Raw genomic sequence first — 144,179 nt, 5'->3', positions numbered from 1 at the left:
TTCCCAATATGCACACACACAAACACACCTTTATAATACATATACATATGTACACAGCCAGCCACACAGATCAAGACAGACAGAAACACATGGAATTCACACAAACAGCACCGATGGCTTCATCCTCTTCCCTTCTCTGGCTGACCACAATTAAAGCCCATTACTGGAACATGCATATCTGTATGTAACTGTATGAATCCCTCCAGCAACTCTCCTTTGACATTCAATCTATCCTGTAGCTGGCCTCTGGATCCTCTCTTCTCTATTTGTCTCATTTACAGTTACAAAACATGCAATTTGGTCTCTCCAGCAGCTGATTTAGAGCTACAATTTTACCAGTAGCTAATCTGCAGGCACCATGGGCTCTCCAGTAGCTGGTTTGAACCTCCTGGTCTCTCCAGTGACCAATTTTCAAGTTCTCTGGTCTTTCTAATATCTGTCCCAGACTTATGGCAGCTCTGATAGCTTGCTTTTGAGATTTTATTCTACTTGCCCCTTAGTCAAGCTTGATATTTACTGACGTGCGTACCTGCACAGCATGCACATACTCCCGTCTCTCCAGTTGTTTGCACCCAGATACACGGGCCCTATGACCCGAGGTTGAACTCCATGTGTTGGCACTGAGACCTCCATGTGCCCACACACAAAGAATAGGGAGCCCCTCACCCAGGAAATGGAGTTAAATGAGAAGATACGACAGATTTGGTGACCAGGCGTGATAAAAGGCCAGACAAGTGCATTGACCATCAACCTATTTACATGCAAATGGCCGCATTATCTCATTACTCCTCTACTTTTCTACACTTGTTCTTCATAGAATCATAGAATGGTAAGATTGGAAGGGACTTCTGGAGATCATCTAGTCCAACCTTCAGCATAGCCCATACAGGGATTGAACCCGTGCCCTTGGTGTTAGTAGCACCACACTCTAACTAACTGAACTAAACCTGCCCCCAAACCTCAAATCACCTTAATCCTTTCTTTCCTCGTTTTGGTCCCTTCCCTAACTATCTCGTAATAAGTCTTGTACAGTCCCCAAACACTGTTTCCTTGCATCCCCTAATGGGTCCTGTATCCCTCAGCGGTACCCTCCTCAGTCTGCAAGGTGATGGGGAGCTGCTGCCATAACTCATTGGTAGTATCTTCAGCCAATGGCCTGATGGTCTCATGGAACAGGCCGGAGGAGCAGGGTTTGTGTCTCTGGCTGGGTTATCGAGGTTCCTCTGCCTGCTATTACACCTTTGTCTTCCTTTGTGTTCCTGGAGATGAGCCTCTAATTACATATTCTAATGCACAGTTCTTCCAAAATATTTCATGTCAGCTGGAGGAACAGCCCAAGAACAAACCACTGGAGCAGTTCTGCTGCTTGCTAGGCTCTGCAGTTGCTCTGCAGCCTCAACAGACATATTTGAGCAAGACTCTTAATCGATATAATCCATGGTACATCACACACTGAGTGAGTCTGAGTGGAGAAGGGTAATGGCATTGTACTTCCTGACCTTGCAAAACGGATTAATGAAATTCACTTTGCTAACAACTGTGAGATAATTCCAAACACTTGGTTGAGAAAAGGCATAAAGACAGGAGTAGAGGGTTGTGTTCTTCCATGATATGTTGAAACAGAAAGAAAGGAGAGAGGTAGGACTGCCCTATGAGAATAATATTGTCTGGGGACTGGAGTTAATTAAAAAGTTCTTGGAAATCTTGGTCATGTGAAAAGGAACCATTGCACCTGTGCTCTGGAAAAAGCCTCAGGGGGCATGAGGACAGGCTAAGACCACAATACTGACCCACACCACCATGTGCTATCACACACCATTTATGTGATATATAGCTACACAACTTTCTGTACCAGCCAAGCTGCCTGGGGGATACTAGTCTGTTTATCTTCCTCAGTTTGGGCATCAAAACCTGCTGCTGATGCTTTGTTCATCTTTCTTTTTCCAGCCCAGGGGAAAGCACAACTGCACTTGCTGAATTCATCGTTGGTGTTCAAACAATATTTACATGACAGCAAATCTATGCAACTTTTCTGCATCTATTTACTCTGTTGTTCAACTAGCAAAAAAAAAAAAAAAAAAAAAAAGGAATCTGTCATCTCAAAGGGTAAAATAGCTGCCTCTTTCCCATGGTTCAGCATGGATTCTTTGCCCTGCCTGCAGCCAGCAACCACAGTGAATTCCTTGGGTTTTTTCCTTTTTCTTCATAAATGAAAAAAAAAAAAATTCTAAGTGCTTTTTTTTCCCAAACAATAGTTCATTTTTTACTTGCTCTTTCTCACAGACAACCTGGCCTGCACTGAATATTTCATACTTTCTCTAATCCATAAGCATGTATAAGTCAGGCAAGTCAAAAGGGTGGATGAGAAACATGAAGCCTCAGCACAGGTAATAATATATGTGAGGGAGGGAAGGAGCAAACACAGATGGTCTTTGCCTTTGCAATGAAGGCAAAACACTCCTGTGAAGCCTTACATTAGTCCAAAGATGTGTCTTTAAGAGGTTAGAAATGAGAGCAGTTGCACTTCTAAAATAGCAATGGAAGACCATCCAATAGTTCTAGACTGGAAACAGGACTAGTAGATCTCAGGTTAACTGAAGACACTTCTGTTTCTAGGAGACTCATAAACTCTTAGAAGACATCCTAATTTTCCTAGTTGTTAGTCACTTCGGTCTTTGCATACCATAATGTAGATTTTGGGGGGATAGTGTTTAGTGCTGTAGATTGCATACAGCCAGAAGAGAGGAAAAATTATTTAATTCATATAACTGAATTTTGCTAGAAAATGCCAGTTTGAGATATCCATAGAAATGTACCTGTTTCAGAAATCTTTCATTAAATTGTAAACTTGTATAGTATCTCAGAAGATTGCTGAGGAGCCCTGGGTCCTCCTGGTGTAAGGACAGGATGAAGGTCTGGAACATAGGAGGCTGCAGAGTTACTAGGTTCTCTACTCTACTGGAAGGTGCTAAGGACTTTAATCAAATATACATTCACAAACAGTTTCAAATCCTTAAAAAACTTTGTCTTGAATTCTGGTGTGGCTTCCAAGTCTATTGTAAAAATCCATATGACTAAAAAGCCCCAGGTTGTGATGGTATTTTCAGATCTTCTAGCCTATCTGAGGTAGATGGAGGAGTATGGAGATTAAGACATAGCCTTTGTAGGCTAGGAGCTCTGGAAAAAGCCCCAAAGCCTCTTATTTGTTTAAGACATTAATTCTTCCCATATTGCCTCCAAGCTGGGCAACCCAGAAGCCAGCTAGCTGAGGAACCTGGAAGCCCATTGTCCCAGGCTGCCTGTATAGACAACCAGCCAAAAGTCACAAATGAAGCTCACCAAAACTTGTACTCATCAAACCTGAGTGGTCTAGTTGAGCACTGATGATTCTCTCTTTCTGAAACATCATCTGACAGAGCTTCCAAAATTAAAAAGTGGAACTATCAAAGCAATTGTAAATTCATTTTCAACTGGTATGATTTTTTTGACCTCTCTTACATCCCTTTTGCTAAAATTCAGAGTCAGTCCTGACAGTGACTGGGGAGGAATCACTGACAAAATCCAGTTAGGATGAAGTTGATTTACCTGGGCATTACCTTGGCATTTATATTTATTCTGTAGGATGACCTTTCCAAACCTTATACTAGATTCCTAAACCCATCCTGTGCATAGACAGGAGATACCTGAAACATAGTATATTTTCATTAAAGTTCAGGAATCACACCTTTACAATTTTTCTAGTGCCATTTTATGAGAAAAAAAATGCTAGCAGAACAATAAACATCAGTTTGTATACAGAAAAGCAATAGATGTGGCATGTCAGACCCCTAATCTCTTCCGTTTCTTATTATCTTGCCTAAATCTCACAGCTCAGCAAGGAAATCCCACATTGATGGGATGCAGCAGAATTATACTGATGGCCAAATCTCTTCTTATACAACGAAGAGGATTCAGAGTCAGGTTTTTTAAAGACAATTTAGTGTGAGTTCAGTACCTCAACACCTTGAAAAATCTAGCCCTAAGTATTATCCTGCAGTTACTGTGATAAATGAAGCCTAGTGAATGTAAGCGCTACCTTCCGCTTGTAGCAGCACATAAGGTAATCTTTTAGTAGTCTTTAAATACCAAAAGAATTTAAAAGGAAAAGAAAACCACAATCACCCCCAGATCCCAGCTCACCTCGCAGCATCCTTATATACTGGTGGGTTTCCCGATCCACTTGTTTTCACGAATGGTTTTCTGCATTCATTTCACAGCAACAACACTTGCACGTAAGATGGGAGGAAACGTGTTTGCAATAGAGGTGATACAACATTGTAAACACGGAGTGGAAAGCTGTTGTGGTTTAAGACTGATGGCACCGAAGCTAAATGGATTTGAGTATGAAGGCTCTTTGCTAAAGCCCAAATGCTTCATGTAATTTTTTTTTAAAAAGAGTGCAAATGTGGGTTTGTCTGGGACAACCCTTTTTGAAATGCACTTCAGCTTGGTTTTACTGCTAGGGTGATATCCAGAGCTGTGTTGACTCACTGTGCAGGGCCACCTCCTACCCTCTACCATCCCGCTACTCATAACCACCTCTTCAGCCATCGCCACTGACCTGACAGCCTCGCTAAGTACAGGTGGGAGCTGCCTGGCTTCGCTGGTGGTCCATCATCACTCCCTCTGCAGAAAAGTCCAAGAAAGAAGGGGAAAGTCCAGGCATAAAACCCTGGCTCTGATGGCAGCTGTACCCATCTGTCATGAGCTCTTCCTCCCACAGGTTTCACAGCTCCTCTTCCCTCCCTTTCCCCTCCATCCACATGCTAGGAGGCTCCTGCCTTGGTATTTAGGGTATATTTAGGGTATAATTACTTCTCAAACCTACTCAACATTTTACTTTCTCCCTCTTTCCCATCTTCCTAAACTGACCTGATCTACTTAATCCATCCAGTCAGATGTCTTTCTAGAGACAAACTTTCACACAGTCTTGGAGGCAATTTTCTTGTTCTAGGGTTGGTGAGAATAAAAAAAATAGTGCAGCTTGTTCCATATAGAAACATCAGTCCTGTATTGTGTGTACACTACATTCACAGGGTCATAGAAATTAGAGAAAATAGAAAGCCTGACGGAGTTAGCTGCTCCAGCTAAGGAGTTGTGCAAAATTGTTATTTACATCACATTAAAGTGAGGAAGGACTCTGGTATTCTTGAATTACCATATTTTCTTTGTTTCCTTGTCACTTTCTTCCTGGAGGAGAGGCATGGGTATTATCTTTTTCCAGATAAACTAAGTTGCTAATTTTAGTGTGCAAGCAATTCCTTTTGAGGAACAAGTTCAAATTAAAATATTATTATTATGTAATCAAAAGTGGATCTTTCACAATGACTTTTAAAGAGCTATATCTATTTTTCATTAAAAACTACACTTAGCTGACTTAAGATCTATCAGCTTACCTATTTGAGCCTCTGGCCCAGGTTAGATATATTTAATCCAGTTCTCAGGTTATTATATACTGGTTCATTATGGATCTCGTCGTAATGCCAATTAATTGGTATGGAAAAGCTCCAGATGGCTTTGGCTGAGCAGGGCTGGGTTCACTTCAGACCATATGCTTAAGGCCAGCTTCTACTCTCAGGTATAAATCTAGTGGAGTGTCACTGAAATCAATAGAGATATAGCTGATTTATAGAAATTACATTGGCGATAGCAATCAGCTCACTGCAAGAATCTGTCTGTGGCCTCAGTTCAGTTCAGCAGAGCTCATGTGCTCTCCATGCTGTGAAGTTCTACTGAAATCAGTGAGAAGCATGACCTGTTGTCTAGTTACCTTCTGACTCTTATCTGAGCTCTTTTAACTTTAATTGTCTAATGAAACAGTCATGAGACGCACTGATCCTAGGGCGAATGATTATGTTGTAATTGAAAAGCATCACAGTTGCTGTAAAATTATTGTTACATGTTTACCTAGTCAGGCACAAGTGGAGAGTGGTGGAAAGAAAGTATCCTCCTTCACTTTGTCTTCACAGTTGAGGGTCACCAAAAAAAGAAAAAAAGTATTTTTGTCTGAATGACCCTGCCCTGCAGCATATCTGTGCCAGTCGCACTGCACAAAGCTTTGCTTGGTCTCTGCAGTGATGCTGGCAGTGTCTCCAGGTATTCCCACTGCTGCATGATGCCTCCTCCACACTTCCCAGCACAGGGTGCGACTCCTCTGTTCGCCTCGGTTGTGTCCCAGATTCAGCTTCCCTCGTAGAAGTAAAAGTTCAGCAAAGGCATAGCCCAATGCAAGGATTTAGAGGGTTCCTAAGCTGCTGCTGTGCCTAGTCTTTAGCTCTCACCTAAAGTCCAATATAAAAGCAGTGGAGTGCTGAACATGTGGAGAAATCCATGAGGAGCAAGAAAAACATATTAATTAGCAGTGGCTTGCTGATGATGTGGTTTCTCTTTCAAAATCTGTGACCTGAATTGCTGCCTGTGCTGCTGGAAGGATTATTGGAAAGTGGATGTCTTTGCAGGGAAAAGAAATCAGGCTGCCAGGTGGAGCATTTATTAAAATAAAAGAAGAAAGTCTTACTTATACTGTGTATAAGCAAAGAGCACATGAGTAGACCAGGTTTCAGAGTTCAGCTGATTCATATAAAACCCAAGTCAGGGATGCTGCAAACTGCCTTTACGTCCACTTCAGCTACAGCCCCAAAACTGCTTTTCCCAACCTGCAGTTATTTGAGTGCAGCTCAAATTTCCAATAAGCTGAAGAAAACACAGGCAAAAAAATATCATGGTTGAAGTTGTGTTCTGGAGCTCTGCTGAGGTTTAACACTGCTGGTAGCCAGGAGTTCTCACTCAAATGATGTTTCTGAAATACTGGTAAAACTTCTGAAATAGAGGAACTTCTGAATCAGCTGTGAAGATGGCAACTCGCATTCTGCCCAGCTTCTGGCAGGATGCATTGCCAGGAGGACAGCTAACCTTATTAGCCACACAGTCCCCTGGGTGATCTGCAGGACAGACTTCGATCACCCAGGGATCCCACGATTGAGAAGGCATTCAAAATAGGTCTGGAGCGCACCTCTGCAGTCAGCAGAGATCATGCATACAAGCATATTTATCACTGTGGAGTCCCATAGACTGTGCTGGGAGAACAGACCTGCTTCTAAAGATCTTTACCGTGTTCTGAGGCAAAAGCCAGAGGTCAAGGATGATCTTTTCATACTGCCTTGGAGTATGAAAAGATCTTCTCCCTGGAGTTCAAGGCTCGGGCAGAGATCCTGCACCCAGCTGCAGGAGCACTGGTATGAAATCTGTCATATGCAGACTTCCAAGGTTGTCAGTTCAAAGGGGATGTTGTGGCTAGAAATACATTATAAACAGCAAGAAGTGACTTAACTAATGAATCAGCTGATGAGTCAGCACAGTAGCAAGTAAAGAAGCTGTAAAATGGCTATTGGTGGAAGACTGTGTTTAACAGGAGTACAAAATTGCACTGCACTGCATTTGATTAACACTTGTTATAATGCCATGTTTGCCTGCTTAGATCCCAAAATTGCTTATCTCATGCACATAAGGCTTCATTGTCTACAAGATACTATAAACAAGTAGGCTGTGGAGTGGCAGGGGAAGAAATGGCACAGGGAGATCAAAGAAACAGAAAGGGAACAGGAGCGGATTTTTATCAAGGCCTGCAAGAAGTGCCCCAGTTCAGCAGGGCGGATCCGTCAAAACATCTGAATGAGTCATAGGAATGTTGGTACTTTAGCATTCCCAATGGTTCTTCTTTGCACCAGTTTGCTGGAGAAATTACAAACTCCTCTGCCCCCAAGGCAAACAGGGAGAATATTGTCCAGTGAAAGTTATTTTCATAGATACAGTATTATTTGATAACCACCGACAGGAGAAGTTTAGGATACACATATGCACACTGAAAAAAAAAAAAAAGAAAAAAAAAGAAAGGAAATTAAAAAAGGAATGTCATTAACACTGCCCTTTATGCTCCCTTACTTATAAATCCACATTCCTCATCTCCTAAGCACTTTTAACTATATACAGGTAAAAAGGCCTTTTCAGATCACTTTCTCCTCTGATGAATGGAGTCATTAAAACTCAAAGGTTTTGCTGTTTCTCAACTGTAATGTTTCTGTCATTGTGCTTCTGTAAATTGGATTCCGATAGGGCTCTGTGACTTTAACAAGCTACACATCTTCCCTTATGATGTTACGCTTTATAGAGATATCAGAGCATGTTTTCTTTGTTCCAGTTTGTAGAAATTCATGTTGACTCTTCAACTAGTGTGGCTGACTTTAGAGGGGAATTATTCTGAGGCAGCAAACACATTTTTCTTTCCAAATGTTTTGGCATATTTCAACACATTGCCATGAAGACTGAGACTGATGGACATCATCACTTTCTCTTTCTTCAGTTTTTGGGGTTTGGTGGTAGTTTATTCAGACTGAAGCTTTGGACATAATGGAGAATTAGCACTGATCTCAGCAGGCAATCTCTTTATGGTGACCAACCTTAAGACAAATCACCTTTCTCAAGAGACTGCGGGTGGGATCAGAATCAATAAATTTGGTCCTGTATAGATTGTTGCTTTCCTAGTAAATACTACACACAGTTCCTGTGCTGATCTAGTGCTTTCTTGCAAAGCCCAGTTGAAAATCCTGCTATGAGCTGCACTTTGCAGCACAAAGTTATACTCACCCAGTAAATGCCGTGAAGGCACACAGTAGCTTTCACTGCTTATGTTGGTAGCAGTGGTAACACAGCTTCTGTGCCCTACTGAGACCTGGGCTAATCTCCAGTACATACCACCGATGACATTTTCAACAGCATCCAAAGGCCACACTTTTTTGAGGCTTTAAGCCTTTGTAGACACTTAATTCATTGTTTCTATGAGTTATGCACTTAAATATCTATAAAAGCCTGGCTCTGAGTGACTTCTTAGGAATTTATGTTCTATTTCCAAAAATGAAGGGTGTTGGCATAAAAGCCAGCCAGATTTGAATTTGTAATTTAAGTAGTTGATTTGATAACTTGACCTAGGAACCAGGAAAAACAGTCTTACAAATTTGCACTACTATCCTAGTTTATCTCATTCCCTCCTTTCCATCTTTCACTCTCTCCTTTCAAAAACTGCTGTAGCAGTCCTGAATCAAATATTCCATCATCATTCGTCCTCTAGTCTATTTTCTTTTCATTAGAATCTGTTAATTGACATTTGCCTCTACTAGCACAGCAGAAGGACCCAGATGTCTTATCTTCCAGGTGAGTGTCAGAGTATCTAACACTGCTGATCCCTCTGTTGCTTTCTAGCCCAGGGAATAGCTACTTAACCTGTGCAAAGACAGTAATAATAAAAAAATATTATTTTTTTAAAAAAACAGACTGAGGTTGCATCTACATTATCCTGGGAGGTGTGATCCAAGCAAAGCTCAACACATCATTGCTTTTTGTATCACACGTGTCTATAGATTGGCTCTAGAAATCCTAGATACCCAGTGTCATTTGGGATCAGGACCACTCTGAAATGGATCCCAAGGCCACCTTTTCTACTCAGCAGCATCCCAGGCAGACACAAGGCAAATTGAGACTCCGGCAGGCTTAGGCCATGCTGAATAGGGATGTTCCCTAATATAAAAAGATCCAAGAAATAAGATGATACGGGCACCAGCTGGGAAGTGGGAGTTGGTGTTATCTAAGCCTGAGACATCCGATGTCCAGATAGGTGAAGAAAGTTAATGTGCTCCTCCATTTATCTGTGGAGAAAGGAAGTGAGGGTAGTTAGACTGTAAAAAAAGTTAACAACTACATTGGTGCAACTGGTAATTCCTTACCCAAGTGTTATCCCAAAGGCTAAGTCAATATTTGGACAGTCTAAGCCCATTCATTAGTACCTTCTGTAAACCCCCCAAAACAATGCTGGTATGTTACCTTTTTAACTCAGCTGTGTGAGAATAGAGAGAATGGAAACACAAAGTGATTCTTCACACACTGTACGGAGCATTGTGAACTCTGTGATGCGATTACGTCCCCGTAAATCACAGCAGATCTTCTATCATCGGCCTTTTCTTGAATCCTTCACCAATTCAGTTGCTTAACTTCATACTAAACATGAAACAGAGACAGGAAAAATAAGGAAAGAAAAGTGCAAGGATTCTGAAACATCAGCCACTTAAACACTCTGGAGACACAGAGCAAAATTCTCAATACCACACAAATCAGCTTTATTTACTTTGTTCCACAAATAAAAGATTATTTTCCAAATTGTTCAGCTACACTGTGTAAAGGAATGACTACAATATTTTAATAACATGCCAAATACACCTAAATGACGAAGACAAATCTGAATAAAATAAAATAATCTTAGAGATAGAAAAGGTGCACAACTACTTTCTTATTAATTAAGTAGAGTCCCTTATGTCTGTGAGTTCTGGCTTTAAGTATCTTGACAGATGCATCCATGACCACTCCTAATATTTTTTTTTTGTAAGGAGTCAATTTAAGAAAATAGTTATGAAGATTCAGAATAAATAATATTTGAATAAAGATTTTAATCCCATGCCAGCATTGACCAAGAATGATGTTATAAAAGAAATAAAATGTCACTACTAATTTCTTCATATTTATGGGCCATGTAAAAATGGTCCTAAACACCATTATAGAATCACAGAATCATTAAGGTTGAAAGGGACCTCTGCAGATCATCTAGTCCAACCTCCCTGCTCAGCGGGGTCACCTGCAGCATGTCAGACAGGGTTGCATCCAGGCAGGCCTTGAAGATCTCCAGAGAAGGAGACTCCACAACCTCTCCGGGCAACCTGTGCCACTGCTCCATCACTCTCACAGGGAAGAAATTCCCCCTCACGGTCAGGCAGAACTTCCTGTGCTTCAATTTCTGCCCATTGCCTCTTGTCCTGTCACATGGGGCAACTGAAAAGAGTTTGTCCCCATCCCCTTGACACCCTCCCTTCAGGTACTTGTACACATTGATCAGATCCCCCCTCAGTCTTCTCTTCCCCAGGCTGAAGAGGCCCAGCTCTCGCAGCCGTTCCTCATAGGGCAGGTGCTCCAGCCCTCTGATCATCCTTGTAGCCCTTTGCTGGACTCTCTCCAGTAGCTCCCTGTCTCTCTTGTCCTGGGGAGCCCAGGACTGGACACAGTACTCGAGGTGAGGCCTCCTCAGGGCTGAGGAGAGGGGCAGGATCACCTCCCTCCACCTGATGGCAACAGTCTTCCCAATGCACCCCAGGAGACCATTGGCCTTCCTGGCCACAAGGGCACATTGCTGCCTCATGGTCAACTTGTCATCCGCCAGGCACTCCCAGCTCCTTCTCTGTGGAGCTGCTCTCCACAAGGTCAGCCCCCAGCTTATACTGGTGCCTAGGGTTATTTCTCCCTAGGTGCAGATCTCTGCACTTGCCCTTGTTGAACCTCAGGAGGTTCCTCTCTGCCCAACTCTCCAGCCTGCCCAGGTCTCTCTGAATGGCAGCACAGCCCTCAGGTGTGTCAGCCACTCCTCCCAGCTTGGTATCATCAGCAAACTTGCCGAGGAGGCACTCCATCCCCTCATCCAGGTCATTACTCTAAGGTGTTCAGTTTGTTCTCCCCGTCTGTGGGGACTGGCCTGACAAAAAGTCATTAAATATTCTGGGTTGCAGGCAGATCTGAAACAGTTATGTAAAATAACGTGGAGAGAGAGATTAGCTCCCTAGACAGGCAGATATTCGCTGTGGCAGTGTACATAGCAAGAGGTAACTCAAGAGCCTGGATAGCTGAGCAGCTAGGATATGCAAAGTTAGTTCGAAATCTTTCTCCTTGTCATAATAACTAGTCAAATATTTATATGTGCCAAACTAGCTCCAAATTCTTTCCCCAGCAGCCTACAGCTAAGGCATGTTCATGGGTATGGTAGACATGAATTTTCCATCCTGGGCTTGAATTAGGCAGATAATAAATTGTAGAGGGTGTTTCTCTGGCCCTGACCACAGATTCCTCACAAACTTTTCCTGCCGGAAGCTTCTTTCCATCTAAACTAAAGTTTCCATGAACTGGCATTTTTCAATAGAAAAATAATTAACCAGAAAGGGTGGGATTAATATTTTTTGGAGTGTGTTTTAAATACATGTCAAAACAACTGAATTTCATCATCTACCTGTAGGTTTTTACATTTGTGGTGGATATGTAATTTCCTATTGCAGTTAGTGGAGATCCAGTCAACCCAGGCAGGGGATCTAATATTACTTATCGTCAGAGCAGTAAGAATCTGCAGTGGGAGGATTGAGTATTTTCAGAGTGATCCCTGAGCCACATGCTCACCTGCCTTCCTTTATAGCAAAGGTGCCATTAAGTTAGTTCTGCAGAGCAGAATTTCATTTCATACCTGTATTATTCTTTCTAAGAAAGCAGGCTGGGAGTTTAGCAATAGCGGCAAAATGAGGACCCCAGCCCACCTTGACTAGCTCTCTTGTTCCCCAAAAGGAACAGTTTATCCCACCTTTATCATAATTTTAAATATTGCCAAACCACGTCACTACAGAAAAGGGAAATACAGAAGACTGCTAGGTTCTGCTCTCAGAACTTTAGATTTTGAAAAGTTGTCCAGCACTGTAGAAGCTTGTTCATGCTTCTGGTAGGTCTTATATGGCTCAGAGTGGTGCTATGCAGATATACCCAATCCATATCTGAACAACGCCAGCTCAGATAGATAATCAAGTATTCCACCAAGGCAATTAGCCCTCCTGAAAAACAAGATAAATTAGGCAGGAAAGGCTAACTGTCTTGTTCAGAATTGTTTCTTTATCTTTGTGTACACAGATAAAGGCTCTGTGTAGATACCCTTTGACTTACAAGCTTCATTTATTTCACTGAAATTAATGCCACAGAATCCAGTTACTAAGGTAATGTTGGCTACCTACCTATCTTAGGCTACATCCATACTTAAGTGTGAGCTGGTTCTTGCTGTGCCTGAAGTTTGCTGGCTCCTGACTACAGCCAGACTGAAAGCTAACATGTAAACAAGGCTGGGTGATTAGGGAGAGTTAACGCAGCTTTAAAAAGGGAATTTTGCTCTTCAGTAGCTATGGACTTTCGAGACCTTCCAATATACCTATACATCCCATGTACAACCACAAATAACCTTTGATCTTTACAAAGAAAACAGTGATGTGACATGTCTCCCATCCTCATTGCCTGTGCACCTGCATATGCTACTTTCATTTTGCCTTCAGCAGAGGAGCTAGGGGATATTTCTGAGATGATACTTTTGACTGTAAGAAGCAAAATTTTGCAGTGAATGGAATTCACCTAGTGCCAAGATCCTCAAAGTCTCTGAAATACCTGTGATGCTGAAGCATCCTGTCTCCAGGACTTGTGGGATTTAACAGATGTGTAGCACCTATATTGGCCTTCTGCATAAAGGGCTCAATATGCAGTTACCAGGAGCAAGCAGAGGACTTCCAAGAGCCTTGATGATATGTTTGTGGCTGGGAAAAGGGTGTTCCTAATCGAAATCATGATTTGTTTTGAGTTATTCACCCAGACATTGCTGGTGTCTGGCTTTACTGCTGCTTGTTCATAATCTCTGGAGACTCAGACACCTGAATACTGCCATGGTGATTTTATATGAATCTTTTCTTCAGAAATAAATCTTCATGACCACTGATGGCTCATTCAGCAGGTTCGCTTGCATGGTGCAGCTTAATGTGTACCACATAAAGTTGTGTTGTAGCATGTTACAGGAAAGGACAAAGTTGCTCTAATTTTCTGTAATAAATCTCCCTCTTAGTGTGGCATGGAGATGTTTACACTGCTGGGAGATTAGAAATCATCTGTAGAGCTTCCTAACTGGAACATGTTACTCTGTTTGCAAAAGCACCCTATCATTATCCAAACAGTCCTGCTGGCAGCTGTGGGAGGAAGGAAGGGACATTGTGATGTTGCACTGTCACGTTTACAGCCCATGAACAAAAGCATAGACTTGGCTTGGGGTAGTGGTAATGGTGATGGCGAGGTGTCAAATCATCCCAGTAGATCTGCTTCTGAGTTACCTGATGCTAATAAGTCTCAGGCAAGAAAGACTATCAGTTCGGAAACATATTTGGGGTAGATTAAGAAAAGTACTTTTAGATGTAGAAATCTTGACAAGATTTTTTTTCTTTTCTTTCTTTCTTTCTTTCTTTCTTTTTTTTTTTTTTTTTTTTTTTTTAAGAGTGAGAGGCAGGAGAATCAATGGGAGTGGGATGACTGTGTAGTTGGGCATTTTCTAGATCCCACTTTCTTCATTTTTAGGAATTCGGTACCTTTGAAAACTGCTGCTGAGCTATTGAGATGTCTCTGAGGACTTTATCTATGGAGGTTTATATCTTTGGATGTTCTTCAAATTCCCTACAAAACTGAAGTGCCTCAGGTGCTCCCTGCCATCAGACGAGGAGGAGGGGTTGTAAGCTGCAGTGAGGATGCTCACAGTTATGGGGAGGAAATGGCATGAACACAGCTCGAGCTGCTTCAAAGGTGATTCCTGGAGACAGGACAGGGATGGGAAAGTGGCAGGAGTGGGAAAGGCTTTAACACGTCAGATTCTCTAAACACCATCAAGACAACTGCAAGGGGTACTAAATTTGCGGTTTCTTTCTAAGCGGTATGATGAAGGGATTGATTGCACAGACTCCTGACAGGTTCCGATCAGAAGACGTTTATTCATATCAGAAGGCAAAATATATATATATCGATACAGTAAGCATGAGTTGTCCACGCGACATACACAGCGCGGTGATTGGGTATACAGTGAGAGGTATACGCTCCAGCAACTAACACGATTGGTTATGTCCCTTGATACAATTTTCTCATAAGCAGACACCGCGGTTATCTGCTTGGCTCATATTCTGCATTCTTGTTCTGTGTTTTTCATACCACACTTTCTTTTAGTCTGAGTTGAAGGACGGGCCACCCAATTCAGTGTCCAACAAACCCCACCACAGTCTGAGAAGGTTCAGTGACCATGCAACAGCAGGTCTGCTGGGAGAGGCACTGATGCATTTGAACTTCGGTATCCACCACACCTATGCATTTTCAAGTGAACTGCCTCCTGTAAAATTTTCCATTGCGTAAGAAGGAACAGACCCAACTTGTTAACATGCTATGCTCTCTCATACAGGCTTTCTTTTTATCCTTCTCGATTTTATTTTTGCTTTAACAAAAGAATTTATTTTAATGCCTCTTAAGCTGAAGGAATCTGGTTGCTGTTATTTTGTGCTGTAAATCTGCTGCTGTCTCAGCGAGCACAGCCGTCTCCCACCAGTAGAAACAAAAGAAACTGAGAAATGGATGAGAGAAGATGGGAACAGCATATGAATTACAGAATTAAGAAGTAATTATTTTGAAAAGTTCATTGGAGACTCCATTTCTCAGCATAGCTGTCATCAGTCATTTAATCTGGAAACAAATCTGCTCTTGTCTTCATGCTCTGCCATAACAATCCAACGCTACCCATGTCAGAGACAAACCGAAGTAAGGGCTTGGTTATTCAACATAATTCATAGCTATGAAAGTTTGGGTTTAAAAAGAAAGACTTTTTTAAGATGCAGGAACCAGCCTACAGCTAACAAGCAATATAGTTAAAAGCCAGATCCAAGCAACCATAAGCTTTCTCAAGATTGAGGAGGCTGTGATGCTTGAGAAACCATGAGGGTTTGAAGAGCTCTGAGTCAGTGAAAACTTAATTAGAGATAAGTATTCCACTATACTGGCATTATGTAGGACAAAAAGAACATAAAAAGAATGTCCATTTTTCCATCCAAGTGGCAGCAAGGCTAGAAGGAGTCATGGTTGTCATCTTTGCTGACCTCCTGCATAATGTAAGCCAGTGTTGCACTGATGTTTCCCATATCAAGCCCAAAACTCCTGACAGAGCACAAAAGCTTCTTTCACATGACACAGAAGAACTCTAAGCCTTGTATAAAGGTGTCAAGTGATAGGTAATGTCCCACTGACATCAGGAGGTGGATGTTACAATGTGGGCTTTGCTTTGGCCTAGCAAAGCATGACTTTGACCTGACTCATCGCTTGAGTGTCCGAATTAGGACTAGGTTGCACCTGGCACAAAATCAGCCTGGCCTCCGTCTTGGATGGAAGATGGTGGGCCTCGAACTTAGTCAGAATTGATGGTCTTAGCTGCTGTCTCTTAGCAGAGAGATAAAGAGAACAGAGCAGGTCATATAGAAATACTTCAAGAGTAATGAACCCTAGCTCTAAGGAGTCAATTCACCTTCAGGAGGATGATTTAAACTCACAGATACTCCAGTGCACATGAGCAAGGGAGCATGTTCTTCGTGGTTCAGCCTTGCTAAGAGGTGGCAGTTAATGGCCCTATCTTGGCTGCAGGTTGCTGATTGTATGAGTTACTGTTCGGATCAAACGTGGAATGAAAGCTTCTCAGTGAATACTTTCACCTTTTGGTGAACGTTTGAACTCTTCTTTTTCTGAAGAGTTTCCAGGCCTTACCGAGGAGAAATGAGATGCCAGAACTAACGGCCAGAGAGTTTTAACCATTGAGTAATGAAGTCAGGACCCACTTTTTGTCCCAAAAAGATAAGTCTGTCTATCAGTTTGTCTCCCTAATTTGTCCTACTTACTAATTAGCGTCTCTATTAAAAACTTGCACCTTGTGTTAGAAATACGTTTAGCTTCCATTTCCAGACACTGGCCCTCATTGGGTACAGTGAGCTGGGAGCTGCGCATATCAACCACAGTGCAAGCTCTGTCTCCAAAATCTATATCCGTACCTCTATCAGGAGTGGGGCAAAAAGCGTGCATTAGGGTGACTACAAGAGATCTAAGACACAATCTGGTTTGGCTGGCAGGATCTGTGCACTGCGTAGAGCCCTGCTCTTCATGTGACGTTGTCTCTCCTTCTTGACTGCAAGCTGAACAGCTGAGGTCTCTGCTTGGACCCTCCACGTGCTGAAGTCTGCAAGCACAGAGCACTGCCAGGCCCACGCGAGCTTTCAGCAGCTCTGCACACGGCTACCAGCCTGCTCGAATGGATCACAGAGAGGGGGTGAGGGCTGGGAATCAAACCCTCCCTGAGGAGGTGGGGTAAGTAGGAAGCTCTGTTGCATGCAGTTTTCCCCTTGGGTTTAATGTGGGCTAATGAATTCCAGAGATTCTCTCTGAGTTTTGCAGTAATGTCAAATTCAAACACATGAACTAGGTCATCACAAAATCAATGGTAAAACATCTCTCCATTCAATGCTACAGTAAATATTGGACAATTTTGATTTGCCTTCTGCTTTCTGAACCTCCAGGGTGCAGTCAGTATGTGTTCTCCATAATCATCAAAGCTAGAAATACACTTCTTCGTCTAAATTATGAGATTTCCCCAAAATCTCTTATTTCCAGGAACTGGGGATTTCAGTGAAATGCTAATTAGAAGCGCAAGATAGATAGCACTTCTGATGCATTGTACTTGCTCGAGTGGTAGCAGTGATTTTTTTTCTCTCAGCTTTTGTTACAGACACCACATAACACATACCACTTCAAAAAGCATATAAATATTTGCCTATTACACCAGCAGTATGAATGTTGGATTTTCATAAGCAAAAATTCAATCTTCTAAAGTTGAGCATTAAAATGTAGAAGCTTTTTCCAAAAGTTTGGTCTTAATTGGTTATCCGACGACACCCACAAATCCAAGGTCAGAAATAGAATTTGAACTTCATAGTCCTTAATCTGCAGAAACACCCTCAACCTCCTCTGCATACGCTACCTTGGGAGATGAAGCTCCATCTGAAAAAGCCTATAAATTTGAAAAATAACTCTCATAAAAACTAATGTGATTTATGTAAGCACATTAAGGGGAAAATACCCTGAACAGTTGGTTTAAGTGCTTAGACTTCCCAAACTTAATATTTCCATATGGTTGCACAGTAATTTTAGATTTTTAGTGTCTTTGTACCCTTCTCTCTTAAATTTGAGAAACAAATCAAGGTACTGGCACAAAGAAATTAAGATTAAAGAACCAAGATGTCTTCAGTGAGGATTTGATTGTTCCCTCATGAAGCAGTGATTCTTCCCACAAACTCCCCTAATCCTTTAGCAAACATTATTTCAGTTGTCACGGGATTGTTGTGAACATTGTGTGATGTTGCAAACAGATGACTGTAAAAATCTTTTAATATAAATAATAAGTAGAGAAATGGGAGAAATGAACATTGTACTTTTTATATTTTTTAAAGCAGAATTATATTAGCTGAATATTAGTTGCAAAAATACCAGAAATGGTTTGAATTCTTAATGAATCATTCCATGCCTCTAACACTTCAGCATTCATCCCGCAAGATTTTCACTTTTGCCTTAATACTTTTGCAGTGAACCACCACTAAAAGCTTTGTTCTGTCTGAAGCTCTAGAATTGCTTATATGCCAGTTTGTAACTAAAAGTACTTTAGAAACTAAATGCTTTAAATTTGATTATATAAACCAGCACAACCTGTTATGTGGACCTTCTCACATCAATTGAAGCCCACATTATATCGATTTAACTGAAGCTGATCTCCTGCTGGCTAACACTTAATGGATATAAATCACTTTTAAAGCAATGTGGGAGATCTGCGGTGGAGGTTTTGTGGTCTTAGCTGAACTGGCTCAGCTTGCTGACTGCAATAGCAGATTTTAACAAGAAGAGCCTATTCTTTGTAAAGAATCTCTGCTCTAACACGATCCGTTCTGGCTTTCCCCAACAGAAAGCATGAGCATGTGAGAAGGTAGCATTATAATCAGTCATTACAACCTGCCTTCATTATCTGCGTTGGACCAGTTTGTTGTTAAAAATGAGATTGGCAAGAAACAGCCCAGCAAGTCTAGGCTAAAATTTGGTTCCCTAACATGGCCTTGACATCTATGTGGACATGGCTATAATTAAGAATAAATGACAACACTTGTTCAGCACGGCTGCCCATTTTTCTGACAGTATCTGAAATCAGAGCTAGAAATTGTGATGGAGTGAGGAAGGTGGGGAGAGAGGAAGATTGGGCAAGACAGAGAAGAAGAGACAGGGATAAGGCACGCTTGAGCTGCTCTTGTCAATTTATGGTAGGAGAACCCCAAAATAAATAGGATGCTCTAAAGTGAACACCCCATCTCATTTCTTCCAGCAGTATGCGGAACTTCTTCTCCAGCCCCACCTACTACCCGAGTGAGTATGTAATGTATAAAAATATATTAACAATAATATTTATTATACAACAACATTACACCCAGCTATGATTAAATTGGAATGAGGTATTGGTTATGAGGAGGAATTTTTCATAATGAGTCTCTCCTTCAGACCTAAGAAACCACTATGGAGCAATGGTTAACACTGACGTTTAGACACACTGTATTTACAACAAAAGGGAACCTGCTCAGTTACGTAAATCCTTTGTCTTTTATTTGCAGAGTCTGTGTAAATCTTATCCTGTCTTCTTCAAGTGGAAGAGACAAAAAGCCGTCAAGAATGTATTCGTTGTTCTCTGCTTTATAACTTGACAGATGTAAGTATTTATTTAAAAGTAAAACATCTGGCAGCTGTCTGGCTGGGCTAGTGGTTGAACCTGGTATGATTAGATACAGCTGAACGGCTAATGCTAAAAAAACAAGCTGAGGGGAAAGAGCTGAAATCTGTGATGCTGCGGGGGATGCTAACATCAGGAAAATGGAAAGCAGATATGGAGCAAAAATACCAAGTATGATAGTTATATAATCTGGTCTTTTTCCAGGAGGACCATAAATATTAAGGAGTTTTCTCATTAGTGCCATATGTCTCTCATTAAGAAGACACAATCAATAGAAAATACAGACTGTGGACAATATGCATGTTGAAATACAGCAATATTTCCCTAACTTAATTTTCAGTGAACTGTCCTGGCGTGTGCTACCAGTGCTTACAGAGAGACATTCCCATACATTGGACATCATGCATCTGTTGGAGATACTGCAAAGTTTCATTGGTGCAAGAAGTTGGCACAGAAGGGAGAGCCAAAGAAATGATTCAAAGCCAGAAAAATGGCTTAGCTGGAGAGTTAGATCCATCTTGTCTAAATAGAGAGGTCTGTAATGCAGGCATTGCCATAAGAGGTAGTCATCACAGGCTTCCCTGATTGTTACTAGGGAGAAATAGGAACTCAGAGAGATTCATCTGTTCTGTTTTAAACATACGCTTTAGGATGAGATGAACAGTGCCCTGGAAGGCTCATTTCTTTGTCCTGACTATAAAGGGACATTATAGTGACTAGAGCTGTGTAGACATCTGTTGGGTAGAAGTCTACATCTCTGGTCAGATACATCCCATTTGTGCGGTAGAGAAGGCTCAGTCTACTTAATTCATGAGACACAGATCAAAGTGCTAACTTGATTATAGTGTAGAGGACCTTCAAATTAAGAGAATCCTATTACCAATGGACTTTGTTATCTAGTGCAGAGAAATGTGAATTAACAGGTGGCAGCTGAAGCCAGATACATGTAAGTAAAATTCAAAATGATTTTTTTTTCCAATGAGTGAGACAAGCTATTCCAAAGTAGTAGCAAGAGAAAATGTGGATTCTTCATCTGAATCTTTGATGTCTTTCTGAAATAGCTGTTTAGACCAATGCTCCTTGGTTCATTTAATAAGATAAACCTCTGTGGACTGTGTTGCTTCAGAAATCAGTTCAGATGACTTGTTCAGAGCATGTGGCTGATCCTTGTCTTAAATTTATTTTAAAACTTGCATACAGAAAAGTCCACACTCTCTTTCATTCTGCTGGAAAATAAACATGAAAATACAGTGAGTTCTTTCGCTTACTAGAAAAGAGAGGTAATGATTTTTGACCATAACTGTATCTTATGTAGGGATGGGGACTGCCATGAGGATTTGGTCTGCACAGCTGAGAACAACTGTGCAAGCACAAAGGACCCAGTCTTCTGAGCTGCTGCCTCATGAAGCAACTGTTCTTCCAACCTGCATCTCCTTTAAATGACAAATGTGGATTACAGGGATTAAATGTGTTCAGTCCTTTTATGTGGTACCAATAACCATCCAGTTTCATAACCACCCAGTTTCTGAGATAAAGGAAAGTATTTGCTCAGAGTTCTGCAATTTCACTTCTATTCAGACCCTAGAGAATTTGCTAGAAAATCTCCCACTGACTCAAGTAAATGGTGTCAATCAACTCTTCTGACTCCTCTGAAGAGCAGAGCTAATGCGCCATGGGGCAGCTGGGAGGTGATGTATGTGCTGTGCTGTGCCCTGGTGTGTTCACCCAAATCAATTCTTGCTTTGCTAGTTGGCCTTGGACTAAAGGAAATGTTCTGTGTTCATGATGGATAGGTCCTCGATCCATGGTGGGGGCTGCTGTCACACTGTCAGCACTGTCACACTGGAAATGACACAGATGTCATCCAGCACAAATTGGTTTTAATATAGCACAAAGGAAGGAAGTGGAACAATAGAGAAATATAATTTTATATGTGGTAGGATAGGTGTCTTTCTGAAGTAAAGAGAGACAGACCGTGTCAGTGAGAAGAGCCTTGAAGATACAGCAGAGAAAAAGGGAAAGTAAAAGCTTAGGATTTTATTTCTGAGATAGCTGTTTATTTTCAGCTTCTCGCCTATGATCCACATTCCTATGATACATACTTTACACAGGGTTAATGCTTGGATGGACATTTTCGTGGTGGAAAGGGTAGAAGAAAGGGAAGACATACTACACATCCTACAAAATAAAAGATAAGATAGATCCTCAACTGATGCAGATCATCATAGATCTATGGAAGGTGCTAAAGGAAAAAAAAATATGTATGCCAGCTGAAGATATAGCTCTGGTGTCTGAAGTTATTGATAGATCAAGTTTCAATGCTCAGGCACATGGTGTGGGAAAATCCTCTGTTGGGGAAAAACGTCCCCCTAGGGAAATGGCAGGAGACGGGGGCAATTGCAAAGATACTGCAGCCTCGCATGAATTACTTTGAATCACATCTTTTTCCAATTATCAGTAGTGAAACTGAAATGTTGGCTTGTACTACAGCAGTTCCCCCACATACACACTCCCCATATCTTGTTTGGAAACTATTTTGACTCCTCAAACTACAATGGCAAGAAGGAAAAATACAATAAAACCAAGAAATACTTTCCCCACACACCATCTAACACAAATTAACAACGGGGGAAACTGAGTAGTAACTCATGTTACGCTGTGAAAACATGATTGTGCTGTACAAGCTAGCTTCTTTTTTAAAAGAATTTCTTCCTCCTTGCTCAGAAACAAATCTTCTTTAGAAATTGCACTGTGGAACATTTTATCTGCGGGAAACTTTAATGCTGTAGAATATGTGACTGATTGTGGGAACATATTAATAATACTAGATCTAAATGGCACTTCCCATGACAAATAACTCCCTATATCTGCAGTATTCTTCTGGCTCGTAACAACCTCAGCGCTCTCACAGGAGCCAACCAGGCAGAGCAGGCAGAGTCCATTGCTCATCCGAGAGGTTAGGAAAGGGGCCTCGACTGTCGACTCTGCTAGGGTCAGCACGATCTCTGCCAAGCTCTTTAATGCCTTCATTTCTTTATTTCTTTCAGCTCAATATAACTGATGCCCTTTGTTAATGATGTGTATCTTTGAGCGTATGCAACATCAAACCACTTTTCCTAACATAAGGAAATATAAGTCTGACTCATCAACTCCAGTTACGTTCCCTTGCAGGAAACAGGATCATAAAATCTTCTCGTGAATGTATCAAACCCCATATCTAAACACCAGAGAGTTTGTTCTCCCTTCTCCCTGAAAGGCTTTTCTGCATCCTTTTGTCTGATGGTTAGCAGCGTAACAACATATCAGCCTGAATGTACTCACCTGCAGCTTATACCCATTTCTCTGCTAGGTGCTGTAAATTCCTCCCTTCCTTGACATTTTCTTCCTGAAGCGTTAATCCACAGCAATTGGATCTCCTCTCAGCTTTCATTTTGCTAGGCTGCACGGATCTCATCTGCCTGTTTTGTTGCTTCCTTCAGCTGGCAGTTTAAAGCCATCTTGTATACCAACATCTTCCTCCTCAACTGGAAGCAAATGAAGAGCTCCTCTATCAAGTCAGATGATTTATTAGTGCCACCCCACCTAGCTTGGCCTAAAGTGCGCCTTAATAACTCCCTCAAATCCGCTGTCTGCTTTCTAACCATAAAGCAATCACCCAGTCCAGGTAACTGTAGTTACAGTCTTCTGTTGTTTATCTTGCCATATAACTTAAGCGGAAGCAAGTCACAACCCATTACTCCAAAGCCTTCTTTGATGACAAGCTTTTATCTGATGGTCAATTTGTTAATAACAGATCTACAATAGCTTTACTGTTGATTTTTTATTCTTCAATGAAGAATTCTGCTAGAGGCTAGAGACAGAGGCAACGGGACTTAAATATTTTGTTGTCTAGATATAGGAAGTTTAAGTTTTCCAGAACATTACAATTTCTAGACAGATTTTTTTTTCCCCTAGTAGCATCTCAAATACTCAGTTTCATGTCCTGTTCTAAACTGGTAGCTAAGCAGCAGAGCTCCAGCTCACCGTCCCTCCCTGCAGAGATTCTGCCCACACCGTTTATTCCAGCTAGTCACACATGCCCAAAGGGACTGTGCAATGTTAATATTGAATGTTTTCCCCTCAGTACATAGCAAGAAGGACTCTTTTCTACCCTAGGCACCTTATTACATTCTCCCATCATTGAACATGAATACCATTCAGTAGTAAATTAAGCAAAGCGGCCAATATCCATCAGGTGTGGCTCATTTTTCTTCTCATCATTTTCCCCAGGGATGACTTCCGCATGCAATTAGTGTTTTGTTTTGTTAGTGTGTTTAACTTAATACAGCGTGTACAGCCCTGGGTGCATGTGCGATGTCCTCTGAGGAAAAACATTTCCCTCTCAAACAGCACGGAGGCACGGCTTGTGCGCTTATGTGACAGTCAGAAGAGATGAAATGGTTAGCTGGTGCTGATCAGATGAGCACATAAGCCCGACTTGGAAAAGGTTCTTCTGTGTTACTGTATTTGTTTTGTTAGAGCCACCGAAAAAATGCATTCTTGTCAAAATGTTTTTTTAACAGGCTTTGCTTTCCATTCTTCTTGTGGGCTGGCATCTCAAAAGCAAGCCTAATAGACACTTCAACCTAATCAACAGCGCTTATCTTCTGAGCTGGAGTCTAATCTCTCCTTCAGGTTTATTCCTGACTATCCTGGAGGACAGCTGAAATGAAATAAAATGAAATGATGGTAGAAACTTTGCACGATCACCATTAACCCACACATTTGTAAGGCTATGCTGAGGATTTTCATCTGAAATGGCTGGGAACTGATGGCACTCAAGGCACTGCAGGATCAAGGTGCACAAATGTAAATCAGGCAGATTTTACTGCTGCGACATTCTGCAGCTGATGCCTAAACTGCCAAAAAGGGTCATTTATGTTCAGAAGATTACTCATGTTACGTGTGTATAAAACACTCAGAAGTGTATGTCTGTCCCTCTTTGCCATATACTTGCTTATTCTCATCCTATTTTTATGTGTTTATGCTGTTTGTTTGTTGTATAGTAAATTATTGATTGCCGATGAATGTTTCAACACAAATTTTACTTCCCCTATCTTGACAGACGTACCACTGTTTTATCTGTTTTAATATCCTCCTAGTGTTTGATTTTTCTCTCGTGTTTATTCCTCTCAAGCTTTATATTGTCCTTATAGTGAAGATTTTGTTTATCTAAGAGTATAAAAGCGAAGCAATATTTCACAGCTCTAATTCTTTTTATGTGAGTTTTCTGAGGGCTTGGTTTGAGCTCCAGAGTTGTTGAATCTTTCTGCAAATCACGCTTTTGATGTTTACTGTCTGTTTTTATGCGCCATGATACAGAAGGTTTCCTGGCTGTCGTTCTCGGATGTTTACGGAGAGCGGGCTGTGACGTATGACAACCTTCACCTGCAGCGGACTAAGTACTGCTATATACAGCCCTAATGAATCCAAGAAGGTGAAAATGTGCAGTTGTTACGATTTTGCCCGGAATGAAATCCTGGTCCAACGCTGAAGCTCCTGGATGTGGTCCCGCATGCAGGCACCAAGAGCACCGGCCGTGCGCCGGCACCCACCAACCTTGTTCCGCTCCTGAGAGCAGCAGGTATGTTGTGTGCACCTTGATGCTTCTTTGGTTTCTTTTTGCCTTGTTTTTAAGGCTTTGCTAACCCAGTTCAGCAAAGTGTGGAGCCTACAGACCAACCCTAAAAGTCCACGTCAATCTTTGAGCTCGTTTCAGTTGCTTTTGGCAGGCTTTGGATCAAGGGGAATGACCTGCCATCAGGCGGACTATGTACTGAGATATAACAGAAAAACTGCCGTGTGCTATCTGCTAAGTATTTCCCACAGAAACCAAAGCCAAGAAGACCACGCTGATCAAGCTCTATCAGCCTATCCACTATGCCAAAGTAAATCACCATCAGCCAGATCTGAATTATTCTGAAGTCCAAATTCCTGTTTCTAGGACATGTTCATTGGACTACTGTAGCAATTCACATATAATGAGGGCAGTGCCTCTTATCTGAATATAACAAGCAATGGAGATAAGGCACTGTCTCCCAGTAAAGAAGTTCCTTGGAATTTGATTATTGTTGGTGTTCCTTGGCTCAAGGTTTCAAAGATTTGGCAGACCTCCTTAATCTCAGCTAGCTGGGCCAGTCAACAGGTCTCTGTTTCTGCAGCAGGTAATAAATACATGCTATTAGCTGAGAATATACATACATACATACATACATATATATATATATATACATATATATATATAAAAACTATCCAGAAAACAGCCTTGTAATAACCTTGTAAAGGGTTATGCCTGCAAAGAGTTTGGTGCTGGCCTGAGAATATGATTGCTACTTTTGTGGCAGGGTTACCAGTCCCTGGTGCTAGATCAGCTGTGACAGCAACTGTGCAGCAGCATTTCCATGTAGAAGATGGGCTCCCTTGGAGGAAACAGAGGAGCTGGTGAAAGGGCACATTACTGGGCACGTACTCCACCATATCCCCTCTTCTTTCCCCCCTACTGAAAACCCTTAGCTTCCTCCTAAATCTTTCAGAGCAAACCAGTCATTTCTCAGTGACTATTTCCCTAGGCAAGAAGAAATAGCTTCTTGGCAACTGCACGCACACCAAATGCTGACAGTCTATTTTAACTTCTTTCTTGGCCTCGACACAATGGCAATCGACTTGTCTCAAAGATGGTAGATTACCTACTGAAAAGGGAGCAAATGAGGAGAGAACAAATAAAAGCCTCAATTTGCATGCTCCCAATGTGGGAGCTAACCTTATATCTTGCTGAAATACTTCAGATTGTTTTTTGGCCTCGGAGAGCTTTTAAAATAATCAAGATAATTTCTTTCTAATTGCAATGCTGGAATAACTATAAAATATAAATGAAGAGCTGGACAATCCAGGCAACATAAGAAATAGTGTGAAAAGCAGACCGTTAAGCCAAAAATAGGGCTGATTTTCAGTGTCCACAAAGTAGGTGCCTCCTCCTCTTGCTGTTGCAAGGAGTTAGAGATGGACAAAATAAATAAGTAAATAAATAAATCCATAAAATGTGAATTATTTACCAGCAATTAGCATTGCCCTTTAAAACTGCCAGGAGTGACTGAACGAGTATTCGTCATATTACATTGTTTAGGGAGTTAACAGGAGCTTGGCAAAAAATACTCCAGTCAGCCAGGGTCTTATGCCACCTGCACCCCATAGCTCCTGCGGCGGGCCATCACCAGGCAGATCGGGATTAAACAAGCCACAGCTCTTTTGTGTCTGCCTTGGGATGTGGGTTTCTGAAGGGAGACGGCCACGGTGCTGCCCACACCTGGTTCACCAGCATGCGTAAGGGGGCAGAGTAATTGCTCCATCTCTCCTCTCCTCTGATCGGTGCCAGCAATAATGATTCCTCGGTTATGGCTCGTAGACTCCAGCGCTTCACCGTGTCGATGCAGAGGAGGGCACAAATATGAGTCTTAAATAAAAAATAATAATAAAAAAAAGTGTTCTGGTTCCAGCAGCACATGTTTGTGAAATATGTACTGACAAGACAAAAAAAGAGTGTTCTACATGGCCTGTAAAACATATGTTAAAAATTCTGCATCACAGACCAGCTTTAAGTTATTCATTTTTTAATTCCTTCAGCCTTGAAGGGCCTTTAAGCATTGACTGCTGAGGAACAATCCTGTCACTGAGGGGAAAGCTATAAAATAAAATAGCGGCTATTTAAATTTATAGAGAAAAATGCTTTACCTGGACACAGTTTCTGAATTTTAAAATATGAATAAAGGGCTGTATCCCCACTTGGTGAAAACTGATATAGCTCCTTTGGTGTCGGCATTGCCATCCCTACCACCAGTGGCTGAAAACCCTGGCCTAGAGTTCAGAATAAATAGTTTCTCCACAGACAACGACAATTAAGGTCTAAATTAGTTTAATCTATTTCATATTCACTGAGCTGCTGGGGAAATGCTGTCTGTGAAACAAATCCTGGATTCTTTCCCCAAAACATCTAAATGGCACCTATTAAGGAAATGCCACAGTGTAAAGGGGACACGATCCAATCCTCCAGGTTGTATCCTGAATTAATGATGATGACGATATCAGGGAGCACTTCCTACCTTCACATCCATCGGGGTGCATTAATGAAGTTAAGAACATCCAGAGGAGTCACCTGAGTGTAAAACTGATATGAGAGAAATAGGGCCCGCACTCGCTTCTTCCGGAGGAGCATTTAGTCATGTTCCCTGTGGCCAGCTCAGCCCTCCTTCTGCCCTGTTAGTCCTCAAAGGGAACCAAGGCACTTCTCCATGTCCTGCCTGTTACCTCTGTCACTGAGTCAGGCATCTCCAAGGCAGTCCTGGAGGGAGCACTCGCCTCCACTGCCTTGCTGTACAGAAATGAATTTTTCTGACCTGTATCAGCCACTAGAAAGCTCTCTTCCATGTACCCCCTTCCAACAGGTAAACGAGGCTGAGTTAGTCACTCAGGGATGGTGCATCATGTCACCCCTTTGGCTCTTGGAGAAATGTTGTGGGGTGCTAAGGCTGATAATGCCAAAAATAACTTTGCATTACTCCCTGCTCCCTTTCTTCTGTCTTCTTGATAGATGCTTATTAGGCCACTCCTAGCTGCAAGTTGCTCTCCTTGATATGACCCGAAGACAAGTTGATAAAACTTCAGACACTATATTATAGGAAAAGATCTGCTTATTTTGCCTGTAGATTCTGTAGATTCATAGAGAGACTCGATGTGGTACAACAGGCAGAGAATTACAGAGTGCCCACACTCTTCCTTTCCTCAGACACTGTGGCTATGCTTCACAGATCTCATCACCTTTTTATTCCCTCCATCCCTCAAAAGCATCATTTCCTAAGGATATCAGATCCAGCGTGGCCTGTTCTCCCCCCAGAAGATGAGCTAAGACAGGACTGCAGCTGTGCCAGATATGCAACCAAACCCTTCTTGCTAGTGAGTCATTCCCCAGTGTCTCCTTCATGCTGAAGGAGACTCACTCACCCACAATCAATAGGAAGCAAATGGAGAAACAAATTCAACTAACTTTCCTAAAGGTGTGAGAGTAATGAGTCCAAAAGATCACAAAAATTGTCACAGAGGATCAGTCCTGAGTTGCATTAATTAGGGTCATACTCCATGTCCAACAAAGCAGCCAGTAGCTGATTCTTCTGAGAAAAAACAGTAAAGATCTGTCCAATAAACTCTTTTCCACAGAGACCTTTATACCTGACAAATCCTTGTATAGATACACTCCTTTCTTTCTCCCTCCTTGGTTTAGAAGACATCTCTTTCAAATGTCTATGAAGAAGATAACACTATATTGCTCTGTCTGTAGTATCCAGGGACCAGATTTGCTGCCGGAGGGAGGTCCTTCAAGTTTTTCATGGGCTCATGCTTCAAAGCAAAAAGCCCTATGTGCCACAAGTACTTATAGCAGAATCCAAACATCTATACATTGCACAGATTAACACCAGCTTAAATTCACACTTAGGCTTTTACTAATATAACTCTATGGAAACAGGCTCTGATGGCTGATGACTTACTGTTCCTATGCAGTGTGTTACAGTTTCCACTGGAGGTATGTTGTACTGGATGCAATGAAACAATACCAGCAGCTTCAGCACGTGGATTAATAACCTATAAACTCGTCTCCTTTGCAAAGTCAGTTATGTGCAAGCTGTGCAGACTTAAGGAGCATGTTTTTCGAGGATTCAGGAGCATGTTTCCCCTCTTGATGTGTATGGTGTGTGTTCACTGTACACTGGTTACGATGGGAAACTGGAAACGGGACCAGTTAGATCATTTCCTGGTTTGCAGGTGGTATAACCTCCCCATTTCTCATCTTGGCTCCAATCTTCACATGTCAATGCTAGGAAAAAGAAAAAGAAAGAAAAGAAAAAAAGTGAAAAAAAGACAGCATTATGTTGTTAAATAGTTTTAGCAGCCACTTTATCAGTTGAAGGTACCTGTCTGGGGTTTTTTAAATGACACTGTATTCTTTTTAATTCCACAGTATTTTATAATCATCTTAAAAACACCTGATGCCAGACTGGAAGGAGATATTATTTACTACTTGCTCTTTTTATTAATAATGACCCAAAATACGTTTTCTTTGCTGAGAAGCCGTGATTTTTTTATTATTGTTTTTATTTGTGTGTGTGTGTGTGTGTGTGTGTTCACTTTTCCCTGCTGTGATCACCCTATCGTCCCTATAGCGCAATTTAAGATACACCAGTTTTTGCCGGGGCGGGGATGCGATGCGATGGGATGGGATGGGATGGGATGGGGGGGGGGAGGCTGCGCAGCTCCGCCGTTACGCGCAGAGCGTTTCGCCGCGGCGCCGCTGAGCGGGACCCCGCGGCGCGGGGGCAGCTCCCGCCGATGGACGGGGCAGGAGGACGCAGGCAGCGGCCACCCCCCCGCGCCCGCCCCCTGCCAGTGCGCGGCGGCGGCGGCGCGGGCGGCGCTTCCCCGCGGGGCCGGGCGGGCGCGCAGCCCCCCGCGGGGCCGGGCGGGCGCGCAGCTCCGCGGGGGCGGCCCCGGCACCGCCCTGCCCGGCTCCGAGGAGGGGCCGCGGGCCCCCGCCGTCGTCCACGTGGCCGGGGGCGCGCTATATTAGGGCCGCAGGAAGCCCGGCCGGGAGGGAAGGGGAGGGACGGGGCACCCAGGAAGGCTCCGCGGCTGCCGGCAGCAGCCGCCACCGCCGCTCCGGAGGCGCCGCCGCCGCACCGTGCCCGAGCCATGGGGCTCCCCGGACCCCCGCGCCCCGCCGTGAGTACCGCCGCGCCGCCTTCCTCCTCGTTCCCCGCGAGGGCAACTTTCTCCGCGCCGCTTTACCTGCCGCGAAGCCGCGGCAGGCAGCTCGGCTGTTAAGTTTTTTATCTCCCTCCACCCGCCCCCGCTAAGCGCTGGCGGAGCGAGCAGCCGCGTTCACCGCCGGCTGCGTTTCTTCCTCCCCGCGCGCCCTGGAGAGGGGGATGCTCGGCCCCATCGGCCGGGATTTCAGTGCGGGATGGGAGAGGGGCCCGCACCTCGGGGAGGGGTGCTGTACAGCGCCGTGCACACGGGGATGGAGTGTGTGTGTGTGTGTGTTGGGGGGCAGCAGCGGTCGCCGGGCGCCCCCCGCGGGCTCTCAGCGCCTTGCGCGGCCGCGCAGGGGAAGCGCGGCTGGAGCCCCCCGGCGCCCAGGAGCGCCCCGGCTCTTTACTCGTGCGTTTTTCCCACCCCCTCGGGCAGCGTTATTCCCTTAGGGCAAAAAGCCGGCAATCTGCCTTAGAATTGCTTTCCAATGAAGTACGAACCGCCGCTTAGCAGTTCGGGTGTTAGCAGCGTCTTTAACTGCGCTTGATGCACTTATTTCTACAGCAAACGTGCATCTCCAGTCTGGGCCGTGCCTGGCTGTGGTCTCGGCGTGGATCAAAACGAATGAGCGGGGGAAAAAAAAAAAAAAAAAAAAGCCTCCATGTGTATTTACTTGTTCTGGCCGCACAGGATCTTTCAACTCTTTGTAAAGAAATGGTTGGATTTGTGTATACCCAGTAGGCTGAAATAACTCACTCATATGATTGTGAGACTGAATTATATATTTGCCTGCTGGCCACACATGTTAAGGGGAAAAAAACTCCCTAATTATGGATCTCTGAGAGAGACTGGAAAGGTGACAAAGCCCTTGTAGTCTTCTGGGTCAATTTTCATAAACTCTGAAAACTCTCTTTGAAAAGGAAATTAAACTTGGATATGGAAAAGAGATGGGAAGTTCAGGGAAAAAGTCATCTATATTTTCCTTTGAATCCCCTTTTCCTGAGTTCACTTAAGTTAGCATTATGCAATGATGTAAGTTAAAGTGAAGAGTTGCATTTAAACCTGTGGCCTCCTGCGTCTTGGTAGCTGAGACTATACTTGATTAGCAGCATGCTCCTCCTGCATGTTATTTACATGGTTATGGCTAGAGGGAAGGCTCTGTCCTAAGCATCTGCTTTTGAAATATGGAGCAGTGTGGCTCTATCATGCAAAATACTTAACCCGTGCCAGCCATACAGCCCATCCCTTCACCTTCTTCCACTTATAGAGCTTAATCCAAAGCCTGCTGTGCTCCGATACTTGTAATGCCTCAACGGGACTGTTAGAAAAAGTTGGGGTTGGCCCTGAGGCCCTCTTATCTTGGGAAACTGCACGGTGCTTATCTGCAAAGCGTGGCTCAGCTCTACTTCAGTCCTGCGCTTATCTGGCAACTTCACGCTTTATATCTGCTTGAGACACATGTGAAAGCTGGGGTGTGTGGAGCAGGGACTGAGTGAGAGGATAAGTGTGTGTGTGTGTATATATATATATATATATATATATATATATAAATATACATATATATATTTACAAATATATATATATATTTTACAAATATATATATTTTATATATATATATATATATAAAAAGTGAATTTGTTTGGTTTGATTATCCTACAAACAACAGCGAAAGCCCTGCGTAGGTCTGCGGTGAACTTGGCACTCTGTCCCTCTGATTTCTCACTTCACTCGCTCTATTTTGGTGCTGCTGTAAAATAACACTTCTGCAGGTTCAAAATCCTGTGCTTTAACAGAGCCAAAGCAGCCTACAGCCCTGCCAAACCACCTTTAAAGCTACCCCTGGAGTTTTCAAGCATGCTCCTATCTGCTATATGTTTATTTTGCCTTTCTGCTAGCAGCTTGTGAGAGAGGTCTCTGAAAGAGCAAAAGGAGAGAAGAACCCAATTCGGTGTTCTTTGGCTTCCTCTCTTTGTGCACAGTCGGGTTGTGCGGTGGAGACAGTGATTTGTGCTCTTCATATGAGTTTTTCCATGCATCCCAACCAGAAAGGAACTTGCAGCCTTGTTTTCAGTTTTACTTCTGAAGTTGATGATATTAATGATGGGGGTGCTGGCTTCTCAGCTAACAAAGGTAACTTTAAAAACAACGTATTCTTTTGTATGTGCTTCTGTATCTACTTCTCTGAACTTGCAAATTGAGATCCCATCTTCTTGGCTATAGCAGTATTTTTTTATGCCAAGTGCACTGTAAATGCTAGTGTTAAATGATAGTAGCAATATGTTTTTATTAGGAGTGTGTTTTAGATGTTATATTTCAAGAAGTATTTTCAGAAGTGTGCTGAAAGAGAGATGTGCTTTTAAAAGCAAAGAAATAGCGGTAAATCCAGCTCAATAGCACATCCAAAGTGCTGTTAATCCCACCACCTGGTGGAGCTTTTTATGGCAGTGGACTATTGCTGAGGGAACTCTTGAATAAAGATGCGTGTTTTTTTTTTTTTTCCTTTGTCTTGTTTTAATACTGACAGATGCTACATACAGAGTTTTTCTTAAATGTTTTTCTTCCTCATACCAAACTTACTTTTATGTGCTTTCTCTCCCTTTTCTATACTTTACAATAGGGATCATAGAACTGTTAGTGTCTAATCCAAACCAGCGTTCCTCTGTAAGACAGAAAAATCAGTGGATAAGGAATAAATTTCTTCCTTCCTCTCCTTGCCTTTCCCTTTCAGGCCATTTGTCTTTGTTTTTATTTCAAAGGCAACATGATGCTGGCATGGAGCATAACTGTAACCTGGGTGTTCAGAAGCTATTAGTTTGCACCTGGGAGCATTTCTTAAGCAGAAGAATCTCTGTTAATAGCCTGCCCCTCGTTAAAGATACCCTAATGAAGACTGCAGCATGACTTTCATTGTAGGTTAACTTAATGTTGTACTAAACCTCACTCTTAAGTATTGCTATAAAAATCTTTGTGGTAAAGCCTGTGCACACTGAAGTCTGCTGTGATGCTTTTACCTGCAGGACCAGACTGGAAAGGGAAGGCAAATCTGGAGCCTTAGTTTGGTGCGATGCACAGAAACCGTGTGCCTCTGTGGTCATCAGCAAGAGAGGCAAAAATGGGTTTAGAACCATGCGTTGAGCTACCCTTGAGTGTAAAATTTGAAAGAAATGCTGCTAATTTTGCAACTTTCTTCTCTGATCTACTGCTAAACAGGCTTAAAGAAGGTGGGTTAAGACTGGCTGGTCTGTGGGTCTCTTTATTTGAGCTACTACCTTACATTAACCTCCTAAAAAAAAGTACTTGTAACTTCTCTAGCTTGCCAGTTGCTTTCACCAAGAAGAGCATCTACATTTTTGACTGATCTGAGATGCATTATATAGGTTAAATGAGGCATACATTGCACTTCATAAGGCAAAGAGTTGGAGGGGTGGCTCTGCCAATCTGACGTATGTACTACCACCTAACAGGATCAGATCCTGTCTGGCATGTGTATGTTATGCCTGTTAACTGATAAATTCTAATCTGAGTAAGTCAGAGGTATAGAAATTAAAAATAACCTTCTGATGACTGTACTCATTAGCTGACACATCAGAAAGGTGACTGAGAAACTTTCTTGTTTAGTCATAGTCCTCAGAACATCGTTTGGGTAATTGAGACTTGTAGATAAATTGTTGCTATACGTGTTTGTATTGCTCTTATTGCCATAGCATCCGAGTGCCTCTGCGTCATTCAGTAAAAAGATTAGCCCGGATTTAGGCTAATTGGGAAGGTTGTACCTCTGTCCTGCTTCACTAGTCCTGGCTGCTGTGGCATCTCTGCTTGCGTTGCCGAGGTGGGTAGATAACTTTGCAGCCCATCTGGAGCAGGTCTGCATCGATCGCTGGGCCTGCAGGACACCTAGAGCTTGACGCGATTTTATTTTTCTCCTCTTCCTACTGCCTTCCCCTTCCACTAGTACTGTCAGTTTCCCACGTAGTTTATAAGTAGCAAACTCAAGTCTTTTCATGGGCGGTGCCCTGGAAAGCTCTGGAAAGCTCTTGCAAGTAAGAATTGTAAAACAGGTATCTATAAAGCGCACAAGACGGGCTTTAGGCTGGGAGCTCTCTTTAAGAATCTCCCCAAAGCTTTGATAAAAGCATGCTCTAAGCTCTGAATAGTTAGTGATACAGTAAATTAAAAATGTAGTGATTGTTAAAATACTTGGCTCTTCTGCACTTTAAGGTTTTCTTCATTAAGGTGCTTAATCTGTTCTGACATGTATCTGTCTGTTAGGAGAATAAGACTTTTGCCCTTCTTACTAGATGACAAAGTCTTTGGGCTGAGACACAATGTATTGTTGCTGGGGAGGAGACAAGAAATCTCTAAACCGGGTAAAAGTTGTAACAGCCATTTCTGTCAGCTGGTTACTATATAGCCAAATGCAAGTGAGGCACAGTCCCAAATGTATCCTGCACCCATTTGTAACAAATGTTTTAAGTGTGACTTTCTTCCATTAAAGGACATAATTTCAATAGATTTTTTGTTTGTTTGTTTTTTTGTTTGTTTTGGTTTTTGAGGGGTGAAATCTGTTTTGGGAGCTTTTTGACACAGGCTTAGCCCTCTGTAGCTCTAGCCATTCACCCCAAGGGACTGAAGGTGAAGGAGTGGCTGTGGTCGGAGACCTCAGTGCCTGGATGCAGCCTTTGACACCTTTGTGGTGTCTCCCATAGCACAGCTGCTGGCATGGAGGTTGTCACACACGTTCCAGGTATCCATAAAATTTTCTAGAGCAGGAGCAATCCCCTCTGTCCATCCCTTTAGAGGACCGTTCTGCAGAGCAAAAACCAGCAGTGAACCCCAGGTGTTAAACTGGGTGGAAGTTTAAAAGCTAGTTTCTGGACTAGCTAATTGTTGCTGTTTTTTCCAAAAATTGGTAGGTTTTTTAGTTGTATTGCTCCAGTACAAAACAAAATTTGTTCCTTTTAAAGGACAAAAAATAATCGATTAAAGAGCCAGCCTTCAGAAATGACTTGGCCTTACATATCTGAAATGCTGTGTGTGCTCACACACCATACTGCTGTACCAGCTCAGAGAAATCTCATTCTATCAGACCTGCCAGCTCAGTTCTTATGAGCCTTCCAGGAAAATACAAGGCATCACCTGCAGTTTTTGTGGGGTAAAAATTACATTCCTTATCTCCAGCTCAAAGCCATCCTTGCAGCTGGGGCTGACCTTACAGCAGACATCTCCTTGATGCCCCCAGAGAGTGCATCGGGAGCTATCAGGGTGCAGTAAGGGATGGGGAGGCCTGTATCTTAAATTTTCTTAAATTTCCTTAGTCCAAGGAGATACGGTGGTGGCTTTAACATGATCGACTGTTGAGCAAATATACAGGCTACAGCTTGTGCGAGTGCAAGCTGCTAAAGATGTTGCTCAATTTATCCAATACTTTCTCTTAATGAAACTTGCTAAATCAGTTTGTGCCCATGATCTGACTTGTTTTGTTTGGTGAGAAAAATCATTTTACAATCTTAGAAGCAAACTTAATTGAATGTTTCCTGGCTGAGATAATTTTGATTTTGGTCAGATGAGACATTCTGGCTTTTTTTATTTATTTAATCTTAATTTGGAGTCCATTTCAAACACTTTGAGATAGTCAAAAGTAGCCATTTTGAAAGCACTGAGAAGAAAGTTTGGCTTAAATTTCAGAAGGAGTCCTCCAAATTTGACATGGCCTTGTAGTGACACAATTTATAGTGGCTGGTGGCAATGTTGAAATTACACCTGAATCTGATGTTTCATTTCTCCTTGAAAATATTTCTGTTAAAGTTACTATTCTTCAGAAAGTTCACCCAGATTTTTCTCTTCAAAGGCAATTTCCTTTTGAATAAGGAAAATATCGTTACTACTTCTCTCTAATATTTATTAGAAGAAGTAAAAGTATGCCTTCCTGTTTTCTTTTTTTCCCCTCCCACATCCTCTTTCTTTTCCCCTTCAGATAAAATTCACTGATACTGCAAAGTGGTGAATGTGTGGTTAAGTCTCCTGTGACTCCTCCCTTACAGACCTGCTGCTCTTCCCAAACAGCTGGCGTAGTTCTAGCCTACAAATTCACTCTGAAAAGTAGAACAAACAAAAACCCATTTACTTTACCCTTTACACCATTAACAAAACTCCACCATCAAACTTCAGTTGTTAATGCTGATGGTTGTCTTATCTCCAGCAGGTCAAGCAGGAACAGCAGTGGAAGAGCAGCTAGATTTACAGCTAGCAGGCAGGACGGGCGTGCATTGCGAGGATGGTTGAGCAGCCACGAATGCCGTAGCCTTTGCAACGCAGTTATGGGAGAACGTCACATGTTCTGAAGATTATGCCACAGTGACATCTCAAATATGTGAAAAAAAATTAGTTGCTTGTATCAAGGGTTAATAGTTAAACAGATTGTCCCTTGGCAAAAATTACTCTTATTTATGGAAAGGAAATTTTCAAATATAAACAGGTTCTTTTAAAATACCTAGTGGATATTGAAGTCCTCACTTAGTGTGGAGAATGAAAGGGACAGTCAAGAATGGGCAATTAGTGACATGACTGTTTTATAAAATATGGTGAAGTCAGCTCTGTTTCTTGGACCTGCCAGAAATGCCTAAGGTTTAGGTTACCTGTGTAACAGGTTATAGATTGATGGGGACCATATGGGCTGGAGGTGCAGCTGTGGGGCCAGGGAATACAGTTTTGCTTCAAGATCTTGGCTCCAGATGAAAAACTTGCCTTGGTTTCCACCAGTGTTACTCTGATGGCTGCAATGTGGTGATACCAGTTGCTCCTTTTCCAGCCGGAGCTTTAGACTATCCTGTGCTTTTGTCCGGTGGCCACACTGAGGACTATCTTCCTCCACGTTCTTGCCATGTAGTTGTCCACCTTGTCAATGGTCTGCACTGCCCTGTGTAAGATTTGTCTGTCAGGTTGCTTGCAAGAAGTGTATTGGCAAAAGATGGCAACAGTTCTGGGGCAAAGAGTCAGGAACTGATGAAACTTGGCTCTCATTTATATCCAGATCTCTTGGGTTGCATAAACTGTGGCATCCTGCCCTGCTTCGACTGATAAATGGTCCGTCTGGGCCAAAGTCAAAGCTGTTCTTTGTCTGCCCACGTTTCTGTGGGAGTGCCTGCAGAAAGAAGGGTGTGCAGCACTATGCAAGGCTGCTCTGGAGCTTCAAAGAGAAGCTATGCTTTCCCTAGTTTCCCTCCTTCCTGAGGATGTACTGGAATAGGCTTCAGTCCTGCTGCTCTTGTAGCAGTCTCTGTGTTTTTTTTTTTTCTCTTTTTTTTTTTTCTGTTTTCTTGCTCTCAGTCCTGTTGCTAGAATTGTTCCTTCAGAGGAGCACAACCTATTTTCATCTCTCCCACATCTCCCTTCCTTTGCAATGTTTTGCTGTGTATGTGCCAAGGTCAGAGTGAACCAAGAGGTCAGGAGAGCCAAGCACACTTAAATTTTGCATCAGAGGTCAAGCATGTGACAGTGACAGAACGTGCTTGTGGCCAAGAAATTGGAGTCACCTTAGAGCTGAGTCCTGTCCCATCTCTGCCTCTGTGTTTTAGTTTTGCCATCTGTAAATGACAGCATTTGACCTTGATTTCCTGGAGGTTGAGTTCAACCTATAAAGTGCATGGATGAAGAGCCCAGTCAATATGATGCCTGTCAAGACTGACAGTTTGGGGTGTGTGTGTGTGTTTTTTATTTATTTTATTTTTTATTTTTTTACCAGGAAATTAAAAGGAAGCAGTCTGCAGTATGGACAGGCATGTGATGTTGGCTTTGGTGATTCACCATCTGCCAGTCCATTGAGTAGTGCAGTCATCGGTGATGCACAAAAGCACCACTGGGACAACAAAAAAATCACTTATTTCTGTGCTGTCTACTGTAGTGATACCTGTGCTGCATGAGTCATGCCGTCTAATACTTCTCCATTGGGCTGTTGGTGTACTGCTTGTTGCTTGATCTACTTGTTGAAATGCTGCAGAACAACGTAGTGTCATCAACTCACTGACTGTCACAGCAGATTTGCTGTGAATACTGATATAAATAAAAACACTTCAGAAATGGTATAGAAAAAAACTGTCATGGTAACAGGGTGTGTGAGATAGCAGCAGCTGCCTAACTTCTCAGATTTCATGACGAAACTGCTGGGCTGCTGGAGCATAACTGTTCTGCCATCTTAAGTGGCCACTTCATTAGCTTGCTAGGGTAGCGAGATATATGTGTGCTCTGGGAGACAACCTAATAAAGCAAGCCCATTAAGAAGTATACTGATTACGAATCAACTTTCCCTGAGGCTACTACATTAGGTTTGATAGGACTTGTTTAATTATACATAGTTGTGTGCAATATTCAGATGTCATTTGCCTCTTTTAAGAAATGGAGTATTTCGTTCGTTAAGACATAGACACAGTAAAAATATTGAGGGATACCAGAAGCTGTGATGCATAGTGCAGATGGAGGGGAAAATGGAGTGGTTTGTCTCTTACTTTTTTTCCTGTAGCTTGAGTGAAATTCCCACCTGTAATGGAAATGGGAAACTTAATTCTAATGTTTCCTAGTTCTTTAAAATCATGGAAGTTTGCCAAAAAACCTAAAACCATTGGTCCTGCAAATGTGGCTTTCATTTGACACAATGCTCACAATTCAGACATCCACATTACACCAATGTGAGTGTGGATGCCTAGCTGAGATTTTGATTTGTGCCCTACATGGTCCAGCCCAATCTACCTGGGCTTCTCCTAGAGCACTGGAAGTCTGAAGTGCAAAATGGCTGGTGTTTCAAATGGAAATGAGCCTTGAGCAGCTACAGAAGTGGCTATGACACCAAAGAGCAAGGGAGCAGGAGATGGAGAGATGCTGGCTTTTTAAAAATGTGATACACTAGTTGCAGAACTGGATAAAACACTTGCTGGTAGCAATGAAACAAAGCAGTTTAAGTTGCCTTTCTTCAAGGCAAGACTCTCCTGTCAATACTGACTTGAGTATAAATATTGGCCGAGTAAGTTGCTGAGTAGGTGTAGTTCATTTGGGGATTTTTAATAGGGGGAGAAACATGGAGCTCCAGAGTGGTCTTTTTTTTTCTTTAAAAAAAAAAAGTTTAGAATTACCATACAAGCCCCTCTGGAAGGAGATGTCTGTGTTTCATATAGCACAAGGAAAAAACATGCTTCTCATTTCTTCCTCTGCTGTCACCTGGCCTGCTGAGGGAACAAGAAAGCAGCTCGTTTCGTGCCTTCGTTTCCACTTGCTTAAAACAAGGATCCTTATCCTTTGTCTCCAGGTGTGAGAGCAGTGGATGAGAAATGCTTTATAAAGCTAAAATATTACCAGACTTAACCCAAAGTGCTCAATGCGGTCACTGCCTCTATTGTTTCCCAGAGAGCTTTTCCCCCCCCATCTCCTTTCAGTAGTGGCTTGTTGCCCTTGTGACTTTCCTGACTGTGAGGACCGTCATTGAGCTAATTGACCAACAATCCTGAGAAGTGTCTTGTTTCCCCTATTTAAAATTATTCTTTTGAAGAAATGGAAGTTATCCTGTGGGAACAATATTGGTGTAACTTAGATCCTCTTTAGGCCAGTTATCAAGAACTCATACATCCCAATTTTCTTCTTTTGTGTATGCAATTTTTTCTGAAAGAACTTTGCTCAAAATGTCAACTTTCCTATTTTATGGTACCATGCACAAACCTATGAGTTCTCTTTTTTTTTCCTCTCCACAAAAATATAAAGTTGGGAAAAACATAGCTTCATTTTAGAAAGTTGCCTTTATCCAAGGTGGAACTCTTTGCTAAACATGTTTTGGCACGTCTCTAGACTTACAGATAATGTCATGAGTCTGACTATAGTCTGCCAGCAAAATAGTGCTCTGTTGCTGTCTTGCTTGGAAATTTACTGGGCATGATATGACCACACAGAAGATATCAGTGTGTATCCTCAGTGAGTAACATGTCCGGAAAGACCCTGGAGGCAGAACACAAAACCCCGTCCTGATGCCCTGCTTGAACTTCATACGCTTTTCCACGCAGGTTATGGATTTGCTCCACAGAAGTCTATTCACCAAGTGTTGTGTTGCCGGGGTGGACTGTAACTGCTCTCGGAAGAAAACAATTTTTTTTTTTCCAAGAAAGCTGTTCCACAAGGTGAAACTTTGTGCTGCCAGAGCTGCTACTGCCTGCTTCTATTCTGCTGGCATCTTTCTCGCTTGATCCGTGAAATGCTACATTTTACCGTTGATACCTAAGAGTCAAGCTAAGGGTGAAGACAAGTGATAGACTTGCTCTTTTTAAAAAAGCATCCCCTTCTGACTTCCTCACCTCAACAAAGGGAACTCTGTTGGACATGTCAAAGTATGGATCCCCCCCTTTTTTTTTTTTACGCTTTTACATCTACCCAGGTTTTCATTTGACAAGTGTATATCTTAGGGGTGGAAATTCTCTTACTAGAGTGTTGACACTTCTGAATATTAAAACCTTCCTGCTTTTACAGCCATCAAAATCAGTCCTGCTGATTTTCCCTTGCAGCTGCCATTCTCTCTTGTGAGCTGGTTGCTCCTCCTGGGCAGCTACGTGGCAGTGCCACTTAGGCTGGCACCGACACTACTGACTTCCCAGGAAATGAAGGTGTTTCTGCTGCTAGGACCAAGTGCTGTATTTTGTTTTCAATCCTCTTTTCCATCAGTGATAAATGCTCCCTGACGGCTTCACCTTTCTCCAAGAGAGAATGGGGTCGTGCACGGTAACCTGGAGTATAGACTTGTCGTATTTAATGAGCTCGTTAGGGCTTGATATGCTCATTACCTGAAGACTCTTTCGAAGGCAAGACTGAAATACCTTCCGGAGACAGAGCTTGATGAGGATCCTGCTTCTCTCTGAGTCAGCAGGACTGAGGAAGAGTTAGAATCGATTGCTGAAGATCTCTTCTTGATGAGACTTACCAAGCTTGTGACTTCTTGTCATCTCTTAAATACATGGCACTTGTATGAACAAGGCTGTTGGTCTTGGTTTCTCTCCTTGATTCCAACAGGATTTTTCTCGTTCTGTACAGCAGAGTGTTTTTCTTAGCACCATCTACCATCAATGTCAAAGACTCTAGTTAAAGGTTTTTTTGTTTTGTTTTTGCTTTTCTTTTAAAATATGAAATTTCCCTTTTTTTTTATTTTTTGAAAAGTTACCTCTTCAGATTTCCTCCCCTTTCCAAATGAAACTTTTGCAGATGTGAGAGCCCTTGGTATTCTACTTATAGCTCCTATACAATTTCAGCTTCCTGTTCAAAGTTGCTGCAATGTGATATTGTTGTAAGTTTTATTTTATTATTTTTTTCCCTCTCTCCAAAAGGCAGCTGTACTTTGGAAGTAGGTAAGACTTCCTTGTAAATAATACATGGTAAAATATTTCAAACTTGATGGAGTAATCTTTAGGGCATGCAGAAGAAGTATACATAAAGAGACTTGGATTTTGAGAGATTTTTTTCCAGGAGGTACAGGGAAGTAACACAAGCTGGCATTCAGAATTAAGATGTCCTTCAGTTAGTCTGCTCAGATGACTATTTTGGGAGCCATAAATGATGTAGGTATCATGGCAGAGAGACTAATCTTCTCCATGTCACATCAAATGAGAATAGTAGTTGTGTAGGCTCGTATCATCATTCCCAGCAGGTAGCTTCACCGTTCCTCATCTCTTGTGAGACTTGTCTTGATCTAAATAGGAAGAAGACTTGCGTCTTAGCCAAGACTGCATACTAAAGCTAGTCCATTAACAAGGATGTACCTAGATCATGGTGAACAGCAAAACTTGTATCCCTTTGATATAGTTGCACAGTGTTGCAGAATTTCATCGAGAGAGTGACTCAGTTAAAGTCAAAAAAATAAAAAATAAACAACATCAAAAAAAAAGGCAAAATACTCACTGGCATGCCTGTTGTCTTGTTGTCTGATCCTTCATGGAAGAAGGTGGCAGAGGAAGGACATGAGTGATTTTCAGATGAAATTGCATTCATTGGTAGCAGTGCTGGAATTCCTGTTGAGATGCTTCCGAAGGATGTTACATGCATCTGGCAGAAGCTCTGTTTATGTTGTTCTTTGATACATGTCTGGAACCAGAGACAGATGCTGTAAATCAAAGTAATTAAATGCGTGGGCTCTTTGTAAAGGATGGTTACTGTAGTTCATTTCACGGCTCAGGGGTCAAACTTCGAAAACAAGTTTGCTCTGCCTGTGTAATTTGAAGGACTTTTTAAAAATGTGACCCTTATGAATAATTTTATAAGCAAAACTATTTTGTGATAAAAAATGTCTTCTGTTGTGCATTATCAGTAGCACTTTCTTTGCTCCTCTGTTCAGAGTGCTTTAGACAATATTGAAGAAGGATGTGCTGAAGCAGAATTTCTTTTTACTTAGAAGAATTAAAATAAGTCCAGCAAGCACATGGTTTGTGCTTAATTCCAAGAGCCTGAATCCAATCTGGCTCTTACTAATCTCTAAAGGGATTATTCCTGATTTACACCAGGCTGAATGAAATCAGAATCTGGTCCTAAAAGCCTATTTGTACTTTAGACATTGTCTCAAGGCAGCTGACATGAGAATATGAAAAGGAAGCTTGGTTTCCCACAGGTTAATTGCTGAAATTTGTCCAGTAGACTATAGCTTGTACAGCAAGGCTTGTTTTAAACTGAAGACTATTTATCCAGGAAACTGTATTGCAAAAACTTGAGCTAGAATCCATTTACCTCTATTGGACTAATAAGAGATAGTAATCAGAGGACCTTCTTTAGTACAACAGAGTACTCTTTATTTGCATAGTCCAAAGGTATCAGAGGATATTAAATAACTACTTCATTGCAATTCTGGAGGCTGTTCAGCCAGGCAAGTCCCTTTAATGAGCTGCAGTGATTCTAGTGCCTAGCAATGAAACGAGAATAAGTCTCGTACGCTAGATCTCTGATCATGAGTGACATCTGTAAGTAAGGGTCTGCAACCTAGAATGGGGTAAAGATGTTGGTTTAAAATACTGAGGCTTATGAATAAAGGTTACAGCATGCCTATCTGCTGTGAAGAAAATTGATCTCTATCAACATGAGTTCAGTGGTGCTCACTGAGACAAGTAACAAAAGCAAATGTACAGCATCAGGGTGCGAAAGCACAGGGCACTGTTAGATCATTGTGTCCTAGATTGCTACACTTCTTATTTACATCTTGACTATGTGCTAATTTTTAAAAGGGCTGTTTATATCAAACCTGTCTATGTTGTAATGCAAGGGATTTTGTATACATCTTTATGTAGGCCTTTTCTAAAGCAAGCTTACTATATATCCTTGCATATTCCCAAATAAGCAAGTTGCAGTTGTCATTGCTGCAAAGTACAATTTGGCATCAAATGCACTTGCAGTGATTGGAGTATCTAAATGCAGTCAAGTCAATATGTAATGTCAAGGAACAAGATGGGTGCTCTCATGCGATGGCTCACCTTACTCCCTTAGAACATATTCTGGAATTTTGTTGCCAACTTTGCTTTTCCCAATAACTGTCTCTTTACCATGACTATCTGAGATGCTCCAAGCTTTAACCTATTGTCAAGTTTTATAACAATTGTAGAATCAGTAAGGTTGGAAGGCACCTCTGGAGATCATCTAGTCCAACCTCCCTGCTCAGCGAGGTCACCTACAGCATGTCAGACAGGGTTGCATCCAGGCGGGCCTTGAAGATCTCCAGAGAAGGAGACTCCACAGCCTCTCTGGGCAACCTGTGCCAGGGCTCTGTCACTCTCACAGGGAAGAAATTCCCCCTCACGGTCAGGCAGAACTTCCTGTGCTTCAATTTCTGCCCATTGCCTCTTGTCCTGTCACATGGGACAACTGAAAAGAGTTTGTCCCCGTCCCCTTGACACCCTCCCTTCAGGTACTTGTACACATTGATCAGATCCCCCCTCAGTCTGCTCTTCCCCAGGCTGAAGAGGCCCAGCTCTCGCAGCTGTTCTTCACAGGGCAGATGCTCCAGCCCTCTGATCATCTTTGTAGCCCTATGCTGGACTCTCTCCAGTAGCTCCATGGCTCTCTTGTCCTGGGGAGCCCAGGACTGGACACAGTACTCGAGATGAGGCCTCCTCAGGGCTGAGGAGAGGGGCAGGATCATCTCCCTCCACCTGCTGGCAACAGTCTTCCTAATGCAGCCCAGGAGACCATTGGCCTTGGCCACAAGGGCACATTGCTGCCTCATGGTCAACTTGTCATCTGCCAGGCACTCCCAGCTGCTTCTCTGTGGAGCTGCTCTCCACAAGGTCAGCCCCCAGCTTATACTGGTGCCTAGGGTTATTTTTCCCTAGGTGCAGATCTCTGCACTTGCCCTTGTTGAACCTCAGGAGGTTCCTCTCTGCCCAGCTCTCCAGCCTGTCCAGGTCTCTCTGAATGGCAGCACAGCCCTCAGGTGTGTCAGCCACTCCTCCCAGCTTGGTATCATCAGCAAACTTGCTGAGGAGGCACTCTGTCCCCTCATCCAGGTCCTTGATGAAGAAGTTGGACAGGATGGGACCCAGGACTGATCCCTGGGAGATGCCACTAGCACAGGCCTCCAACTAGACTCCACGCCACTGATGACGACCCTCTGAGCTCTGCCTTTCAGCCAGTTCTCAGTTCACCTCACTGTCCACTCACCTCACCTATACTTTCTGAGCTTCTCCAGGAGGATGTTATGGGAGACAGTGTCAAAAGCCTTGCTGAAGTCAAGGGATACAACATCCACTGCTCTCCCCTCAAGGTTGTGTTCCCCCACTGAAAGCAATGGGGGATCTAAGTGGCTGAATCAAATTTCTTAATTGCTATCATCACTGAGAGATGGTAAAGGACTGTCTGCAGCAGACTAGCAGGGCATATATTTGCAAAAAGAAATGGCAGGGCACATACAAAGTTGTTTAGATGACTGTTAGGGTGCTGTTTTTATGGACCATAGGATACCAACAGCCCATAATTCATCCAGCATAGTGGGTGACTGTAAAACACTGGAATCTCTGATACTCCTCAGAATGACATAGCGCTGGAACATTTTGCTCACGCTGATTCAGTTGTCCCATTCAAACATCTGCTCCTGCTATGGAGCTGAGCCACCTCTCCATGGCTGAAAGCGTGGCTATGACATTAAATATATTGAATCAAACCTGACAAGTGTAGCTGTTGGACTGGAGAATACCCTTAATTTTTTTCAATGAGTAAGGAAGTCTGTTATTTCATCAAAGGCATAATTTAGCTTTATTGCTAGTTGCTCCAACTTGTTATCCATGACTAATGTAAGTGCTGTCTCCCTGTTGGCACTTACTGGAGGAAGTAGTGGTTGTATTTGTAAAGACCAAAATTCACTAATTCAAACTGAATTATCTGGTGAGCAGTGCACTAAGATTTTTTTTTTTTTTTTTTTTTTTAAGAAAGTAAATTATTAAGAGTTCATCAGTGTTTTCTAGTATCCTTATGCAAGCTGTGGACACAAAGACTTCTGAGGTTTTATTTGCAACAGACTATCATCACCATCATCTTCTCAGGTCCATGCCTTTCTTCTTTTCTATATTCAGTTGATATAAATCAGAATAAGTGGCCTAGCCATGTGAGTGAGTGTATGATTTAGTGGTGAAATGAAGCCTGCTGGTTAACCTCATGCTGCTCAGCTGATGTGAGATGTAAGCCAGTAAAGTTCTTCCATTCCTGAGGTCTCTCCTTTGTGGTGAGTTTCTTTTGAAGATTGCCATTCAATTGAATTACTGAATCTAAAAATTCTCTCAATTAATCTATATCAGTGCAGTTGGTTTGGGAAACATTTTCTCTTATTCATCTGCACTTTTGGCTCATCTCATCAAGGCTGTTATTACAGCAGATGTAGAGGTGGAGAAACTTCCAAACACACCAAGTGCCAGTTATAAACTATAGTGCCTTACTGAACTGTTGGTGAGCTGACGTTTCTGTAAAGTAGAAGCTATGTATTATTGGTGAAACACTTCTTTGTTTCCTGGCATTTCTAAAATGGATGCCAGAAGCTGGAAATACTGAGTAATTTCTAGTTGAAGGGATATGATCAGCAGGTAATTAGTTGGTAAAGTGCCTCGAATGTGTGGTCTGTTGTACAGACGAGCCATCTGGAGCAAGCTTGCAGTTTAGCTTCTGCAATGAGTACCTGCATTTTGCAATCCCAAAATGACCAGCTTTATTACATCGATGGAGATACTGAGTAATTCAATCCATTTTCGCAGATTTAAATGAACTGAAATGGGAGTATAATTTGGCCCAAAGTAGTAGTTTGATACTCTTGATTATTACGTGAGGATCATCAATTCATCATTCATGTTCCTTAATATATCCAGCCACAAATTGAACCACTGAAGTTGATTCCTCTGCCGATTTCACCAAACTTGTTATGGCCATGACTTTACCCCGTTTCACCTGGAAGAGCAAGGTGGCATTTGCTGTGTTTCTGTGACTATAATCTGTACATGTAGCCATCTATCTGATTTTATTAACAGGGTGAAAGAAGCAGGTAATAGTGACTCAAAAGCAGATGGTTACTGAGCATTTGTAAGAGTCTCAGTACAAATGTGAATCAGTGATAAAGCGTGTAGCTTGCATGTGAGTCAAAAGTGTGAAAGTAGAGGAATTTTGGATTTACCAAAGCATGGTACTTCAGTTCTTATAGCACAGACATTTCCAGAGCCAGAAGAGCCGTTGCAGCCAGGAGGGGCGTTCACGCCGACTTAGCAGAGCTGAGTTCACAGCTGTCACCAGCCGCAGTTCTCTGCTGTTTCTCTGTCTCAGGCCTGACGTTGGCTCCTCACGGCTGGACCTGTCTCTAGGCAGCAAGTATGTCACAGGAAGCACATGGGACATCATACTTCTACCGCCCAGCTAATGCAGCAGCTATTACTGTGTACCTAATGGTCCTGCATTGCCAGTCTCCTAGCTGCTGGAATTAATTACTCAAAAATGGAGATTGATTCGTGGCATTGAACAAAAATTAATCCTTCCTCTTTTAGAAATTATCATTACACAGTCTTCTTGCTGAAGCCCAATCAATCATGGTGATGCACAGTGTTAAGCCTCAAATCTGACGTGCTGCCCTGTAGCTGCTGTATTAAGCTGTGTGAGGCTCTTGAGAGGAGGTGCCTCAAAGTAGCTGCAAAAAAAAAAAAAAAAAAAAAAAAAAAAAAAAAATCCTTTAGAGGGCTTTGATCTCAGGTTGGTATCTAGGTGCCTGTTGGTGGGGTAACGTGCTTTTATGAGCAGGGTGCAGTCTGCGTGTAACCAGATGTATTCTATTTGATGTACGGAGATCAAGGTGTCTGAGCCTTTAACTGCTCATCTGGCTGTCTTATCTAGCACATTTTTCCTCTTAATTTTCCCCTTGTGCTTCAGAATCAGTTTTCCTTTTTGTTTTGTGAAGCATTCTTATGCAAAGCCAAATCTCCTGCAATTCAAGCAAGCTGTTTGTAGCAAAACAAGAGTGCAAAGTTGCAGGAGCTTCGGCCTCGCATGAGAACATTTCACTTGCTCATTTCTCTTTTCTTTCTCCCTCCTAAAACTTGTTATTGAGTGAGCAGTACTTTAATGAAGCATTTCATGGAGAAAAAAGTTGCAATTGCTATGTCCTGCAGATTGTTTCCAGATTCTTGAAGATAGATTATTTACAGATTAAAGCCCTTACTGTTTCCTGTGTCATTGCAAAGCAAATAATGAGCAGAACTTGAAGAGCACTGGTATCTACTGGTTTGGAGTACCAGCCCCTCTCAGAACTTCAAATAAACAAACTGTCACTTTTTCATGGTACCAGATGATTAAATTTTACAGCAGATTCTGCCCTGATTTAGTAGTGCTAATGATCATGTGAAACAGACTGCAGTGTAAGTGTGGGTTTAAAATCTAAGCTTCCGTATTTGAGGTTAAACAAGTCTCTACAGGAGGAACCCATTGAAGGGAAAACTATTGTTTTTAGTTCTCAAGTAGTCAAGGTTTTACTGCAGTTTCCTGAAAGCCACGTTCCCCGTGGCAGACTTGCAGACGAGTTGCGGAAATTGTGTTGTTGCTCTAAGCATGGAAAAGTTGTGTGCTCTGAGCGCTGGCATGTGATGAACAAGCCAACGGTCTCAGCAAGAGGTGAGTCAGTTGGGTAATTGGGGAGTTTCTTTTTTAAACAGCAGAACAAGCTTCAAGCAGCCTCAAACAGCCAAAGAGGAATGAACTTTAGATTAAAATCCTATGTGTCGTGTCATTACCCTCTTCTCCTCCTTTTTTTTTCCCCCCTGCAGTGACAACGCTTCAGTGGATAACGAGGTGAAGGGGAAGTCAGTCATATGTAGGAACAATAAAAATTACCAAGGTCTCTGTTGTGAGGTCCCCAATTAAAACAAGAAAAATGAGAGCACCTTTATGGTCTTCTAACATGGGAAAGTGAAAGTAGAGGTTATAAAAAACCATTTGGGTGATCTGAACACCTATTTCCTCTACACAGAGTAACTCTTGGAGCAGGGAAGGATAGAATATGTATATATCAGCTAACTATCTAGCCACCCTTGATCAAGGAAAAACACTTCCAGCTGATTGAAATCTGCATTTATAAAATATCCAGAGTATTTCTGTAACACGTTACGCTGTAACTACACTTTCAACAAAATATCGCAATACTTATTTCCCTGTACCTGTTATGCTGTTGCAGTCACTGCTTTGAAAAGATGGATTTCCGTGACATGGGCAGTATTGATCTGAATTCATTCTTGGCTACTTTATAACCATGGTTTGAGCCCTCATGGCCTATAATTCTAGGGAAACAAGATAACGTTTACTTAATCATCGTTCCAATGAAGGCCGGTGATGCAATCGCTGATTCTAGGCTTGGAAGGGGCCCTTTTATAGCAGTTAGGTAAATAGAGACTACTCATTTTTTGAGCCAGTGAAGTGGGATGGATCTTTGATATAACACTGAACTGAAGAGAGGTTCATTTCTACCTCTGTCATTGAAGAGCTGGGATCTCCACTTTGTCTGATATGTTTTTGCCAGCTACACATTGGAAATGCTGCTTTGCACCTCTTTGGATCTCATCTGGTCTTTATTATTTCATTTCTGTCTCTTTTTTTTTAAAAAAAAAATGGGAGGATTGATAGGGTATAACAGAACAGCTAATTATATTCTGTGTTATCACACTAAAATTTTTTGGAATGGAGCTTTTTCCTTTTAGGAATAGAGGAAGAATAAATTTCTATGGGTGGGTCTGCACAGTGAGCTGAAGTACTGGCAATCCTTAGCCGTCTGCCACTGCAGAGTTGAAATGCAGATGGCTTATTCGCTGAGGAAGTCACAGTTACCAGAAGTTTAAAGTAACAAAGACATATGGAGAACCTTTGAATTTGCAGTATAAAAGTAGCATAAATGGCAACACTATGGCCTGTTTTTTTTTCTCTCTTCAAAGGTTCTCCATATCTCATGCTGTGCAAACGCAACTGATGAGATGTTAAATTGTCCCAAAACAATATTCCATTCCACTGTTTTGGATAGGGAGAACAAAGCTTCCTCTTTTGCAGGAAGCTTTCAGGCTGCCTTTTCTGGTGGATTCTCATGGGCAAGACTTTATTTTATATTTACCTTGTAACCCACACTGCAGTCTTGTTCAGCACTGGTATCAGCACTAGCTACGAGGGTGTGAACTCTTCAATAAAAAATGTTACTGTGTAGGGGAATTACTGCCACCTGGGTAGCTCAGTAACTTGATGTGGAAAAATAGGTGCATATGGGCTACAATTACTCTGATATCTACTGAGGCCTGTTACAAGGCCTCATAATTCACTTGGTCTGCAGTGACAGAGAGAGGACAGAACTGCTAACATGGCACTTCACTGTTCTTCTCTGGCCAGATGATCTCTAGCAGACCATTACCTCTCTTTTCTCTTGATAGCAGCCCAGATAAAGAGGTTGAGACCTGGTGATTGTAGCCTATACTGGGGAAGGTGGCTGCTGGTTTCAGCGCCCATCAAAAGACCCTTCCCAAGCTCCAGCAGATGGGTTTGTAGGGCTTCAACTCTGCGGAAGTACAGTGTGTTTTGTTCCTGGGCATGTCTCTGTTCTTCATTTTTATGACTTGACACTCACAAAAGAAGAAAGGCTGCAAGAGCTTTCTTCTCAGGTCCCCTGGGCTGTCGATGAGGACAAGAAGGGGTAATGGAAAGCTGTCAAATGGAGTCAGTGCTCTCCAGCGTCAAAGGAACTGAGAAAACAAACTGCTAGAAAGCAGCCTGGCTTCTGGGACTCATTTCCTTATGAAGGACAGCAGGGAGCAAAAACACGTGTGAGAGGACTAAGATATGAAGGAAAACCATGCTCGTGTTTGGCAACAATCCCTGCCCTTCAGGGTTTGGGGCAGGGTATGATTTCCATGCTTCTCTTCCAGGCCTACCACGCAGAGGACACGCGTAGCTCTAATGAGCCAGACTCCTGCTGCATCTCCTCCACTCGCAGTCTTGCAGGCCGACAGTGCTACCATCGGGATCGATACTGTGAATAATATGCTGCTGGAATCCAATAATTTAAAAAGAGCCTCGCAGAAGGAAGTATGTTCTCCAGCACCACTGAGGGAATTGGAACTTCTTTTTCTTTCTTTCTTTCTTTTCTTTTTTTTTTTTTCTTTCTTTTTTTTTTTTTTTTTTCTTTTGACATACTCTAGTTTCTTTTAATTGGCAGAAAAGTGCAAGGAAGGGTACGAATGACAGACTTGGAGGGGGAAGCAGCTCACGCTCCTGCAGTTACCGAGCTGGCCTTCCCCCCGTGTCTTTCACTGTTCCTCTGCCAGAAAGTGGGAGTGTTTTTTTTTTTTTTTTTTTTTTTTTTTTTTTTTTTCTGAAAGAGTAGCAAAATTTGAATTTCAGTGCGGCATTACTGCATTGCAAAGTCTAGTTGACCCTCAAAATATGCCTCTGCGCTAGTTTTAAGCTACCTGGAAAAAGCTTATCAGGGTATCTGATAAGCTTTGGGTTGTATCACTGTCTCCAAAAGGTTGAGAAGCTTTTCCTGCCTTTTTCTGCCATGGAGCCTTTCATGATTTTCTACTGGTCTTCTTCTGAAGCAACAGTTGCTGGTGATAACCCAGGGAAGGAATTTTTCCTGTGTAAACATCTGGTCAGTTGTAATTTCTGTGACAATTTCTCTTTTGTTCATGCAGTTCAGATGATTTAGTTTACTGGTTTGTGGCAGAGGAGCTGGGAGCTCTCTTCTCAGTAGGGCGCCTCTACTGTGCATCGTGCCAGTATTATATTATGAAATCTGTAATATCATAACAGATTTGCCTTTAATTTGATAGTCTCATTGCTGCTGCATGTGTTCACTGTCACTATAGACAGCTCTTTTATTAGCTTTTCTAAGAAGCAAGAAGAAATGCAGAAGCGATACCTCTTTAGAAGAAATACACAATTTCTGGTCTATGCTAATAACAAAACATGCAAAAGAATCAAGCTAAAGAAGTTGGTCCTTCAGCAGAAAAGTGAAATGACCACTGCCTTGCAAATGGAGCTGTTGCATGATTCTCATTTTGAAGATTTTGGATTGTAATTCTGCATCACACCTCTGCCTTTTGAAGCGCTGCTTTGTGTCTCTCTGTGTGTTCAGCTCGTAACACTTAGAGTATTTGTGACAAGCTGGGTAGCTATAACCTTAAACATGATATGATCTAAAACCTTCTGAGACACTAAAATGGTTGGAGGCAAGGGAAGATGCAGCTAAAAAGCACATGATGTAACTGGAAAGTCTGACCATAAAAAGCCCGATTGTCTGTTAAAGGCACAGTTTACTTTAACGCTTAATTTTGAACAGTTAGGGCACTAGGTAAAAAATAATTCAGTTGTGGGCAGTTCTTCAGAGGTCTTTTGAGGCTCTTCTGTGGTGGATTAGGCTCAGACTTTCAAAAGTTAGATGCTTCTAGGGGAGAAAAGAGAAAAAAATAAAAGACTAGATGCCATTTTAGCAGGCCTGTTTGTTTATTTATTGTAGCTTTTAAATCAAAGTCAGTCACATTTCAGGTTGCTGTGAATGGTGCCTGCTTCGCAGCCACATTTTCCTTATTTCAGAGGGTTGTGTCGAACCGTTTGTGAGTATCTGGTTTCTCCTCGTCCTCCAAACTCCTATACCCTAGCGCCCTGCTTTGCATTTGGATTATTCTCCAGTGCTCTGTTCCTCAGCTGTTTCTCAGTGCCAGCTTTTAGGGGGTGATAACTTCCCAGCACAAAGCCCTCGGCTCAGGTAGTTCTGCCTTTGTATTTTCATTTTCCAATTTTTTTTCTTATCCCCCTTCCCGAACTGCTGCTGCTGACCGTTTCAAACCTGTGCCCTAATACGTATCCTCCGTCAGCCTGAAATCACATGTACAGGAAGCATCTGGCTGTTCCCGTGCTGTACGGGGAATTCTTTTAGAGGATTATCTCAGTTTCGTTCTGCTTCATTCTGGCACAAAGCCCCGAAAGAGTCATTTGACTACACCAAGTTCTCGGCAGATACGGATCGCTCATCTCTCCCTGCTCCTGGGGCACGAGTGATGCCCGCCTTTTCTCACCGGGTAAATAGCCGCTGCGTCCACCTGCTCGTTGCCGTCCGTCTCGGGGGCGTGCGAATTCACGGGGTTCGACTTTCTCCCCTTCTCAGGACTTCACCCTTGGTATTGCCGAGAAGAGGAACTGTAAGTCACTTGGAAAAGATGAATCAAAATATGTTAAACTTCAGGAAACAGAGCTTGGAACGGGGAGGGAATTTGAAATGTCTGCTTTAACTAGTCCCAGTTTGGGAGATGCTTTTGCACATATAAAAGAAAGTAGGCATCTTGCGTCTTCCTTCTGATTTTGCTGTATCTTATTTTATTTTGCTTTGGCACAGATGCTCTGCACAGCCTTGGCAGGTACTCGGCCGTCTGTGCTTCCTTTTGTTGAGCCAACAGTAAATCTAGCCCGGGGAGAACAGCTTAGTGGCCTACAGTGATCGCCTAGCCAACAGCCTAGGGGAGACAGCCCCTTTCCCCCAACCTGTGTGGCTCCTGGGGTCACTTCCTTTCTTCCCCCAGGGGACAGCTCTTGGGTATGTAGTTGGAAGCAAATTGCATCGTATCGGAGGGTCCTTATTTACTATGAGTAGAGCAGGTTGCATACTGTAGCAGCAAAAAGTATTTGCAAACCAGGGGACTCCCACATCCCAAAGGATCTGCCTAAAACAGCCTCTTTGTGTGAGATGGGGAATCTTTTACTTTGGGCATAGTTCTTTTTTAACTGGGTAAAAATATTCTACTTGGTTTCAGACAAATAGATTTCACTCTGATTTTGGAGCTGCAGTTTTGAGTCTTGTGGATTTTAAAGTCCTGAGTGGCTTATAACTGTGATACCATTAATCTTCTCAATACAGTCATCTTACTGGTGTTTTTCCAAAAGCCCACCTTTGAGGCTGGGTAGGAATGTGGGACTTTCTCCTTTTGTTCTTTAAGTCATTTTCTAATTTTCCTTTAGGCACAAAAGCTTTAAGTGTGACTCCAAAAGGTAAGCCAGTCTATACAAAGAACGCAAAATCTAATCATTTCTGAGGCCTGCATGAGGAATATTTGGTAGCTGGAGCTACTGATGCACCAGACCCTTCTGTGAGAGAAGGCCTGTGAGAGACTTATTCGTTACTATGTACAGTCATACTTTAGAAAGCTTAAAGTTTGCTTGAAGCCCAAGTGACAGGCACTATATTTATACTGTGCTTGGCTCTTAATCATTATGATTACTTATTATACATCATCTCAAAAAGGTAGATTAAGCAGAACAAAACCTCCTGTTGGGTGGCTGCTTAGATCTGCCCACTAAAGCTAGCTTTGAGTGTATTTTAATTTTTAAGCAGAGTTCTTATTTGCGTATTAGCAAACCATGCAATTACTTAAGGTTTTTTTCCTCTCTTTTCTTTTTTTCCCTACTCAGTGAAGAAATAAGCCTCGAAGTCATATCAGTGGGGTCATCCAGATACCTGCAAATGAGGTCCCTGAACTTAGCAGCTAATTAATGCTTGTGTGCTGCCCTATAAGTAGGAATCATTAGCAAGATGCTGTCTGGCTCCCAGCAGTTTATGGGCTGGATGTGGTGCACCCTGGTGACTGTGCTGTTCTCAGCAGTATGGAAATCCTGAAGTGAGTGATAACCCTGCCACCAGCCTAGGCAAACATGAGCAGAGAGGATATCCTGACGGAGATCCATCAGAATACAGTGCCCCTTTTAAGGGGGGGAGGGAGGGAAGGGGAGGCGGTCTTTCCTAACAACAAGAATTTATTTTCCTCTCTGGGGCCCTGTGGTGGACTTTTGAAATGAGAACCATATTTGAAGCTCTTGTTCCAGCAGAAAATCCGCGTGCTTGTTTCTACTGAAATTGTTCCAGTGTTGTGATGGTGTAAAAAGAAATCGAATTCTGGCTGGCACCCTGTCGCTAGATTTTATTTCTAGCCAACTTGCCAAATCAGTTCTTTCCTTCGTTTTTTTTTTTTCTGCCTGGTACAGACTGTGGCTAGGCAGGAATGACACAGTATTATTAACGCGTGCTGCAGGAACGCAGAGCTGCTCTCCGTGCGCGGCCGTTCTCCATGCCTACAGCTGCTTCAGCTCACTTTGTGAGCTGCGTCTCTTCCAAGCGAGTAAACCACAAATGCAACTTCCTGCAAGACTACCAACTTTTACGGAAAGCTTATGGCTCCTGACGAGATCTCCTCCTCCGCTCCCACTCTGCTGCTGCTTTCCTGAAGGCACATTAAAGAGAGCTATTCCTGTCTGACTGAAGCCATTGGGTTACTTAAACAGATTGACCTGACTTATTCTTACCAATTTCTTTAATGAGATATCCTTGGCAACTTCTGCTTGGCTTTCAGCCATTGTTCTTATTAGAAAAAGTTTATTTTGGTATCTCTTTGTTCCGAGTGCTATCTCTGCCAGCCAGCTGGCTGGATATATGGCTGACCCTTTTCCCCAAAAAAATGTTTTAATTTTAGTTTTTAAATCATGAGAAATGGAAAGCAAAGACACTGATAAATTACTTACGTACACATGCTTTAGAAAGCATTTTAACTCTACCTGAGTAACAGGAATGTCAAAAATGCTTCTTGTATCTGGTTCCATGGAAATAATCCTACAGACAAAAGGTTTGCAGGAGGTTTTTTCAAGATTAAGATGCCTCATCATGAAGCCTAATTAAGATCCCTTCTCATGGTAGCCTTTTAGAGTGACAAAAGTGACAGTTCCACCCCTCCTAGAGGACAGCAAACTCCTACGGCAAATTCTTCATGAAGTCAAACCTTCAGGTTCATATGGTGGATATCTGTGAAGAGCTCGCCCCTACTGTAGGAAAAAATCATAATAGATTCCCAAAGAAACCGATGTGTTCCTCTGCAATGAATATGAACAAGAAATAGTTGAATTAATCCAGATTTACCCTGATAAAACCATGTTCTGCCCCAGAATGTCTCTATCTCCGACTCTTTTATCTGGATACTGGCAGTGCACCACATAAAACTATTAAACTGGCTACTATTAGTTTTTATTTTTTTCTTCTCCTTTAAGCTAGTAACTGTTGTATATATGCCATAGATCAGTCAGGGTGAGATCCTTGAAAGGACCTGCATTCACCTGCAGTCCTGCCTTTCTGAAAATTTGTTCAAGGTTATATGGAGGCAACCATTTCTGTGCTCCAGATCCTTCACCTTGAACCTTTACCCAAAAGTGGGCCTCCAACTCTCCTCTTCTCCTTAGTAAAAAGCACAGCAAGCAGATCTGGCTTTTTTCTTCAGAGGCACAGAATATTAATCTGACAAGTGGGATATATTGGTGAAAATCCCCTCGGGTAGAAGAGGAGATTGAGTCAGAGTCTCCTACTGCCTGGGTGAGCACTGCCATGAGCAGAGCACTTGTGGGGTGGAAAGGGAGAAGTCTCTTAGACTCAAAGAAACTATTGCAGGAGGCAGGCTCCCAACTCCAGCAAAGTATCGGTTTGCTCATTTATCCTGATAGAAATAAAGCCAACTTAATACAAAATCGCTGCAGAATGAAGGCCGCCTGCTCTGGGAAATAAAGCCCTTCTGTCACTACCGCTTGAGACACCCAGCAGACACGCTGACAGTGTTTTCATCTCAAGAGTGTGATTCGATGAGTGGGGCAGGGAAACCCAAGATAAATCTTGCATAATAGATGCTTTTTCTATATAGAGATGTGTCTTATTCCCTGTCGGAGAGAGGAGGGGAAGGAGCACGTGTGGCTCTTGGCCCAGTTCTGCGCTGCAAGAGAAAGCGAGCTAGATGCAGGAGAACAGAGGCCGTCCGATGGCACTTCTCTGTAAACGGGGACATTGCATCACGTATCACAGTAGCATAGTCCAGTCTTCCAACTAGGGAGCAGAGATTGCTACTGTATGCCACAACATTTATTACTGACTGCTATTGGGTTTTTACAGACCTGATTCAGCAGAGCATTTGCATCTGCATTATTTAAGTGAGCGAGAAACCCACTTTGTCTTTATAAAGTTAGATGTGTGCTTAAGTGTCTTGCTGAGCTGGGATTAATTTACAGAAAATAAATAGCTGCTTCCTGGCTTGCCTAGCAGGCACTCTGGGGCCAACATTAGCAGCCTGGCTAGATTTAGGATGTTTCATTTTGAGTACCTAACTTGAGATACCTCAGTGCACAAGTTTATCAAAAAATACAAGCACCCTTGAGCTTTTACCGCATTGAAGCAGGCTCAGAGAACCTGAACGCTAATTTACAGAGTGTTTTCTGAAGTGTGTGGTCCAAACAGGTAATGAATGTAAAGCTGTCCAGAGGGCCGTGTATACTGGATTCACAGACAGCGTTATTGAGTTGTGGTCAAAGTGACCACTGGTAGACCTGTTCTCACTCAAGTGACCATGTAGCAGCCTTTGTGTGAGTCAAAATAGTTTGGAGGTGTTCATCATGTCTTTATGTGCGCCCAGCAGCTCTGACCTTGCGTTCCTGTGTTGAACACTGAGAAATCTCCCATTAAAATCAAAGAGGTTTTTTAGTGAATAAGGAGCATAGACTTTTTTATCACTGTGGATTTTAGCTTTGTCCGTTCATCTTCCTTTGATTGTCAGTATAATACTTTATTTTTTGCCCACTATAATATTTTACTAAAGGCACAATTGTAGCTATAAACATTTATGAAGAGGCAGCTTTGACTGAAAATACATCTCAATGTCACTTAAATAATGAATAGGAATGCCATATATTCATTAAAACTTGAACAATGAAAACTGTTAGTCTGTTAGAGTCCCTTTTTGATGGATGTGGCCAGCAGCCATTAAAATACAGTGGAGATTCTTGTTTGTAGGCTCAAAATGGCTGATAATAACACTCTTGATAAGTATTTGTAGCTCAAGATACTGAATTTACAAAAGGGATTCATCACAGCTAACAGTATCTGTGAAGATTGAAATGTTACCATCATTCAACTCTTCTTTTTCTTTTCTTTTTTTTTTCTCGTGTGTTAAAAAAAAATCAATTCACTATCAGTCTGTAGAGTTTCTTTATTTTCTGCTGACCCCTAGGAGAAGCCACTCACTTTCTGAATTTAAAATATTGACCCAGTTCCCCAGCTGGTGCAAATTGACCCAAGCTCCACGGCCTGCAAGGAAGGGTGTTGTTTCAATCCGACGAAGGTGTTGAACTTGTGGAAATGACATTGTGCTGGTGTTTCAGATGACTTGGCACAGGACTTTGGACCACTGGCACTAACCTGGTCCTCAGTATGAACAAAGCTATCCAACAGATCTTTAAAACGTGACCGTCCTTGCTGTGAGGACACAACAATGTTCAGCATCGCATCCTGGGCACGTACTTTCTGGGTAGATGGGACATGCATAGTTACTTGTGGCCCTCTCAACTTCTAGCATTGCACTGGTTTAAAGGAAGTTTTTCATCCTGTTTTTAAATCAGAGGATTTATGGAATTTGGAAGTGACCTATGGGGTCATATAATCCATTTTCTATACCCCTCCATTCTTTCTTCCAAGTGTCGGTGTTTTGGGGCTTTTTAATGTTTACTAATGCAGTGCTTGCTGCTGCTTCAGTTCGGTGACGTCTGGATGTCACTTGTCTCTTAACAAGGAGAACCACGCAGCACTTTGAAGTCAGGGGAGAATATGCTAAAATCCTCTTAATAGCATCTATCCCAGAAAGTGACTTTGCTTAGCTCACGGTAAATACAAGGTTCTTTAAAAATGTATTAACTACAGAGTCTTGTAACTTTGCTTAGACCTACAAAGCTGACTCAATAGAGGCAGCGTAGTACAGCAGCAAAGATTTCTGATGGGAACATGGGAGACTTATATTCTTCATTTTGACCTTGAAAAAGTCACTTAGTAAAGCTCTTCCCTTCCATTCTTGTCCACTCTGTAGGGCAAGGTTTATCGGAACAAAAAGTGCTTACTAAGCCTCAGTACAACACCTACTGTGCCAGGACCTTGAGCTTTATCTGTCAAGCGTGGTCTAAGAAAAATAATAATTTGGTCCTCTGAAGCAACAGATCTTTAAAAGAATCATATAGGGTTGACTTTTTTTGATTGGCATAAAGCACTAGACTTAAGCTGAAGGATTTGGCAAGCCATTAGAATTTAGTTTTTCATGTGTTTGGATCGAGGATATGATCTTTTGACTATACTGATGTTTTCCCTCACTCATATATTAGTTGTGATTTGGCAGTAGGAACTGGAAGGCTCACATCCTTTTGCACTAAACAGGATGCAGTAGCTAATTATTATCTTGATTAAATTTTGTGATTAACTGTTCTGTAGTTGTCTGTAGGCTCAGGCTTTCCAAGATGTTACTCAGTGTTGAGTTGACTGATCATCTGGTTCAGGGATGAGGCGGCACTTCATTGATTAAATCTTACTTTCAGGGGGAAATGGCACACACCGCTATGTACAGTTAAGCTCAGTGGAACGAATTTCTCTTTGCTAAGCAATATGTTAAAGTTTATGAAGTCCAAGGCTAGCTAGGTAATAAATGTTGAAAAAGTAGCTACAGAGGGAAGTGTGTGTATAGTATTTATTAATGACTCCTTGTTTAGTTTCAGAAAAGGAGGAAATACTAGATTCTTGATAAATTGCCAAAATATGCACCAAAGCCACAGAAAATAAATATATGATAGTAACCTAACTTTCCCTTGATGACAAAAGCTACAGAAGATTTTTTAAAGATTTTTTAGAGCTAGAGAATAAGTGATTTTAGGAATGATTAAATTGAATTCTCTGTCTTTCTTTGTCTTTTCAGACACTTTAAATTGTGTTCCTTTAATATACTATGGCACATTGATAAACTGGAAAAAACAATGCTCGTTTTAACAAAGAATAGGTAGTCTGGAAGTCAAATGTTATTTTTCAAGCTTTGTGCAGCTTGGACTTAAAATCCTGAATATCACCCAGCAATAACAACATGGAGATGAAATCCACTTGGATAAAAAGTATAGAGCAATGCAACTTGACAGGCTGAGTCCTAAAGGGCAGCAGTCTTGGATCCAATAGTCTCTCTCATTTTGAATAATTGCTGTGCAAAATGAAATCAAACATTTATTGCTGAGTACAGGCACACTTGCTCTCCCTGGCGACCCTCTATAAGCAAATGCACCATACGATTTTATTACGAGTAGTACATTTCACACAAACTATTTGCTTTACAGAATTAAATAAACCCGGACAAAGGACAGTCAATACTATTGTTTTGCCTTCTTGCATTTAAATGCTGTGTCCTAGACAGCTCAATAAGAAGCTGGGAGAGAGAACGTGTTCTTTCCAAGTGATTTACATAGAGAAATTCACCTTTGAGGTAAAAGCACCCAAGGGCGCCCCCAAAGGGGTTACTTCTCCTTAGGCTATCAATACATTCGGGCTATTTTCTTCTTCTAAGTGGAGTGTTGCAATTGATGGCTAGAGGGGATTATGTTGAATGGAAAACACTTAGCAGAAAATTCGTTTCCAAATGGGAAGAGGCAAGCAGTGGTGAAGCTTTGATTTTATTGCCAATGCTGCGTTTGAAGAGTGAGACCAAATTGTGTCTGTGGCTAAAGGGGCTTCTGGGAGACATTTGAACACATGCCATTTGAGTTTATGAACTAGAAATATTTCTCAGTGTGCTAGGAAAGGCCATCTCGGAATTGCACTTGCCTTGGGAAGGGTTGTGGGCAGTCTTGTCTTTGGGCAGATCCTGCAAGAAGCCGGATATCTTTTCAATTCAATTAAAAAATAAAAACATCTGGCCATTTGCTTGTCATGATGACAGCACCATGTGCTTTGGATAAAGGACGTTAGGAGCCACGTAAAGTGCCAGCTAGGACCTTATTTGTTGTGCTAATGTATTCCTGCACTGTTGACTTTCCCTTGCTAGGACAAATCAAGAGTAAGCAGAGTCAGAAAGGTTAATGTGGTTAGTCCTTTAACTTCTGCTCAGCTGTGATCGTACGAGGGCTGAGGCATCCATAAGCGTGAGCATGTCTGAGTGTAAACTTGAGAGCCCCTTGTAGGATCATCACAACACCCTAAACTCTAAAATCTTGTATTTATTCGTACTCAGTTACATGCTGATGTTACTATGCTTTGTACAATGGTAAGGTTGAGTCAGAGAGAGATGATATTTTTGTATGCATGTGTACATGCAGATATGTGTGTATGTATGTATGTACGTATATTTGTTTATGTATATAGTATTTGATTAACAGCATTGCACAAAAGTAAATTCTGGACTGCTGATTTAGCATTGAAAGACTAGTAATTGGGCTTTTTATGAGACTTGAGCTATGGGATGGATATACACACCAGAAGACAGGCACGATGGGACTTTTTTTCAGACTCTGAGGCCAGTTTTTCCTTTTGTAAAATAGGTTGAATTTTCAAAATTCACCCTGAATATGAAAAAAGGAGACCTTTGGATACAACAGCTTGTTGAAGTCAGCTGGAAAACTCAGCTGGCTTTACTTGGACTGGATCAGGCTCAGAATATACAGACAAGTACAAAAGTGAAAAAACATTCTGCGTTTATTGTCCGGTTGATAAATGTTTCCCCTGGACTCTGGGTTATTCACACTGCCTATTTTTCGGCACTTAATTTTGACGTCCAAATTTGGAGGCTGGTAAATCAGAAGGCCAAGCTCGCTGTATCGCCAGGGGAGGGAGCAACCCCCTGCACCGCGGTCACGCAGAGAAAGGATTAAACTGTGCCTGCAGCGCGGTCGGGAACGCCGGGCGCTGGAGGAGGACGAGCTCCCGCGGCTCAGTGCTTCCTTTCATTTTTTTGCTTTTTTCTTTTTTTTCATATTTTTTCTTATTTTTCTCCTTTTTTTCTTTTTTTTTATTTTTCCCTTTTTTTTTTTCCTTTCTCCCCCTCTCTTTGCATTTTAGCAGATGGCACTGGAGCACTTTTACCGTTCTGCCAGTCTTTTTTCACGTCGCCCGGCCCTCGTCCTGCCACGAGGGGATCCGGCAGACGAAGCCCTTCGGAGCGGCAGCCCGAGCAGGATCCTGCTCTTCCCCTCTCCCGGTGCCGCCTTTGCCAAGCGGCTGCTGGCACAGCCGCCCGGGCTAAATTACCGAGGCGAAAGCCAGATGAAGTGGCGTCGCGTTACCCTCTTCAGGGACCGGCTGCTCTAACCTGCCTTCTCCTGGCTAATCACACTGACAGGAGCCATTGTTTATTTTTTTCCCCTCCTTGTCTTCCTCGTTTTCTGCTAAATTAGAGCAGGCAGGCAAGCCATCCATCAGTCTGTAAATGCTGCGGTGTATTTTATTTTTGTGCTGAATAACTGTGCGTTTTATTGCTATTTACACTTTTGGATTAATAGGCAATAAAATGCAAACCGTGGTCCCCGGCGCTCTTTATATTTTCTGTGCATATCGTGACAGCCTCGCAAGCTTAAAAAGCAGCATGCAGCCTAGTACTGTAAATTCACTTAGTTATCTTAGCGGGTCTAAAATTTATTTATAATTAATGTCAGGGACCTTACGCAGTAATACCAATTACCGTTGCTGTACTGTGGGTTACTGCGATTTTTTTTTATTATTTTATTACTGCCATAGCAACACAATCAAGTTGCAGCAGCTAATCTTGTCCAGAGCAGGGGAAAAAAAAGCTCTTAAAAATGGAGTTTGCTGTGAAGTTACAGAAAAGCCTGTGAACCTTTTGCTCTAGGGTCTGTCTAGATTGACGTCAATGTAAGGGGTGGTGGAGCAGCCTGTATGACCTTACGGTGGCAGTCACCCAGTTTGCAGACCTTTTCTCAACATGCAGCTCTGTTGGTGGACGTTGGCCAAGGGTTTGGGACTGGGAAGGCGGTGAGACAGGGATGGCCACGGTCACCGCGAAAGCAGGTACCTTTGGACGTGGCGGTAGCGTTTCATATCGCAGTGTGGCGTGGGGAAAGCAGGAGGCAGGAGCTCTCCAAGAGGTCCATAAACCACAGTGCTTAATGAGGAAGGGACTCCACGTGATGGCTGTTACCCCGGCTAGGGCAACTCTACGCACATACACAGGGTTGCACACTGGACCAAGAAAGCCTTAAAAGCACATTTCCCTACTTAAGAGTCACCGCTTGCCTTCCACACGCTGCTGTTAACATAGCTAGCCATGCATTTACAAACCAAATCCCCTTATCAGGAGCTGCTGGGTGGCTTCTGCTCCTCTTTTACTACTACTGCTGCCCAATATGCCAGCAAGTTTGCTGAAGGCGTCGTCAGACTTGGCAAAGAGCTGCAGGGACCTGAGCCAACTCCCTCTTAAACCAACTTTGCACCTGCCAGGGACAGCTGCTTCACAAGTGCTTGGAGGTCCCGGGGTGAAGTGGAGCCCTAAAAGAGACGTGAGCTGGAGGCGTGCAGGGCGCCGCGGAGGACAGATGCAACGTTTCTATTACGGCTCCGGCTTCCCACTTCCAATGATTTGTCTCTGAAATGCCGAGGAGCTGGCAGAAGGTGAAATGGAAAGGGAAGGAAAACTAAGGTTTTAAGTCCTTTTCCATGCTGCCTTTCCAAAGTGCTTTGCAACTGGTCACTGAGCCTCACCTCAGCTGTTATGGTAGGAGCTGTGTATGTGTAGCAGATGCGGAAACAGATGCTGCGAGACCCAAGCCGGATGTTGCTGAAAACACTGTGAAAATGGGAGACTCTCAGTTTGTGGAATACCAACACTTGAAACTTGAGGGGTTCTGGACTAGCTTCCTGCGGGTGGTGAGGAGCCAAAGCTGGTGAAATTGTTGCAGGGGCTCAACATCTCTGGAAACTCAAACCCCAGACAATTCGAGTTCAGTTGAGCTATTTGAGTACCCCAAATAAAAGCTTTTTCTTTTGCCTAGGACTGTTAGTTTTGGGGGGATTTTTTTTTTCCTTTCATACTTGCTCATCAGAAAGACAGCTCTATTTTCACTTCCTAATTAGCTTGGTATTTCCACAGTCATTTGCAGATGTCTGACCAACTTCAAGTAATGTGCAACACTGGTCAAGTCACGGGCTTTTCACATCTAGGCTAGACGGTCTGGAGACAAGACAACACATGCATGCTACGTGTGCTTTTTAAATACACTTACCTTTAAACACCTGGCATCAACTCCCTGCTAGAGTGGGCAGCTGAGGGCCAACACTGCACCTGCAGCTCACGTCAGTCTCATTACTTTTGACCACACTTGTTGATTGATTTTCTGCCGAGTAGAGCATGTAGCACGTTGTGGGTTTGGTCCCTGAACAAGCTCCCTTTGCTACTACAAGGCCAAAATAATGATGCAGTCTGAGGCAGGGAGCACCTTACCTTATGCCCCAGCCTAGCTGGAAATGGGAGGGCTGGTGGCCACGAGCTGGCTGACCGGTGGCATTCTGCTGGAAAGAGGAACAGCTGTCAGTAGCAGGAGTTGTGCTTGGAGAGAAGTGTGCTGATGGTGAATGGGCTCCTTTCTGCTCCTACGAAGCTGCGTTGTCAGGAGCTAGTGGCATATATTATAACCTGCCCACTCACCAAGGGCAGGGAAATATTCCTGAAGGGTGCCTGGCCAGCAGAAAGATCCTTATTCCTCCTGAGCACTGGTGGTATGGCTAGCAAGAGCTTAATTCCCTCCATCTGCTGTGAAGATGCTGTGAAGCTCGGCCACCAAAGAGGCCATTTACCTCAAAGTTCTCATTTACAGATGTTTTTGAAACAAAAGTTACTCTGTCAGAGTTGAGTGTTTGAGCTGTCCGTCATTTTTCTCCTCACTTACTTGCAGCTCCAGCCCTGTAGAGGACAGGGTCAAAGAGGGAAGTTCAAAGAATACTAAAGATTTGAATGAGCTTTTCCATCTTCTTGTGCTCTCTGTGTGAATGCCTTCGCAATATCTGTTTCTGGCATCTAGAGGGGGAGCTGTGGGCATCTCCGGAGGAAGCAGAAGAGACCAAGGCCCCAAGGGAATCATGCTCCTTCGCGGTGAAGGAGAGTGAAGCTGGAAGGTTGTTGGTCCTGTTAATAAAAGGTACGGGGAGAGAGAGATGTGATTTCCCCCTCCTTTGCTTCAGCCGTTGCTGTACGAGGTTTTTTTTATCACAGTGGGAGTTCGACGTGGCTCAGACTAGCAGCAATTTGGACTGTGACAGATCCTCGTGTGCCCTCCATTCCCTTTGCACGTAGTTGCCTGACCCATATAAGGGTGTAATGCCGGGTGTAAGCCTTGCCAGCACGACTGTAAACCCACTGTCAGGCACTTGCTGCTCCCAGCTAATCCAAACAAATCCTCTTCCTTGTCCCTTCTTCTCTTTCCTCCACCCCCTTGGGGTGAAGAAAAGGGAAGGGCAAAGGAAGGTTATGGGAACCATCTACACCGTTTTGATACAAGAGTGAAAGCAAAATTCATGTGCCCTGGGTGCAGAGGATCTCCTGCTGTCCCTGCGGGCAAGGGCTGGCTGTGCACAGACATTTCAGAGCCTGTCGTCCTCCTTGCTCTGCTGCTTCAGCCAGGACAGCTCAGGGAACGTCCCTATGAGTACCAGCATATTTTCGCGTCCTACCTGACAGTTGAGGCAAGGGATCAAATGCTGAAGGTCTTTCCTAGGATGCTTGTGGGCAGAAGGAGGAGGGATATTCATACTTCTTGCCCCGCTGCGTTGCCGTGTGTGTCGGGGCATAGTTTCACCTGCAGGTTGATACTTCCACATCGTACCGAGCAATGCATGGCAGCGGTTTTACTAAAAAGTTGTATTTCCTAATCATTCAGGTCAGAAGGGTTCACAGCATAGTGTTCAGTTTAGTTTTACCTCTCTGAGCAACTGCAAGAGGGAAGTGTTTCTCCTAGCCTGCTTTTCTCGGTGATAGCTGAGTGAACAGGAATGATCGTATGTATTTTTAAAACTTAAACCAGATGATTGTGCCTTTGTGTCCTATGTGCTCACTGTCACTCCAAGCCCTGTAGCTGTCTGTCTTCCACGCTCTCCACACGGTTTCTCATGCAATCTGCAATATACCAAACCTGTGCGTGTAAATTGGAGCTGGGTCATCAAAATTTGTAAGAAAGAAATATGAGAGTCAGTAAAGCGATATTTACATCTGCTGCAAGTTTGGAAACATCTCTACAGTAGTGACGCTGGCCACTAGAAAGCTCATCTTTTAGACAAATGTCTACAAGTGATCTGGCAATCTGTGGTCAGGGCAGACCAGCCCCTGATATTCACTGTTTTTGTCTAAGGATGCAAATGCCCCAGTGGGCATACAGGCAACTACCACTTCCTGGACGAAGCCCTTGTAGCTGAGAGTGGGTGGTGAGTAGGGTGAAGCTTTGAGGCTGATGACTCCTGTCACTTTTCTTCTTCCGTGTACAGGAACTTAAAAACAGTGATGCCCTTCAGCAGCTGCTACATCTCCTTCATAAAAAGTCATAGGTCAGTTCCTCTCTGGGACTCTTTAACTTTTCAACTCTATTTGTAATGACTTCCTTTTGTTTGGAGTCATTATTTTTCAGCATTTTTTTTTCGTTTTTTTTTTTTTTTTTTTTGAGAGGGAGAGGAAGGTAAAAAAAAAAAAAAAAAGATTAAAAACTCATCTTCTGTTCAAAAACAAGCCAAGCAGAACAGCATATCTTCAGGAGTTCTTTCAATACAATTCCCAGCAAATCCATGAGAGATTTTAATTAAGGGTGAAATGACTTTTCTTTTTGCTTAATTGAGATCACACAGATAAAAATCCTGTAGCTCCCACTTGCAAAGCAAACTTTTTCACCTAAATCAGTGGCTCGTTTAAAAAGAAACCTGAAGCCCCAGGGCCCTGCTGCATGTGGTTGCTGGGGATTGTTTGTTTTTATATTGCGCCCGTTAGAACTTACCAGCACCTTTAAGGTTACATCGATGGTGATGGTTTTGTATGCTCCATTTTCAAAGTTACCATGCAACTTTTCATGAGTGCAGGAGCCCTGGGATCCCAAATTCATTACAACTTCCTTTCCTGGTCTGAAACATCCTTTCATTTCGATGCAATTTGACAGCTTTTTTCTTTCTGTGGCAAGCTAGTATGGGTAGTCATAATGTCTGTGCATGCTGCTAGATAGTTGCTGTGTTGCACCCTAGATGTGTGCTGCTTTTAAGGCATCCTTTAAATGATTATTTGCAAGCTCTTGGAGATAATCAAAAAGGAGACCACTTGAGTAAGCAAGGACAGGATTTAGCATCGAGTCTAGAGTACTAATCCCCCTTCACCAGATGGCCTTTCTGGAGGTTGTGGGTATGTTGTATTGCCACTCGGAAGAGATTTCTCTTCTAGTTTTCAACTGGGAGACGTGCTCGTGAACCTGAAGACAGGACTTAGCCTGAAACGACACTCCACAGTGTGTGTACTGACCTGGTGCTGATATGCTTGTGCTCACTTCTTGACAGTTACTGCTAGCCTGAAGCTGAGGTTTCTGAAGCATACCAAACCAGCCATTGCAGAATTGTGTTGATTGTTGATTGAGGCAGGAAAGAAAGGTCTTGGTTTTCTAATGCACTAGGTTGTAGCAGCTGGGTAGATGTTGGTAATCGTTCCTGATGAAAAGTAAGCAGTATGGGCTTTCCAGTCTCACTTTGACTTAGTGCCCCAAGGACAGAGCTATTCCTTCTTCCACTGTATGTCAGATAAAAGAGATAATTCAGGCTGATATTTCTAGCAGTTGGCCTGCTACAATTTCATTTCTAGGTAGGATGCCATTGCCATCACTGCATATGGAGGGACCAAAGCTTTCATGCCATACATGCAATGCTGAATTGGTCTCAATGTGGTTACAGTTTCTACTTTCACAAAAATTGATGGTATGATGTGATTTTAAAGTTGAAAGTTGTAGTACTAAATAAATTAAATCTGCCTCTGCTATTCATTTCTGTATGGAAAAGTGAAAGCTTGATTTTCTCTTTGAACCAGAAAGCCCTTTAATATTCAAACAGTGTGGACTACTTTAAGACTCTCTTTTTATGTTTTAGCCATATAAGACAAGTGGAAAAGATGCCATAGTTTTATGCACGTCTGTGTGTGTTTCTCCAGGATTCAATTACCAGCCTCCACATAATTCAGTATTAACATTTTTAATGCACTTTAGAATGCCTAGGCAAACTGCTGTATATGCAGCTCTGATGTATGCAAATCCATTTGGCATGCAGCTCTTGACATATTTTCATATTCAGGATTATGGGAAGCCTTGTCTGTGCCGCTCTGATGTATGCTAATCTTTGTTTCCCTAAAAATACTTAAAAGGTCTAGACCAAAGACAAAAATTCTCCTTCCCTGAAATCTTGCAATTCTTACATAGACATGCAGCCACACAACCCAAAGTACAACTTCCATTGATGTAGTATAGCAGGAATAAACTCTTTGGGCCATATTCAGATTACCTGCCGTACACAGCTCCTTCTCTTCATCAGATATTAGAAACAACCCAAGATGTGACAGCTATCTGAATAAGAGATGGTCCAAATCAGTCCTTGCTTTCTTGAATATCTCAATGACATTGCAGTTGTAGGACCACAAGTTGGAATGTGGACATCACTGTATGCACAGAGGCTTCATGGTGCTAAGCCTGGGAGGAAGAGCACGTAGTGCATTTGGATCCAAATAGATCAAACATTCCTATTAAGGATGTATAAAATAGTTGATCAATTAAAGTATCTTCCTAATGGCTTTGTAATTCTATCTTGTAACACAGTAGATAAACCATTGCATGCATTACTCGTCTCTGTGATATATTTCTAAAGTATTATTTATTGACTCCATATAGACTTCCTATGACTACTGAACTCTCAAAAATGTCCACAGTAAATGGGAGACTGGAGGTATTATTTTGTGCTTGCTGTAGCTTGCACTGATTGCCAGCTCCAGACTATGCACAGATGCATAGACCCTCATGAATTTTAGTGTGGGCAGTTCAATGCATATGCATTGGTAGCAATGAGAAGCACCAACCTTGAATGTCAGTTTTTGAGATTTTTTGACAGTACCATGTCATTTTTATCTAACCTTTCTCTAGATTTGTAATTATAATCCGTAAGGGTCACTATGGTGTGTTAATGACTTTCTTAATATAAGAAATCAGGGTTCCTTGTGATGTATTCCTTGCAATCTGTCTACCTGAAGAACTGTATTTGCAGTCACATATATGTTCCTGCAGTTTTAACCATGAAATAGGTTGCTGCATACTGTTAGGTTGGATACTGATTGACAGGATAGCAAAACACCTGCTGTCAATTTGATTGAGTTCTACCTTTAGTTTAGGCTGTCCTATAAGATGAAATAATCCTATATTCTCTCCTGTAATCCTGTAAAACTGAAACTAATGCACATACATGAGTTTTCTTCTACAATGCACAAAAAGTCCTGTCCAAACCCATTAGTTGGTCCTGGTCCTCAGCAGGAAAGCTCTCATATTCCAGCAAGTTAATCCTGTTTGTCTGTCCAGCACAGCCTGGGAAACTGCAGGATGAGGAAGGCAACAAACACTTTTTAAGAGTTTGTAGAAGCATATTTCTATTTAAAACATAAATGTGTCTGTGAGGAAGAAGGTTTGGAATGTATAGAAGAAAATGAGCTGCAACAAGGCAAGGAGAGGGACCACTTGGGGGGGGCATAGAGGGTATGCAGAGATGCAGGGTTCTTGGTCCAAAAAATTACTTTCTAGCAAGGCAAGATCTGTGAAAAATGTTGCTACTTGCAGCTTATTTTTCCATTATTCTGGTTTTCAGCACATCACTGGTGGTATGTGGCAGCCTCCATTCTCTCTCTTGGCCGTAATTGCTACTGTCACAAGTTGAGTGGATGGTTCCTTCTCTGGGGCTCCTATTTTGTCTTGGAAATGCTTGAATTGAGGTTTGACCAAAGGAATGGTCCATTCCTGTGGCTCAATAGACTACCAGTGGAGTTGCCCATAAGCTTGAATTAATGTCCCTTTTCACTATTTTGTCTCAGTTTGTCTCATGAAGAAGACACCTGGGAGTCAGTCTGCAAAATGTGACGGTTCCCAAACTTTCTGCCTTAGCACACACACAGCCGATAGCCAGAAACGCCAGCCCGGGCTGCAGACGTGGCTGCATGCTGCTCCCTTGGAGTCCCAGTAAGCTAGAAAAGTTGAGAATAGGATGCTTCCTCTAGAGAGTTTGGGTACATTACTGAATATCAGAAGTCTGATCCAAGTTCCACTGATCTGAGCAAGCTCTGTTTCAGACCCATTTATGGCTTCACTGTTTCCCCAGGAGCACAATGATATTGTCCTCACGGCCACACAGGAGAGATTGCTGAAGCATCCTATTTTCTCCATGCCCAACTGCTAAGGCGACCTGTGCCACAGAGGTACTAGATAGATGAGGACAGACATTTTTGGACCTGAAGTATAGACTAGGGCATCTTTTATAGCACTTTCAGCCAAAATTGCAAAAATTCAAAGCAAAAATTCCTGTTTGACCTGGAGACATGAACAGGAACTCCAGGCTGTGGAGGGCAACACAATTAATCCTTGATAGTAAAACTGCAATTTCTCTAAACAAACCGCTCCTGCAGGAGCTGACTGTTGGTATGCAAGGGAGGTGGTAGCTTTTGCTGTACAAACTCCTCTGCCGCACCGGAGGACAAAATATTTTCATTGCTAGATGGGAGGAGGCAGGAATGGCAGTTCCATAACCAAGCGTCCCCAGGCTCATAACCCTTTCTGAGGTGCAACCACTAGCCCTTTCCACAAGCTACACGATGGAGATTTCACCCCCAGACCTTTCTGCAACATGCCTGACAAGGTCTACCAAGACAAAGATTTGTTTTGAGGTAGCAGAAACCAGCTGCTCCACCCAAGTTTCTGTTATACTATACACATCTTGCGCAAAAATCTATTTGCTTACTCTGACTGCACAGACCTGTTATGTACATCGGTAGAGAAGGCTTTAATAGAGTACTTGCTATAGAGATCTCCTATCACCTGACCAGCTTGAGCCTGCCAGCAAACTTGATAAGACACAAATAAGTAATGATTTATTCAGATCACCAACAACTAAAGTGTCATGCACTTACGCCCCAGAAACCACTTGCAGTATTTTCCATTCACTGTGATGGATGAAACAGTTCCCAATAGCTGGCTCCAAATTCAAGAGATGTGGAGGAATTACTACTTTCAAATCTGTTTAAAATGACTTTTTCTTGTGGTTTAAATGCTCTCAGATAGCTTTGTTTCCTAGGCAGTGTTGATATGATTAGCTGGGGCTGCTTGGGGTATTTTGATAAATATAAGAGTGGTATGCCAGTCAGCTAGCCTAACTTAGATGTTGTGACCCCATTTGGCAGTGGCAGACAGACAGATTTATGCCTACAGCATAAATCCTAAAGCAAAGGAATGGGGCAGAAGAGATACAAATAATTTTCTCATTGATTAAAAGGAAGGCTGGAGTTGGAGCTGCTTTTCCATGACTTTGGGCACATAGGACAACAGCACCTTTGTCTTCTGCTGTGACAAGCCAGGACTGAGAAGATGAAGAGGAAAGGGAGAGGGGAACTGATTAGCTCTGAAAAACAAAATATACTGAAGTTTTAGTTAATTTGTCAGTAGGAAAGAGGCAAGTTATATGGGAGGTGGCATTTTTCCAGAACTGCATCCTTTGGTGGCTTTTGGTGTCTGAGAAGGACAGAGCTCTGTGGGGTCAGCGATGCTTGGGAAGTTGCACCATGAAAAAGACAAGTCCTAAAGGCAGCAGCACTCACCAGGTAGGGGTGTACACAGCATCCCCTCATGTCTACAGCTGTCTTGCAGGGCTCAAGAGCTTGTGAGAGTGATCACCTAGAGCCAGAAGAGATGGACCAAAGGCTTTCCAGGGGCTCCCAGCAGCATCTGGTTAAGGGAGATTCATGTTCCCGCTCTATGTTTAACTCTGAAGGGTTGCCACAGTGTCTCATAATTGCACAATTTATCTCATGTAGTGAGAGTCTTGCACTCAGAGGTCTTTGGCAAGGTGTCAGACCAGTGAAGTGTTTCTTTCTAAATGTCAGCCAGCTACTTCATGGGATGGGGAGTCAAAAGCAGCCAGCGATGAGTCCGAGCAAGGCAGACAAGCTTGCGGTTTCAAATAAAACAACCCCATCCATAGTTCCTTTCCAGGCCCAAGCTCAGAATTGGAGTAAAAATTTATGCATATTTTTGCAGAGATTTTTTTTTTGTTGTTGCACTGGGGTGTCATCTTCCAAGACTGCTCTGGGCCTTCAATGCTTGCAGTAAAACAAGGTTTAACTTCCTATGCTCTTGGTATCACTGGTCAGGGCTTTGTGACCAAGCATTGCTTAAGGAGTTACTCACCTGGAGTCTATATAGGATGGAGTCCCAAAACAAGCTGCTTTCCCTCTTAAGGAAATACAAAAGGCATTATAATGACAAAGCTGTCGTTTGCAAAAGCAGTTTAGCTGTACTGGCAAACTAACTAGTGTTTGGGGTTGTGCAATTGGATTGGTGAGGCAAGCGATGCTTCTAACGCTGGGCATTTGCAGTACTGCTATGGAGGTTTCTCTAGCACAGAAGGGTCTGCTGAAGGAAAATTGCAGCAAATGTCCTCTACTCTGACATTTTCCACATGCAAAATACTGTAGGTTGTGTGATGGCTACCTGTAGCTGTCAGAGAGCTGCAGCAGTTCGTGTTATCCTTCACCGGTCTCCAGCGGGGTGACGGCACACAGAGGAGGATGGGGAAGTGGTTTCCATGTGTAAAACACTCTGGGAAGGAATGTTGATTTATTCAAGCGATGCAATGAGTGGAAAGCTAGAGATATCTCCATGAGGTCCCTGATGCCTGTGTGCTGTTACACTCCATATACCGGGTCTGCAAAATGCTGGTGATGTCGAACTAGAGGAATATGTTTTACTCTTGGATTTTACTGTGTAACAGCCAGAAGGCCAGCAGCAAGAGTGGGATCCTGAATTGTCAGCATCTAACACAAGCTAACAAATATCTCCTCAAAGGGGTGCTAATACTTAAGTATTCATCTTCTAACAAAACAGGCATAAAAAAGAGGTCAAACTACCATCCTGTGACTACATTGCAATTGCGGAGGGGAGGGCAAGCATAATGATTTCTTGCCAATGTTCATGAATATTTGAGTCATGCTTTTTGTTTAAAACATACCTTAAAAAATAAATCAGGAAATGAAACATTCCGCTGATATTGGAATATTCTCTTGTAACATCCTGAGAATGAAACGTTTCTATCTTCTGTTTCAGAATAGCTTCTTCAGAGAATCTGCATATTTAAAAACAAATAAAAGTTGTCAAGGAAAAATTTGGCTTTTATCAGCATGAGGCATTTAGGCCTTGACCTCAATGAGATGCCACTTGGCTAGCTCAGATGATTTTCTGTCATTTATTCCTGACCGTAATTTTCTTGAAATTGTGGATTTTCAATGAAATTACCTGTTCCTGACTTGATTTGCAATGACACACAAAAATTCCCACCACTAGTCTGGCTCAGTACAGTGAGAGGACTTTGCATTTTTGAATGGATTTGTCAAACAGTTTATTTCCTGAAGGTGTTGAGAACCTCTTTATATTAGTTCATTGGATTGATGTGGTTTCATCTTTGTCTGTTACTTGTATAGCTGGCAAGGGTCCAGGGACATTCTTCAAAGTGCACAACTGAGTGCACAATACAGAAAAGATCTACCCGGGAAAAAAAAGTTCTTTCTGTTCTTTCTCAAATGCGAGAAGGCAATGAAGACAGTCAGTCACAATGGATTGATCTTGAGATATTTTATTTCAGTTCATAAAATGTAGACAAAAGACTAAAGTCTGCTGTTGTTTATGACCATATAATCACGTTGGAACCATTCCTACCCCTAGGGTATAGCGCAGAAGAGCCTCTCCTTCTATATTCTTTCCTGGGAAATGTAATTTTGCATTTTACTCGCATTGTATGTCACTGGATAGTGTGAGCTGGCAGAAGTGAGAGTTATCCCAGTGTGTACGAAGATACCCTTCCCAGGAACAGGGTGTAAAGTGAGAAGTAGGAGGAAGTGAAAAGGTAAGAGGAGAAATCCAGGCTGCAGATAAGACCTTCAGCACCCAATCCCTTCAAGTCAACTGAGCTGGCCACATGCATAGCCAGCAGCAAACTGGCTACTTTTAAGCATACTTAAACTCTGCTTAACTCTCTGTAGCTCGGCTGAGGGGTGACAAGTCATTTAAGTCTCCATAGCTTAAGTCCCCGTAAATTACTCATGGGTCTGAGCCCAATACGCCCTGACTCACTGGTAGAGTGGCAGCACATTGGTGACAGCTGTGATCAGCTGCGCCCACGATACTTCCTCATAATTATTTACATTAACTAGCCCGGACGATGTCACGAGGCAAAGCAAATTCTCCAAAGCTGGGCTTGGCGGTACCAACCTGTTAGAGCCCCACGCACCGATCGGGTGGCTCTGACACGGCCAGCTGCCCTCCCCACCTGGCCGGCTGCAGGAGAGAAAGTACTGATGCTTACGCTGGTGGTAAAGACAGAGAAGAATGAGCCTGGTCCAAGTTGCAGTGAACTCAGTGAAAGCATTTTCTGTTCATTTCGACACTTCTTTGCCTTAAGCCCTAAATCATATTTATAGTCCCCAGAGCTGTTCTGTCAGGATAAGTGTATATATGTGTATATTTTTTTTTCTATCATCAGCACCCATAGGAAAATGAGCATTCATAGGAAACTGTAAATAGCAAGAATTAAAATAGAGTGTCTAATATATGTTTACACACTGGGGAAAGGCCACGGGAGTTCTGTTTTTTCACCTTGCCATCATGTGCTATAAAAGCAGGTATAATGAGGAGTTTGGAGACACTGCACTGCACCATGTAAACAATACTTTTTTTTTTCTTTTTTCTCAAATTCTAAAAATATGTTTAACCTAAGAGCAATTAAAAAAAAAAATCCCAGTGAAGCATGTGCTTATTTTGGAGGCCCCAAAAGCATTCTTATATAAACAATACTCATTTTATAGGCTTTCCCATGGAAAGCTAAATAAACCCAGTCCCTGCTCCACTTAAAAAAGAACAGGACTTACATTTGCAAAGAATGAATTAGCTCGGCATTAACAGCATTGGGCCTCAACCCACTGACATTGCAACTTTTAAATCACCCAGCCTATAAATGGAGAATCTCCTTTGGGGATCTGGCATAGTTTTGGGGGTTCAGAGGCTGTGTTTTTGTTTAGACTAGCGACTGCATCGCCACTGGTAAAGTCAACGTGCTCGGGACCGTTTTCTGGCACGGAGGCCAGCTGGCGAGCGACCGCCTGCGTGCTGCGGCTGTGCTGTTACATTCCCTTTCTCGTTCTGCAGATCAGGGTGGCTTTGGGGATGCCATTCCCGAATCGTAGCTGGGCATTGCTGCAAGAGTGCTGGTCAGTCCCCAAAGCCCAAACTCATGTTAGAGCCAGGCAAGCTCCCACACGCAGGATTGCTCCTGGGTGCTGTTGAATTTATAGGTATAGGCAAAGCCTAAAAGCTGGAGCAGCCCGGGCGAATAAAGCTTTTAGTTACTGAGCATGATCCACTTGCTGGCCTTGAGCTCCCGTTAATGCATTGGAGTAAGCTAGACTAAAACAGCTCTCAAGGTGCTTGGCAAACAGCAATTAATTGAGTGGCCCCAGCTACCCATCACTGGCTCTAAATGGGAAACCAGAGAAAGGGCAGAGGGTTGAGACCGCAGTATGAGTCTCCTGCCTTTTGACTTAGCTTTCTGGGAATTGGTAAATATTTACACAACCTCGCAAAAAACGCAGACCTGTGCTGTCTCTAAGACACCACATAAAATCCCTTGGTAAAGCAGTGTGGCCTTGAGCAGCTCCTTGAGAATCACCCCGGAGCCTCAGGAAAAGCCCATCCGTAGGGCTTCATGTGCTGGGGTTTTTGCTTTTTCAGAAAACCACGTCTGTTTTGGCACATCTGCTTCTCACTATAGATGTAAATCTGCTAGAACCACTGATGTACTTTTTTATTTATTTTTTAAATAACAATGTCATTTAAACAACAGCATTTCAGTTTTATGCAAATATCCGTAATTATAAAAAATAACCCTGCAGTGCCTTTTTTCCCACAGAACAATTGCACTGTGGGAGGAAAGTGATCCATTTTTCAACTTTCAAAAACTTGTTGGCTTGTTTAAATCACTGCTCTGGGTCCTGCTCCCCACCAACTGGTTGAGGCAGAGCTCCAGGTCTCTGCCCAGCTCAGCATCTTAAGGGATCTCTTTGAGATCGAAAGCTTGCCTTACCTAGCCTTCCTTGGCAGTGACATGGAAAATAGCCATAATTCGTCCAACCAAATACCATTTATGTCTCCGCTTCCACCATCTTCCCAGAACTTATGAGCTGTTCTTGCTTGCCATTTTCTGAATCACCAATCCAACCGCGATCCTTAAGAAACGATGCCTGTAGGGGGAGGAAGGGAAGGGAAACAATTCCTCTTCCTCTGTCCTACCTTCTCCTTCCTATGCCCGCTGCTTTTGTGTTCAGCTGGTTTTAGTTAGGAACGTGTTGTGTGTTTTGTGGTTATCAAGGTCAGCCTAAGGGAATAAGCTGACTCACTGCCATTGAAACGGCTGCAAACTGTAATTCCGATAAGGCCAGAGTGCTGCAGCTGATTCAATACACAGGGACTCAGTGTCCGCAGGTCGATGCTCTGCCCTTTTGGAAATTTTGCTGAGAAACTTCTCACTGTGCAAATCCCACAGCAGAAATTACGGCTACGTTCTGAAGGCTCTGAGGCAATCGGATGTTTTGCAATGGGGAGAGAAAAGCATAGAAATTAAGTTGAGAGAAATGCAGAAAACTTTCTGACTTTGTTTTTCTTCCCTTTTTTGTGTGTGTATGTATCTACAGGATGCAAACTGCTCTCCTTGGCTTAAATGAACATCAAAGCACCTCTCTCTGCTGGAATGTATATCCCAGGATGATCTAATCCTTTGCAAACCAACTTTCTGGAAAAAAGCAAAACAAAACTCTTCTTTCTACAGTCTGGTTCCTCTATTTTCTATCTTGGTCCTATGTGGAAAACCTAAATTTGAATGTTGATGTTATTCATCTCTAAATCTTCTGGAACGTGGAAGAGAAAGAATCAGTTTTCACCGAACCCTCAGTGGGAGAAATTAGCCACAGTTCACGGGGAGTTGAAAGAGATTTGGGACCTCTGTTAAAAGGTGAAAGAAAATCCTCAACTTTGCCTTTTTTAAGCCCACCTGGGGAAAACGAATCTTCTTCCCTTGATTTTGGAATGGATATGTCCAGCCTGAGTCCTTGGTGCTAACCGGCCAGCATTCCCCAAAAGCTCAGCAACGTTTCCTTTTTGCCTTATTTTGGACTCTACATTGCATTTCGGCAGCCGAGACGGCAGAACCTGGATGAGAAAGATGATTGCCGTAAGGAAAAGGAACGTGAAAATGTTTACGTTCGCCTTCTTGCTCATCACAATAACATCGTTTCTGCTCAACTACAAGCACCAGGTGACCATGACCACCTGGGACCTTAAGCACATCATCATGCAGTTTTCCGAGCAATTCAGGAAGGTCATCAAATACCCCGGAAGACCATGCAGCTGTACCACGTGTATTTCGGAACAAGGACGTTCCCTCTGGTTTGATCAGAGATTTAATCAAACTATGCAACCTTTCCTGACCTCACGGGATGCCTTGATCCCAGAAGATAGCTACAGGTGGTGGCTGGTAAGTGTGTGAGCACTGGCCTGAACCCAGCACAGTGCTCACAGGGCTCTGGGAGATGGTTCCCCCCCCAAAAAAAGAAAATCACAGTCTCAGTTGAGAAAGCAGGCAGAGGTGGAGGATAGTGGGTGTTCTTGCCACTGTTGAGCTTATGAGCAATTGAAGCCCATGAAAAAGTCCAAAAAGCCCAGAAAAATTCCTGGGAGAGCAAGGAAGCAAATCCAGAACCTGCAAATGTCATAGTGGCTTTTTTTTTTTCTCCCTTCTGCTTAAAAGATTAAAATTTGAAACCCTACTTGTTTTGCTTCAAAAGGTGCCATCTAACCGACTAAGAAAGAAAACTTGTTGTGAAGCGTGTTATTCACCTGGGGCTGTCCCTACTACAAGATATTTGAATAGTTAGCAGGATTATACCCAGAATGATCTCCTCCGTGCGTATGAGCACGGTCCCTGTTCTGGCTGATGCTTAAAGCAGGTCTGTAGCATGCATGAGGCGTGTATTGCAGGAGCGGGTTGCTGAGGACCGATGGCTTCTGAGTGTCCCCTGAGCAGGGCGGTCTAAAGAGGCTCATCCAAACATCGTGACACTTCGTGAGTGTCCCTTCTTCCAAAAGAGGGGAAGGGAAGAAGGGACATGCTGATGTTTTGCTTAATTAAAGCCCTGGAGCTGCAGCACCCGGGTAAAATCACGGTTGCGTTGCAAGTTGCCTTCTTCCGTTTCAGAAAACATCCAGTCTCCTCATGCCCTTTGTATGAACACCCACCTGCCCAAGACCTGTTCCCCTTTGGTGCACACAGCTCTCAGGGTGAATTTGTGGTTTTCTTCGTTTCCCTGCTGCCCTGGGGGGGCCCCTGCGGCAGACACATGCTTCCGTTGGGGGAGGATTCAGGTTTCGGCAGAGGCATCAAGCGCTGAGGGAATACTTGCACCCACTAGCTAGAAAGAGTGGCCAGTTGACTGCACTCTCAGTGCATGTAGCATCCCTGATATCCATATTTTACAACAAAACCCACCCTTTTTTGCTATTAGATATTCCAGATGTTGGATTCTTTCAGCTTCCCATTGGCTGTGATTCTTATTTCCAGTTGCTTGTGGGTTATTATTATTATTTTTATTTTTATTGTCTCAGCTCCCAGATGTTTCTCCTCGGTCTCTGATAAAGGAGGTCACCCCTGAGGGCTTGTCCCACAAGGCAAAGTGGAGCTGAAGTCTGCAGACTTCAGCCATCATACTGAATTTTCATTTAAACTTCTAGTCAAAATGTTCTCTCATAAAAAAAAAAAAAAAAGAAAACAACAACAAAAAAAGAAATCTGGGACTTCCCCAATACGGAAATCTGAATTTCATATTCTCCTGCTTGTGGTGAAACTGAAAAAAAACAAAAATAGTTCACTCCATATCAACCCGAAACAGGTTCTTTTGAGGGGTGGAGGCAAGCGGACAGGGTAGTTTTTTTTCAGCTAAGTGAAAATAGTTCCAGGACAACTTCAAGGTCTCTCTCTCTCTTTTTTTCCTTTTTTTTTTTTTTTTTTTTTTTTAATAAAAGCTGTCAGTTGCTTCTCAGGGCTGTCAAATTAAAAGGGAATACGCTATTTCAGAAAAAAAAAATCAAAGCATTTTTTTTCCTAAGATGGTGCAAATAAATCTTACAAGATTTCTACACCTTTTCTACCTTTTTTTTTCAGACTGAATTCATCTTCATCCAGAATGTATGAAATATTTTGGTGTCCCCCAAAACTGCAATGTGTACGGCAAATTAACTACTCACCAAAAATACTTGCCCTGTTCTACTGTAAACGAGCAAGGTGTCCTCTCTCCTCTGAAAGGTGATTCTGGGTAAATCAAGGCGTTAGATAGCCTCAAGTCCTCATTGTAACTTAATTCCAATTAAATACATGTTGCTGTAGGCCAGCTTAAAGATAGCCATTACGATTTCTACAGTAAATAACTCTCAGGTGCATCCTCACTGCACTCCCCTTTTGTTCTGCAGGGGTTGGTTCATTTTTATCCTCGTCTTAAGTGATCCTGAGCTTTTTGTTAGTCATAACGAAGAGTTTGCTCGTGGCCATACTGTCTTTTGTTTTATGAGCTCAATAATTTCTGATTTGGGGGCTATCTTTGTGCTTAAAAGATTAGGTCCTGAGGGGATCTGAGGTTGCTGGTTCTTGCTTAAACTGTGTTTCGGGGGAAAAACCACTGCGCGGTGGCTCACAGGAGCTGCCTTGGAGCAGTGCGATGGTTTCGTTATGAGACTCCTGCGACTGCAGCGGAGTTGTTTATTGTAGTGCTCTGACTTTCATATCGAGGAGACCCATGTGATGTGCTTGGGCTGAATACAGACAGAGCCCCTGCCAGGGTGCTGCGGCTTCACCACCCAGACTCTGCTCTCAGCGCTCGTTAACCCTTCTCCTGTATATGAGAATAAGGCTAATGCAATGGTTATACCCAAGTAATCCTGGAGCATTCATCCCTCCCTTGCTAGGAAAGCAATAAGCAACTTCAGAAGCCAACGGCAGGGCTTTGAGATGAAGCATTACCTGGGTCTAAAGGGTAATGTGGGCTCACCCGCTTGCAGCCAACCCTTCACATCGCTGGTCCCCCACCTCATATTATGTTTGGAGAGTATGTGGTCTGCTTTAAGCCCTTCCAGTGTGGTAGGACATGGGCTTTTGTGCGGGAAAGTGGATAAAATAGCCTGTTGCGTAGCTGAGTGAGTGGTCCCACATGTGCAGTGGGAAGGCTCAGCCTCCACCAGCCATAAATCAGCTTTTTCGGAAGCGCGGTTGCAGGGCTTCCTCCGCAGGGTATGCTGCAGACGGGTGAGGCTTGGCCTGCTTGTGCCTTTGCTCTCCGAAACAAAGGAGGCTGTTGTTATGGCTAGTACATCTCCTCCGCTTAAATCTGCCCAGCCCATAAACTGGCCCCTTGTTACTTTACTGGGGTAACACTTAGCAGCCCAGATCCATCTCCTACTCACACCACCGTAGTCGCTCTGTGCTGTTCATGGATTCCTCCTCTCGGAGAAAATCTGGGCAGTTATAACACAGGAGATCACACCAAGCTAGCTTGTTTCCCTTTTCCCTTCGTCTCCTCTGCTCTGCTCTGCTCTGCTCTCCCTCCCTCTTCACTACCTCTGTCTCTATTGCTGCCTGTCTCTCTTTTCACATCTCATATTGAAGGACTGAGAGAGTCTCAGTGTTCTGGAAGTTGGCGCGTTATGGCATGTGATGCAATACTTCTCTGTTTGTGTTTCCTCTCCCACCTCCCTGGGCTGACTCACCTGCGGTTTTTTTCCTTGTTGTTCTGTGACACAAATGCTGTGGACACGTCCACCAAGCTCAGTAACCTGTATATAAGGAAACAGTACAAGAACTGCGTGCTAGTACACTGCATGGCATTTATTTATAGTTTTCTTGGTTTATTCTGAGGTTTTTCTGCTTTGTTTTTGGTGGTTGAAAAGTATTAAAAATAAGAGATCAGAGTGTGCTGTTCTAATTCCAAAATAACTCAATTGAAGTTGATGGATTAAAACTGTGATAAGCAAAATCAGGCTCAGAGTTTCCTAGCAATCTTATCTGTAGCACATTGTTCATAAACTACCACATCATAACAATTTTTGTCTTGTGTCTCGTGATACTTGAGGGTTTGATTTTTCTTTCTTTTTTTCTTTTTTTTTTTCTTTTTTTCGAGAAAAAGCTCAGCTCTTAGGGTCATGTGATTAGCTGAGAATCTCTCATCCTATGTCTAAAAGAAAATGTTTGGGTTTAGTCCTTATGGTCTTGTAGTCCTTTTAGATTTTATTTAGTCCTCATGGTTGTAGGGTAAAATATAAAAAGATAAAATATAAAAAGCTTAAAGATTTGATAACCAGAGAGCACATAAAATGGCATCTCCACCATAGGCAGTGGAGAAGTTGAGGAAGGTATACTCATTTTTAGGACGCTCTCACTGGACCATTTGGGACCCGTGTCTTTCCTTTTGAATGCTTGCTGTAGATATTTTGCCCAAATGCGTTGATCGCACATAGTCTTCTTTAGCACTGGGATGCTGCCTGTAATTCCTGAAGCAAAATCAATAGTTTTCTCCCCAACGACCTGAAGGGAATGTGTTCCCTGAAGGAAGGTAGTGCTGAGGGAGCCCAAAAGAGGTCCCAGCCCCTAGCTCAAACGCCGACTACAAGCCCATGTGCACCAGGGGTTGATACCGCTTGGGCACGAGCTCACTGCTTGGACAAGCCTTGGACATGCTGGGAGAGAACGTCTGAACGTGCGCCACCCTTTTGCAAAGCCTACCGCCTCCGGCACCGGCGGGCTGATTTGGAGGTGCCCCAAGCCCAGGCTGGCCCCAGCACTCTGCCGAGCTGCAAGCGCCGTACAGCTGGAAATACAGGCGGGCAGAGCTGGCGGCGCGCGGGCTCTGCTCCTTACGGCAGCGTGGAGTTGGCCTGTGGTGCCCACGTAAGCGGGAATGGGAACCAGCAACGGCCAGTGCTACAATTTACAAATCATACTATTTGACCTATGCATATTATTGCATGCTATTTGCATAATATATGTACATTATGTTCATGTGGGAGAATGTGTATTATTTAACAGGCACAAACCATAAAACAAAGCCAACCCAGACACCTGAAAGTCTCTATATTCTTCACCTTAATCTTTCTGATTTGGAGTAATTGCAGGCTGTTAAATATCACAGTAATAATGTCATACTTTCCAGGCCAAGGAGGCATTCTTAAAATTGATGGTCTCCCTCTAACCTCTCCTTCAGCCTGCAAAACGGAGATTACCTGGGTTTCCCCCGCCAGACTGTTGCTAGGATTAATCTTTGCAAAATGTTTTCTAGCTGGGAAGGGCTGCACAAGCACTAATTCCTCAGAGCTGCTCCCCTGATGCAATTAGTTGCTGCGCAAAAGAGAGTCTTATGGGGCTTTATTCCCTCTTTATCTTTTAAAACCACACCAAAAAAAAAAAAAAAAAAAAAAAAAGTCATGAAAAAACAGTACTGATGCATCCACTTCCTCTAGATTTTTGTATTTATTCTGCAAGCTCCTCAAGGCTGCGTGGGCTGTGTTGCAGAAGGGCATCACAGCTGCCGTTCAGGATCCATCCTGGTGCCCATGCCAGCACTTGTGAGCCACCAGGATGATGTCTACATGCTAGCAATTGAGAATTCTGGGGGGACGTATGATGCCAAACTTGTCCAGTCAATGCTGAACAGCTTTGCTTCACACTTTCCTAACCATTAGCTACTTTCTGGCCTCTCCAAGCAATTAATTTTGGGCAGCGTTGGCTGAATTTATGTAATGTACCTCCTCCCCTAGTGATACTCGTTAGACGAGTGTGGGGTATGGTTTCTTGGTGATCGCTAGTGATGTGATGATACCGGAAAGCGTTCCAAGGAGTTTATAAACGCAGCAAATCACGAGGCCCCCGGTCGTCGTTAATGTATGTGTATGCGCTGTGGTATGAGAACGAGCAGCAAGCTTTGCCTCAGAGGTCTGTTCACGCATAAAGAAAAGAAATGAAAAAACTCTGAGCTTTTTTTTTTATTATTATTTCTTTCTTTCTTTTTTTTAATAAGAAGATGTAAAAATAGCTGCAAAAAGCAGCGAAGCTAAAGAGAGGCAAAGTAGAAAATCCGTTTGCGGGAAATGCCAAGCTGGTGGGAGCGCATTAAAAAAGAAAAAAAAGAGAGAGAGAAAAGAAATTGCCACTTTACTCAAAAAAAAAAAAAAAAAAAAAAAAGGGAGGGGAAAATGCTGTAGGAAAGGGAATTGGCTTGCAATTGTAACACTTCTAAAATAAACTTTTTTAAAGAAGTCAGTAAACATTGTGAAATAAGGAACTGGCAGCACATTGAGCCAGTTGTAAGAGTCACTGCTTTGGAGATATCTGTCTTCTTTGCCAGCTCTGCTATGTTCTGCTGAAATTTCAAAAAACTAATTAGGTTTCATTGAAGATTAAGCTTGAAAAATGTAGTCCAATCAGATAACCACCGAGGAAATGGAAACAAAGCACTTTTAATAGGTCGGTTAGGGACTGTTTTCTTATTGTATGTATATTTAGTGCTCGGCACAGTAATATCCCCATCCTATTCAAGGTCTTTGAGGGAATTTCTGGTATCAGTAGTGATATCTAGTATTTGGCACAACTGAGAGATCTTAGGAAAGTGATGATGTAAAAACTTGGTTGCAGCAAGGTTACTGTGCATTGGTAACAGTATAACAGAGAGAAAATTCAGATCCCAGTTCTGTGTAAATGGAGGTGCCTATCCATGGCAATGCTGCTTACCATTTTAATTCATCGAACAGAAATAGGTACATACGCCTTTCTCCCTCTCCCCCAGTGATGCTATTATGCTGGTTGAGAAGGCAATTTTACTTAAAAAGAGGTACTTAGGTGCTAAAAAGTTCTGAAAATTACCTTCTTCACCTGAATTTTCTCAGGGAAAATCACTTCAAGAATAGGTTTATCTTTTCTGGAACAATTCTGTTCATTAAAATCTTTTGGGCTATATTTGTTGATTTTTCTATATGCATTTATATACACATATATACATACACGTATATACATACATGTATGTATGTACACACACATATTTTTATATATAGACACACATATACATATATACACGTACTATATGCATTTTAAAAAAACACAGTTAAAATCTGTTCAACTTTACAGAGAGGGAGTGTGCATGCGTATATGCCTGTATGAGTTCAGATAATTCAAATGTATTTTTGAAAAGGTTTGGAATTTTCTGCACTATAAGTCTGATCCTATATCCTACGACATCTATGAAAGTCTCCATCTATTTTGAAGTCTACAGGATTAGATCTTCTAACCTTAAGTGTTTTTTGCATATTCAGAGCAGTTCTAAAAATAAAATGGGTTGCATTTATAAAGAATTCACAAGAGTTTAGACATGCAAACATATATTTACGTTGCACAGCCAAACTTAGAAGAAGATAATCTTTTGCACTTAAGTAATTGAGCCCTTCACTGAGTACTGGCATGCCTATGCTGTGGAAACTGAGGCACAAAGACAGTATACATCAGCCTTGCACCTGAGGTGACAGTTTTGCTCCACTGAACTTCATCTTTGAAGTTGCCCCTAACTTTGGTAGCCTGCACTCTAATCTCCCGACTTCCTGCTCCCCACGCTAAAAGGGGTGGCCAGCCTTTGTGCTAATGTTGACGTTGCTTATCTGTGCATCCTAACTGCTTTTCGATACACGCACAACCATTTGTTTGCTTCAGCTGGCTTCTCTACTGTGCTACCCTCAGAGTGGGGGAAAGGAATGAAATTAAGTGACGGAGTGACTTGTGCTTTTTTACAGTAACTGCCATGGAAAAATGCAGTGATTACTTTGGTGTGGCCATGACTGATGACAGTTCTCAGCACTGCCCAGCAGACTCTGAGCTGTGGGGTCACCCAAGCCCTGGATCTTGTTTCTAGCGATATTTGGTATTAGCTACTGTGGAGGAATGAAGAACCCAAATAATAAAAACCGTTAATATCTTGATCCCAGAAAGGATTTTGTGATTTCTTTTAATACAAGACAATCTTATGAAGCCTGTGCATAAGTATGTAGGTTAGCAAGGATTAGCAAGAAGATTAAATCTTTGTATGCAGCATTTCTTTGGCTTCTTTGTTCTGATTGCTATTCTGAACTCCACAGACCTATTGTTCAATTCAATGCACATATGGTTGCTTTACATTGGTCTGTAAAGAGGCAACAATCAAGCAAACCAACAAACAGAAAAATACAAGGATATATCTGTGAGTGCCTGTGTTTGTGTTTAGATGTGTGAGAAACGGTAAGCCAAACTAATAAACTGGTGCAAGTGAGACAAATTCATCAGAAGCTAAAGCCAAATCTAGCCAAACACGTAGAGCTAAAGCTCAGGGGTGTTGTTGGGAGCTGTGGGAAAAGGGATTCTTCGTAGCTCCCTCCCTGTCCTCCTTGCTCTGGGCTTGCAGAACAAGTGCAGAACCTTTTGGTGGTTGTTGCATTAAGAGCCATTCTGCCTTGGGAACCTTCACTTTGCAAGCAAAGAACACCAAGAAGACGGGTAATGTAGTTTTTGTGAGCTCACCAGCACTCCTAAACCACATAGGAGCAGTCAGAGAGCAGAGCCCCAGAAAGGGAGTGTCTAACCATCACCTGCCTCTCCACTCTGCACCTTCCAAATCCAAGCATTGTTTCCACCATGCACCACAGAGCTACTACAAAAGAGTTTCCCTCCATAGCAACAGACACAATAACCTAGGTCCGGGGTGGTTTTCCTCATCCTGGATAATTTTTTAGATAGTTGTACTTCTCCAACCCTCAGGGCTAACTCCCCCACTCTACTGCAGCTTCCTATTCCACCAGCAGCTGGTTCCTCCACAGTCCAGAATAGCAGCAATGAGATCTCCCGCTCCCAGTTCTGGTATTCACCAAGATTTGTGGGAGGAGAGTCCATGGCTACTTCAGCTTTCTCTACCCCTCTTCTGTGTGCCACCTATTTCCTGATACTTTTATGCCCTTTCTATGAGGATAAAAAGAAATCTTACTCATGTCCTAGCAGGAAATAATCTGGGTGAAGGTTGGATTAGGAACAGAAGAACATCTGTTTTGCTAGGTTCAAGTGCTCAGATTGAATGTATAATCTTTTCCACCATTGTCAGATAGAGAATGAGGAGGTGAGACAGTCTGAGGAAAAAGAAGGAAAAAAGGGAACCTTATTAAAAGTTATCAGGAGGAGTCCTCCACTTTCTTTCTTCACAGTGCTATTCTCACCCTGAAGCTTTGTAACATACTACAGAAGTCATAGTGTCTGCAGTTAAATGGGCAGGAATGGTCTTTGAGAAGACAACTGAAGCTGCATTTTGTACATGCAAAATCTAGCTCTTTTGGTAACCTAGAGTGACTTCTCTTCCCAACAGAAATTGCAAGGAGAGAAAAGTCCCAAGAATATCAATGACACTCTCAAAGAATTGTTTGAGATCGTTCCTGGGGATGGGGATCCACTGCAAGAACGAGATATTTTCACATGCAGACGATGCGCCGTTGTGGGAAATTCCGGGAACCTTCGACAGTCTCAGTATGGACACGATATTGACTCCCATGACTTTGTGCTCAGGTAAGTATGTACCACCTCAGCTCCACATGCGTCTGTTGTTCAAGACTCATCAGCATTTTGGGAGCACTAGTGAGCAAACAAGATTTTAGGGGCTATCCAGTGAAATTTGATACTTAGGTCCAGTCTAAGCTCCAGAGAGGTAAACGAGTTAGAAGTGACTTCTAGATGACCAGAAGTGAGCAACTGGAAGACTTTTCCTCATAACAGGGGATCTAGGAGACAGCTGGATGATTGCAGCAACTTTATAAAGGCTGGTACCACCTCTATGTTGTGAGGAAGGGTGGATATTGTGTCCCACTGGAATCACGAAGTAGGGTCCAGCTAGGCAGAGCTGAGCACACAAAAGGCAGTCAAGATATCTGGGCCGAATATATTTGTCTTTGCAAAGCTGTCAGATGACCTTTCTTAACCACAGTGGTCAGTAGCATTTGCCAGGTTTCACACCATGGTTGCTAGTACAACAAAATTCAGGGAGCGATGCAGAGATCAGACAATCTGGAAGGGAAGAACTGCTTCTGAAAACACAGTCTCTGAGATTGTACTCCCAGAAGCAACATAATAAGCTTTGTTGTGCCACAAGGCTTCTGGGGTGGATTTAGATGACATCTGAATGTTCACACTGAAGTAATTTAAGGAGATCTCCCCTTCAGTTACTCCCCAACCCTTGGCCAAAGGTTGATCCCTAGAAGCAGAGGCAGCAGACCTGCTCTTCAGATCTGTCTGAGCTGCTGCAGCTCTTGGCATGAAGGTATACCCACATGAAGTGAAGTGGATAGCTTCGTACATTAATACTGCCCATTGTGAGTGTGAAGCAACTGAAGAACATCTGTGCTTACTTGCCTCACCTAAATTTCAAGACTCATGCAGAAAGGTCTAGATAGACTCAAAGGCTATTTTTTGGAGTGGTAAGTGAAGAGTAACACACTCAGATGTTTGTTTCTACTCTGAGGCCTTGCCCTTGCCACAGCCATGCATTCTTGAAAAAGGAGAAAACATTCATGATTTGCAATCAGATCTTTCTGTCTCTTATCTCTGTTTCAGCAGTCTTTTGAGCTTTACCCACCTGAGCTAGGTTTGAAGAGATGACACAAGATTTTTAGGATTTTCTGTGGAAACCTGTGCAAAAAAGGTGACCCTTCCGTGTGTTATTCCAGGAACAAAATCTTTTGTGGCCTGAAGTTTACTTCCTCGTGCTTTGGCAATGCAGCCAAGCGTGATAGAGAGCCAAGGAGTCAGAGGTGGCACCTTTCATTGCAAACACCATTTCCACCAGCTTAGTTTTATTTATTTAACCAACTGTTTTTATGACTGAAGTAACTCCAGGTCTTCATGCTCAGATTATGTGTGCACAGTGCCTTCCACCATCCTGTTCTGCCATGCAGATGATGGGGAAGGTACACAGACCCAAGTGCAGGGTGCAAGTCTGTTACCAAGATGCCACCTTTGTCTTCACTAACAGAAAAAAAGCCTTTCACTTTTTACTTCAGGCTGACTAATCTCAAGACAAAAACATAGTAAGAACCTTTAGAGGATTTCTACACTGAGCAGCACAGATCCCTGAAGTTGGCAGAGAAGAGACTAGCTCAGCAACAAGTCTACACAGGCTGGTAGGCTAATAACTGCCTTTTAGGGAGTTAGAAGAAACTTAATGAATTCACCTGGGGAGAGCACCACAATATTGCAGCCTCACATATATTTACTAAAGAGATTTAGTAAATCCTCTGTTATCAGTAACTTGGGGAGCATGTTGTCTGACAATGTGTGATGCTGCTCCTCATCTAATCCTTCCTTACACTCCCCACACTTCTACTAGGTCTCTGCAGTAGACCACTGAGCTTCAGAGAAACCTCATTTTGCACAGAGCTAGACTGAGGGTTTCTCCACAGTGTTGCTCAGATATCATGGAGACATACAAAGTCATTCAGAGCCACTTTGCAGATCTCTAATCTTCATTATGCTGCACCACAGAAACATGTCATTGCTCTACCCACGGCAAGCTAATGTATCAACAAGGGAATTGCTGATGTGTCCACAGAGTTCCTTTAGGAGTAAACACAAGCCTAGAGATGTTCGTGGAGTCCTAGCAGCGTTTGCAGTTCAGATAACCCCCTTTGCTCCCAGTTCCGCGATAGTCGCAACATAAAGCACCTCTATTTGCCCAATGCATTTTGATGGAGCCCTGGTGGGCCCTGAGCAGATCTTCATGCACTGACCCTAGGGTTACTGAAAGACCACACTACTGGATCTAACTGACATGATAGCAAACTATGGAGCTGATTTAGGAGTGACCCCTCACTCCTCAGTAGATTTATCAGAGTCTGGGGGCATACTATAAAGTAAGCCGTGAGTAAGTAAAGTGTCAGCAGTAGTCCATGTACTTGTCATTGTGGCTTTTGTGCCTTTTCATAGAAGGACCAAGAGGAATAGTTACTGTTTCTCATCACACATTACGTTGTTTATTAGCTCATCCCTAGTCATTGAAATACATCTGTAAAGTTGGGTGAGAATGAAACTCTTAAGAGATCTAGTTGACGAACTGCAGAGTACTATATTTCTACCTACTACATGCAGCAATTTCAGGATAAAAGAGTTGTGCCCTCACAGAGTCAGCCTCTATTGACCAGCTCTCCACTTGACTACTAAAGGGATACAAGAACTTGCTCAGAGAAACACCTTCTTTGCAGACTCTCTCATTCAGTCAGAGGAATCCCATTAAAGCCTAGTTTTCATACGCTTTATCTTCTATGGATGGTGATCATTTCAGCCTGCTTGAGGACCCTCTGTCCTCAAGGATACTGCTCTGGATACTGCTCTGTCAAGGCAGTATGACAAGTCTGCATATAGCAGTCTCCTTAGCCATGGGGATATTTTCCTGCCACTTCAAGCAATATGTTTCTTCCTACATAATTTCTCTCCAGCTTTCTCATCTTTTATTTTCTTTTTTCTTTTCTTTTTTCTTTTTTTTTATGTAGAATGAATCGTGCCCCCACTGCTGGCTTTGAATCAGATGTTGGCAGCAAGACCACTCACCACTTTGTTTACCCTGAGAGCTACAAAGAGTTGGCAGAAAATGTGAGCATGATCGTGATCCCCTTCAAAACCCTGGACCTGCGCTGGATTGTCACTGCTCTCACAACGGGCACCATCAACTTGTGAGTAACGGTAGCCTGCAAGTGAGCTGGCAGAAGGGGTGGAAGTCTACGCACCTCACATTGCTACAGAAAGAAGTCCACACTGAGTTAGCCTCCACTTCCGATAAGGACTAGGGGAGCATTACAGACTGTCTCAGAGCATAATTTTGTCTTGAAAATTTGCTTTCTAGCAACAGTTTGATGTTAGGGTGCAGTTTTCGAGACGGAGATCCAGGTCCAGCTCTTCTTTGGCCCCACACAACAATCTCAAAAAAATAAAAGGGATGCTTTTGCTGCTGGAAATAGGCAGCCTAACAACCTCCTTCCTGGGCTTTGGGGTAGAGTTTCTCATTTTGAGCTTCTTAGCATCCCTTCTTTTCTCAGATACCTTTGGAAATAAAGCAGGTGAAGTCAGAGTGTGTACCCAGCAAAAATCCATTTGCAGAATCAGTAGTTTGGTAGGTTATTCATCCAGAGGCCATCTTAGACATCCAGATTATCCCAGTTGTGACATTCTGAGTAGTGTCTGAGTAGCCCTCCAGTACATATTATCCTGTTTACAGAAGATCATAGAATCATAGAATCAGTAAGGTTGAAAGGGACCTCTGGAGATCATCTAGTCCAACCTCCCATGATACGGAAGCAGAGAGAGATGCAGTGGTGGTTCACACAAGGTGGTGAAAGCAGAGGTGGAAAAGGTATTGCAGCACTTTGACCCCAGTTGACCTCACTTGGGAGAGTTAGTCAGGAGTTTGGTCCATCTTTCCTGGTAGTAAAACAGGGACACTGATCTCTCACATGTCTCCTCAGAAAGCCTCTGAGGGCTTCACACTTACAGTTTTTTTCTGGCTAGAGTCAGATCCATCTATCAGAGAGTTTGCTCTGTGCCAGAGTATTATTTTTCTTGCAGGATGCAGGGCTATTAAAAGGGAGGCATTACCCTGAGAATCACTCTCGGGCTGGAGAGCCCCTTCAAAGCCTTTCTCTCTATTCCTCCCATCAGGCTTAGCCTCTCATCCCTTCTCTTCTGCCTGCTTCAGAGAGCGAAGCTGGCATTGGAGTTATCCGTCTTGTGTGATTTTAATTTCCTGGTTGGAAATTGTCTCTCATTCAGGCAGTCTGACACCAACCCATATCAGAGCTTAAACATACAGGGCTTTGGAGATGTTGCTGAATTAGATCTGTGGCTAATTGCCAGCTTGAGCAATGAGTGGCCAATGGAGCCTTTAGGAGAAGTCACAGCAGAGAGGGGGAGAGAGGGAAGGTGAAGCACTCGTAAGCCGTTGCCTACATGATTTGGATCCTTTCCAGAGTGCTAGATGCAGGCGGAGCTGCCTCAGCCCTTCCTGGGAAAAGAGGTGTTTCCTCCTCCCCGGATGCTGCACGGAAGGATCGCAGTGATGTAGGAAGGAGGACACTGTCCTGAAGAAGGAGGGCAGAGGGACTGTGCCTGCCTGCGTGGTGGAAAAGGCAGACACAACATTTCTATGCATCTTGTCAAAGTGTTTGCCAAGCATCTCTGGGAAAACAAGTTTTCTTTTTTTCTAAATAAAGAAACTGGGGGAAAAAAAAGTGAGCAAGATGAGGGCACAGTCGAATGACAAATGGAGGGTCGCATTGTGTGTCCTCCCTTGGCTTTTTTTTTCCCCCCTCCTTTTCCCATGCATTACCTGGTCTCTGCACTTGCCTCAGCTCAGCCAGGCGAAAGCCATGAACTTGTGCTGTCCTCTCCCCGCCCCCCCCCCAGCAGAGGAGTGAGCTGCTTGCTGGATCAATATTAAGCTGCTGCAAGCTGTCTTGTGGTAGCATGGCTCATGGTGATTGAAAGACATGTGGAGCAGATATCCTTGTTTCATGCGTCTCTTGCGTACCTTAGCCTCAATTTATCACATTTTACCTGGCAATAATGTGCCACGCTGATATTTATTCTCTATTTCTTCTTTATGAGTGCTTTTGGGATGAAGCGCTGTCCTGCTAATACATTTATGGCAGCACTGGAATTAGAAATATGAACAAAATGCATGTTTCTTCTGGACCCTGCTAGCAGATTCTCTCCCTTCCTTTAAGCTGGCTTTTCCTAATCCAGAGAATGAAATTTTTGACATTTGTATGCTATGTGAGGTTATCTGCTGTTTGTAAAGCCATGACCTCGTGGGATTGCTCAGTAGCACCATACTTCTTGCTACACATAGAGAGCAGGAGCATATCAGACTATTTATTTCAGAGAAAAGTATTTCAAACTTTTTCAACTTTTTTTTCTAATTTCAGAGTCTCAGAAGATTAAAAGCTTGCAAAAAATCTGTCTCTACACACTAGCGATTAGACCTGCTTCACATTTTTAAGAAAAAAAAAATGATGGGACAAAATTTGGTTTTTATTTCTCTTCTCTTTGTAAAAACAGTTTAGATCCTTTTCAAGTCTTAGTATATTAGGATTCTTTTAACTTGCAACAAATGTGCTGTAGTTTATTTTTAGTGTTTTTATTTTTTTGACACTAAGGCTTGTTATATCCAGTTGTGTTAAGAAATCCATCTTTAAGCAATGTTTTAAATCTCAGAAAATCAGTTCACTTAGAAAATCAGCTAAAAATATATCGCTGACATTTTTTGTAGGTTTTTTCTTTAGCAAGCTCTATCAATAAAAATGTTTGAGAAGCTCTGGCCTTAAGCCTGGCTCCAAAGCCTAACAGGATCCACAGAAAGCTTCTGGTTGCCTTAAACAGGCTTTGACTTGAACCCCTTGTTATGTCTTTGTCAAATCAGTGAGTTAGGTCTCTCGAACTACTTTAGGGTTCTGCCCCATGCGCAGAGGTTGTCCCTCCATCTGCAGCTTTATTCTGATTGCCAGAGAACATAATGGGATTCCTTAATCAGCTTCGTTAACAAGGAGCGTTGAGCGAAAAGTCAATTATTTGCTGTTGTTTATTAGTTCATAGAGCACTGTTTCCATGTATTGCAATGCTTTGAAAACACCATCAGCCCAGCAAACATTTGCATGCCAATAAACCATATGAAACAGCAACAGGAATCACCTCTGGCTGCATGTTAAAGAGATGCAGCCTTGGCTCATAAAGGTCACACTTTCAGGGGTGCAGAACTCTTGCATGCAAGCTCCTACATCACACCCCCAGCACCCTGCAACCCTTTGAGGCACACTGACCCCCCTCCCAAGTCACAGAAGTGCCTCAAGCCCATTCCAGCCCCAACAGTCCTTTGGAAGCGTCTTGCAACCCCAACACCTACTGCACATATTCTTACCCGCGGTAGGAAGAGGAGCCTGCAGAAGGCCTTCTGGGCCAGTGTCACCCACCCACATTTTGGTCACTGTCACTCTTCTGTGCCCAAAGTGCAAAGCTGCTCACTATGTTTTGAGTACTTAGCCTCAGAAGTTGGAGCAGGCGGGTTGCAGCAGGAAAGTTGAGTGAGCCCTTAGCCCAGCTAGAAGACACAACTAGTTGCCTACAAGGCAATCACAAGAATAGAGATCAGCACGTGCAGGGAAAATATTTTTGCTTAATAAGATACAGGATATGTATTTATAATTAAGTAGTATCACGTGGATTTGGTAAGTATCTGTTATAAATTATTATAGTATTTATGTAAGTATTTAACTGGAATAAATATCAGTATTTTAAGATTTCTTCTGAACTCAAAGAAGAGAAATTGCATAATTAATAAGCTGGCACATGCTGAAGTAATAAAACTAGAAAATCATAGGCACAAAAATTACAAGACATTTAACATAATTTTAGTCTGATAGGCTAAACCAATGAGCATGCATTAGGCAAACATAATGACAGATACAATATGTAAGGAAATTGTTGTATACATTTGTAAAGGGTAGAAGGGATCAAAAAGAATTAAAACCCATCGGAGGCATCTCCCATTTGGTTGACAGGACCTTGCATTTCAATGTGGCTCTCTAAGACTGAGCATTGTCTCAGGAAAGATCTGAGGAAAACACGGGAGCAAAAACCTCCAGGCCCTCATCAGTCGTATACTGAGTGCGGTTGCCTTGGCAGGAAGATTCTGCAAGTCTGCTAGGAAGCACTGTAGCGAAAAAAGCCCCATGTATCTCCACTTGTATTGCCAAAGAACAGTTTCTGTCTTCCTTAAAGTGCTCCACATCTTTGCCCTTGGTTAAGGGTGCAGTAGATGTCCTCTGCAAAGCAGCCAGTGACACTGGCAGACTTTGTTAGAGCCCTGCCAAGTGACTCATATGGGACTTTTCCCAGATTGTATGAATTCCACCTGCAGCTTTGCTCTGTGTGCCATTCTGGTGTGGTACTTACCGGGTCACTAACTCCCTGGCTACTATGCATCCGGGTTTTACGTGATCATAACATCATAGTTCTCCATTTGGTCTTAAGCAGTGTGCCAATACTTCTTACGCAGTTGTATGAAATTCTACAGCTAAGCAACAGCAGTGTTTGGGCACTGCTTCTGAAAAAAAAAAGAACAACTACCTCATGATTAAAATGACTAATACATCATCTGATCAAAGCTACAGTACTCTCTTTGTTGGTTTAGAGCTATCTGCAAATACTATCTTGGACTTGCACGTAGTTCTTACTGGTTTTGTACTGTACCTGGCTGGTCATCAGTAAAATAAGCCCCCTTGTTTCCTCTACATCATCTTTTTAGAAGAAAAAAACAGCTATTTATTTTTTTAAGGTAATGAAGGGATTCTGCCAGAAAAAAAAATGCCTTCATTACCATAAGAAGGATATGGGATCATCAAGCCTGTTTCTGCCAACTTTGTTACACATGGGAGGCAGGTACAAGGGCAAATTTGTGAGGGCAGTTGGAGAGGTCTGCACGTGGTCCCCTTTTGTCCCCCTTTCCCATTAGCACTTCCCACCCTAGTGCATGTCCTGTGTCATATCCCATACTGCTGTCACCTCTCCCACCTCACCCAGCCTGGAACAAGAATTCCAGGTTTCAGGAATGCTCAGAGGAAACAAGGACAGTGCTGTGTCACCACTCTTTTGGGAGTGTGTTAAATCTTAATGATAGAATCCTTCTTATTACCAAAAATTGAGTGCAAACATTTAGACTGAACTAGCAGAAGGCTTTGGTGATTGCCCATGTGGAGTAAGGACGCGACTGGGAAGCTATGTCTGGGGATGTGCTCCAGCAGCGAGGCCAGGTCACCAGTATTTTCACACTTGAAGTGAACTTGAGGCAGTTTTCACACACCATGCATGTGCCGAGCCGTGCAGCGCCAGTGTGCGTTGTGCATGGGGCGTGGGGAAGAACAGCCTTTTTGTCTTCAACATGTGACTTGTGATTTTGAACCAGTCACAAGGTATGATTTGGTAGGAACTGCTGGCAACCTTCTGCTTCCCACAGCGACTGGAGGGAGGGAATGGCTTACCGGTGTGGGGCCATGGGCTGGAAATGCACAAGTTGCATGTTGAGCACAGAAATCATGGACTCTGCTACCACCTACTCTGAAAATTGTGCATCAGCCACAATATTGAAAGGGGAAAAGTCTCCCTCTAGTGGGAAAAGGGTTTTCCACCATGGAATTAAACCAAAAACCATTCCTGTCTTTAAGTTCAAATAGTAGATTTACTGCAACTCTGATGGTCTGAGAATTTAGATTCTTGGACTCTGTGTAATGTTGACTGTGTAGTATATTACCAACTAAAGTCATGGTGTCCTACTGTCAATAATTACTTATAAAATTAAAAAAAAAATTGTGACATCTCCCTGTAAATTTTGCCTCAGTGAAAGCTTGGTTCATTTTATGACTTCGTTGTTTAATTGCAGCCTCATTTTACAATAGATTATCTGATGTAGTATGAAAATATTACTCAACATGAAAAACATTATTGGAAATAGTTGCAAATATTAATATGTTAGGCTTTTACTAATTCTTTTTTTTTTTTTTTTTTTTAACAGCACGTATGTTCCAGTTCCAAGGAAAATCAAAGTCAAAAAAGATAAGGTGAGCAATGCAGGTCTGTTAATTTGCCCTGATGAACCAGCTGTAGATTTTTTGCCTCTTTGGGAGACTGAAGAATCCAGGGGAGTTTTTCACATTCATAAAAAAGGCAAACAAATATACACATTCTTTACAAGGCTTAGCTAAGCTAAAAGTTTATTTCCTAGTGTGCTATTCATACCATAATTTGGCCACTAAATAGCTGAGGTTGGGAAGAAACTGCTCCTGTGACTATGCTATTGTGCAATGGCTGGTGTTGAAGATGGCATTGCTCCCTCTGGTACCGCTAAGGGAGACGAAAGGTGCTCCACTGGCCAGCAGCACTCGCCCTCTGCAGCAATTACTCTATTTCCACTTGTTGCAGTCGTTGGAATATAACAATATTTTGAGCTGTGGAAAGCTTTTGGAGATATTTTTAAAATGATTTGACTGTCTGAACTCCAACCACGTTTCTTGCTCCTGGGTTGCTTCCTTACAGTAAGGAGCTAAGTAAGCTCTGAACAAATAAAAAGTCATGTATTTTCAAGTCAGTGGAGAGCTTGTGATGGTTTCAATGACTCTTGGAGAAGGCCCTTAGCCCACAAATGTACCAACTGTCTGCACTGAATTCAGCAAGCCTGGAGCTTGGGCTCAAGCTAAGTCCACGCTGTTTAATGGTTAGCGCAGTTCCTGGCACAGTTTTCTCCCAGGCTCATTGATACTCTCCCAAGTGATACCCAAGCACAGTCTGGGAGATAGCATAGGCTTGAGAATATCCCCCATTTTGGATAGGAACAGAATTTAGCTATGTGAACACAGTCTGTGCCATCCCGCTTGCTCCAGGTGGAGAAATAAAGAAATATCTCTGGGCCATTGTCTCTCACGGTGTGCATGTGTGGAAGAGCTCGAGATCCCAGCGTCTCCAAGACTCTTACAGAGCATTAAGATTGCAGACATCCTGTAGACAGGGACAGAGTTAGGCACTGAGCTGCCTTTCTAACGTATGAAAGGGCCAGCATTGCTCCACTGCTGTGCGTAACCTTCTCTAAGGCACTGTTGCCCTGGCACAGGCTCCCTGTGTTCCTCCTGACCCATCTGCTTCACTCTGTAGATGCCTACAGAAGAAACATATATGGTGCATTCAAAAAATGGCAGGTAGCTACCTCACTGCTAAAAGTAGATCCCATTTGTAAATACATGCCTGAAAGCTGCATTTACTGACTAAGACGTGTGTCCATCATTTAGCAGACCAAACTTTTCCAAAAGCTTCAGATGAGTCCTTTCAACTAGTATCACTTTATATCCCTGCACTTCTATGAGGTGTAAAATAATCACTCTACTGGTCCCTACCTGTTGTGAGGGACACATTAACCTGTGTGAAACCCTTGTGAGATGCCCTCTGGCGCGTTGTTAAACTCGTGTCACCGTTTAGCTGCTAGCAGCAGCCTAGGGTATGACTAGCAGTACGGAGTAACTTCCTGACAAGGGAGACAGTATGCTTGTACTTTCTGCCGTGCTGTGCAATGCAAAACCCCCCATGAGAAGTGACTGCACGCAGATACAACATCAGCAATTAACCTCTGACTTTGTAGAAAGGAAAGCCCTGCAGCTAACCAGACAGCACTGATGCACTGCCACTCTAATTACGAGCACAGCATGGGAGGGCAGAGCTGATGGCGAGGCCTCCCTTTGCCCAGTTCAGGGAAGGGGTGTGAAACCCAAGGCTCCCACTGGTTATTGGATTCACTGTTCGCTCCACTCTAAAATGCTCCGTCCCCATTAGATGGCCCCATAATTTCTCCAGGAGATAATCAAGTGTGATGTATGTCTTGTAGAAAATAAGGCCTAAAAAAAAGAGCATGCTTGCGAAAGAGGATACACGACTTGATAGACTTGCAAGCCCCAGGTTCCCCTAGACCTGTACCTACAGAGAGACCAAGATATGGCTGGCACATTGCTCCTACATTCCCACCCAAATCTCGCTTGACATTTTACACTTCCTTTCTCAGGCCTCAGATTCCTCATGGTTCACCCTTGTTGCAGCAGGATACTGCAGTGACAGCTATGGCTACTGCTTTTCACAGTAGCAGGAAAAACTGAATGCCTGTTTTTCTTCTCACTTGTGCCACCTCAAACCCATTGATTTGAATAAGAATCACTCAGGATTTGCAGCAGAGTAAACAGGAGGAGTGTCAGGTCCTAGGAAGGAATAGTCATATGTAATTGCACTTAGGAAATGTTTTTGAATGTATTTAACTATGTGATTTTATATTTTCCTTACACCTGCGCTCAGGGAATAACTGTCATCATTCCTGTCTCCTCACTCTCTTACCCCAGCGTCCTTTAGGGATTAAATGCTACTAGGTTTGGGGGGTTTTTGTTTTTGTTTTGTTTTCCAAAGTATTTTACTAATGAGCCAATCTCTCTATTTATTTTTTAGATTCTGATTTATAACCCAGCTTTTATCAAGTATGTCTATGAAAACTGGCTCCAGCATCATGGAAGATACCCCTCCACAGGCCTTTTGTCACTGATATTTGCACTCCATGTATGCGATGAGGTAAAGGCAGGTTGGGTTTGGATATATAGATAGCACAAGAGGATGTTTCTTGTTGGGATGCCAGAATTGTGCCTGGGTCGCTCACTCATTCTTTATTTGCCCATCTCCATCTTCTCTGCCATTTGCTTCTTAAACCAGCTTACAGAGTCCTCAGTAACATGTAGATGTGCTCAACTCTCAATGGTTTATTTTTTAATGTGAGTAGCACTTCAGATGTATTTTTCACAGAAATACAGTTAAACGTAAAGAGTAAGATTATATTTGACATTGAGACATCTAAATGCAGATGTCAAGCTAATGGTATCTATGTCTTCATTAGCTGTTTATGCACCTATCTAGTCAGTGGAGGCCCAAGTTATAATTTATCTTACCATTTAAGCATCTAGAGCCATTGGTGTTGCCCTAAGCTTGCCATCTGCCTCCAACTGCCTGGCCAGGAGGGTGTGGGTCTCTGTGTGATGTCTTCCCATCTTGAACACTATGAGACCATCTCATGGACAGTTGAACTGAGCTCATATGAACACAGTGAGTGGAGCTGAAGGACTGATTCAGCAAACCAAACTGTCGGTGACACATTCTCTGGAGAGCGCTCAATCCACCTGGATAATTTCCATCTGGGTAACTAACCCTTAAACTTAATCCCACCTGAAGAACATTGATTAACCACTCTCACACAAGCCAGATTCAGAAATATATATGGTCCATTTTCAGATTCCTTTCAGTTCCCAGGTTTGGGGGTTTATACAGCAGATTATGGTAAATCCTTCCACTCCAGGAGTTACTTGAAGAAATTGCCAGGTTCAAGGATATGAGATGCTCCTAGGTGATCAGTCTTAGATAGTTAGCATAAAACCAGGTCAGCTCTACAAAATCTTGCAAGCACAGGTCTTTCAGCACAAGGTATAAAAATAATTATGCTGGCAAAATCCCTGGCCTGGACACAGCTCTGCTGACAAAAGCAAACTTTTGTTGTCTTGGCCTAGGTTGCTTGGAGAGGTAATGGCCCCATGCCAGTAGTAAAACTCCAAATTATTCTGGCAGAAACTGTAACAGCCAAGGCAGTCAGGAAGGCAGCTTGGGTGGAACCTGGTTGCTGATGAGCAGGCAATGAGAAAGGCTTTGATGTTACCAAAAATAATCTAAAACCAGCTTGTATTTGGGTGGTCCCAGGTGTGGGTGGATTGGGGTGCCTGTTCTGTGCACGATGGTCCATTCAAACCCCGTCATATCATTGCTCCCAGTTTACATAAAGTCGGTTGTGATGTTTTGGCTTATATCACCTGCAAGGACAGGCCTAGCCATCGATGAATGGACAACTGGGAGAGAAGAGGCTGTAGGTGTATACTCACAGAAAGAACATAGTATCCCTCTGCTTCTGGATCTCATGGAAGTGACTGTAGATGTCATATAATTAAACACCTAAATGTGGCTCCAGATGGGTTGGCATTTTGAAAACTAGGGCAAGAACAAATATATTTTCACCCTTTGTAGTCATAATCCACTAACAATGAGATTGTCATCCTAAATCCCTGCTCTCTTGAGGTCAAACGTCATCCTTAGAGGACAGGACTGTGTGTTCCCCATAATGGTAAAGAGGCGGTCACAGATAGAAATTTCCTCTTCTGCGTAGATTCAGATATGGTGACAGTCTCAGGATGGCTTAGGGTATATTGTCCCTTTATTGGCCCCCTATAAAGCCTGAGCTCATTATTCTGTGGTTGCATCACTGAGTGCAGTGGAACAGCTTGGCCCAGCACCAAGGTCTTGCTAGCTCTAGATGAACTGAAAGTTTCTTCAAAGTTTCAGACTGAGACCAAGGCTTTCCAAGCCATAACAGTAATTCTTTCTCACTTCCTAGGTGAACGTGTATGGTTTCGGAGCAGACAGCAGGGGACACTGGCATCACTACTGGGAAAACAACCCATCAGCAGGGGCTTTCCGGCAAACAGGTGTCCATGATGGGGATTTTGAGTTCAATATAACTTTGACTCTTGCCTCCATTGAAAAAATAAAATTTTTCAAGGGCAGATGACCCTTGCCACAGGGAGATGTGGGAGCTGCAATTTCCAGCATGCAGCAGAACAGAATTTAGTGAAGATGATCTGGAAACTAGCCAGGTTTAAGTGTCTGATTCTGCAGTGGATTTGGCATGTCTCACTGCTGCAATGATCACTGCACGGAGCTCGACTGAAGACCAGGTTCCTGGCTGCACTTGATTTCCTTCTACAGATAGCTGGGACCTACCAATTAGTTCTGGGGATAAATGATATGCTGAATCACTGCTTAGGCTCTACAGCTTAATATCTGAATTACTGATGAAAAATCTGCCAGTTGCAATTAAGGGAAACCTGGACACAGGAACTGCTATTTGTGTGTCCATTCTTTCCTTCAATAAGGCAGGAAATCCTTGAAGAAAACTGAAAAGAACTTCTGGCATCTGACACCCACTAGGGTAGCTGTGAACATCATAGTAAGGATTACCTCAAAGAAATGAATTCACTTCTGCTGTTGATCTTTTTGAACCATCTCTTCAGTTTCCTCTATTACTTCTCAGTTTATACTGTATTAAGCAAGAATGTGATGACGTTGCCTGGAGTAGTAACTCTGCCAATGCTTCAGTCTGCATTGATAGCATCTAAAAATATGAATCGAATCATTTCTGATCATTTATTATTTAATATTACTTCCTATACAGCCATAATGACAGGAGAAAACAATACTGAAAACTCCAGCAAAAAATGGCCTTTTTAGCTACTTGTTTGTTTGTCTTCTTTGGTTATATATATATATTTTTAATTCTTTTATGTGTGTATGTGTGTGTGTGGAAAATGCTCTGAAATGCTGATTTTTATTTAATCAATCCGGTTTAAGGTTGGGAAGTGGACTATTTTCTTTCAGTCGTTTACATGTGCCTTTTATAATTGTGCAACAGATGTACTTTTTTTTTTTTAAGATGACAAACCCTAAATTAAACCTTTTTATAGAAGGGGGAAAAATTAACCAAAGTTTAGCCTCCATGTGATATATTTTTTAGTCAAAACTAATAGTAACAGTTCCTATATTGTACTTGAAAAAATGCAAGCAAGGCTAATTTTTAAAGGTAACTTTTACCTTTTTTATGGGAAAATACCCAAAAGTTCCAATGAAATTTTTCTTCTTATTTTTTTACAAATTTAGAAAGTGATATCTCCTTACAAGGTCTCTGTTTGAAATGGAAGAAGAAATATCATGGGTGGCAATATAAGATAGTCATATAATAGGAATACTTAGTGCTGCAGCGGCATCTACAAGGACACACTCTATGCACGCTGATTCTACAGTATAAGCCAGATTTCCAAATAATGTGCATCTCTGGAGGAATGAGTATATTAATATCAGTTCCTGTAGGCAGTGAGAGGAGGGAAGTGACAATGCAGTTTTTATATCCACAGATTTTTGCTAGAATCAATACATTTGATCCTCAAGGATATGTGAAGTATGGCTCCAAGAACAAAGTTCAGATGATGGACTATGCGGAACTGTTTCTTAATGTCATGATAATAGGATTCATGAATTATTGCCCCATTGGGAAGCTACCTATTAACGGCCTCAGCATCACTAGCCAACAGTTGCTTTACCCACATGAGTATTTCTGTGAGCATATGAAGAGACAAGAATGCCAAATTTCCGTACAAGGAACTGAACTTCCATGTCGCACGCATATAACCCTTCAGTTTAGCAATATGGAAAGGGCAGGATCCTCCAACATTCATATTGAGACCCATTCATGATCCTTATGTCAAGAAAGCCTTTCATAGCATGGTCGTAACAGAACTTATTCACTTGCATGTTGCAGGAGGAGAAAATTCAACAAATTTAGTATCTGCTAAAGACCCTTTGTAAAAGAATGACAATTTTCTACTTGAATCATACTTGTTTGTTTGTTTTAAACATTGCCATTATTGAAATTGTTGTAAATCAATATGTTTCTGGTGAGAAAATAGGTTTCAAACAAAGCAGCTATATTAAGAGAAAGATTCCATGGAAGACTCCAGCAGTATCGTCACCCTGTGCTGGATTTTGAAGATATTTTTGCATTATGAACAATCCAAACACTTTAATTTCTTTTCTAATAGAGGGATGACAGTAATTCAGAAACATTTCATTGCTATTTCATTTTTGGAAAGACTTGGAAGAGTATGCATGGTGGCTTGGTACTCAGATGCTATTGATTTTTGCTCACAGGTGGCCATTTAGAATCAAAGGAAAAGATCAAAGATCAGCTAAATTTTGGTTATGTTGTTTTGAAAGCATCCTTTTGGTGTCCAAATTAAATTTCTACTTTTTCTCTGAATACTCTGCATCTGACATTATATATGCAATATCTTGGCTTATACTATACTGGTCAGGTCTAGCATCTTCATTATGGGACAAACTACAATTCCCATATAATTTTCTTACTGACAGCAAGCAGTAACTGTGTGCTGCTGATGCCATTTTCCCAAATATCAGGAGAACAGAAAGTGGATAAGACTAATATGTAGAATGAGGAATAGTTTGTGCCATCACATTTCTCTTCCAGAGGAACTTTTCCTGGAGTCTTTTAGGTGACTCACTATTGTCATGTTAGATCTTCTTAGAATTGTGTGTCCACAATTTTTCTGCTCACTCAAAAGCCTTCAGAATGAAGAGATACCAACAGACGATGCTGGAGGAACAATTCATTCCATTGCCAGAATTGAAGACTTTCTGCTTTCCTGCTGGGAACCCTGGTTTTATTTTGTTTAAAAGAAAAACAAAGGAAAACACTTAATCTGCCAAGGCTTCAAACTCTTGAACTGTATTTGCCACCACTGAAAAATCTCTAAGGCACTCCTTGAGTGTGTTGTGTTTTAAGCCAAAGCCAACTCTCTTGAGCACTTTTTTTTTCTGTTGTGACTAGATTTTCTTCCTATTTTTCTTTGAATATGTTGTTGATTATGATAATCATTTCTTTGCTCTGATTGTGACTCTCACTCAATCATTCTTTGACATTTTATTTATTTAAGTTTCCAGTATGATATGAATCAAAATAAATTTTTTATTATAATCAAGTGTTTCTTTATGTCCATGTTTCTTCTTCTCATAATATTTCCAGTAGCTTTAGCACTTCCTTACATATAACGTTGTTACACATAACAGTGTAATGAAGCTTTACCCTTCCTCCCCTCTTCTGACACACTTCTCCCCCATCAAGGAAACCACCACAGTTATATTTACAAATCATTCTCCTCTCCCAGAGGAAAGTTTAAGTTTCAGCCCCAGCAAAGCAAAATAACGCTGGCAGTTTGCTCTTGAAAACTACTTTGTACTTGGCTTCATGTCACATGTCCACTCACAAGAAGTGCACTGAATAGCAGTTTCCAGATCTGAAATGATTTTGTCAGCAACTTAATTTACATAAAATTACATTCAAAAGACTACTGGGACCAGTAAAACATGCAGCAGCAGCAACAGCAACATCCAGACAGATGGACCAGCCACAGGAGCTGGACAAAGGACTTTGCTTATACCATCAACTGAAGACGTAAAGTACCCACAGGGGAACAGTATGACTTCGGTTCATGGCATGAGTTCCTTTGATGGCTCACATTCAGGATAGCAATTAAACTCAACAAATGAAAAGGCAAGGGAGTCCCTTGCCACCTTTAAAATCTCAGTTTTCACTTTCCTTTCATATAGACTTGTAGGGAGCGGAACTCATTACATTTTGCTGTCTTCAGTCAATGTGAAATAAAATGTGGTTCACTCAGTGGAAAGTACTCCTGGGTTAGGTACTCCTATGCAGAGGCAAATTTCTACTTTTTCAATTTAGTTTTTCCTGTAGACATTTTGAGTTGCTCCAGAGTTTCCAAGGTAGCATTTGGTCAGCAGAACATCAACATATCCATATGGGAATTTGGCCAGACTGGTGATAATCCTACTAAGACAGGACATTCCCAGAATTGTTACTTTTTTTCCATGTAATTAGAGATTCCAGTGATAAACAGCAGGTCAGAGCAGGCCAGAAGCCACACCACTAGATGCTAGAAGGTATGCAGAGGGCTTCATCAAGCACACTGAGAAGCTGGTGAGCTGCCGAGCCTCCAGCTGGCAGCAGCGGATTCACAGGCATGGTGACAAGAATGACTGATGACCAAAGGTTCACGGTCAGGACTTCTGAGAGCTGTCTGTGGAGAGAGGTTTTGCAAGCTGACAGCCTCTATCATTTGAGGCTTTGATTTGAATAGATAGACATGGAAAAAGACACCAGGAAAGGTCAAGATTGAGTAAATAAAAATAATCTGTGGAACTGTTTGGGAAACTAAGTGAAATGTTCTAGCCATTTACTTTGTTGCTCAAAGTAGGTGGGCCAAGGTTGAATTAGGCCAATGAGGGCTTTTGGGGAACACATGTGAACAAAGCGTTGTTCAGTGATGTTCCTCAAAATGCAGGTCCTGGATGCTCTTCATATCAGCACGCCAGGAGAGCAGGCTTAGGGCTGAGCATGTATACCCTAGAACACAACATTAAAATAAGCTAGAGACTTAAAACTGTATGTAGATTCAAAAGATGCTAAGACCTTTTCCTAAGTCTAAGAACAGGTAATACTAATGCCACCTGTGAGAAAATCTAGTCTTTGGGGTGCAACTGCACCGAGGTAACTTGTTCTTCCCAGTTTCTCATCCCACAGTTAATCCACCGGTATCAGATAAGATTACCACTTATCATTAGCAGGAATGACATGATCCAAACAAAAGAAAAAATATTTAAAAAGGAGTTTATTCAGAAGGAGTACAGGCAGCAACAGTTTATATGCCCTTGCTGCTTCCAAATTTGCGGTGAAATCACCACTGGAAGTTTAACTCTGTTACTGTAGGAGCTGGAATGTTTTTTTAAACCTCCATTTCCAACAGCTGCGGCAATGAATAATCACTATCTTGTTGCAGCTGTGTTTGCTTCCTTCCTTATTTTGGTACCCACCTCCCTCTCCAAAGGTGTATGCTGTCCCTCCAGTTGTAGGGCCCTCTGAGGTGGCTTCTCCCAGGCTAAGGGAGATTTGCTGGTCACCTCTTGCAAGTCTGGCCCTCTGGTCTGTGATTTTCCAGCTAAATGGGGAGATCTAGCAGATGTAAGTAAATGAAGCTGGAACAACATTTTTTATTTCCTGCAATAAGCAAAGGAATGGGAAACATTTGCATGTATCCAGAATTAATGGGTCTCTGAGCACTGAGATGTGATTAACTCATTTCAATCAGATCTGGGACTCTAAGCATTTCATTATCTGTTTCATTAATGGTTATGACTAATATCTGATTAGTGTCTTGATTTAGCCAGTAATGAGTTCTCTAAGGGAAAAGGATGGAAGGACCCCCATAATTGCCAAGAGTACAGGCTCCTTGCCATCACGCTAACTGATGCATTTATCCTCCCTGTACCTGCGCAACCAGCCCCTGCATGCCGTTGCAGAATGCGTGTGGGACACTGGGCATACATGTGTGGCGTGCCAAGCATGCACAGCCAGCCTGCGCGAAAGGATCCAGTTCTGGGTCTCTGAAAGACACATCACCCCAAACTGGTGGTACTGTCCCCCTAGGCTGGGTGTGGGGAAGGGGGCAGAATTTGGCACAATTTCTCACTTTAAGCCCGTGTTGAAGTTATTTGAGAAATACAAGGAAAACTTATTTTTCCTGAATGATTTTAAATGAGTCAGAATGGAGTCTGTACTGGGAAAATCTCAGGGTGACTGGGGAGCTGGAAATCTTGGGCATATACATGGAATGGGAATCTGCTTTTAACCTGTGACTTTTTCCCTTGCATACGAGGCGAAGGATGCATAAGTGGCTGGAGATGGGTAAAGGGGAAGAAAAATTGGACAAAGACACAAAGGAGCCTTAACAGGGAGCTCTTGGACAATGCAGCAGAGTGATTTGTTTTCTAATAACATTTAATAATTTCCCCACTAGAGCGTGCTATTTTCCTGTTCCCATGAGTTATCCGGTCGCTTCTGGAGTGCACAGTCCTCCTGTAGCAAGGCATGTCCCATCACAGAGGAGTGCCCAGAGCCGCTTTCTTCCTAGCAGTACTGCTGCAGATGCAGCATTTAGGATTTATTTGCCAGATCTATCTATTTTGGTCCCTGGATGATGTTTAACAGAGTTGCAGGCAGGAGCTCACTGATCCTGGATGGGAAAAGGGAGCATGAAAAGGGAGCTGAAGTCCCTGAAGGCTTCACACCTTGAGGGCTTTTTGTATCATTGCTTGGTTATCCCTGCAGCTTTTCTCTCCTGCTCTGAGAGGTGATGACACTCCCAGCCATCTTTTGTTTTAATCTTGTAGTAATGATATTAATTACAAAAAAAGAAAATTATTCTTCCTTTGAAACTTAATTCCCTGACCAGGGACAAATATTCAGATCTCTGAGATATGTGGCAATGCTCAAATATTTTTTAGCTAGAGGTAAAGGTAGCTAGAGGCAGCTAGAGATAAAGACTTTAGTTATGGCACATCAAAAGGTGGGGTAGGGTTCTTTGCAGACCATAAAGGCTACTCAGCTGTTTTCAGCAAGAGTTGCATGTTACGCTACCAACATAATTAACTCATAGAATTTTGGATTTGTTTGCCCTCAGCTGTAGCACCCAGATGTTAAATGAGAGACAAGTATGTTGCAGAAAACAATCAATGCTGCAAATTAATTAACTGGATTCAATGAAAACAGGAGCCCTATCTGGCTGTTAATTGGGTGCAGAGTGTATGATCATGCCTTAGTTGTGCCCAAGAGCCTTGGCGAGTGGGGAGCCATTTGGCCCACTTGGCGAGATGCCAGCTGGGGACCCAGGAGTCCTGGCTCCTGCCTTGGGCTCTGCTACAGCTCTACTGGGTGACCGTATGTCATATCATCTTTTCACCGCTAAGAAGCACACACCCTTATCGGGGAGTGGCACTGACTGGGGCATGCTGGTGTCCATTCTCATCTGCTCCAGCATCCTGTGCACCTCTCCATTTGGACTCCAAGCTACCTGCCTCTTTTCTTGAGGGAGAAACCACAATTGTCAAACCCCAAGAGACCTGAGCAAGGTGTGAACAGTCCAAACTTCTTCAGCATGTTTGTCCCACATGGGAAAATATGCCTCCTGTGCCATTGCTGGGCCTTTCCCCAGGGCGAGCATGGCTGCAGTTCAACAAATACTTTACTTTGTCATGTGGTCAAACAGCCAGCTCTTCTTGGGTAAATCAGCCTCGTGAATTGATCCAGAAGAAAACTACCTTAGCAAGAAAAAATGTCACAGGCCTATTATTCCCCAGTCCGTACTGTCAGTGGGAAGTGCAAGAACAGCTAGAGAGGGGAGTGGGCAGGATTGCATCTAAAATTGCCCAGGTGCTAAATATTTCCCTGGAGGTAATTGTGGGGCCCAAAGAGCATGATATTCACAGTTCTTGGGGTTGGTTTTTGTTTTTTGGGGGTGTTTTTTTGTATCACTGTAAGAATAGGGCATGGTATGACAGTACACTTCCTTTGGAGAATGTCCATACTCTTCAATAAGAACTGGATATGAATCAAATCTAATTCCCAAAACAGGAAGATATCAATGTGAAATTAGATTTTTGGTTCAGATCTCTGCCAGTAGACATCAGCACAGCACTGCTTAAACAGCAAGAAATATGAGAATGGCCTTATTGGACTAGAATGAAGGTTCATCCAACCAAGTCTCTTAAGTGTGGTTCATCACTGTTGTTTGGGCAGGAGTAAAAGAATATGACCAGACTGATCTCTCCCTTGGTAGAAGAGAGAAGATTTGGGGAACTAAGCATTTAGGGCTGTGCCAGAGTTTACAGTTAAATCATCACATTCAGAAGATACTTTTGAACCTATTCACACCTCTTTAAGTGGTCTGACCCCCCCTTTTTTTTTTTTTTTTTTTTTTATATATACTTGTACCTTTGATATTTATAGTATCCTGTGGCAGTGAGTCCCATGGTTTAAATATGTGCTGCTTGAACAGTTGCTAATTTCAGTTTTAAATTTACTATCTGATCATTTCATTAGGCAACCCAAGTTTTGAATATTGCCATATTGGTACAGTGAACAATTATTCCATTTCACCTCTTCTACTGAATATTTTCATTGCCCTCTCATCATTTCATCATTTCATCATCATCTTTTGTTATTCTCATTCTTTGCTCGTCTCTGAGTTGCGTGTGGCCGGTGTGGTCCTTCACCTGTTCCAACAACTCCCACTTCATTGGCCAGATCCTCACAACTGACCACAGATGATACAAGACTACAGGCCAGTGCAAAATTCACCAGCCTACTTTGTGGATGCTCTAGCCACTATTACTTCACACAGCTTTCATTTGTTTTTCAGTATCACTGTTGCTCTGTTTTAGTCATAGCAAGCAGTCCATAAGTAAGTAGCAAAATACCAGAGCAGGTAGAGGAAGGGTGTGCTGAGCTCCTATGATGGAACTTTTCCCTTGCGGGTGTACACCCCATTGAGAACAATCCTGCCTAGGTCATTAAAAAATTTACCTGGATTTTTTAGGGGCAGCTAGAACTTGTTAGGATGACTATGCTCACCCACGTTTGCATGAGTAAGGCTAAGCTGTTTGCGCAGTGCTTTGTTTGTGGTAAGGGAAAGAGTGGTGATGCTCACCTCACCAATTCTGGACACCAGTCTCAGGATGAAATGACTCACCCACCATTATTTCCCATGGATACATCAGCACTGCTGATGCATCATCTTCTGGGGGTGGTGTTACCTATAATGTTCAGGACTAATTCCCTCTGGCAGACTGACCGTATCTACACTACATAGTGCCTAACCCTGCATCTCCTTTAAATTACAAGTGCCGTTCCTCTGATCTAAACAAGAATTTTTATTATATTTTAAATAAAGGTATATGAAATAACATGAGGATGTTGTAGCAGCCCATTAGAGTGGGATTTGTACAGCACAAAGGTGAATGTATATGTTGTATTCCTGGAGGAGGTGTGAAGGGAGTGCTTGAGAGTGCAAGGAATGAGTTGGGAGTTGTCATTTAAGAGAACAGGCATATTTTTGGCAATGCTGTACTATTATATAAAACATCAAGTCCCATTCTTTGTGTCTGAGTGCACATGCACGCCATTGAGTGTATCTGTACAGCTGAACTCTTTCTGTCCCCAAAATACTGAGGTAGCGTAACCCATAGTGTCTTTCAGGAAGTTCTTGGCTTGTGCTGTGCCCCAAGCTGAGCCCAGGTATTCTCTCGGAGGGTAGGAGATGCCATGGATTAAAGCTGTGCCAGGGAGTACACTAACAATTAAACAGTACGGACCATTTTAGGACAGTGCTAAGTCATAGCTAGCCCCTAGCCTGCATGTAGACCCTGTGCCCTGTTCTCCACAATAGGGATGAGCAATGTGGTCAAAGAAAATGCTGTTTGAATTGGACATGAGTCAGATACATGAGCCACAAGAAGACTGTGATGGACAAGGTACAATAGCTCTCTGCAGCTCTGAGAAGGACCAGTGCTACATAGCACCTAGATATGATGTATTTGCTCCAACACACAGCTCCCATGACATTGACTAACTATAGGGGATTATATGTCACGGGCAGTGCTCCTCAGCACGGATACACCAGTAAATAAGCGAGATGAGTGCTGAGGTTTTACCCTAGGTAAAGATCAGGCATACTAGTGCTTCAGAACCAAACTTTTCGCATCCAAACTCCTTTAGATCTGTGATGGATTTGAAGACCCTGTTCTAACCCAGGACAGTATTATGCTGCCTTGACCCCAGGTCTGAATTCTGACAATCTCAGTTATTTCACTCCTGTGTTTCAAACTTTTTCCCACCCTCAAGTTGTCTTTGTCACACAGCGGACACAACACAGGAAGCTGCATTTGTTTCATATGGTAAAGAGGAGGCTAAGGGTCAATCTAATTGCAGCCTGCAACTATAGGAAGGGAAGGTAAAGACAACCAAGTCAAACACTTTTTAATAATTACAAATGTCATTAGAAGGAAAAAAGATCATGTACTGCAGCTAACATTCATACCGGACATCAGGAGAAAACTTCTTTCTCTTTGGGAGGGTACTGCAGCAAGGGAACAGGTCAGCCAGAGAAGTAATGGGATCTCCAATTTTGGAGGACATCAACACTTGGCTAAACAAAGCCATGGCCAATATGATCTATCCCTGGGGATTCCTACCTGGTCTAGAGACATCCAAAGGATCCTATCAGTCAGTGCTTCTAGGAATTTCTAGTGAACTTCAGATTTGCAGCATTTCTCCGTAAGTCCATATTCTTGTGTCTGTCTGCTGCACTGGGATTATGTCTGGGCAGGGTGCCTCTCTGGGAGCAGAACAGCTTCTTTAAGCCAGCTGCAACCGTGGAGCTTTGAAAAGAAGACAGAAAGATTTCCTTAAACCCATCAGCAAAAAGCCTCTGGCATCCAGCTGTTTCAGTGCAAACAATATTTATCATAGAGTAGAAATGTTAATGTGCTTACAACAGCAAGGCTTTCCCCAAGGCTGGTACAAAACAGCTTTAGCTCTTAGTCTTTCAGCTACTCATTTCCTTTGGTGACAGCCCCCTTCAGACTGTCCTCCCCTGGGCAATCATACAACATACCAAAACCAAACCCCTGAACAAAACAAAATTTTCGGCTTTGTAAACTGTATTTATACCAGGCAGCCATAATGTCCATTACATTCTAGCACAAAATAAATTGCCCCCAAAAATTCTCCACCAGTCAAAATTTCTGCTACTTCTTAACAGCATCTTAACAAACTATACCACATTCAAACCATGCAGAAGGTCCACAGGCTGTCACTAAGATAATAGAGAAAAAGACTGTTTTCCTCCTTGTTTTTATAGCAGAAGTTTCTGGGAGGTTCAGTCATGGATTGTACCAGGAGATACACAGATTTTGGGAAAAAAAAAAAAAGGATTCTCATTTCCAAGAACTTACAATCTAGGTAAACGTCTAGCATGTCTACTGTGTTACCAAGAATAGTCAAAAAAGTACCATTTATGATAAGTTTTGAAATTATCTTATGTCTAGTTGATATACATGCATACATACATATGTATATAGGTAGGTAGATAAAATCTCCATATACATTTTTGGGTTTGTATTTTTTTCACATGTATTTCCAATCATTTTTTCTTCTTCTCTTCCAAAATTTTAGCAGTGGGGAATAATTTTAAAAGCTATAGAGAAAAAAAATACAGCTGGGTTTGCAACTTAGCAAAAAGCACTTAAGTCAAGAATTGTAGAATCATAGAATCAGTAAGGTTGGAAGGGACCTCCAGAGATCATCTAGTCCAACCTCCTTGCTCAGCAGGGTCACCTAGAGCATGTTAGACATCCCCTTGACACCCTCCCGTCAGGTACTTGTACACATTGATCAGATCCCCCCTCAGTCTTCTCTTCCCCAGGCTCAAGAGGCCCAGCTCTTGCAAGCCATTCCTTGTAGGGCAGGTGCTCCAGCCCTCTGATCATCTTTGTAGCCCTACACTGGACTCTCTCCAGTAGCTTCATGTCTCTCTTGTCCTGGGGAGCCCAGAACTGGACACAGGACTCGAGATGAGGCCTCCTCAGGGCTGAGGAGAGGGGCAGCTCACCCCCTGCTGGCACCTGCTCACCCTCGACCTGCTGGCAACACTCTGCCTAATGCACCCCAGGAGACCATTGGCCTTCCTGGCCACAACAGCACATTGCTGCCTCATGGTCAATTTGTCATCCACCAGCACTCCCAGGTCCTTCTCTGCAGAGCTGCTCTCCACAAGGTCAGCCCCCAGCTTGTACTGGTGCCTAGCGTTATTTTTTCCCTAGGTGCAGGACTCGGCACTTGCCCTTGTTGAACCTCAGGAGGTTCCTCTCTTCCCAGCTCTCCAGCCTGTCCAGGTCTCTCTGAATGGCAGCACAGCCCTCAGGTGTGTCAGCCACTCCTCACAGCTTGGTATCATCAGCAAACTTGTTGAGGAGACACTCCGTCCCCTAATCCAGGTCCTTGATGAAGAAGTTGAACAGGATGGGACCCAGGACTGAGCCCTGGGAGATGCCACTAGCCACAGGCCTCCAACTGGACTCTACACCACTGATGTCGACCCTCTGAGCTCTGCCTTTCAGCCAGTTCTCAATCCACCTCACTGTCCACTCATCTAACCCACACTTCCTGAGCTTCTCTAGGAGGATGTTATGGGAGACAGTGTCAAAAGCCTTGCTGAAGTCAAGGATACAACATCCAGTGCTCTCTCCTCATCTACCCAGCCAGTCATTCCATCCTAGAAGGCTATCAGATTGGCTAAGCAGGATTTCCCCTTGGTGAATCCATGCTGGCTACTCCTAATCACCTTCTGCTCCTCCATATGTCTGGAGATAACATCCAGAATGAGCTGTTCCACCCCCTTTGCAGGGATGGAGGTGAGGCTGACGGGCCTATAGTTGCCTGGGTCCTCCTTCTTGCCCTTCTTGAAGACTGGAGTGACATTGGCTTTCTTCCAGTCCTCAGGCACCTCTCCAGTTCTCCAGGACCTTTCAAAGATGATGGAGAGCAGCTTGGCAACAACATCCGCCAGCTCCCTCAGTACCCGTGGGTGCATCCCATCTGGGCCTGTGGATTTGTGGATGTCTATCCTGCCCAGAAGGTCTCTAATCCTTTCCTCCTCAACCAAAGGAAAGTCTTCCCTTCTCCAGACTTTCTCCCTCATGTCCTGGCTGCAGGAAAGAAAATAAATATACCTTGGAAAAATTATGAAGTCCCATTTCCCTTTTGAAAGAATTCACATCTGTCAAGAGAGAGTATAGCATAGGTTTAACAGATTTCATGCTATGAGAGCTTCTTTTTGCTCTGTAGATCCAGTATTAACCATTATCCAAACTAGTTTCTAAAATTTACCTTGATTGGACTGTGTCATGATTATAGTTTAAAATCATACCTCACATATCACTCACAGACTTGGTCTCCAAGAAGGTCCTCACCCTGCAAGGTTAACTCTTATGCTGAAAATTCATATGAACAGTTCCACTGACATTAATCTAAAGCTGCTCACATGATGTTTGTCTGATCATATCCCACTCTAGCCTGAATTCGGTTCTGGCTCCAGAGACTACTGAAGTCCCTGGAAAATATTTCCATTTTCTTCAGTGGGTTTAGATTAGCACTGAAGGTGACTTCTGTACCAGCAAACAGAACAAGTCATAGACCTTTCCCTGGCTTTGATGCTAAGTGAGAGAGCCCAGCTCACATCTACACAACCAAACACTTTTAGCCGCAGGTACTAGCTATGGGCTCATGGGAAATGTCTGGGAAGGTGCTAGTTGTCCTGGACAAAAACCAGACCAGCAAATATGCAAGCAATTAAACAAAAGAAACAACTGTGAGCAAGTGCTTCAGTCTAGGCATTGTTTTATTTATCAGGATAGATACAGTCTGAGACAGCCCAAATCTGCTGACTGGCTATGGACGGACTCCTGAGCCGTGGGAAAGACCAGTCTGCAGCAGTCAGGTAGAGCCTCCCCTGTTTGTCACCATCACCAGCACTGTTCTTCCCCAGAACAGAACAGGTGTTGACCAGTTATTGTTAGTTTTGGCTCAGGGAGTAGGTTTGGTATTTCTTCTCTTCTGTACAGGCAGGGGAGATGAAAAGGAAAACCCGTATGCATTTGCTTTTCCACTGGATAGTTAGAACAATGGAAAGTGATTTATGCTGGAAAATACCTTTAAAAGGCAAAAATTATACTGAATGCAGTGGCTATGAAAATAGGGATGGGTAAGGGAGGGCAGTTCATGGTACACAGGTTAGCAAAGTAGCTTATCCAGGTTAAAACATTAGCTGAGGATGGGGGTGTAGATGCCATTTCATGGTTTCGTTCACTCTTTCACACAGAAAGGATTACTACTCTCAGAAAAAAATCTATTGATTTAATGGCACGCTTATATAACAATCTGCGGTAAGACAGCCCTGAACTGCCTTGGGGAAGGGAGAGGAATCGAGATAACTCCCCCATTTGATCTGTGACTCCATCCCCAATTAAATCCATACCAGTCTGACCTCAGGAGAGAGCTATAGGTTCATCATCCCCTTCCCATGTCACCTTCCCTGACCATCATCTCCAGTGTGGTCAGCTCGGCCTGGCAAAGACCTACGGGTGCTTTGCTGCCAGGCAAGTGGAGAGGGCAGTAGGACTAGCAGCAGGAGGTCCTCACCACATCAGGCTATTGCTGATCCTGGTTGTTGGATATCATTGACCTTGGCCAGATAGGAGGTAGTGAACTGAAAGCTGAAAAGCCCCCCACTCTGTTCCTGGTACCCTGCTCCCTGCACAAGCCTCAGGGAAGGCTGTTGCCCATCAGTTAGTTATTGATCACTGTTATTTACAGCAGTTGTGATTGCAGAGACAGAAATGCAATTAGAGCAGTGGGAACAGCCATGGTGGTAACAAGAGGAGGCAAAGCTCCACTGTGGGAGGGAGCAGAGGCAATTCAGAGATCGTCTGGTCAGGAACAGTGTGCCCAGCCTCCAGTTTCCCTGTTGTGAACCATGTCTGCCCAGAGGACACTCCATTTTCCTCAGCTCCATGGCTATGTACCTGAGCCTTCCTCCTCGTGGTCTCCACAGAACTGAGACATCTCTGAAATGTGTAGGATGTTCAGGAGCTGACATGAACCCTTGAGGACAGAGTAAAAGTGTAAAGTCAAAACAATTTTACTGAACAAGAACAGCCTAGGTTTTTCTTCATTAAGAGCTAAAGAAGCAGGTTTTAAGCCAAACGGCTTTACTGAACAGAAAGAAAGAAAGAAAAAAGTTTTATCTAAGGTATTAGGGCCACAGCTGCTCTGAAACTTATTTTTTCTTTCTCCCTTCCCAGCTGAGGAAAGCCAGACCTGCTGCAAGAGAGCGGGGCTGCAGTGGAGTGAGTATGGGCAGGGAAAGAGAAGAGGGTAAAAAGAGAAGGAGCAAGACCTGCCTCTTTGGGCAGCAATGAGATGTTGGACTGAATCACTTATTTTGTGTAACTTCACCCTAAATACTAAGAAAAGGCTGTGCAGCTGCACAATCACATCACTTGACTCAAGGGCAAACTGCAGTTGCTACTGCTCCTGAGGAGCCCGAATCTCCTCTTTTTCCCCTGGTAAATCCATGCCGGTGCTGGCACTGCTAATGCTTGGCCGTTCCAAGGGGTTTCGGGGGCCAGCAATAACTAAGTCATGGGGGATTGCAATATGGTAACAAACACAATTAACAGATTACATTATCCTGGTTCCAGCACAGCAACCTCTCCTGCTCTTTATGGTCTTCTCCCAGAAGGGCATCAGCACAGACAAAGACACATGACATACGTACAGCCCCATTTATCCTGTCCCTGTCCTGCATTTTGGTCCTGATTCTAGTCTCTTCTCTGCTAAAAGCTAATGAAAGTCAAACATATCTTTGTTCTGATTTTTCCCCCCTCCTGTTTTTTGAGATGTCCTGAAAAGAATTCTGTTAGCAGGAAAATAAACAGGACGTTGCTCTTGATGGCTTTCAATTGTATTTTTTCTTTCCCTGATGTCAGCCCCTGGCAGAGGGGGGAAAAGAGGAACTCAGGGCGATCAGAGAAGTGTTTCTGGCACAGATGAGCAACCTGTGTGCTGCCAAACTCTCCACTATTGTTCAGCGTGCACCCTGCTGTTTGTTTGGGACCTGCAAAATAAAGCCTTACTGTGAAGCTGTTAAGAAAAAAATTAAAGCAGTGCATGGCAAAGGCAGGTCAAGCAGCAGAATAAGCTGGTCCCAGCAGTGGACATTTTGCCTTCTGTGGCAGCTAATAGCAAGGAACAAAGATGGGTATTTTTCAATGGCTGTTGTTGTTTTCAGTTTAATAGCATGAGGGATTAACAGAGACTGAGCAGAAGTAAACTAAAGCCAAAACCAGATAGCTGCATCCTTCCATGCTCCAGTCACAGGACAGACTTTAACCCCTGAAACACAAGGTGAGGTTCCTGAGTGGCCCATGTTGTTGGTGACCTGAGGCCCTCCTGGGCTCAGCTAGCTGTCCATGGTGGATCTTCTGCTTCCAGAGTGCTGGGCTCCTGGCTCCTAACAGCCCTGAGAGCCCTCCTCAGCTAGACAGCCCGTCTCTGCACCAGTAGTGCTTGGAGCTTCTGCTCTTTTCTTCAGATTTACCTCTTCTGAGTAAAGCAAAGGTTTGGGTGTTGTGGGATCAGTTCCTTTCCAGAGCAACTTTGATTGAACTCACATTGTATTACTTAGACATCCTCATTAAGCTTTGGAAGGACTTCTTCTGAACCACAAGGCAGAGCTGTCACGCTACATTCACACCACATGTTCAGGGCTTTCCTCCTATCTCTTCAAGAGTTCAGACACACCAGTCAGCCATTATAAGGATTAACCAGCTTCTGAGGCAGCTGAGACGTACCCCTAGCTGCAGAGGTTATTGCCACCTTACTCCTCAGTCTTTATTTCACAGATATAACAAGCAAACACATTCACGGTTAAACCAAGTAACAGCCTGCAATAACAAGTGACAACATCGAGAAATGACAATGAGGGAGAGATATTGCTTGAGGTAACACTCCAGATTGGATGGAGCTGGTTGGGTACAGAAGGGCCAGCAAGCCACTCCAGATGGAAAAAGCCAAAGACGACATCTGATATCAACCTTTTCTTTCTTATTCACAAATGAGAATCATCCCATTTTGCAGTCTGCTAAATATATTGCATTGCTTTCACTAACTGCGATTGCTTCTGAAATGTTTGAGTCTCCTCTTTGCCTTCCAGCCCAGATTTCACCTGTGAACACAAGCCTGGCCACACTGAGTCAGACCAAATGTTCATCTATCCCTGCTGCTGTACCTTAGAAAGTATCCTGAGTAGATGCTTGAGGTTCACGAAGGAGGCCAATTATTCCTTCTGTTCTCTCTCAGCTTCTTCTTGTTGCATGCTCTGGAAGAGGTTATGTTTTGTAACCACTAACCATCCTGTCATACATGGATTTCTCTTGCTTTTTGAACTCATTTGTACTCCAACATTGCAAGCATGGAAACAGACCTGAATTCTTCCCACCAATAGAGGGCAGTGCTCTCCTCATTGTCACAGCACGGGCGCACACGCCACAAGAAGTAATATTTGTTATTAGAGGTTGAGGCCTTTTTTTGGCACAACTCTGTGCTTTGGTCTCCTGGTAAACCATCTTAAGAACCACTGGGGTTACAAAAGCCAGTTAATCAGTAACTCAGATGTTTATCGCCTGTATGTTTAACCATTTATTCCTCCCTTGCAATACTTGCCTGTTTTTTATCTTCATTTAATAAGTAACTACTGGGATGGGGAATAAATACACCTGTTCTTTCAACAGAATAGGGCTTTCCTATGGTAGCTGTTTTAACTACAAGCAGCTATATCCCAAATTCATTGAAACATAGAAATGAAAACCTAAGTGCTTTTAGGAAAAAAAAAAAAAAACAAAAAACAAAAAATATCACTCCTGTAAGCACAGACCTGTCCTCCTTAAAACCTAGTCTGGCAAGTTCCTGGCTTCAGCATTGTTCTTCAGATTTGCCTCTCCCCGTATGCCCCTGCAGGCTTTTACCCTCCAAGCATTTTGTATGCTCTCTAGATGCTTTCTGTCATCCTTCCCTTCCCACCTACTTTCATAGAACCACAGAAAAAAATGGGCCAGAAAGGCTCTCTGGAGGTTTTCTGGTCTATGGATACTTCTTCCCCCCCTGCTCTGTCCCTGTGTTTCCACTTACTGAGAGAGGAGCAAGGAAGTGAATAAATTTTGTCATACAGTGAGCTGTGGATCTACTTTCCTTAGGGAAGGACTCAGGCCTGTGTTCTTGGTTTTGTCATTGCCTCCTGTGTGAACGTGGGCAAGCCAATAACTGTGTGTCTTTGCATGCATAACCTAAAGCAATGCTGTCCATCTTTGAGTGCTGCAATGGTAAATTGGCTGAGTATAACATGCTTAGACATCTAAAAAGGAATGTTACTGCAGGGAGGTAAATTAGTACTATCTTCTTATGCATTTCTTCCTGTGAAAGAGCTGTGCTGACCTCTCTATGTCCCTTCCCACCCTACTGCTCTGATTCCTTCCTGTGTTTCATTCCTCCCCTCATCCTCACCATTTTTGTTGCTTTGCTCTGTGTGTGTTTAAAATGCAGCTCTTAAAGTGACTGTGGAAATAGTTCACCATGTCGAAACTTTGTACACATTCAGAAGCCAATATTCTGGGTACTCACAACAACATGTTTTACGAGATTTAACTCTTCTTTGCCCATCAGAAGCACTACAACCGCTCCCTTTGACTGACCTCCATCTTCACGGCTGGGGCTGCCTTTGCCCCAAAACCACTCGCCTGCATCGCCTCTAGTAGAGAGTAGGCTGTGAACATGGGAATATCTAAAGTAAAAGCCAGGAGCATATGTAATGAGAGCAGCAATACTTCTATAGTCTTCCTCTTGCTGATGTTGGCTGAGTCTGAAATCCCACAGCTGGATACCAGTAGATTTTAAGGGAGCAGTTCAGGGCAGGGGAGGAGAGTGAAAGGATGGGTAGATGGACATCTTCTTCCTGTAAACTGAAAAAGCCTAACCACAAACATTAAGGGACAGCAAACTTGGAACTCCACAGGGCATATTTTGTGGTTGTTTTTGAGAGAACTCTCTTGACCTGGCAATGATGTTACTAGCTTTTTGCTTCTCAGTACTGATTCTGAATTTCCCCTAGGTGTTTCTAGCCTACGTTAAATGCTAATTAAAGTCACCTACCACAAAAACAGACTGAGTTTATAGTACTATTTATCAAGCTTCCTGAAAAGCAGTAGCTTCTTAACGAGACAAGAGGGAACAATATTTTCATATGCTGTTTTTTTTTATGAACTATGTCAGTTAATATGCAGTCAGCCTTGCAGCTTGGCTAGTTCGGGAAGGCAAATGTAAAGAGTAAACATGAGGGAGACATCTCACAAAAATGGGGTTGGTAGTTTTCCATTTGTCATTTGCTGGAGGTAGACTAGTAATCTAGTCACAAAGTACAGAAAAATAAAGAATAAGTGGAGCGCAGTGATGTGCAGTATAAACAGAAATTAGGCTACACAGAACGTACCAAGAAAATCTTTGACCCTAGTGAGAAGCTAATAGATTTACATGGATTGATCTTCCTTGGCATGCCTCATATTGGATATCCAAATAACATGCAAAGACATTTGTCAGGCTGAAGAGTGTTCATTTTCTAATTACCCAGGTGGGATACCCAGATGGCACTTCACTGAACTGAGGTATCCAAACTCAGATCAGTATTACCTTCTTGTTTGCACCTGCCCAAAACCATGCAGATAGATAAATTTGCCTTACTACTGGTACAGTGGTGCAAGTGGCTCCCTGCCAGTTTGGGCTGGCCCACAGCAAGTCAGGCAGAGTGAATGCAAGACAGAATAAAAGTATTCGAGCTGGTGCGCTGGCCCATTTGGCTCAGTCACCTCACTCTGGTGACAACAAAAGTGTCTGTCATTTGATAACAGAAGCTGAGGCTGCTCAAAAGTCACTGTTTTCTGCCTATTCCTCCTCTTCAAAACATCTATCTTCCTCCTTGGGTGAAGAGTGGGGAAATAGCAACACTTGGGAGGGAGACTTCCTGGTGGCTGGTTCTGTTTTTACACAGTTAAACTGAAGATCTTCAGGAGGAAAGGAATAAAGTAGGAGGGAGGACCTAGTCCAAGGGTTCAGAGAAAGTACAAGTGGTGACCATAGGTTACAGGTACTCTGCATGTACCCAGAACTGAACACGAAGCACCAGCTCTCCTGATGGCTGGGAGACATCAGCAGATACGACCACCAAAATGTTGCCCTACTCAGTGATTAACAAGCTAGTCATGCTTTTGTACAGGTCTGTGCATGGTCATTTACCTTTCCTGCAACTGATTCATCCTTTCTCTCCAATTTCTGGTATGTCATTACTTCTGGTGGATGCTTTCAGTTGACTCCTTCAGGTGACATCGCTGTGACACCCTGACTTTGTAAGGATGGAAAAAACTTCCTCTTAAAACTCTGGCTTCCCTTTCAGTGCCTGTTGAAATGACCTGTGGGATGCTCTCTCTGGATGTAGGAGAATGGCTGAATAACTGCAACAGTCAAGGCTCAGGATATCTGCAAGACAACAAACCCTCTGTATCTCAGTTTTCTCGCATACAAACTGGATGTCCTTCCATTCTGAAACCTATTCTGAAATCCTCTCTGATAAGAAATGTTCATAGAAAAACTGGATGTTATTGGTGCATATTTCCTGCAGATAGAGCTAATCCGCTGTGTTTGGGAAGTTTCACTTCATGGCTTGCCCTGCCTGGAAACAGCACTCTTCTCATTTACATTTTAACAAAAGACATTCTTTTTCCAGGAAAGGTGATGGTAAAAAACATATCAATGAGTTCTCATGGAAACAAATCACACTAGATTGATGATCAAGAGATTTGACCAGAAGCACCTTTTCATGGCCGTAGACCTTAACTCTCGAGAACAATTGAAAAGGAAAAAGGGAGGATGAAAGAGAATGGTTCAGCAGAGGCAATGAGGTGTTTAGAGCAAATGCAAGTTTAAACAAGTCAAACAGCATTGTTTTCCTTCCAGCACTAAACTTGGAAACATCACATGAAAGGTGTGTGTTGTGGGGAATGGGTATCAACCACACCAGTGACACATGATGGACGTGCTTGCAGGCAAATTCACAGATCTCAGAGTCAGTTGTTGATTCATCATGGGGATTAAAATTTCACCTTATTTTCCTAGTACTACACAGCTTTGCCTAGAGCCTACCAAGTATAGCAAGATTTATAGTCTGTTAATATTCAACTTCCCCTGCACTTTTCTCCTTGTTTCTTTCCTTATGCTACTAACATTGCTTTATTTCCAGAGAGCTGGAATCAGAGCCTGAGAGAACTGGACGGACAATGAATTTCCAGTTCATGTCAATGCCAGACACAGAAGCAGAACTTCCCAGCTATGCATTTACAGCTCCAAGGACTCTACTAGGACTCCAGGAGCTGGCATCTGGAGATGATTGCTCCTGATAATAATCTGAAGGGCATTTTTGGGTCCAGTTTTTGTTGTCTTCCCTAGATCAGACGCTCATCAGATCCCAGCTCTCCCCTGTTCTCAGTTTGATTTAAGTCAAGTGGATTCTCAGTAAAATCTCAGCATTAACCATACCTGGGACTCTAGATACGCTCACAAATGAGAGCTGGCCCAATACAATCTTAATATTTCTTGTGTATACCATCTACTTGGCCTGATGTGGAGCCCTCAGAGTGTCATGTAGATTCAGCAGAACTCAACAAAGACTCACCATTCCTGTTCTGGGAGATGCACAAGGATAGTATGCAACACACATGCACATGTACACATTCCAACACACAGGGCTTTCTCACAAGAGTTCTGAAGTCACCATTTCTCCTTAGGCATCAGTATGAGGAAAACCGCAAACCTAGACCCAAAGGACATCTAAGACTGGGAGTCTTAGATTATGTCCTCCATGACAATTCTCTGATTTCCCAGGTGCTTTTCACCTTCTCTAACATCAGTTTGTTTTCCTGATAAATACCCACTCCCTCCTGCTAAGTTGTTCCCATGAAGCTCTGTAGATTCTTTATTCCTTCTATTTTAAAACTCTTTATACTCACATTAACCCCCTGAATCTATATGTGGGAGATTTTTTTTCCTCCAGACTGCCTTTTTGCTTGCAAGTAAACAAAAAAGACTCAGATGATCTCTTCACACTGCCTCATATGTAGGTAGAATTAAGTCACCACGTTCAATGACTCACCTTGCTGATCTAGCAGAGACGAGACACCTATTTTGTCATCATGAAACACCAAGATATAGCAGCTTCCTCATACCAGAACCATTGCAATAATCTATACAGTGCTCATGTACTAATACCAAAACCAACATAGAACAACTCAGAGGAAAGAGATTAAGAGAGTTAGGACTATTCAAGTTGGGACTCAAACCATTTCTGAAATATCCCCTCCATGAGGCCTGCAGGACTTCTTTCAGGTGACAAAATGGTCTATCTAAGTACATGACAAAGGTGAAAAGAGAGCATGGTCTTCTTCCTAAAGAATGAGGATACAGGCCTGTTAGCCAAATATGAATTTTACAGCTGTCAGTAGCAGAGTGAAACACTCTTATACATAGACTTAGTAGTACCATCTTCTCTTTTGTTATAATATTCATAAGTAAGTGAAAGAAAGTCCTGTCTTTAACAGGCTGAATGCTCTTACTATTGGAAGGTAAGTTGTCCCAGACCTGTTAGGCCCTGAGTAGGAAATCTCTACTGTGGGTTCACCCTAAACAATTATGATTGATCACTCGTTAAAAAAAAAAAACAGGCAAGCAAAACTGAATGAGCTGAAATGTTTGGTTTTGGTATCATCTTCACAGATCAACACAGGTATGATAATGATGAGGAAAGTTATGATACCCTCTTCCCCCAGAATACTTCCTGTTGGTCATAATTAGGAGAAAGGTCTTACAGTAGCAACAGTAAGACTGTGTATAGCAGAGAAGAGGATTACAGATGGATTTCTGAAGAGCCTGAGGAATTAGTAAAATATCTTAGGGCTTGATCTTAGGATGGGTGGAAGTCTCTGAGATTGAGGTGGATCAGCTGTGCTTTCCTGTACCAGTAAAATGGTGCCTTGGCCAAGTCTTGAATTCCTGAGCAGAGTATAACAGAATTTTTGACACTCCAGACATGGAGCAGGAGGGTCAGTGTGTTTTCATTTCTACAGCTCTACTCATTTTTAAGTTGAAAGGAAAATAAACTTTCTTCAGATGAAACTAATATTACCTCTCTTGCCTCATTGAAAGGCAGAGAAGGGTCTCAGAGTGTGAGTTGGGATAGGAAGTTTATGCCTTGTAATCAGACTGGTCGAGGGACTGAGTATTACTGCAAGTCAGAAATGACAATATAAAATTCATTAACAATTAATGGAGCCCAAATTGAGGCCCAAATTTCCTCTTTGCTATAGAAACACCCAAACACATAACTATAGCATAAATTACACTGAAGAAGATTTGAATTCAGTAAGGCCCAGGAGAATTAACTGTATTAGCTCAACTATCAGCACAAAATCCAGTGAGAACTTTATTTTGACAACCGGCATCTAAGAAGCTTATCAGTTGCCAAGTGGTTTTTTCCTCCTTCTTTTTCTCTTCACTTTCTTTCCTTCCAGTTTGCTTCTTGAATAAAGTAGTGCAGGGCCCTGCTCAGTGGGCCCAGAAATCATATTGGAAAAGTCACTGTAATGTGGGAGTCTGATTTCTCTTAAATAAGCAAGTAGTTTCAGACTAAATTCTTCCTTCTTTTTTTCAGCATGCCCAGCCCTGTTTCTAGATGCCTGATTTTCCCAAGGCAGCTGCAGACCTAACACATCCCTATGGCCAGGCTCCTGACAGCTAGCTCCTAATGAAATATTTTACTCCTACCTCTGGATAGCAGTGCTACAATAAGTCCTTTAAAGAACATGGAGAAAGGAATGTCTTTTGGAGGCTATCAAGCTGAGCTTTCTTGAATATATTTCATATTTCTGTGACATGACGTGTTTATGAGAAATATACTCTTAATCTACTGCAGAATTAAGGGGACATTAGGATGTGAAGATCTGTACATGTAGCCTGGGATACTGTAAAGGACCTATGAATATGGAGGAACAGATGCTTCAGGAAATTACCATATGAATCCATGGCATGCACAATACCATACAAAAATGTCATTTATAATGATTATATCATTTTTGTGGAAACAAAACCTGCAACAAATGGACTAGAATAGCAATATTCAAACCCTTCAGAAATGCAAAGCTTCCTCAGTATTATTTGATAGAATCCTGACCTCTTTGCAATGTAAATACTCCCTGGGAGGGTGAAAGCTATAAAATATGATCTCAAGTCTCTTAGTTTCCATTAAGAATCCAAACGAGGATTAATTAAAATTCCTGTAAATTAGAATTCAATGACAGACAAAGAAATGTTAACCTTCATTGTAAGGAAGCTGCAGGTTACCTGCATTAGCTGTTATCTAGCAAGTAAATCTTGCCTACAGCAAACTATCTCACAAGAATTTTCTGGCTTTCATGTTGTTTTTCCTGTCTTCAAAGAGTTTCACCCAAAGAAATTGAAAAACTGTATTAGGAGAAAAAAAGGATTTCTTCTTCCTCACCCTTCTCTATGGTCTTACTTTCCATTCAGACTCTTGGGGGACCCCCATGATGAGTTCTGAGTGAGGCAGGACAGATCACACCACCCCTTCTAACACAGAGCATCCTACTGAACCAAGCTGTGACTGAACAAGTCACTTCTATGGAAACTGAGTAATGCACTAAACAAATGATGCCGTGACATGAAATCCTGGCTTTCTGCCCTCGGCTGACAGAACTCCAAGGGACATCAAGAGGAGTTGGTTCTCTGCAGTGAGGAAAGACCAACTCCTCTGTATGCAATATCTTAGCACACCTCCTGTGAAATACACAGCAAGAAGGTAAAACTGTAACAGACATTTCAAAACCCAGTTGCAAGTGTACAGTTTCCATCAGATTGTATGGGTTTATACATGAAGATCAATCCTTTGAAATTTAGTTTTCTTCAGGCTCCAATCCTTGACCTCCCTCCCAGGCCTTTTTCTATTAGAAGTAGGTTGAGTCTAATCTGCTAAGGACTGGGCTATTCCCTTCAGGATTCTCTCAGACTGAATCCCAACAGCATTCCTGAAACACTTTTTGGGTGGATCAGACTTATTCTGGGATCCATCTTGCTTGAGTATGTAAAGGATTCCAGTCTTATCTGGTATGATATCTGATATGATACCTGCCTCTCTTCTCTCTCATATTTTACCTAGGACATCCACATTTTCAGAGCAGCTAGAGAAGTGCTGGTGGTGCCATGGTACCTGGGGCAATTCCTTTCTCCAGTGACTGCTGGGGCAATTCCTTTCTCCAGTGAATCCCATTAAGATAGGGTGTGTCCCATCTTAATAGACGGGACTCTATTAAGGATAGACTCTTAATACAGACCACCCCAGGCAGTCTGCCAAGGATGGAGTCCCATCCCCAGAAGGACATGGCAATAATAATTACTGGTTAGTGATTAATGATCTTCTTTGCAGTGTGTAGGAGAAACAGTCCTTTGTTGGCATGGCGTGGGAGTGGGGAGTTTCTGCTTATGCACGCTGCGGGAAGTGTGCATACACTCAGCACCTACAACAGACCTCAGGTGCTACGTGGTTGCAATTACAAATTGCTGGGAATCTTCTGAGAAAACTTTCATGGGAAAACACACAGGCACATAAACTCCAAACATATTCTAGGAAAGGGTGACTAAAGAATTCAATAATTCAGATAGAAGTTCCAACTTCTCCAACTTCACCTCAAATGCTTTTTTTGTTTGTTTTTCTAAATGAAAAATTCAAGATTGCCTCTTCCAAATGGACTTGTGTTTCATAAGGCTGAGTTAATTCCTGGAGCTGGGGTTGCTTTGTGCTACACATTGGCTGGAAGCAGCCCTCAAAGATTAAGAAACCTGGGGTCTCAGGAGCTCTAGTGCCCTTTTCTCTTGCTGGATTCTGGCCACAGTCTCCGCACTGAAATCTTGAGGTTTTTCACCCTGGGGGACTTCTGGGTAGCGTGTCAGTGGCTGAAGGGACACACAAGAGAAGCATTTTTGTGGAACAAGTGTGGAGCAGACACTCAGTGTGGAGCTGGAGGAAGAGGAGAACTGGACTGTGCCTGGTGTCACCACAAGGTCCTGTCTCAGCCTGCTGTGCCTTATGGAGTGGGAACCTGTGGGCAGGACAGTGACGAAGCAGTGAGGGATGGTGGGAAGGGTATAGCAGGGCAGGGTTTGGTAGATTGAGGAAATCAACCTTGCAGCTGCATTTGAAGGATTTTGGAACAGCAGAACTAGACTATGAGACAAGGAGTGTGAGGAAAGATGTCCGTTATTAGATCAGTGGACGGGGTTGGAAAAGGCAGACAGTGCTTCTGGACAACGGGCCCTTCTCCAGGTTACTAGCATGCCCACAGGCTAACACGCTTTGTCCCTGCTCTAGCAGGTGGAAATATTTCCTCTTCCTACAGACTTTCATTCACTTATATTTGAAGACCTGCATGGATATCACGTCACTTCTCAAATGGCACTCTTCTATTTGGAGCTTCAGAAAATCCTAAGAGCAGTTCCCTACCTGTCAGTGAACATTCCAGCATGTCTACATCTGAAGTCTTCAGCAGGTTTGCTTGTTTCACATATTCTGTGTTTTGGGGGCTTTTTTTTTTTTTTTTTTTTTTCTTTTTTCTTTCTTCCCCAAGCATGCCAGAAAAATCAAACAAAAGAGGCTCACTTTAAAATGTAAATAAATCTTCTAGTCCTGTTCCTCTGCAGGAAAAAACAGAAAAGGAATAATTTTCAGGGACCTAGGGATGGCTCTTCTCTCATAACCTGTATGTCTGTCAGTAATATCCAATGATAATTCCTCTTCCAGAGGAATACAAAGCCTGAAAGATAGTTGCAGCTCCAGCATTTCTATCCCAGCTTTAGGGGTGTTTTCAAGAGGCAATCAAACAATCAGTCTAGTAAGTAAATCTTGTGACTCGCTTTCTCCCACTCAGGCTTACCAGATCCAACAAAGGATATAATAACATTCATTGTTCTGGTTAAAAATAACACAAGGGAAGTAATACTTCCCCTTAACTGAATCAGCCTGAGGCAGCTTTTTCTTAAAGAATGATGAATCCTGTTAGAGAACATTTCAGCTTCTGAGAAATGCCAGTGCAAGATCTCCATAAATGTATGCCTGCTCCCATCAGGCCTGTCAGCAAAGTCAGTGGACAGACCAAGGAGTTGCCTACAGTTTCAAAATACCAGGAGCCAAAGGTCCTTCAGGAAAGGTTAGCTTTGCTCAGACCCCGATGATTTAGATATTATGATAGACCCTCTGGAGACAGTGCTGTCCCAGTAAACAGTGCAGTTAAGCAGTTTAGTTGAATAAGTGGCGTGGCCTTCTGGTTACAGGCTGCTTAAGCATTTGCATTCCGGCAGGAGCTCCAGGCACTGACAGATACGAACCTGACTTCTGCCTCCGGTCTGAGACCTTCTGACCTTGTTTCTTCCCCTGTCCCTTCCAGTCCAGGTCCTGAGATGGCAGAGTCATGTTCACACTGGTGGCTGAATTCTGGCATTTTGAAATCTACACGATAGGGTTTTTTTTGTTTTTTTTTTTCCCTATCATCTTGCTCATCCCTCTTAGTGCTGTTGTTGCACAACCATGTGTTTTCAGCGCTGAACAGTGTGGTCCTTGCACACAGCTCTATTCTGTGAGCAAGGGGTGCGGGGTTATTATTATGGCCACTGTTAAATCATAAAGGAGAGATAAACGCATATGCTTCAAAGCAGCAAAGGAACAGGATGGCAGATGCATACATAGAAAACAGCTGGGTAGTTAGCACATATTTATAGATAGTTTCTCTTATCTGAAGTCAGATTTACATGTTTACATTTTTAACTCTCATAAATGCCTGCGAGCAAAAAGCAAAGTACAATAAAGCAGTATTTAACTTCAAGATGGAGTTGACCAAGCTTTGCCTCACATCCTTAGGCAAAATGTATGAAGTGCACCCAAGAGGTCTCTTAGCTTAGTAATCTATTACAAGCGATAATAAGTATTTAATCAATAACTGATTTCCAGGGGGCTTTCACCAGACATCACTGATCTTTGCTCAAGCACATGACTGGTCTGAGTAAACACATGCAGGGAAATAAGTCCAAGTGTGGTAGTAGACCAAGTCTCCCGAGCAGCAGCAAAGTAGCTTGTCTCCTCGTTGGCACCAAGATAGAAGGTCTGACTCAGGATATGCAAGATGTAATTAGCCGATTGTTCCAAAAGGAGGAGGCTCAAGTCTAGTTAGACCTGTCTCCTTTGAAAGTTCAGTCATGGGTCTCACTCAACTTCTTGTGCACAGATGCTTTGGGAAAAGGCTACAAACTAACACCTTGAAGAAAAGAAGCTTACCTCTCTTAGGTGGTCATGAGACATAGTTGAGATGGGCTTCAGTCAGGCAGAGACATTACATTCCCTTCTCATTCCAGGTCATTACTTCCCTGAGTTATTGTATTAGTTCAGAGCACTGGGACAAATCCCCAAGTCCAGCCAGTCTGGACGAGCAAATTTCGATACAGCACTGAAGATGCACAAGGGGCTGGGGTGGTTTCATCAAAGCAGAGCCTTTTGCAGCGGAATATGTCCTTGTGCCCCAATAAAGAAAGATAATGCTTGGTCTGAGCTAACGGTAACAGGGAGCCCTCAGACTAGTTACAGGACATGCTTTACAGCACTCAGTCTCCATCATTGTAGGTTACCCTACATGTATGACTACAGACAGAAACTATTTTGGCTCTGACAGTTGTTTTGCTGGTTTCCATCACTTAGTTGCCTGGTTCCCTTGCCTATTTTTTTCCCCCTCCCACTAAGACCTACTATGACACTATTTCATGTTGTACTCACTGTACACAGGTAACATTCAAACTCCTCCATTTCCAGTATGATGCAGTGGAAGGAGCAGTAGGATGAGGCCCAGGAGGCATAGGGGCTGGAAGAAGCTCTCCGTGCATGCTTGCACTGCACTTGGAGCTGCAAGTCTCAAGCTTTGTTTCAAAGCCCTACAGGCTGCAGCTGCTCTTGGAGATGGGCTATGGGGTGGTAGTAATGGAACAGCTGGAAAGGAGAGATGGAGATGCATTGGAGAGTCTTTCCTATGATCTGCACCATGGAGTCCTCCTCAGCGAGGGAGTTTCTAGGTTCTATCTTAATAAAAGTAACCAATACCAAATAAAAAAAAATGTTTAATCTTACAAATGCTCAAAATAAAGGGAACTTCAGATATAGATGACCTTTTCTCTCAAAATCAAGCATATACTTCCATAAATGCTCAAGTGACTTTTTCATTTCTGTACCTTGTATTAAAAAAATTGTCAAGGAGTTATGTGAGGGACTTGTTGCATAAACACCAGTGAGTTCACTTTCTTCATGAACTCTGTTTCCCCAACACTGGGAAGCCTGGTAAGTTGAATTAGATAATGTGTAGCAATACCTTGCAACTACATTTAAAACATCTCTTGCATAAGTGCCTCTTGAGATGGGATCTATGCTTTTGGAAAAAAAAAAAAAAAGGAATACACACATACATACATATATTCCATTGAGAGAGTGTAACTTGTTGTTACCCAGTAAACTGGGTTTACTTTAGAGTTTGGTCAAATGTGTGTGTGGGGGGGGTGCTCCATCACATTGATGATGAAATCAGGTGTTCCTCAGAGGTAATCTTGTGTTTGAGAGTAGAAGAAACCAGAAAAGAAAGGGAGTAGGTCCATTTTGCGTGCCCAGCCAAGCACTCTGCCCAAAACAAGTCTGTCTCCTAGATTTTCTTCAAGCACTGCCCCTGTGTTTGGGGCTTCCGAGCTGCTTCTCTTTCATCTTCTCCAGATCTTTCTTTCTTTCTTCCCCCCCCCCCCCCCTTACAAAGCACAGCCAGAAGAATCCAAAACATCTTTGCTCTGTGCTGTGCACATGTTGGCCATTTGGCTGGAGGTCACTGCATTAGCTACATGGTACCATAGGACAGCACGCTACTGCTTACAGGACCATTTTGATTTGCAAATCCGTGTGGAAGAGGGTCAGCTCTCAGGTTGCAGGGAGGGGACAGGGACACAAGAGCAAGGATGAGTGTTATTTTCTAATCCTTTATATTTGAGCTAATATAGCTGACCTTGAAAAGACCCCGGGAAAGGCATCGTGGCACTGGGTATGGCCTCAAGGGCTGGGGAAGGAACCCCCCCAACCTGCTCTCCCATGGGAATATAACTGCTGCTTACCAATATCTTGCATGAGTGTTGCATAGCCCATAACTGTACAAATTATACAACACATTGAACCAGATTCTGCTCTGCTCGCAACACTGGCATTCAGCCTAACTCCTCCCGTAGATAAGTCCCCCCGTCAGCACCGAGGTCATTACTGAAGCTGTATAAACACTTTCCACCTCCTTTTCTCCTACTCCTCCTACCTACCTCTCCAAGCTCCAAAGCAAACAATTCCACCTTCCCATGCTATATTAAGATCATATTCAGAAAATCCAGTAGATTATCCTCATGGTTAAGCAGCATTAGTAGAGTATATTAACATGTTGCTGCTATGTTTATATCAGTGACACATTTATTCACCGCAGGCACTGAATGTTCTCTGTGGCTGCCTGCACAGGGAAAGGTGGATAGCATATCAAAGCTGTGTATTTAGAGGCTGCGGAACAGTCTAGCTGAAGATATATTAGGGAATTTGCCTCAGGAATGTAAACAGATCCAGAAAGTTATGTGATCCAGGGCAATTAATTTTAACAGAGTTCTTGCATGTACACGCATGCATGCACACATGTACCTGCTCACACCCCTGGACCTGTACCCCTACGTACACGCACACTAAAAACAACATGGCTAACACCCTAGCAATAGCTAGTGCTCATGCCAAAGAGATGAGCATTTCATACTTTTTTGGGGTGAAGTGAGAGGTCATTCACTGGTCAAACAAGGAGGTATCCGTTCATGACGCAATATAAAAGGCTGACCTGGATTTAGCTCTAGTCCATAGAAACTGTACATAAAATATATCTGAATGGGTTATTATGGTTAAATAAATTTACTAGAATGAAAGAACACGGCCTCAGGAAAAACAAAATCTAATCTTGTCAGACTATGGGGGCCTTGGATCATCTTAATCTTACAATGCTATTTGTTTACTCTCTTTATTTTTGTTCAACTCAGCTGCTCACACAAAATGCTTTTACATGTCCTGGGCAATCAGTTCCAGCCTTAAGCGCTGTCCTCCTCTCCTTTTAGGCTTGGATTCCTTCAGGGATACATTCAGAACACTACACCTAGAACTTTTGAGTATGACCCTTTGGCAGTAAAGGATCAAGGAATAAAAACCAGGATTTCAGTAACTATACAAGTTCAGTAATTTCTGAGCACCACCCAAATGGGTGGTATACAGATCAGCTTCTGCACACGCACTCAGCTGCCCTGCCTGAGCAATCGAGTACCTGCTCCCTGTGTTCAGTCACAGTCTTGACACTACATTGGGCAACACCTCAACCTGAGGGTCCTGCCCCATTTGGTGTGCCAGAGTGGGCTTTCATCATCCTCAGAGACCAGGCTCCTCTCAAAAAATCCATGCCATTTCCTTCAAGAAATACTTCATACTCTTCATGTCCACTTCACATAACACTCTCTGGTTAAGCATTTGCCCAAGAAGTAGAAGCTCTTAAATCCAAACTGAGGTTTAACTTAGGATGGTTCAAACCAGAAAACACTGAGCAGCATGATTTACCAGGCTACAAATTACTGTAGGGTGGGATTCATCCCTCCATCTCCTAGCAAGAGCTATGTTGCTCTGTAGGATGTTGAGCCAGAGTCTTAGTGTCAAAGGAGCGTGTCTAACTCCATTTTCGTTGCAACTCTCCAATGGAGGAGATTATTCAGTGTTCTGGTCAAAATATAGAGACCACAGTCTTCAAGAAAGGTACCTCACTTGTGTTTGATGTGAGACTTGCTGCATTAAATGTGCTCTGAAAGTGTCTAAAGAACTGGATCTTTCTCATAAACCTCTGCTGAGCTCACAGATCCTTTTGGGCATAGGAAGGAGCTGAGCACTGATTACTCAGCTTGGGCAGTTCTGGATAGGCATCTTGGCCACAAAAGGAGAAGACTCAGGAGTGCACGTAGGCTGAAGGTGAGGTTGGAGGATGTGGCCTCACCCAGTAACACCTCATCCAAACCAGATACACCAGCCCACTGGGGCCTTCAGTGGCCAAGAAATCGTGCCTGACAAGTCTGATGAGTTTAAGCACAATAAAGGTAGAAAGGCTTTTTGGGTGATTTTGGAGCCTTAGCTCTTTCTGGCCCTTATGTCCTCTACATCCTAAGTAAAAACCACAGGGAGACATGGGATTCATTTATGAAGTTCTGCTATAGGAATGTGTTTTCAAGCTTCAAAGTTTAGTTCAAATCCCAATTTTCTTCAGTCTCAGTTTCAGGGGTATAGGGTTCCTCAGGTGTATTTAGATCAAGGAATTCAAATGTCAGGACATTTACTTTGATCTAGAGTTTTCTCTGTCAAAAAAAAAAAAAAAAAAAACTCAAAATAATTATCTCAGTTCATTACATAAAGATCCAAGATTTCAGTTTATATCCATCTTACATTTTAATTTGGCCATTTACTTTCCTATTGTGCTTTAATTTCACTCTTTTTTTAGTGGATAAGGAAACCCATTGTATTTAACATTTTAAATGAAGCTAATTATGGAAACAAATTAGTTGTTAAAACAAAATGTACTTAAAACTTGAAAACTATTATAAAAAACAATTGTTTTTAATCAGAAATCTTTAAAGATTGCTCCTAAAACATTGCATATCATAAGGTACCAAACCACCATTCTTTCTTGGTCATATTTGCTTATCTTGTTAAAAGTATTAAGAAGCTTCTTGTTTATCTACAAGCTGAGATAAGATAGGAGAATGTCTTGCTCTGATTTTGTCCATGAGGAAAAACCATTTTTATTATTTTTTTTTAAGACTTATTGACTTTACACATAAGGTGTTGGGTGTATATCTTGTAGGGGTGACATCTAACAAAACCCTTATCTGAAGTACCTGTGTAACTGCTATGTAGAGAGGTTGGGGAGTTCTGCACTCCCTCCAAAACACAGAGACAGAAAGCTGCTTTTGCTCCAGAGCGGCATCTTCAGTAGGACTCTGAGCAGCCCAGTTCTAGCAACAGGCTAAATCCCAGTGTGACTGTGGCAGGCGATTTCCTTGCACCAACACCTCAGGAGACACCACAGCAAGCTTTTGCAGTGTTTGACACTTAGGTCCTGTGCAATGCCTGGGCCTGCAGCAGTCAAGTGCTCAAGTGGGTGGATGACGCTCGTGTTCAGAGGCACACGGAAGCGTGAATTGGCATGGCTGCCCCAGCACCTCCACAGCAATTAGGTGGAGACTTTTATCCCTTGGTCAATATACAGTAGCTCATTTAATTTTCTGAGTGATGGGCAATATTATATTTCAAACAGGAACTAAAACAGGTTTGGTTTTCTTGAGAGCAAGTTTCCAGGCAGAGATATATAAAATCCATGTGATTCTCTTCTACATGAAGGCAAAACAATCCAACTTCTGGCAGCCTCAGTTAAGCAGACTCTTTTCTTTGCCAGTGGCAATACAGGCGCAAACAGGTATTAGTATCATCACTGGGGTTTTTTCTTTATTTTTCCAACTTAATCAAAGCGATGCTCAGTTTCTGTATGAGCTACTTTGGCTTTTGGCTTACTGAATCCTGATTTATAATTTGCACTGAGGTCATGCCTTGTAGTCCTGGCTGTAGCCCAGGATCTGGCTTTGCTAGTTGTGGTGGGAATGCTGGAGAATGAACACAGCACCTGTGAGCTTGCGCAGCAGGCACACAGAGCTGAGCCTGATGGGCTACGTGCTCTTCTCCCCGTGTGGGACGGTTGGGATTTTTAAGATGGGGCAGGCAAAGGCTTTCCATGTACTTCTTTTAAGCTAGCTGCTAGGTTTCACTATAATATCTGCTCTCATAAAAAGGGCTTAGATTATCTCCCACTGTAGTTGACAGAAGGACTTTCAAGGATGGGATTACCTAATTGTATCTACTTAAGCATTAGATATCTAATACAAACTAATCTTCCAGTCTCCCTGTGCGATCAGTGGAGAAAGTAAACACTTTTGGAGGATAGTTCAACTGTCTTGGACACTCCTTTAAGAGTGGGACGGGTTATCTTGCATAGGTGTTTTTGCAATGCCTGCAGGTGACTGACCTGCTTTCTTGCAAAGACTAATTCACTAATTCATTTTTACTTCATACAGGATAAGTTCAAAAATTAGACCAAGGCCAACTACTCTTGCTTCTCCCAATAGTGCACTGTAGCACAGCTGTCTCAGCAATACACGAGAAAAGCATCTGACCCTGTGTCAGTTGTCAACATTACAACTCCCCCGTTGACTCTGCCCTGGGAAGGGCCAGGCCTTTGTCTTTATGCGAAATTTTGCTGAGTGCCTGTTCATAGCTGTTATTCATTAAATAGATTCACCTGACCAGAGGTCTGCTACAAACAGCTCATTCCTGGTACTGTTTTGTAAAGGCAGGGTTTATAGTTAGCAAAGCTGTTTATTTAATCTACAGTAAAAGCTGGCCTTCAGTGTGATTGTGCAAGCACAATTTAGGGTAGCTGGTGACATTTTTTAAAGCTTAGGCTTCCTTTTCATTTATCAATTATAGATACAGGGGGGAAACACAATCAAAGTGCAAATATTACTCCAAATCGTTGTTCTGAGTCTAAAGGCAGCTGTAAATAACTACTAGCATTTTATGCTTTCCACAGCATTGCTCGCTCCCCCACCTAAACATCTGCTCAGAAGGGCTCAGTGCCATCTCAGACCTAAGCCCCATCAAGATCTGTGATGTCGACAGCTGTTGCTTTTCTCAGCTATGGAGTTTGGTCCTGGAGGAGGCATGCATACACAAGCAGTTTGCAATGAGACTTGCCTCTCTACAGTTCACAGCTTCCTGCTGTCTCCATCGTTGATACTGGTAAGTCACCCTGTGACATTTTGGGGACAGTAAAACTTCCTCTGGTTTTACTAAGTCGCTGTCCTGGTATATACTTCCCTTTTTGTTACACTGTTTTACTCCTCCATCCGCTCATCTCTGCACCCTGTTTGCTTTCCTTAAAAAAAGCAAGAACCATTGAAGTGTCACCCTCCCCACTGGCTTGCTTAGACTAGACATCAAGCTAAAAAGCTGGTCAAATCCTGGTGAAATGAATCACATCCAAACTACCATTGCTCTTTAACCAGCAGCTCACTGATTAGTGTAATCCACAGCCTCGGAAACATAGGCTCGGTGTCCCTATTTTCTTCAGAAGAGGTCCCTTCTGTCCAGAGAGTATTTTAATTAGTAGTCTACAGGGTAATATTTTGTACAGCTACTCCAATTATGTTTAATCTGTAACATTGTACATGAAATAATTAACATTTAAACAGAGAGAATTTGTCATTGTGGCTTATTGGTTTGACAGTTTTTGGTCTATAGACTATTTCACCACTTTATCTTTTATATTCTGTGGAGCTAATTTTTGGGGAAATTAGTTTGAGTTGTCAGGAGTATTAGGTTCTGTTCCAGTATTACCAATACTTAGATTAGCCTTAGAAGAAACTTTTTAACATCCCAGGTCTCCATTTACTAGCATCCCAAGTCCATTGCAAAGGTCATCAGTGGTTGCTGAAGCCAAATAGGAGCTTGTCTTGCACAGAAGGTGATATTGTGCAATGCAGTCAGCAGGTCAAACAACTAACTGCTGAAGGAGAGGTGAGGTTTGCCAAGTGAGAACGTCACCAATGCACTCAGGAGGAAACTGGAGAAGCCCCAGGATATGACCCAGCAATGTCTCACCATCACACAACCCACACACTTGTCCTCCCCAAGAAAAAATAATTCACATTTCTAATGTACAGTAAATCATAGTGAAAATGCCCAAATGCAGACCAGTCACAAAGCCATGACCACAGCTCAGCTCAGCTGATGGCTACTTCTCTGGCTATCTATATTCCACTGGCTAGAATATAGCTATTCCACCTGGCTATTCCACTGTTTAAGATGAAACTGTGTCACTTAACATGAGGCAAGGCAATGGACTCTGGTTTTTTCATGCCTATAGGAGAAGCCTCCACATCTTACATAGGACATAGTCTTCACATAAAGAGTGATCTTCTTTCTCTCCATCAGCATATGGATTGGTGTATGGCAAAGCATGAGGTAAAAGCCAAAGTGTTGCACAGCCACGTACAAAATACTTTCTGATCCTCTTATGAAGAGTGATGTATCAAAGGACAGTTTTATCCTTTGAATTAACAGTGAAACAGAAAAAAAGGTGTCTAAGGCATTGGAAGTTCACTTTCTCCCTGAAACCTGATATGCTGCAACTCTTGTTCACCACCAATACTCAGGATGTAACAGGAAAATAGAAAAGAAAATGGGTCCTTGATACTTTCCAAAGAAAAATATGAATTGCAATAGGCTTTTTCCTTCTTTTATTAAAAAGATGAAAGTTCAAACCACATTTTGCCAGCAAAAATAATTTCAAACCTGTAGAAAGAATATAATAAAAATAAGCATCTCATATTCCTTGTGGCCTGGCTAAAATAATATTCTTTTCTTAGTCTTCATTATAAACAGTATGAGGAGCAAAATCCAAAAGAAATAGAATTACTTACTGATTCTTCATGTGACAAATAGATTTGAGTCAACACTTCCAAGTCGTGAGATTGTTGCACAGGAGTTGGTCTTTGGCCAACACTGGCCAAAACTGGACATCGTCCAGCCCAGTGTGTTCCCTGTTCCAGCTATGTCCTGGTGAACAAAATGCGTTCAGCCCACGAGAGTAAAGAGCTCACAGTGCTTCTGTCCTGTGTTCCACATCACTTAGCAGCTGCTTAAGCATTGCAATTTTGATTCTCACATTAAAATAAATTGCCAACAGGCAGATACTTCTTGGCCTATTCTTGTTTATTTTCAATGGATACACAGAGTCATGATCCTCCAAACACAAGTAAACAGCAAAATTCCTTGCACAGGGATCCCTCATCTTCCCCATCTTCTACAGCAGCAGCCTCTGCACACAAGGACATCCACATCTGAGACACTGAGCACCATTCAGTGAGGCCTCAGCTAGCACCATCCTGGACCCACATGACACAGCAAAATGCCACCCAAAACTATCAGCCCAAATTTACATGAAGTTTCATGAAGTTAGCTGAGAGCTACACCCAACCTCCAAAGCCCTCACTTCTGGCAAGATGCATTTGCTGAAGCGAAGAGTTGAAGCATAGGATCAACACATCTAAACTGGTGCCAGACAACATCTTTCATCCAAACACATCAGGAGACACCTCCACGCTCCCCTGCACTTCCAAGTTATAGCAGATCTACAGTATGAAGATTTGCTGACATTGCTGTATTGACTTAGAGTGCGAAAGAATCGTAATGTGAACCAAAATAGTAATATCACCAGAAAAACACTCAATGGAGAGGCAAGATAGGCAAGCATTCGGACCCATTTATATATATTTTTATAAGTGGTGTAATCTGGGAGGGGATTTGACCAAATGTTTCTGTCAACATGAGCTACATCATCACTGACTAAATGAACTGAGTGTTTTTGCATGGGCTGGTCTTCTTCTGAGGCTAGTGTCTCGAAAGCTTAAATCTTAAACATGCCAGCTGTTTGTTGAAAGTGATTATTATCAGGACCTGACTAACTTCTATAATTAAATGTTATAGATTTGTTTTTACTCTAGTTGTACAAAGATTGACATGATATGGATCACACAATACATCTCCAATTGATATTAGTAGTTTTTCCCATGTTGTTTGAATCCCAAGGTCAAAAATGGCACTCTTTTTATTAGTTGCAGTTTTGCACAGACAATGTGCTTTTGCTCATTTATCCCTCTCTTTGACTCTCCAAAAGTTAAACAGAGGTGGGTAATCATCCAAGGGTCTCACAGACTCAACCTGCTGGCAGCAGCTGGCCCTGGCCCTGGCTGCTCCACTCTGGTTTATGGATTGAAGGGATCCATTGTCTTCATGGTATCCATCACGTAAATCCAATGTGCATGCTTGACTACCCTCAACAGCGCTGGCAATAAACAGCAGTCTCTGTGTCACGTTGCTCTGTATGCTTCTCTCCTTTGCTCAAATGAGTCTCCTTAACTTAAACCTCTGTGGTCTTGCTTTCAGCAGCACCTTCAGAGTCATCTGTGAAAGAGCTTAAGGGGACCACCATTTTCAACCTTCAGAGATATCCTCCGGCTTTTTTTTTCTTTCCTCAGCTCATAAATATGCCATTGTAGGACAGATATAACATAATCCTGACAAGCAGAACTACACCCAAAGTGATATGTATTTTTTATTATATTTAATAATGTCATGAAGATTGCTCTTCAGGATTCTGAAATTGAAAATGAAGCATTTTTGCATGTAAGAAGATGAAAGCATCAAAAGTTTTTAATCAAAGACATGTGAAAAGGGGAGCAAAAGAGAGGCTTTATGGAATTTTTTCATTGGAAAAAATGCAGGCAGCTTTACTAATAATAATACCTCCACACACATGTGATCTCTTTTCAGGAACTAGTGCTGAAGGGAGAATGGAATAAGAGGGTAGAAACATAACCAGATCTTTTTTGCCTTAGGGGGAGGATTTCCTTGTGACTGCAGGTTTGTTGTAATGCCTGGATAGGCCTTGTATAGGCTGCACTCTCCTGAGCAGCCAGCAAAAAGGCAGAAGAGCCACATTTACAGTGATGCAGTAAGAGGAGCTGGTAGTGAATTAGAGAGTCACTCAAAACCTCTTCAACAACCCCCTTGCCATCCACGCCATCGAGAGGGGGAATTGTGGTCACACCAGCCATGGACTGGCTTCCATTCAGGTCCAAAAGCTCTCTGGATGATGTCCATTACTGGTGGGTGTTGTCTGGGATGCTCTGGTACCTTCTCGATCTTTTTTTCTGAGCCATCAGACCTCATTCTTGCTCCCTCTTTTTTGTGGTTGTCCCTTGTAATTAGCTGCTTTTCTCTACAGTGTTCTTTTCCATGCAGAAAGGCCTGATGGAGAGTGCCAAAGGAACCCCTGTGACATATGGGACATAGAGGCATGTGATAAGACATGTGTGTGAAGTGTTGGCTCATGCAATGGAGGGACGAAGGTGAGGTGTGCAACCTCTTCTTTGTAGAATCCAGCTGGATGGTATGGATCTCACCTTCACTGCACTGCCCTGGTCTCCCTTCCCCTCAAAGAAATACTCCCTGCATGTGGCTGTCTACCTGATAGGCCAGGTATGACTCCCAGTTGGTTGCTGACTACCTGATTGCAGGATCCGTTAGCTTGGCATATGAATTAATGGCATGAAAACAGGGATGTGATGCTGTACTACTCAGTGTAGTACAGGAGAGCATAAGGGAGAAATCCATGATCTTGGCCCAGAACAGTGATTTGATCATTTTGATGGAGGATGTCAAAGATTTGAGGACTACCTACATGTAAACACTGTTACAGTATAGCACATCTGCTGACAAAACTCCATGCACGTAGCCCTGTGTTTTCAGTGTGTATTTTGCATGGACATAGGCATTTACTAACATATCACAACAAATATACCATCTTGGTAAATTGTTCCAAAAACATGCAAAAGCAGGGAGGCCCTCAGACACATTGTCTGTAAACGGAAGTGTTTGTTCTCCTGCCAGGGCTGAACAGGGGCTGCTCTTTTGCTGTGTGCCTGCATTTGTGTATGTGTGTGAAATGTGATCACAATATATGTTCAAGATAAGAAACTAAGTCACTGATGTCCAAATGATTACCTTTGACTGGTTAATAAGTACCTACATGACAAACAGCAAAGTCTGATGGAAAGGACGGTTATATGAAATAACCTCGGCAAATGATAACTATAGGATGAGAAAGATAAGGTGGTGAAATGAACTGACACACTTTCTGCTTCTCTCAAATAAAACTAGACGGCTCATGCGCTGGGTGATCAGATACAGGAAAGCAGATATTTCTATCAAACTGAACTGGAACAGTTATGCATTGTGCTGGGTCATGGCATTTCAGCTCTACCTTCTTTCTAATTGCTGGTAATGTTGCGAAATTCAGGGAGCTAGGATGCAATTTTGTATGCTGTTTCCTTGCCTAACATGAGTCTGAACCTAGATGTTCAAAACAAGACTTTTTGGGTTTTTTTCTGTGGTTTTAGGTTGCTTTGAGTTTCCTGTAGAAATCTTCAGCCAAAATTATTTTCAAAGGCCTCAAAAAGGGAAGGAAGGAAAGGAACAGAAAGAGAACAGGGAGGGTAGGCTTGCCACATACAGAAAAGGAAGAGACCATCCAGCAAACAAACATAGGAAAGGCCAATGCGCTGGAGCAAAAGCCTCATCTTAAGAGGAGGCTGAAAAGACAAGAAAAATACAGTGAAGTGAGACACAGAAAGCAGTTTCCATCCTTTGAGATGTTCAAAAGCCATCTGGACACAATCCTGGGCAACGTGCTCTAGATGACCATGCTTGAGCAGGGGAGTTGGACTAGATGATCTGCAGAGGTCCTTTCCAACCTCAGCTATTCTGTGATTCTGTGATTCCATCCTCCAGCTTTGCTGGTGTAATGGGGAAGATGAGGATCATGAAGAATATAAACTGCTCATCCTATTTCTTTTCAACTATATTCAGTTGCAACATATCCTTATAGCAGAGCTTACATTAACACTAGGAAATAAAACTAACCTGCCTCATATAGGTGGCAAAGAAAATGTTTGTCCAGGGCCTGCAGCAAAAGGGAGAACATGGGAATAATAAAACTTCTATTGTCTGCTCTACCATAGATGTGTAAGATGTTCTTCAAAAAGCCAGGGTGAAAAAAGGAGAAAATACTTCAGTATCTCACAGGAGGGTTGTGAAGCCTTATGGTTGCCAGTTTTCAGCTACTACCATGCTAAACTTCCTAGGAAAGTTTAAAAAAAAATTCTCACATTTATTCTATGCCTTTTTTTGCTGAGTGTACTTTGAAAGCTGCCTGACCCTATGGCCTCACACCACAGGAGCTGTAGGATACTGATCTCTGTCAGAGCATTGCTCTTGTAAGGGCTATCTATCTAGCTTCTACCTCTCTTCTAGAGAAGATCTAAAAAGGTACAGTAGACTCCCTGAAACCCTCACATGGTACCTGTCTTACAGACTATCCAGCTCTGACCCAGAAATGCTTCAGTCAGCATGTAGAGACCTCTGCTTATTCTGCAGGACTGAAAGGTCCATAGGACAGAGGTCCATCTGGAGATGTTTCCTCAGTGCCGCAAAGGAACTTAGCAAACACCCTCTGCAAAGGACTAAATTTCCCACTGCTTTCTCAGATGATTGCTTTAGTTAAAGCCTTTCTGGGACAGCTGCATATTCCTTCCCTCCCTTCCTCAATGCAGATCATCTCCTTCCTTCAAAAGACATTGCTAGTGATGAGATTTCCAGCTGAAGATGGGATTCAAGTCCTTCATTAGGAGCAAAACCTAAAAATGCTTCATTGCACCTTATGAATTCTTTCAACATACAGGTGTTCCATTACATGTTTATGTAGCTGGACACATGTGTCTGTTACCACGGTAAAGGAGAAAAGAATTTCCACCCATGTGGATGCTCTCTTTTATCCTAATCTTATTGTTAAAAGACTGAGCTGCCTTTGGAACATTTGTTTGTGTCACTGTAAGGGCTTCTTTCCATCCCTTTCTCAGTTTACACTTTAAGCAGTAACCTTCTTTTTATGGTCTCAGTTAATTAAGGAGAATAATCTTAATTTCAGTTAGTAAAATTGCTTTGTATGCATGTGGGTGTGTGAAAATAATACCGTATCTTATTTCAAACCTCACAGGGCTTCAGCAATTATTCCTTTAATAGAAAATCTCAAAAGTCAATAGCCTTATAATATCTGACTCCTGGGAACTAGACTAAGGGGAAATTAAACATCCATCTTTTTAGTTTACTGGTGTAAAAGTATATGTACAGATAACTCTGCCATTCTGTGCATAATCCCCCCTGCCGAAACACAGATCCCAAAAGGCTCACCTAGCCCAGACAAGATAGAGCCAGGTTTCACAGCCCCTGCTTGCTTGCATCAGCCTTCATAGGAATATTGCAAGCAGGGGGGCAAGTGGGCCGTGCCTAGGCTGTGCCTGGGCAGACATATCCAGGTGCAAAGTAGCACGTCCCAGGAGAGGAAAACCTCACCCATTTTTCAATATGCCTTTCTTCTGCTTGGCTGTTCCCTATCATCCCACCCTCCTTCAGCTCCCATTTTTCTTTCTTTTTGTCTTGATCAAGGATATGCAAATGCTGCTCTGAGTCACTGCTTCTGCAACAGGAGTTTCATCTCTCTAGTAAGGACCCCGAGTGAGCATGTGCATTTCTGCTTTACGTGATTGTCTGCACGTCCCTTGGCAGACAGCAAGTATGTCTCTCAAACCAAGGCTCATATGTCTAATCAATTCCACTCCAAACTTCTGAGGCTGTGTTAGGGACAATATAATAACCAGTTTTTTGCAGGCTATGTTCTCAGGCAACTGGGAAATGCTTCAGGCAAAAAGTACAGTGAATCTACTTTCTAACATCTAATTCTTCTGAAGTTCAGATCCGCACACAATCTCCTATAGTCTTTTTGGAGAACTAAGATTCAGAAAGACCCTGCCTTCCTGCACACTCCTGCACTTAGCTCTGCAGGAAATCCTGCCCCAAAGTCTGGATGAAGGAGGACTAGGAGGGTTGGTTAGGTGCTAGGAAAATGGATCTGCCCACTTTGGGAGATGGATGACTTGTTACTGGCTTATATTTGCAAACCAGACCACCGCCATTTGACATTCACCATTTTTTGGCAGCAAATGAGTTTGCATTTGGGCTGACAAAAAGATATCAAATTCTTCAAATCATAAACTGCTATTTGTAGGAAGTGCACATGGCAAACAGCAAGGGGAATACTAACAGAGACCATACAGAATAGCCACCGAAGTGAAAACAGAACAGTAGCATGTAGACAACACGAACATAGAGACAGAGCATGGTCCTATCCTTATACAGCTGGAGAATCACCATATAGATAGCAAAGAGGGCTGAAACTAAATGAAAGAGGATCATTCCTTCCTTCCCTGTTCCCAGTTTTCTGCTTTCACTGAGTCTAATGGAAGGTGTAAGTAGACATATGTCCTTATCTGGCACATTACTTTCAGAAAGAGTTTATCTGAACAGGTAATGCAGGAGCAATCACAATGATTTTCCTTCACACTTCAGCTATCTCCAATATTTAAAACTACCCATTTGCTTACAATCAGCCATGTAGCCAAAGCAGGTAGGGTATGACAAAGTGTATACTGTGATGTGACTTGGGACTTCTAGAGTGATCCCTTTGCCGAGTGTTCCTAAACAGAGAGCATGAGGCAAGACACAGAATCACACACAGAATGGTTGAGGTTGGAAGGGACCTCTGGAGATCATCTAGTCCAACGCCCCTGCTTAGCAGGGTCACCTAGAGCATGTTAGACAGGGTTGCATTCAGGCGGGCCTTGAAGATCTCCAGAGAAGGAGACTCCACCACCTCTCTGGGCAACCTGTGCCAGGGCTCCGTCACTCTCACAGGAAAGAAATTCCCCCTCACGGTCAGGCAGAACTTCCTGTGGTTCAGTTTGTGCCCGTTGCTTCTTATCCTATCACATGGTACCACTGAAAAGAGTCCAGCCTCATCCTCTTAACACCCTCCTTTAAGGTATTTGTAGACACTGATAAGATCCCCCCTCAGTCTTCTCTTCCCCAGGCTAAACAGGCCCAGCTCTTGCAGGGGAGATGCTCCAGTACTCTGATCACCTTTGTAGCCCTATGCTGGACTCTCTCCATGTCTCCTAAATAGTCACATTCCTCAGGCAGTTTTGCAATTGTTCCCTACAATAGGTATGATAAAGCTTCCTCATATTACCAGCTACACCAAGTGTTATTCTATTGTTGTTATGATGCCCTCCAGACTGCACCTTTCTGCTATCTTGAAAGAGAAACTCATCAGCTGAGAGCCCACTTAGCAGTAGATACTGCAACTTTCACCCAAATAAGGAGCAACAATCATGTCATAATTTGGCTCTGTTAGCAATGAGGGAATGGAGGAGGAAAGGTTGAGAAAGCAAAATATTTTTCA

At 42.7% G+C, this 144,179-nt stretch overlaps 1 protein-coding gene across 13 annotated transcripts; it reads left to right on the top strand.

Annotated features, from left to right (window-relative positions):
* Positions 1-30,133: 30,133 nt before the first annotated feature.
* ST3GAL1 (ST3 beta-galactoside alpha-2,3-sialyltransferase 1) lies at positions 30,134-103,378 on the top strand. Of its 13 annotated transcripts, none has more exons than XM_062570649.1 (10): positions 30,134-30,331; positions 32,260-32,491; positions 33,118-33,270; positions 33,379-33,582; positions 76,720-77,558; positions 86,491-86,687; positions 89,660-89,839; positions 95,725-95,770; positions 98,187-98,306; positions 100,165-103,378. In XM_062570649.1, the coding sequence occupies exons 5-10, from the start codon at positions 77,238-77,240 to the stop codon at positions 100,336-100,338; spliced, it is 1,038 nt and encodes a 345-aa protein (XP_062426633.1). In that variant the 5' UTR covers positions 30,134-30,331; positions 32,260-32,491; positions 33,118-33,270; positions 33,379-33,582; positions 76,720-77,237; the 3' UTR covers positions 100,339-103,378. The 13 variants fall into 13 exon arrangements, with proteins under 13 accessions (XP_062426633.1, XP_062426639.1, XP_062426640.1 ...); XM_062570653.1 differs by lacking the exon at positions 30,134-30,331 and adding an exon at positions 31,332-31,853; XM_062570652.1 differs by lacking the exon at positions 30,134-30,331 and adding an exon at positions 31,856-31,873.
* Positions 103,379-144,179: the final 40,801 nt, after the last annotated feature.

Source organism: Rhea pennata, chromosome 2, assembly GCF_028389875.1.
Source record: "Rhea pennata isolate bPtePen1 chromosome 2, bPtePen1.pri, whole genome shotgun sequence".
NCBI lineage: Eukaryota > Metazoa > Chordata > Aves > Rheiformes > Rheidae > Rhea > Rhea pennata.
This window is presented reverse-complemented; position numbering and strand designations above follow the sequence as displayed.

Coding starts and splice junctions, on each gene's coding strand:
- ST3GAL1 (XM_062570646.1), top strand. CDS start 77,238: ATGAGAAAGATGATTGCCGTAAGGAAAAGGAACGTGAAAATGTTTACG. Junction 77,559..86,490: donor ATAGCTACAGGTGGTGGCTG/GTAAGTGTGTGA, acceptor TCTTCCCAACAG/AAATTGCAAGGAGAGAAAAG. Junction 95,771..98,186: donor TCAAAGTCAAAAAAGATAAG/GTGAGCAATGCA, acceptor TTTATTTTTTAG/ATTCTGATTTATAACCCAGC.